At 41.9% G+C, this 144,179-nt stretch overlaps 3 protein-coding genes and 1 pseudogene across 4 annotated transcripts in view; 2 read left to right on the forward strand and 2 right to left on the reverse strand.

Annotated features, from left to right (window-relative positions):
- Window positions 1-8,880, forward strand: part of LOC309601771 (ceramide transfer protein-like) — a gene marked incomplete at its 3' end in the record, with an annotated part of 30,423 nt that extends 21,543 nt beyond the window's left edge. Inside the window, exon 4 of the mRNA XM_082334904.1 lies at window positions 8,764-8,880. Coding sequence (XP_082191030.1) covers window positions 8,764-8,880 — 117 coding nt within the window. The remainder of the gene's footprint in view (window positions 1-8,763) is intronic.
- A 24,514-nt stretch (window positions 8,881-33,394) lies between these two features.
- LOC309601829 (ceramide transfer protein-like) lies at window positions 33,395-81,668 on the forward strand. The gene is made up of 14 exons (XM_082335004.1): window positions 33,395-33,466; window positions 34,264-34,402; window positions 35,388-35,471; window positions 56,630-56,787; window positions 64,481-64,573; window positions 69,063-69,149; window positions 70,146-70,238; window positions 75,459-75,554; window positions 76,152-76,284; window positions 76,399-76,469; window positions 77,828-77,956; window positions 78,740-78,869; window positions 80,237-80,373; window positions 81,556-81,668. Exons 1-13 carry the CDS (start codon window positions 33,407-33,409, stop codon window positions 80,362-80,364), a joined length of 1,401 nt encoding a protein of 466 aa, XP_082191130.1. The 5' UTR covers window positions 33,395-33,406; the 3' UTR covers window positions 80,365-80,373; window positions 81,556-81,668.
- Window positions 81,669-94,118: 12,450 nt separating this feature from the next.
- LOC309602010 (mediator of RNA polymerase II transcription subunit 18-like) lies at window positions 94,119-95,035 on the reverse strand (annotated as a pseudogene). The gene is made up of 2 exons: window positions 94,963-95,035; window positions 94,119-94,672 (listed from the first exon to the last, which is right to left on the reverse strand). The product of its transcript is annotated as a mediator of RNA polymerase II transcription subunit 18-like (transcript).
- Window positions 95,036-103,731: 8,696 nt separating this feature from the next.
- LOC309601641 (3-hydroxy-3-methylglutaryl-coenzyme A reductase-like) lies at window positions 103,732-118,770 on the reverse strand. Its single transcript, XM_082334797.1, has 19 exons — window positions 118,591-118,770; window positions 118,268-118,379; window positions 117,615-117,702; window positions 117,430-117,514; window positions 115,872-115,977; window positions 114,661-114,767; window positions 114,127-114,243; window positions 113,489-113,640; window positions 112,394-112,638; window positions 112,082-112,254; window positions 111,300-111,494; window positions 110,517-110,675; window positions 110,212-110,369; window positions 109,014-109,119; window positions 107,868-108,038; window positions 105,896-106,036; window positions 105,636-105,794; window positions 105,191-105,345; window positions 103,732-105,035 (listed from the first exon to the last, which is right to left on the reverse strand). Exons 1-19 carry the CDS (start codon window positions 118,753-118,755, stop codon window positions 104,981-104,983), a joined length of 2,649 nt encoding a protein of 882 aa, XP_082190923.1. The 5' UTR covers window positions 118,756-118,770; the 3' UTR covers window positions 103,732-104,980.
- Window positions 118,771-144,179: the final 25,409 nt, after the last annotated feature.

Below are 144,179 nucleotides of genomic sequence, written 5' to 3' on the forward strand. Positions count from 1 at the left end.
AAAAGAGAGAAAAATAGAAAGAGTGTGCTCAGGCGGGTGAGAAAAGAGCCACGTAGGGGAACTAGCTACCGCCACTCCGAGTCCGGCGTTGTCCCGTTGATCAAAGGTCCAGTCTCTGTGTCCGCAGGAGCAGCTTCCAAGGAGGTGCGCGGGGTAGGACGAGAAGAGCAAGAGAGAGAGAGCAGAGGGCGAAGAGAGGACCTCAAAAGGCGCACACGGTCCTTTTATATGGCCATGCACATGCGCAGAACGGGTCTGCGTACATGCAGTTTGCGCTTCTGCTTTTCGCGTCCTGGTGTCTGCGCAGGCGTGCGTGCAGTCCATAGCCCCGCCTTTCGCGTCCTGGCCTCCGCTTTTTGCACCCTGGTGTCTGCGCAGGCGTGCGTGCAGTCCATAGCCCCGCCTTTCGCGTCCTGGCCTCTGTGCAGGCGTGTGTGCAGTTCATGGTTCCGCCTTTCGTGTCCTGGTCTCTGCATGGGCATCCTGTGGAGGTTTCGTCGGGGGCTGGATGTCAAAACCAGAAGATGGCGGTAGAACGGCAATGTCGAGACAATTCTGGTTCCATAACAGTCCTCGACACTGTGAGAGACAGTATCAAAAGTTTTGCTAAAATCAAAAAAGAAACCACACCTACTGGCTTCCCTTGGTCAACTAGATGGGTGACCTTGTCATAAAAGGAAATCAAGTTTGTTAAGCAGGACTCTTCCCTCGTGAACCCGTGCTGGCTGTGACCAATGGCTGTGTTGTCTCTCAAGTGTTTTTCAATAACTCCCAGAATAACCTTCTCCATAATTTTACCAGGCACCGAAGTGAGACTGACAGGCCTGTAATTACCAGGGTCTTCCTTCTTAACCTCCTTGAAATCTGGGACAACATTTGCCAGCTTCCAGTCAACTGGGACCTCTCCAGACTCCCAAGACCATTGAAAAATAATGGACAGAGGTCCTGTGATATCATCAGCCAGCTCTTTCAGTACCCTGGGATGAATCCCATTGGGCCCCATAGACTTATGTGCATCCAGCCGGAGCAGCAAGTCTCGAACAAGTTCAGGGTCAGCTGGGAGTTTATAGTTCCCCCAGTCACGGTCTTCCAACACAGGGCTCCAGGAGTCCCAGGCCCCATCATCCATGTTAAAGACAGAGGTGAAGAAGGCATTAAATGGCTCTGCTTTGTCTATGTCCCTATTTGTGAGGTGACTGACCTCATCAAGCAACAGACCAATGTTATCTCTGATCCTCCTTTTGCTGTTGACATATTTAAAAAAGCCCTTTTTGTTGTCCTTCACAGTGCTGGCCAGCTTGAACTCTAATCGAGCTTTGGCCGCACAAATTTTCTCCCTACGGTAGTGAACAGCATCTCCCCATATCCAGGGTCAAAGTTTTGCTGGCAGTTTTTCTCCTGTCTCCAGCAATTTGAAACTCAACTACTTCACGGTCACTATGACCAAGACAGGCCACCAATCACCACTTTGCCCACACGAGTCCCTCTCTGTTTACAAGCAACAAATCTAGCAGGGCACCTTTCCTAGTTGGCTCCCTTAGTACCTGCACCAAGAAGTTATCTTCAGTGTGCTTCAGGAATTTCCTGGACCTGCTTGTGTCTGCTGTATGATATTCCCAGCTGACATCTGGGAAGTTAAAATCTCCCATAAGGACAAGGTCAGCTGATCTAGAGATATCCCTTAATTCCTTGTAGAATAATTCATCAGTGTTACAGGAAGACAAAGTAAAATAGATATCTAAGTAGGTACATATTTTTACCTTGAGCTTCTTCAAGTATTGCTTATATAAGTACTATCTGTAATTAGGAATTTTCACCTTTTATTGGACCGTCCTTATAATAAGCAGGAGATGCTGTTTAAGTACTGTCTTTGATAATGGTCCTCTAAAAAAATAATCTCAATTACAGTATTAGTCCATTTATAGCTTGGCATTTTGCATTAACTTTGGTACAGAGGTAACATTAAAACATACTAAACTAAGTTTCAAAACCAGGATTCTTTTCTGTAGTCTAGTGAGAAAATACAAAGTTAACCATGGAGTGTTTTTGAGACAAAAATACTGCAATTTGTTACTCTTGCAGTACCTCAGAAATGTCTCAAGAGGATACACCGAACAAGTTGCTGGATTACACATCTGTAGAGCTGGCATTTCAAAAACTGTTCTACAGGCATGGGGGTCTTCAGGCATGCAGTGATGGGGATGTGGAACTTGATAACCCTGGGCTGCAATTCGACTAGGTTTGGTGAATGATTTAGCTAGTGAACTGCAGAACTTAACCAGAAGTCTGGCTAAGCAGAGATGCAGGCTGGGTCATTGCATGCTACTATGAAGGAATGAATGAGGAAAATAACCATATCCTTTTCTTGAACTCTGCATGACCTCAAAGGGGAGTCTTCCTCATGCTGTTCTTTTTCCTCTTCTAAGGCTGTCCTTAACTGTTGCTGAGTTCTGAGCTGGCAATTTTATGGAACCACCTATTTATAATATGGAAGTATCGCGTGGTAATAGTTTAGAGTTTGCCATTGTACGTGTAATTTTGGAATTGTTTTTCTGTGTCACTTGCAAAAAAAAAAAAAAAAAAAAATCTTGCATGCATCACCATTGAATTTTCTTCTCCTGCTTTACTGCCCAGCCACGATCATGAGGTATCTGTTTTTCTCTCTGGTATTATTGGTAAACTTAAGTCATCTTATTCAACCTTCATTTCAAATCGTTAATGAGTGTTGAGGAGCATGAGTTCTAGCATTCCAAAAATGACCTTCTTTTGTGGAGAAGCCTGATTAATTATGCAGTTTTTCCACTTAAAAGGCTTATTTTAATATTGATTTTTGTTTGGACAGTTTAAGCTTTCATACTTTGCAAAAATTTGGTGGTTCTTAAAAAATAATAATAGTTTGTACCAGATCTGTCTTCACATTTGAGTGCAATGAGAGGTTTCTTGGATAATTCCACTGGAGGAATCTGAACACCAGAAGCCTTGGAAGTGCTGTATGCACATAAATAGGTGTTTGATGTAATTAAACATAAACCAGAAATGTTTAAATCCAGTTTTCAGTCTGATTATCATTAATGTTTCTTAGAAAAAGTGTCTCCAAATGTCTTGTTTCAATAAGATATTTTCCAGATTGGGTGGTTAGTGCTATGTTTTCCTATAATTTATATACATGTTTGTAGGGAAAAATGTGCTGCTGCTTAATAACATTGATAGGATCTGAAAAATATATTTTCTTGGAGGCTGGAAGTTCATCCCATTTTTCATTGAATTTGTATGAAGAACACTTCAATGATCCTTAGTTTGAAGTAAATTTTCACCCATCCTTTAATTTCTCTTCAGCTCTTGTGGAAGCTTTATATTTAAACACTTGATTGAGAGTATAAGTTGGACTTCTGTGAAGCAAAATATCCTGTTTCACTGAAAAGTTCAGATTTTTATCTGCTTATTCTGAAATTTTCTGAAGCAACTTTCCTGGTCAGATTACTGTAACTCAAGCAAAAGTTCCTTGACAAGCTATTGTTGTCAGATAAAAATTAATTTTGTTTCAGAACTAGGTTCTTGAACTAATACATAATAATTTGAATAAAATTGAGAGAGGAAACTATTTCCTGTACTAAGTAGTAATTTTGATTAACTTGAGTCTATTGCTATATGAAGTACTGGGTTTATTTTGGTTTTTAAGCTCTTTGTTGCTTACTGAGTGGGTAGGTAGTTCTGGTAGGCTGCTTAAGCTGTTTGCTAACAAAAGTATGTTTGAGATTTACTGTAGAATGTCACAAGGTGATTTATCTTTAGAGTATGAAAGACAGACTGAAACTTTGACTGTTTCATTGTGCTCTGAACAGAGAAAACACTGATTTAAACTAAACTTTATATTAAGTTTGAGTATGAGCAGACTTAGAAAAACTTACAGATTAGCAACACCAGTGAGTAGCTGGTAGCTGAGAAATGTTAAACATCTAATGTTCAAGCATAAAAACTGTTAGAATTTGCTGCTCTTTGTTATTAACATTGCATTAGCCTTTTCTTGTACTGAGGTTCCTGAATGCTGACCAGATTAAATGTGTCTCAAGTACAGCTTCTAAAATGCTTATTAATCTCCCTGAACTGAAGGAAGGCGTAGTGGTGGGTTGACCCTGGCTGGCCACCAGGTACCCACCAAGCTGCTCTATCACTCCCCCTCCTCAAATAGACAGGGGGAGAGAAAATGAGAAAATATGGCAAAAGGCTTGTGGGTTGAGATAAGGACAGGGAGAGATCACTCAACAGTTACCATCACGGGTAAAACAGACTTGACTTGGGAAAATTAATTTATTGCCAATGAAAAGTCAGAGTAGGATAATGAGAAATAAAAAACTAAATCTTAAAACACCTTCCCCTCCCTTCTTCCCAGGCTCAACTTCACTCCTGATTTTCTCTACCACACACCCCCCACCCCACCCCCCCCCCCAGCAGCACAGGGGGATGGGGAATGGGGGCATGCGGTCAGTTCATTATGTGTTGTCTCTGCCGTTCCTTCTTCCTCATGCTCTTTCCCTGCTCCAGTGTGGGGTCCCTCCCATGGGAGACAGTCCTCCATGAACTTCTCCAACATGGGTTTTTTTTCACAGGGTGCAGTCCTTCAGGAACAGACTGTTCCAGCATGGGTCCCCCAAGGGGTCACAAGTCCTGCCAGCAAACCTGCTCCAGCATGGGCTCCCCTCTCTCCACGGGGTCACAGGTCTTGCCAGGAGCCTGCTCCAGCACGGGCTTCCCCATGGGGTCGCAGCCTCCTTCGGGTGCCTCTGCCTGCTCTGGCGTGGGGTCCTCCACAGGCTGCAGGGGGATATCTGCTCCACTGTGGACCTACATGGACTGCAGGGGGACAACCTGTGTCACCATGGCCTTCACCACGGGCTGCAGGGGAATCTCTGCTCTGGTGCCTGGAGCACCTTCTCCCCCTCCTCCTTCACTGACCTTGCTGTCTGCAGAGTTGTTCCTTACATATTCTCAGTCCCCAGCTGCTGTTGCACAGGTTCCCCCCCCCCCCCCCCCTTCTTAAATATGTTATCACAGAGGTGCTACCATTGTTGCTGATTGGCTCAGCCTTGGCCAGCGGCAGGTCCATCTTGGAGCCGGCTGGCACTGGCTCTATCGGACATAAGGGAAGTTTCTGGCATCTTCTCACAGAAGCCACCCCTGTAGCCCCCCCCCGGCTACCAAAACCTTGCCATGCAAACCCAATACAGAGGGAAAAGTCTAAGACAGTGATAAGACCATCAGTGAGGCAAATGAGGAAATAGTTCATGTGTAACCAGGAGTCCTTTCTTCTACTTAAATGTTTCATTAAACATATTGAGCAGATATTTATCTATAAAATATCTGGTTGTAAGGGTGTATCTCATTAGGAAGCTTCTCTGTTCTCCTACCCTAACAGATAGTCAGGTCTAGGATGGCTGATGACCTTTATCTTAGATGGATCTAATGGCAATGTATATTGCTGAGAAACTCAAGACCAGACTTGATTTCCTTATTTCCCCGGTGTAAAAATATTGATGGTGCATGAGCACCAAGGTATTGATGCTTTTGAAAAGTTGCTCTCAAATAATAAATTCAAGGACTGACTCCTGATCTCTACTGTGGTTTGAAAATGGAATATGGAATTTCTAACTTACGATTAGAGAAACCAACTTAAATGTTGTTAATTTTGTGCTGTGAGAAACTGTGAGGAAAATGTCTGGGTTAACATGTAGAGGACATGGACTCCTGCATCATGTAACTTGTAACAAATAAAATGAATGTGTTCTATGTAGTATGAATAAAAGATTTACTTTTTCATTGAAGTAGAAAGTGTTTCTTTACATATATTAAACTTATCCAAAGTTTTCATTCTTTATCCTCCACTCTGGTAGAGTTGATATGTTAACTTACAAACTTGTATTACTTCCCAAAGGTATAGATGAGGGGGTGAATTGCTGTTTGCTGTGAGAACTATTTAAATAAATAAACTTATTTTGAGCAAATTAACTTAAATGGGGTTTTTTTGAACTCTTGAAATCCAGATGATTTTTTTGTAACATTGATCTAACACCAGAGTTGAAAACTTGCTGAGAATTTGTTTAGAAATGAATGTTTCATGAGAAACTCTGCATCAACTTATGTTTGTCCTATTTTGTTCCATCTTAGTTTAATTTTTTCCACACAGATTCTGCATGTGTTCATTATTGACTTTGTGACTCTTCAGCAAAATAAATTGACAGTGTTTTAAGTCTTGGATTTTCAAAATCTTGTGTTTATCAAACTGAAATATTGTTTTATGTCTTGTTGAACTTCTTACAATTCCTGTCTTTGGTGTGTAAAATTGGAAGAGATCATTCTCCAGAGGGATATCTATATATCAAATAATTTTGGCATGTGAGGAGTAGATAGGTTCCCTTTTTCATTTTGAAGTGATGATATACAAGGTGTTTATATCTAGAGCCAGAGGCATGAATTTCAAAGTCTGATTGTGAAAGGCATTCTTATGTGGCTACCTTGAAAGAGCGACTACTTCACTGTTTTTACTGTTGATTAGACACTGGGAGAGGAGTCAGCTACTTAGAATAAGGGTTATACAGAAAAATCGGGAAGAGAAAAACTTAGTGTCTCTCTTCTAGGAACTTTTTTCCCCCAAATAGCTTGGGGGGAGGGGGTGTGGTAGCCTCAGCAGGTCAAAGATAATTTAGCTTGTAAGTAGTTCTAATTTTGTGAGATTCTTAATATAGTATAACATGTTTTGGATTTTTTTTTTAAATTATCAGTTGTCAAAACAAACTCAGCAAGGTACTTTACATCCTGATTTTTTTTTTTTTTTTGGTATTGCTTTACCTATGGATCTAGGTAAGATGGTGAACAACCAAAAAGTTGGATTTGGCAGGCTAATAAAGTCAAATTTAGGCATAAGTATTAAAACAGTTAATTTACTTTCTTTGTTCACTGATACATTTCCAAACAAGTAAACTAGAATTGGGACATTTAGTTTTGAAAAGATTCTTTTCTGAATGTGGATCCTAGCTCATAGATTCATTTAGAAAACTGCAGACCAAGCTTTAAACAGCTCAATTCTGATTGCAATTAATAAGGGTGCTTTAGAATATTGTTGTGGAAAAAAAAAATCAGCTTGAAATTTTCACAAAATGCTTGTTAAGCATGTAAAATGTATGTTCCACCTAATCTTAAAAGAAAAAAAAAAAAGACCATTACCTTATACACAAAGCATTAAGTCATTAATTTCACTCTTAAGGTCATCTGCATGTTGTGTTTTCTCTTGTCAAAGTACTGTTCTGAAGGAGGTATTGAATGTGCTGTTAGGCGCTGAAAAAATATTACTGCTAACAGTAATTGTGATGTTGAAGCCAGAAAAGGCAGTAGGTAGGTATCTGAAGAGAGGACAAGAGGTAGAGGGTGGGCTTTTGCTAGTCAAACATGAGTGCAACACTATACAAAAGTAAAACTCCCAATGGCTAAAAACAGAGCATCATAGTGTTATGCACTAGAGAAGCATCTTAAATATATTTAAAAAACAACAACAACAAAAAAAACCAAACCCCAAACACCACAGAATACTCTTAAAAGGAGCCCTCTCAAACCATTTTAATTCTTCCAATTCTAAAAGGTTGAGCTAATGTCAATTGCTTAAATCAATTGTTGATACAAATCAGCTTCTGGGTAAACAGTATGAAGGACATAAGGTAAAATGCTACCTGTGGAGTAGTATGATGTAGTAGTGTGACAAGAAGTTATCTTCCACTACTTCCTTGCTGACTGGAAGCTAGCCAATGTTATTCCAATTTACAAGAAGGGTGTGAGGGAAGACCCAGAAAACTACAGACCTGTTAGTCTAACCTCAGTACCTGGAAAAATTATGGACATCCTACTGGGTGCTACTGAAAGGCATTTAAAGAACAATTCAATCATCAGGCACAGTCAACATGGGTTCACAAAGGGAAAGTCCTGTTTAACTAATTTTATATCCTTCTATCATAAGGTCACCTGCCTAGTGGGTGAAGGGAAGGTGGTGGATGTGGGTTTTCTGGATTTTGGTAAGGCTTTTGATACTGTCCCTCACAGCATCCTTCTGGACAAGTTGTCCAACTGTGGGCTGAGTGGGTATGCAGTGTGCTGGGTGAAGAACTGGCTGAAGGGCAGGGCTCAAAGGGTTCTAGTGAATGGGGCTACACCTGGCTGGCAACCGGTCACCAGCACGGTGTTCCTCAGGGTTCAATTCTAGTGCCAGTTCTGTTCAATATATTTATCAACGATCTGGATGCAGGAGTTGAATGCATCATTAGCAAGTTTGCTGACAATACCAAACTGGGAGGTGCTGTTGACTCTCTCGAGGGGCGAGAGGCCTTGCAGAGGGATCTAGATAGATTGGAGCAATGAGCAATGATTAATGGGATGAAATTTAACAAGTCCAAGTGCCAGATTCTGCACCTGGGATGGAGTAACACCAGGCACAAGTCTAAATGGGGAGAGGAGTGGCTGGAGAGCAGCCCTGCAGAAAGGGACCTGGGGGTGCTGGTCGACAGCAGGCTCAAGATGAGTCAGCAGCGTGCCCTGGCAGCCAAGAGGGCAAACTGCATCCTGGGGTGCATTAAACACAGTATAGCATAGGTACCTTCCAAAGGAACTATTCTACTCTCTTCTACTTTTTCTCTTGGAATTCAGGTGTTTCAGCAATGTGTGATTTTTCTTTTTTTTTTTTTTTTTTTTTTTTTTTTTTTTTTGAATGATTTGCTTTCTCAGCGGTGGTTGCTGAGGTCTGAAGAGGGGGAAAAAATGTGGTATTTCATCCTAACACCAGTTCCTCTGTCCCTATTCCACCACCCTCACCCCAACCGTTCACAAATAAGACTGGCCTGAGCACCTGAGCAGAAGCAACAGTGCAGACAGAGGAAAGCAGAGGAGTTATGGGAATAGGTAAATACTGATTAACTTTGTTTTTATTTCTCAAATTCATAGTGAGGATTGTAAGAGAGTGATGATGAGGCCTCCTTTTTCTCTGATATTGGTGGCCTAAGTGTTGGAACAAGTTTCTTAAGTAGTTTTGGTGTCAGCTACTGTTTCCTATCAGACTGATTTGGGTTGCCATGTTCTGTTGCCTGAGGCTCTGCAGCACATCAACAAAGTCCCAATTTTTTTTTTTTTTTATGCTGACAGTTTGGATTGTATCGCATACCCTGTTAGTTTCTGTGATGACTTTAACAACTAGTACTAATATAGCTTATATTCATACAGGATGCCAGATACTGGAGTGAACTGTATCTTGCATGCAAGTACAAAAGGTTGGTTGTTTAAAGAGGTTTTAAAATAACTGTATTTGTGAAAGACCATGTGAGCTAAAGTCATTCTTATCAGATGCCATGTCTTATTATAAGTTAGACTGATAAGTGTTGTAACAGTGAGGGGATGTGGAATCATTTTAGCCTGTTTCTGCTGTTACAGATGTTTCTTCTTGCTGTCCTCATCTAATCTGAGTTTTCCTTTATAGAGTAGTCGTATTCACAGTCAGTCTGGAGAGGAGATTATTCCCTTCATCTTTGCACCACTTAAGATTTCTTGTCTTTTCTGTTAGACAGAACAGCTCCCCATTCCTTAATTGTTGTTCATGTGGGCATGTTTTACAACTGCTACCTTGTATGGCTCTCCTCCAAACTCAGTCCTCATCTTTCTTTGAGGTACAGCACCAAAGCTGGACTCAGTATTCCTACAGAGGATCTTATGGATGTTGAATAGAACGTAGGATTATTTTGTGGGTCTTGTAGACTACCCTGTATTGCAACACCATGTTTGGGTTTTTTTTTGTTTTTTTTTTTTTTTTTTTTTTTTATTATTCAGCTTGAGAACCACTAAATCTGATTCATGTCTAGAACTATCTGCAGATTGTTACTTGTCCTGTACTTGTGCAGTACAGTATTTCCTATAACCAAGAAAATCTTGAACTTCATTTTTCTCCAGTGTACACAAGTGTTAAGCTTTTGCTTCTCTTCCATTAACTTCAGTCTTTCCAACTCTGCTGTCTTGGATTTTGGTTTCTTTCCAGAAATAATTCTTTGTGCTGCTTGGGTTGGGTTCAGTTTCTTTAGTGATTGTGCTCATTGATCTTAGTACTTCCTAAAGAATGGTCAGAATGGAGACTCGCTGGCTGAGGAAAGGCTAGATCATTTAGTGGTAACTTGGTTGATAGCTGAGCTTGCTTGTTATTCTGTTGGGAGCTGCTTATCTGAGTCTGAAGTGGTATACTGTGCTGGTTTTGGCTGGGATAGAGTTAGTTTTCTTCATAGTAGCTAGTATGGGGCTATGTTTTGGATTTGTGCTGAAAACAGTGTTGATAATAAAGGGATGTTTTAGTTATTGCTGAGCAGTGCTTACACAGTGTCAAGGCCTTTTCTGCTCTGCATACTGCCCCGCCAGCAAGTAGGCTGGGGGTGAACAAGAAGTTGGGAGGGGACACAGCTGGGACAGCTGACCCCAACTGACCAAAGGGATATTCCATACCGTATGACGTCATGCTCAGCAATAAAACTAGGGGGGGAGGTTGGCGGGGGGGGCCGCTGCTCAGGGACTGGCTGGGCATCAGTTGGTTGGTGGTGAGCAATTGTTTTCATCTGCATTACTTGTCTTTCTTGGGTTTTACTTCTCTCTCTCTGTTATTTTCCGGTTAGTTACAAATTATTATTGTTGTTGTTTTCATTATTATTTTACCTCAATTATTAATCTGTTTTTATCTCAACCCACCAGTTTTCTCCCTTTTACCCTTCCGATTCTCTCCCCCATCCTACCGGTGGGGGGGAGTGAGCGAGCGAGCGGCTGTGTGGTGCTTAGTTGCTGGCTGGGGTTAAACCACGACAGTCTTTTTTGGCACCCAACGTGGGGCTCGAAGGGTTTGAGAGAATAATATATTGACCAGAGCATATTAGAAGGGATTTATATCTGTTAACAGTTGCTGGTCATAATATTGATTCATCTGTTCTCGATCTTAGTTTATCTGATCTGCACCATGCTCTTTTTTTTTTTTTTTTTTTTTTTTGCTGTACATGTTAAAGATTGGTGTTGGGTTTTGCAGTTTGCTGTGCTCTGCAGTGATTAGTGATGTTTTGCCTGGGAGATTTGTTATTAAAACACTGACCTTGAGCGCTATCTGGTATTTGGGTTCTGTAGTGAAGCCATTACTGTACTTCGGGTACCACCTCATGGAGACAATTAGCAATTATACCTCTTCTTCTGAGAGGTTTTTTATGGAGGAAATACAGAATGGCACCTTCACTACCTTCTTCTGTGATGTTTTCTTCCTCATTAGAATAACTTTTCAGTATCTTGAACATCCTTGGGTAGTTAAGATACTTCTATTGGTATTTCTTAGGAATATTGCTTCCGTTTTGTCTAAGGTTAACAGGCAATTTAGGAATATGACCCAGGCTCCACGAGAGTATAGTCATGGGTGGCACGGCATGTGGGAGAATACGGGCAGGTATCTAGAGAACTTCTCACCTCCAGTGGTCTGGAACTTCACTCCTGAACAACTACAGGATCCTGATGAAGTGATAGAATGTTTGGGGAGGGGGAAGCCGTGGCTATGCCAGAAAGGCACAACTTACCGCACTGTGCTGGGGCCTGGCCAGCATCTACCAAACACTGCTCAATATTACGCGGCACCCTCAGGAAGAAGAGAGGGAAAACATACCAACAGACACTATGGCTAAACCAGACACTATATCAGTTGCCCCTATAACTAAAAAGAAACAATGGAAGCAGAAGTCAGCTTGTTTAGTAAGGGATGAAGAAGCTTTTCCTAAGAGGGAGCAGGAGAAAGAATCAGAAGAGGCAGCCTGCTCTGCAGCAGAGCAGTCACAAGAACAGGAGGAGGAAGAGACTGAAATCATAAATGAGACAGAAACCACCCAATCCCTATCCCTAAGTGAGTTGAGAGATATGCGAAAAGATTTTAGCCATCAACCAGGTGAGCTAATTCTCCGCTGTTTACTCCAATGCTGGGATACTGGGGCCAGGAATTAGAGGGTAAGGAAGCCTGGCAGCTGGAATCCCTTGCTAGGGCTAAGGCTATTGACAAAGGGATTGGAAAAAGGGCAGTCGTCCTCAGTCTTTGGTGGCAACTCCTGTCAAGTGTGAAGGACGGGTATCCCTTCAAGGAAGAACTTGTAAATTCCCGAAGCAAATGGACCAGCATTGAGGGAGGTATCCAGTATCTGAGGGAATTGGCTGTGGTGGAGGTGATCTATAATAACCTGGATGATGACCAGGTATCCAAAGACCCGGATGAAATCTGGTGCACACGGTCTATGTGGCGAAAGTTTATACAAAATGCACAGATGTCATACGCCAACACTCTGGTGATAATGAACTGGACAGACGCAGAGGCACCAACTATAGATGGACTGGCCAGACAACTCTGAGAATACGAAGATAATCTCGCTTCCTCCCTACAGGCCTGTGTCTCGACTGTGGACAGACTGACCCAAAAAATGTCCGAGCAAGCCAAGAAGGATAGGTCTTCCTCATGCACTCCAGCCAAGGCGTCAGCTATTAAGAGTCAGCCTTTTTCTGTTCAAGGGAAAGGGTACCGGTGGCACACACCACGTGCAACCCTGTGGTCCTTCCTGCATGACCAGGGGGAGGACATGAGGAAGTGGGATGGTGAACCACCCACCTGGAGACTATAAGCTCGGGTACAGGAACTGCAAGGAAAAACAACAGCCAAAAAGCATCCATCCAGGAAAATTACTGCTCCAGTGTCTGTTGGGCAGAGTAGAAGGGCTGATTGTACTTTTGACCCTGATGAAGGGACTTCTGTTTTGCAGTTACAAAAATCAAGTAACAAAGACTCCGACCAGGAATAGAGGGGCCCTGCCTTTGGCCAGGCAGAGGAAAGGGACAACCGGGTTTATTGGACTGTGTGGGTTTGATGGCCTGCCACATCAGACCCACAGGAGTAGAAGGCTCTAGTGGACACCAGTGCACAGTGTACTCTAATACCATCAGATTACAAAGGGGCAGAATCCATCTGTATTTCTGGAGTGATGGGAGGATCCCAAGAACTGTCTGTGTTAGAGGCTGAGGTAAGCCTGACTGGGCATGAGTGGCAAAAGCATCCTATTGTGACTGGTCTGGAGGCTCTGTGCATCCTTGGCATAGACTACCTCAGGAGAGGGTATTTCAAGGACCCAAAAGGGTACCGGTGGGCTTTTGCTATAGCTGCCTTGGAGACGGAGGAAATTAAACAGCTGTCTAGCTTGCCTGGTGTCTCACAGAATCTGTCTGTGGTGGGGTTGCTGAGGGTCAAAGAACAGCAGGTGCCAATTGCTACCATGACAGTGCACTGGCGGCAATATCGCACCAACAGAGACTCCCTGATTCCCATCCATAAGCTGATCCAGTGACTGGAGAGTCAAGGAGTGATCAGTAACATTCATTCACTCTTTAACAGTCCCATATGGCCAGTGCAAAAATCTCATGAAAAGTTGAGGCTAACAGTGGACTATCGAGGCCTGAACAAAGTCACACCACTGCTGAGTGCTGCCGTACCAGACATGCTAGAACTCCAACATGAACTGGAGTCAAAGGCCACCAAATGGTATGCAACAATTGATATTGCTAACGCATTTTTCTCGATCCCTTTGGCAGTGGAGTGCAGGCCACAGTTTGCTTTCACTTGGAGGGGCGTCCAGTACACCTGGCATCGACTACCCCAGGGGTGGAAACACAGTCCTACCATTTGTCATGGACTGATCCAGACTGCATTGGAACAGGGTAAAGCTCTGGAACACCTGCAATACATTGATGACATAATTGTGTGGGGCAACACAGCAGAAGAAGCTTTTGAGAAAGGGAGGAGAATAATCCAGATTCTTTTGAAAGCTGGTTTTGCCATAAAACAAAGTAAGGTCAAGGGACCTGCACAGGAGGTCCAGTTTTTACCAGTTTTTAGGAATAAAATGGCAAGATGGATGTCGTCACATCCCAATGGATGTGATCAACAAAATAACAGCCATGTCTCCACCAACTAGCAAAAAGGAAACACAAGCTTTCTTGGGCGTTGTGGGTTTTTGGAGAATGCATATTCCAGATTATAGTCTGATCGTAAGCCCTCTCTATCGAGTGACCTGGGAGAAGAATGACTTTGAATGGGGCCCTGAGCAGCAGCAAGCCTTTGAACAAATTAAGTGGGAGACAGTTCGTGCAGTAGCCCTTGGGCATGTCTGGACAAATGTAAAATACGTGCTTTACACCTCAGCCAGGGATAATGGCTCCACCTGGAGCCTCTGGCAGAAAGCACCAGGGGAGACTCGAGGTTGACCCCTAGGGTTTTGGAGCCAGGGATACAGAGGATCTGAAGCCCATTACACTCCAGCTGAAAAAGAGATATTGGCAGCATATGAAGGGGATCGAGCTGCTTCGGAAGTGGTTGGTACTGAAGCACAGCTCCTTCTGGCACCTTGATTGCGTATGCTGGGCTGGATGTTCAAAGGGAGGATCCCCCTGTACACATCATGCAACTGATGCTACGTGGAGTAAATGGGTCGCACTCATCACACAATGGGCTCGAATAGGAAACCCCAGTCACCCAGGAATCTTGGAAGTGATCATGGACTGGCCAGAAGGCAAAGATTTCGGAATATCGCCAGAGGAGGAGGTGACGCATGCTGAGGGGGCCCTACTGTATAATAAACTGCCAGAAAATGAGAAGCAATATGCCCTGTTCACGGATGGGTCCTGTCGTCTTGTGGGAAGGCATTTGAGGTGGAAGGCTGCTGTATGGAGTCCTATACGACAAGTCGCAGAAACTGCTGAAGGAGCAGGTGAATCGAGTCAGTTTGCAGAGGTGAAAGCCATCCAGCTGGCTTTGGATATTGCTGAATGAGAAAAATAGTCAATACTTTATTTCTATACTGACTCATGGATGGTGGCAAATGCTCTGTGGGGGTGGTTACGGCAATGGAAGCAGAGCAACTGGCAGCGCAGAGGCAAACCCATCTGGGCTGCCGCATTGTGGCCAGATATTGCTGCCCGGGCAGAGAACCTGGTTGTAAAAGTACGTCACGTAGATGCTCACGTACCCAAGAGTCGGGCCACTGAAGAACATCAAAACAACCAGCAGGTGGATCAGGCTGCTAAGATTCAAGTGGCTCAGCTGGACCTGGACTGGCAACAGAAGGGTGAATTATTTCTAGCTTGGTGGGCCCATGACACCTCAGGCCATCAGGGAAGAGATGCAACATATAGATGGGCTTGTGATCGAGGGGTGGACTTGACCATGGACACTATTGCACAGGTTATCCATGGATGTGACACATGCGCTGCAATCAAGCGAGCCAAGCAGTTCAAGCCTCTCTGGTATGGAGGACGATGGTTGAAATATCAATATGGGGAGGCCTGGCAGATTGATTATATCAGACTCCCACAAACCCGCCAAAAGCAAGCGCCATGTGCTTACAATGGTGGAAGCAACCACCGGATGGCTGGAAACGTATCCCATGCCCCATGCCACCGCCCGGAACACTATCCTGGGCCTTGAAAAGCAAGTCCTATGGCGACATGGCACCCCAGAAAGAATTGAGTCAGACAACGGGACTCATTTCCGAAACAACCTCATAGACACCTGGGCCAAAGAGCATGGCATTGAGTGGGTATATGACATCCCCTATCATGCACCAGCCTCCGGGAAAATTGAACGATACAATGGGCTGTTAAAAACTACACTGAGAGCAATGGGTGCTGGGATATTGTATTGGGTTTGTGTGGCAAGGTTTTGGTAGCAGGGGGGCTACAAGGGTGACTTCTGTGAGAAGATGCAAGAAGCTTCCCCTGTGTCCAATAGAGCCAATGCCAGCCAGCTCCAAGATGGACCTGCCGCTGGCCAAGGCCGAGCCAATCAGCAGTGGTGGTAGTACCTTTGTGATGACATACTTAAGAAGTGGGAAAAAAAGTTCTGTGCAACAGCAGTTGCAGCCAGAGAGAGGAGTGAGAATATGTGAGAGAAACAACTCTACAGACACCAATGTCAGTGAAGAAGGAGGGGGAGGAGGTGCTCCAGGTGCCGGAACAGAGATTCCCCTGCAGCCTCTGGTGAAGACCTTTGTGAGGCAGGCTGTCCCCCTGCAGCCCATGGAGGTTAATGGTGGAGCAGATATCCACCTGCAGCCCATGGAGGACCCCGCACCAGAGCAGGTGGATGTGCCTTGATGGAGGCTGTGACCCTGTGGGAAGCCTGTGCTGGAGCAGGCTCCTGGCAGGAACTGTTAACCCGTGGAGAGAGGAGCCCATGCTGGAGCAGGTTTGTGGGCAGGACTTGTAACCCCTTGGGGGACCCACGCTGGAGCAGTCTGTTCCTGAAGGACTGCACCCCGTGGAAGGGACCCATGCTGGAGCATTTTGTGAAGAACTGCAGCCCATGGGAAGGACTCATGATGGAGAAGTTTGTGGAGGACTGTCTCCCGTGGGAGGGACCCCACACTGGAGGAGGGGAAGAATGTGAGGAGGAAGGAGTGGCAGAGACAATGTATGATAAACTGACCACAACCTCCATTCCCTGTCCCCCTGTGCTGCTCAGAGGGGGAGGAGGTAAAGAAAATTGGGAGTGAAGTTGAGCCTGGGAAGAAGGGAGGGGTGGGGGAAAGGTGTTTTAAGATTTAGTTTTTATTTCTCATTATTCTACTCTGATTTGATTGGCAATAAATTAAATTAATTTTTCCCCAAGTCGAGTCTGTTTTGCCCGTGACAGTAATTGGTGAATGCTCTCTCCCTGTCCTTATCTTGACCCAGGAGCCTTTTGTTATATTTTCTCTCCCTTGTCCAGCTGAGGAGGGGGAGTGATAGAGCGGCTTTGGTGGTCATCTGTCATCCAGCCAGGGTCAACCCACCACAGACATTCAAGCATTGGCATACACATTTAGCAGAAGCCACTTACTAGTTAACACTAGAGGATTTGCCAGTCGACCTGGTCCTGCCCAGTCAAAACCCCTGTGCACTGTGGAAGGAGGTAAGATCCCTGTAGTACATATAAGGAACTTGTTGGGAAAAAAGTCTGGGTTATTCCTTCATCAAGAAAGTGTAAATGTATTCGTGGGATTCTTTTTGCTCAGGGACCTGGCTCCACTTGGTGCCTAATGCAGAATGATGGGGGAGTCCAATGTGTACCTCAAGGTGATTTAATCCTGGGTGAAAATAATCCGTGATTTGATTTACTTATTATGGGAATTACTATAGCAGGAACCTCTTGCTTCTAGCCAGGCTAGGAGCAAAGGGGAGGAGTTTATTGCAATGTTAAACCCTATAACCTGGCCCAAAGGGACCAGGAGTAGAGATTGTAATGGATATACCTTTAAATTGTTTTAACCCATGGTTTGAGTTGCATGTTATAGGAATTACTACAGCAGGAACCACCTGAACCAATGGAGGACAGGCCTTACAAGAAGCAGTGCAAGTGCAGCAGTGACCCGACCTGTGCTGGCTTTGGTGCCCAATAACTCCACGCAACACACCACCTCTCCTGTCCTGAGCGACCACCATCACAGATGGAGCCCAAAGTCATGGACTAAATGAACTCAATGGACATTTGTGGGAATTTATGGACATTTCGCAGAGGTGGTCCATAGACTGAGGCAATGATATCTGTGTATTGTATCAAAGGATGGGAAGGGGGGTGGTGGTTAATGAGAATGTATTGGATAATGTGGGACCTGAGCATGATGTAAATGGAATGGAATAAGGGGTGGAGAATGTGGACTTAAGATAATCTTAAATCTTTGTATCCATGAAAGCTGTGATCAGTCTGCCATATGTTCCTAATTAAAAAGTTTTCTCCTCCATCTAATCAGAGCATTAATAGGTAGTCTTCATAATCTCAGTAGAGGTTTTGAACTTTCCTTTCAAACCCCTGCCCCCAAACAGTAGTGAACTTAAGATACTTTACTTTTATCTTTCCCTTGAATTAGTTAAATATATGAATTGACTGAAGATTCAAATACATTTAAAGGTTAAAGTAACTTTTTGATCACCATATAGATTGGTGACCCAGGGTGTTCTGAAATGTCTAAAGAATGCTTGAAAATTACAGGCCAAAATGCATATAAGCAGAGCATTGCCTTGTGGGTGCAATACCATGTGGGGGGGGAAACAAAACCCAAAACCAAAGCAAAACCCACTTTGTTAAGTGCTAACTCAATATCAGATAGCATGGAAAGCTTATGACAGTACTGCTAAGCTGTTAAGAGTATGTTGATCAATATTTTTGTAATGCTATTTAATGAAAGATGATGTACATGGCTGAAGTAAACTTGGTGCCAAGTCTAATGTTGAGTCTTGAGGTGACCGGAACTATGCTACCAGACTCAACATGCAGCTGGCCATCAGTCTCATTTCTATAAACAAATGGGATTCTAGTAGTAAACTCAAAGGTGTTATTAATTCACTTTGTGAAAACAACTGTGGTAGATCGTTTTGATAGTGTATACTTTCATTTCATAGAAATAAGGTGAATGTCAGTGCTTGTAACTGGCAGAATGATACATGGTAGCTCTAGGAGTCAAGCTCTCTGTGGCAGAGCGGCAGCACGTTTTTGTACGGTCTTCCTGAAAACAGTATCATTTGTTGAGACACCTGTGTCAAGCTTGACTTTAGTGGTAAATGCCTCTTCAAATCAGGGTAAGCGCTGTTCTCGGTATTAAGAACAGAAAGTACAGAGCTGCAATGTGGAAGTAGTGAGTGGTTAAACAGTTAAAAATTGGCACTTACCGAATAGATCTGCATGCTGTTTGCTCAGAAGTATTACTCATCAGCTCTAACAGTACTGTGCATTAACAGTTTAATAGAAAAATCTTGGATACTCTGCCTCATCTACCAAATGCAGTCTTCTTTTTAGGAAAAAAAAAACAAAACAACAAAACAAAACTTTGTAAGGGGTGAGTTTTCTTCAGTGAGCTTTCATTAGAGTGAAACTTACTGAGTTGATATTAACAGACCAGTTATACCCTAGTCATAGGGAGTAGATGCTGCTCAGCCACATGGGTGGGGTGCACAAGGAGCAATGAGAGAGATATATTCAGTTACATTTAACAGAGGTAATGTTGTTCAAAGTCCTTCGTGGCTTTTTGGATCTTTTGTCACACCCCTTCATGCTCCTCCCAAAAAAGAGAATAGCTGCAGGAGCTAACGTGACTCTGAAGAGCTGAGGGAGACTTTGAAAAGGGGAATTCTTTTCAAAACAGAACAAGAAGACTTGGGACATCTTCTGCTTCTTTAATTCAATGTCCGTTTGCCTTTACTGGAAGCTTTGAAGGTAGTTCTCCTAATACAGTTTCTATTGTAGAAGAATAAAAAGAGATTTTTTTTTTTTCCCTCTCTGTGTAAACAAATAAAACTTGAAAATATGCATTTGCTTTCTCTTTAGTGTCATCTAGGTGAATGGACTTAGTGCAGAGGAATCAAAATTCTGGTGTCTTGAACATATCTGTTTTAAATGGGAGGGGAGGAAGAAAGGTTTAATATTTAACTTGTAATATTTAAATGTCAGATATATTGATTGGTATGAACATGGGCATTAGAATATGTTGGGGTTTGGGAGGAGGGGAATAGAGAGAGAGGTGTCCATCTTCCTCCGGTAATCTGAAATAACTTGTGGGGATTTTTGTATTACTTTAAAATTGCTGGTTTGAGTAAGCAAGTATAGCTGGGGCTGCTTAGCTGATATGTACTACTTGCCCTGATGTATGTTATGATGCTGATAATGAAACTTGTAGATGTTGTAGAGAAGCCGTGCTTTTAGGGGAAGATTAGATGGATTGCTCAAGTTATTAGTACTTTACTGGAAATACCAAAAGTTTCTTTCTTTTAAAATTGAATCAAATATGCCCTTTCAAGGAGGAAAACTAAGGTTGGGTATGTCTTACACAGTCCATTATTTTAGTACTGATATCATCAGGAACTCTTAATACATATGATATTGCTTGTCATTTAAGGTTACTAAATTTGCGAAGTGCACTTATTGCTGGACATTGTATATTTCCTGAAAAAAGACTTTAAGGGAAAGCCAGTGAATCAGCAGTTTCAGTTGACTACATAAGCACATGCTGCAGCAAACCTTAATGCTGTCACTTCCAAACTGTTGAAACTTCCCTTTCAGGAGAGGAAAAAAATAGTTCTTTGTCTCTCTTGGCACCCTTTTGCCACTCTTGGGTCCATGTTCCAACTGCAGTGCAGCAGTAAGTTGCAGCTTTATTAAAAAGAAGTTACAGTTGAGACTGTTTAAAGCTGGACTAAAGCTTTGTGGTGGGTTGGACCCTGGTTGGACGCCAGGTGCCCACCAAAGCTGCTCTATCACTCCCCCTCCTCAGCTGGACAGGGGAGAGAAAAATAAAACAAAAAGCTCCTGGGTCGAGATAAGGACAAGGAAAGATCATTCACCTGTTACCATCACGGGCAAAACAGACTCAACTTGGGGAAATTAGTTTAATTTATTACTGATCAAATCGGAGTAGGATAATGAGAAATAAAAAACTAAATCTCAAAACACCTTCCCCCCACCCCTCCCTTCTTCCCGGGCTTGACTTAATTCCTGAGTTCTCTACCTCCTTCCTTTGAGTGATGCAGGAGGATGGGGAATGGAGGTTGCGGTCAGTTCATTATGTGTTGTCTCTGCTGCTCCTTCCTCCTCAGGGGGAGGACTCCTCACACTCTTCCCCTGCTCCAGTGTGGGGTCCCTCCCATGGGAGACAGTCCTCCATGAACTTCTCCAATGTGAGTCCTTCCCATGGGCTGCAGTTCTTCACAAAATGCTCCAGCGTGGGTCCTTTCCACAGGGTGCAGTCCTTCAGGAACAGACTGCTCCAGCGTGGGTCCAAGGGGTCACAAGTTCTGCCAGCAAACCTGCTCCAGCATGGGCTCCTCTGTCTCCACGGGTCCACCGGTCCTGCTAGGAGCCTGCTCCAACGCAGGCTTATCATAGAATAGAATCATTAAGGTTGGAAAGGATCATCGAGTCCAACCCTTAACCTAACTGCCTGGTCCACCTCTAAACCATGTCCCTAAGCACCACATCCACGCGTTTTCTGAATGCTTCCAGGGACTGCGATTGCACCAGTTCCCTGGGCAGTCTGTTCCAATGCCTAACCACTCTCTCTGTGAAGAAATTTTTCCTAATATCTAATCTAAATCTCCCCTGGCACAACTTGAGGCCGTTTCCTCTCATCCTTTCACTTGTTACTAGGGAGAAGAGACTGACCCCCACCTTGCTACAACCTCCTTTCAGGTAGTTGTAGAGAGCAATAAGGTCTCCCCTCAGCCTCCTCTTTTCCAAACTAAACAACCCCAGCTCCCTCAGCCGCTCCTCATAAGACACGTGCTCTAGACCCTTCACCAGCTTTGTTGCCCTTCTTTGGGCGCACTCTAGTACCTTGATGTCCTTCTTGTAGTGAGGGGCCCAAAACTGAACACAGTATTCGAGGTGCGGCCTCACCAGTGCTGAGTACAAGGGGACGATCACTTCCCTAGTCCTGCTGGCCACACTATTCCTGATACAAGCCAGGATGCTATTGGCCTTCGTGGCCACCTGGGCACGCTGCTGGCTCATGTTCAGGCGGCTGTCAACCAACACCCCCAGGTCCTTTTCTGCCAGGCAGCTCTCCAGCCACTCTTCCCCCAGCCTGTAGCGTTGCATGGGGTTGTTGTGACCCAAGTGCAGGACCCGGCACTTAGCCTTGTTGAATCTCATACAGTTGGCCCTGGCCCATCGATCCAGCCTGTCCAGATCCTTCTGTAGAGCCTCTGTAAGCTTCCCACAGGGTCACAGCCTCCTTCAAGGCACATCCACCTGCTCTGGTGTGGGATCCTCCACAGGCTGCAGGTGGATATCTGCTCCACCATTAACCTCCATGGGCTGCAGGGGGACAGCCTGCCTCACCATGGTCTTTACCACAGGCTGCAGGGGAATCTCTGCTCCAGTGCCTGGAGCACCTCCTCCCCCTCCTTCTTCACTGACATTGGTGTCTGCAGAGTTGTTTCTCTCACATATTCTCACTCCTCTCTCTGGCTGCAACTGCTGTTGCATAGAACTTTTTTTTCCACTTCTTAAGTATGTCACCACAGAGGCGTTACCACCATTGCTGATTGGCTCAACCTTGGCCAGCAGCAGGTCCATCTTGGAGCTGGCTGGCATTGGCTCTATTGGACATAGGGGAAGCTTCTTGCATCTTCTCACAGAAGTCACCCTTGTAGCCCCCCTGCTACTAAAACCTTGCGATGCAAACCCAATACAAGTTTGCAGTCAATTCTAGCCCAACACACTTGATTAATTATAAACAATGCAGGTTGTTTCACTTTGATCAATCCAGTGTTTCTTTGCATGTGTGTTCCAGTTATGTTTCATAACAGTCTCTTTGCCTTTGAAGGTAGATATTATAATTCTCTGAAGAATAGATCCTTATGGAGCAGAGGCCTGGATATCTAATTGGATATGCTTTGAGCAGGAGGGTGGTACTAGAGATCCTTTGCAACCTAAGTTATTCTGATTCTATGATAAAACCCTATTGCTTATAGCAGTTAAATTCTTCCTTGCTCATGTCATAATATTTTCTACTTCACAGCAAAAGGACTCCTCCTTCCTGTCTTGAAATGATCCCTTTTTTTAACAAACAGGGAAGTTTTATTGCCTCAAACTTGCTAGTTTTCAGACTTTGTAAATAAAAGAGATGGTTTAACTGCCTCCTTGAAGTTTTGCTTTATTCTTGCACTGTTCAAGTCATAGAATTGTGTTGTCTCTGCTGCTCCTTCCTCCTCAGGGGGAGGACTCCTCACACTCTTCCCCTGCTCCAGCGTGGGGTCCCTCCCATGGGAGACAGTCCTCCACGAACTTATCCAATGTGAGTCCTTCCCATGGGCTGCAGTTCTTCACAAAATGCTCCAGCGTGGGTCCTTTCCACAGGGTGCAGTCCTTCAGGAACAGACTGCTCCAGCGTGGGTCCAAGGGGTCACAAGTTCTGCCAGCAAACCTGCTCCAGCATGGGCTCCTCTGTCTCCACGGGTCCACCGGTCCTGCTAGGAGCCTGCTCCAACGCAGGCTTATCATAGAATAGAATCATTAAGGTTGGAAAGGATCATCGAGTCCAACCCTTAACCTAACTGCCTGGTCCACCTCTAAACCATGTCCCTAAACACTGCATCCACACTTTTTTTGAATACTTCCAGGGACTGCGATTGTACCACTTCCCTGGGCAGTCTGTTCCAATGCCTAACCACTCTCTCTGTGAAGAAATTTTTCCTAATATCTAATCTAAATCTCCCTTGGCACAACTTGAGCCCATTTCCTCTTGTCCTATCACTTGTTATGAAGGTGCAGCTTCTACTTATTTCCATTCTTGTTTATACCTGCCCCCAAATATGCTAAACAAGGCTAAGCAGGAATTAAAATATCAGTTTTGTGTGTTGTTTAGTGGTATTAGTAGGTTTGAGGAAATCTGTTAGGTAAACCTACCATTTTGAAATGTAAAAAGAAAGTGCAAAGATAAGCAACAACAGTTAATTAGATTGCGCTTTCCATAATCTAATCAAACAATACATAGCATTTAAGGTTTGTACAAGTGTATCTAATTGATCTTCAGAGACTTATTGGGCTGGCTTGTGTTTTAATTCTTGAAAAGAGGCCATCATGGCTGCTAGACTAATTTCTTTAATAGATCAAGTATGTTAAGTCAGCAATACCAGTCATACATAGCCTCTTTTTGGAGTATCCATGTGAGTAGACAGGTGATGCACATGGAGTAAACCCATGCTCCATTATGTGTTTGAGCTTGGTCACATGAAAAGGAAGTCTGCAATATGTGACCTGAGGCTGCAATTAGAAGCAAAACTTGTGTGTCACCTGGCTGAAAAGGTTTTCTGCCAGCCTCATTGATTTATAGTGTCTCACTATAAAACACTTCAAGAAAGGTCTTATCTTTTTAGATCCCTATGATACACAGGCAGTCTGCAAAGTTTTCCTTTACTATCCTAGACTGTGGGGGAGCTTTGAGTCTGCAGTGCTTTTGGATGAAAATACCATAGCTTCACCTTTCTGCCATTTTTATAGCTGTTACTTTATCATGCCTGAACTGGACTATATGCAGATCTGTCCGAATATGAAGATCTGGTGGCAGTATATGCATTTTGTCACTGTTGTGCAGAATGGACAGGGAACACCTTGCTTGCCTACCATCAAGTTGGAGTCTCCCTCCCCTCGCTTTAGCAATGGAGGGAAGTCAGCTTTTAATGTGTTGCAATTCAAAGCAGATAACAGCATGAATATGGCCATTCTCCTTAAGTCTTACGCCACACCCCCCATACACACACTCTGGTGTCTGCAGGCAATGGCATCAGTGTTTTGAGCAGTTCCTGAGCTCTTAACACACAGGTAGTTTTCTCATGATGAATTCTGCAGGGATATACCACTGTAAGGGAACCAGCAATGGGATTGGACTTTAGCAGTATGTAAAGAATATATGGGTCTACAAAATAATTTATTCTGAGGACATACATATAGTATGTTTCTGCAGTTGCCTGGACTTTTAATAGTACAGTGTGCAGTTAAGGTGCAAGTTCTTGCAGAAAGTGTTCCTATGGTTTGTACAAAACACAGTGGTGCTGTAATGAAACAGGACAGTTTAGTTACTAGAAGACTGAGTTAGAATAGGCTACTGAACTGTTTGTTTTATCAGTAGTACACTATTCTCTAGCTTATGCTTATTGCAGGGAGGTTTTTGTATTGGTACCTGGCACTGCACTGGCATCCTTTGTCTTGTTCAAACTTTTTACCTCTCTGGAAAGCAATAAGAACAAAAAAAGTGACCCACAGCTTAATGCACAACCTAATGATGGCCAACAGTATTTACAATCCTGTATAAAATGGGTGATAATGCTTATCTTCAAAGTCTGGAGCATTTTAGAACCTAAATGCTTTGGTTTGCTTGCTTCTGGTGCACTAGAAAGCAGCCTTTTGTGAGCTTTTTTTTTCTACCAGTTCCGAGGTTTTCCTTTAAGGGCAGGATAGGTCAGCTTACTGTAGAGACCTGTGGTGTGCTTGAAGTTGTTTTTGCTGTTGTCTTGCACAGAGAGTGTTGGCTTTCAGCAAATAAAAGCAGTCTGTTTCTTTTTGCATGAATGAGTAATGATAGTGTGTGGGGTGTTTTGTATTGGCAGATTAAGTTGAATTTAATATTTTTACTGATAAATTTACTGATACTGTGTATAATGTCAGATAACATTTTTAATTATCAAAGATTAGATTTCTGAAAGTTGCATTGCATAAAACAGCCCTACAAGCACCTAAGTAAGCCTGCTTAAACTTAAGTGTTATAAATGGAGTAAATAACTTATTTCAAATGCAATGTCTCTGTATTACTACTGCATGACTTCTTACAGGTTTGGAAGGGTTTGACCAGAACTTTGTTTCTTCTGATGCTTCTCAAAGTGCATATGCATACAGGGAAAAACTATTTTGGTGAGAACCTACTTAATGCATACTCTGTACATGAAGAAATCCTGTGCCTGTTCATCTGGCTGGTATATAAAACTCCTTTTCACGATGAGCTCTATGTTTTACAGTTGCAGACTAATGGCAGAGCTGTTGAATGTGAAGAAAAGTCTTCTACTTGGACATGGTACTTGAGACAGAGGTGTCCAGTCTTGTGTATCACATGTTAAGTGTTCTTTTTTAAAGCTAAATTATGTTGAGCCTAACTACTTAATGTTAGATGAAGTTTTAAGAAATCTGTGTCTAAACATTTGTTGAAGTGCTTAATTTGGTGCTAATGACTTTGGACAATCTTAACTGGAAATTAGCATGTTGTTAGTTGGTTCACTGTTTTGAACTGACTGAGAGGTGTGACTTCAGAATAATTTCATTAATCTCTATTAAAACTTGTAATTTGCTGTCATTCTTTCAGTGATAGATGTCATTGTTACTTCTTGCATACTGTGCGGAAAACTTTATCCTCACTTAGCAATGTGTCTCAAATGTAATTATAAAGACTAAAGGTAAAACTGCTCTGTTTTTAATTGTCTGCCAAGAAAAGGAGGTTTATATGCCCAGGGACTGAAGCAGAAACAGGATAAGGGTTACTGTTGGGCTTTGACCAATAGTAACCTTTAGACATGGCTGTTTCCTTTTTGATATTTCCCTCTAGTGGTCACACAGGATATTGACTTGGGGAGGTTAAATACATGAACTGGTATCTTTTCAAATACTTGTACATAAATAAACTAACACAGAAGTAATATGGGGGTGTATGGAAACTTAATTTGTCCAGTCCAGACCTGTTAGAAAGCAGCGTGTCATGATATTCTGTGATGGGAGGGCATACTCTCATGCTTCAGGTTGGTGGTTCAACAAGTTTTTGGAGATGATCTGAATTTTTATCCTTTTGGATATCCAAATGTGCCCTTTCCTTGAAACTCAATTGCACAGAGCTCTTAGCATAATCTAAATTTGCTTCTAAAGTGCTTTGAGCCTTTTGAGGTGAGAGCTGCACTATATGCATATCTTTTTCCTTTCTGTATCTGGGACTAGGTGTTATGTCTAAATACTTAAGTGTTAAGATAATTTATCACTTTAGCATTTTGTTTTTATCATGTTAGACTTGTTCTTGACCCACAGACTAATATGAGAATTAAAGAATCAGGTAGGGCTAGTCTTTGTAAACCAATTCATGTTTTCATTTAACTTTTTTAAAATGTTGGTACATCCATTGTGTATCAGGTGTTTGACCAGACTGGGCTTTGTTTCTAAACAAACATAATCTTGACACAAATAGAAGGACTGTTTTTATGAAACTTCAACCCTGGCCAACTTCAGGAATCTGAAGTTATATCAGGAACATGACAAAAAGATGCATGTCCTGGGGAGTCCCTTAGTTCGTATAACCTTTTTTGTTCAGCTCTGTAATTGGTGCAGTGAGCCTTCCTTGGGGAGTTTTGAGGGAAGTGAGTGTTGAGACCTGATAAAAACAAGGGCTACAGCAAGAAGGAAGTAGGAAGAATAAGGAATAGGTTTTGAAAGCCAAGAAAAATGTGTTAGATTTGATGAGGTGTGAGATGCAAAACAAGCACTGCTGAAAGCAAAACTCCTTTCTCCCCCCTCTTTTTTCCCCAAATTACTGTTGTAAAATTGCAGTTTAAACTGAATGATGTATTCTCATAATTTTCCTTTGGGTGTAAGATCATTTTTTTCTTAAATCCTGTCAGATATAATATGGACTTTTCAATCTTTGACAATTCCAACTTTATGCTCCAGTGCTTGCTACCTGTTGCATACTCCAGGATATGCCGAGCATTTAATAAATTTCTATTCTGATGGCTAAGTGAATGTCTGAGGATTGAGTGGAGAGAAAAGAAATCTGTTCCTGTATGTGGCAGTGACAAGATAATGGTTAACTGCAGTAGGTGAACTTTAGTGCATTGATAGCTGAGGCCAGAACATCAGTGCTTTTCCTGATAATGTCTAACGACAGAATGGAGATTTCTGGTTCTTGTGTAGCTCTCGCAGATCTTACTTGTCCCCCTCCTGACAGCCCAGATTCACAGGAGGGACAAATGTAGCCCTCTCCCAGACTTGCTATAGCCTGGTAGCCCAGCGGTACAAGCTGCTTTAGATTTATTATTAAGTCAGTATACAGAAGGAAGCAGTTATTGTCAGATTGGTTTTTGGCACCTTTGCTCAGGAAAGAGTTTTATTCTGTAAATCACGCTTTTCCACAGCAGTTCCCGAGCCTGAGAAGCAGGACTTTCTCTGTGGGCTCTTGAGTGTCTTCCTGCTCAGTGTCCTGGCCGTTCTTCATTCTCCTTGAGTGCTTGACCCTTCCTGTTCAGCTTGTGTGGAATCTTAGCATTTAAAGATGCTGAATAATATTTGGTGAATAGTTTTCCTGTGCACATTAACAGTTAAGAGAAATCATGGAAAAACAGTATACATCCATGTAATTAAACATGGGTGTGAACCGTGTGGATAAAGATTATCAAAGGCCGGTCATTTGCCTTTGGTTGCCTCTTTGTCAACCTGCGTTCTCTTCTCTCTGCAATATTTTGTCTTATTGGTACTACTTCTTGGCCCTTTCCCTTTCTTTAGAAAGCAATATGTGGTTCCAGGGCTTATTAACCTGTGCACCACTCTAGCTCATGCAGCTATTAAAGGCGCTTATTATCTGCAGGCAACACATGGTGACTTACGAAAAGTGTATGGTGTTTGAGAAGTAAAGACCCAAAAGATGATGTTACTTAGATTGGACGAGTGAGCATAGCAGTTATGATAATCTTAGTGCTGTATTGCTATAGTCTTTGTTTTTCAGTTGTCTTATTATGCTTATTTTTCAACTCAGAATTCCTGTTTTTGCTCCTGTGTGTGTAGTATGCTTATTTACTGTGGAGTTGCAACATTTATCACTGTTGGAGGAAAAATATGTCTACATTTCTTTACCTGTTCTTGCAGTTGCAAAGAAAGGTCACGTTAGAAGCTTTTTTGCTTTCAAAGTAGTCTCCTGCACTGTGCTTGGGAGATATACTGCAGAGAACATGATTAGAGTCACTGTATCCTAACGTCTGTTTCATCACCTCCTAGGGTGAGCTGCATGTCTGGGAGGAGCTGCCTGCTGCTTGTGTTATGTAAAATAATAAATAATTTATTATGCTAACTGAAAATATCTGCTTTGGTGGACAAACATACATGGAAGTGCTTGACAGGCACTAAATTGAGACATAATCAAAATAATTCCTTTAAGATGTGGAAGAATATTTTGCTTTATTTGATTTTTTTTTTAAGTGGGGGAGCTTTTCAGTGAGTCTTTGCTTTACTCCAGAGTATTATTTACCCACTTGAGGAAATCCTTAACTGGCGGATCAGTGTGAGCCATAATGGAGGTCTGCAATATGATTCTGCAAATACTTAGCTATTTTACTGAAAGCAGTTTTTCTGATGTACTGCCTTGTTGTTGATACCAGCACCTGCTCCAGTAAAGAATCACATGAAGCTTTGGATCATGTGGCTCTTTCCTCTTGTCTATCATAATGAAAAAGCATTTTGAAAGGATTAATGGATTTCATGCACCGCCTTAGAAAGCTGAAGGTGTTGCAACGTACTAACAAATGCCAGTTTTGAGTGTAGCTTTGAAGCTATGATGTATGTATGGAATTTCAAAGAACTGCATCTATATACTGAGCATGGTAATTTAGCATTAGTGCTTGATGCTATGAATTGATACAACCTCTGCAAGTTATTTTGTTTTCAAGCAGAAACTGTTGGCTTCTATCATGTGGACTCTACCTGCCTTTCCAATTTTTATCTTGGGAAATGAAAAATTGCGTAAACAGAAGAAGCTTGTGTCAACATTCCTCTTCTCAATGTAATTGAATATTTCTGCAGTGAATAATTAATGATAATATGCTTTGTAAGACAAATGTGACAGTGACCTGCTCTCTGTGGTAGTAGAATGGTGGGGCTTTGCATGATGTATGCTTTCATTGTTTGTGTTAAGCTGCTTGCATGTGCCTGCTGTGAGCTGGATGACTTGTCTCTGCATCAGTTATAAAGCAATACTTGTTTTCTGGTTCTTCTGACAAATAAGTATTCTTGATGTAATTTTCATTTTTTTTCCCTTTGGCTACTAAACCATAATTGTCTGAGACAGTTTTGTGATCTTTAAATGCACACATTTGAACATGCGAACATGATCTGTAAATGACAGTCAAATAAACATACTGCTGAAAGGTGCCTTTAAAAAAAAATCGAGCTTACATATTGATATGGAAAGAAGGCTTTTTTCTTTCACCCCTCAGCTTTTATTTTGTGAACTAAATTAACTGAGCATTGACTATAAGGGTAATGTCGGAAGAAAAGGATTTAATTCAAATGCAGAATATAAGTAACGAGATTTTCTACTTCTAAGATTACATCTATTCTTGTAAGTACTAGAGTAGTGCTATTAAGATGTGACTTTGATTAAATCTTCAAATAGGGACATTCAGAAATTTCACTTCCTAAGCTTAAATCCAGATTTTGCCTAGATATGTCTTGCTCACTTAAAGGAGAAAATCGGAAAACATTTGCTGTCCTTAGTTAAAATGCTCTGACCTCAATTCAATGGATATTTTGGCTACATTTTAAAATTGATCTCTTCATTAAGTCATATCCTGTTGAAATGAAATTTTACGTTCTTTCTAGTGTGTACAACTTAAACAGAAAATAGAATAAGTCCCCACTGCCAAACTGACAGTAGTAAAAGCACATTCAAAGTCATCTTAATATTTGTAGCGTATGATTAAATAAACATTGAAGTTACCAGGAAAACGGTGAAGTTTGGTTTAGATTTGCATTTAGAGGAAATCTAAACAGAAATGTTTTATGATGCTTCGAGGTGTTGTGTGACTCATAAAATGCTCTCTTGAGGTTTATGCTTATTAAACACTTCTGAAATTAAATTATAGTATTATATGCCTAAAACTCTTAATTGTTCTTTTAAAAATCCTTTTATTCCCTTACCTGCTTTGTTTTCACTTGCCAAGCCTTTGGAGGACTTAAAGTCCAAAAAGACTTAAAGAGCCAAAAGCCCTTACTTGAGTATTTGCAAAAAACCTAATCAAAACTTCATTATTTGATTTATTATACTTAAAATTAAAATCCAGTGAATTAAGGTATAATCTTTGCACTGTAACACAAGTGCATTGCAATTCAAAACGTGGTCCAGTATACCAAATATGTTACCAAAGCCAGGTATACTGCTTAACACTTGAACTGATATTCTGGAAGAGCCCTGTGCATCCAATGTGAATGTTTTTAATAAAAAGCCTATTCCGATAGATATTTTAAAGCTATGCTTTAAAACAAATAGTAGGACTAATTCTTAAAAAAATGAGCTTTTAGCTTACTTTTTAACTTACTTCTGTTGCTACACTTATGTAGCTATTTTTCTAGGACTCTTGCTCTGTATAAAATAGCTTTAAATGCATGATTTACAGCAGAAATTTCTAAATGCGTCTTGACTTCTATCATTTCACTCTAAGCTGTCATTAAAAAAACTTCTATTTCTGCTATTTCAGATAAGTTACAATTTTTCTATTTGTTTGCTAAATTAAGCAATGAACTTAAGATGTGCCTTATTAAATCTTTCGAACTTACGAGTGCCCTTTTTTTTTTTGTTTTAAATTTTAAGTTGATGATCACTTAGCCATCTTCCACTAAGACTTGGAGTACCTTTTTCTAACTACAGTTGCATTTCTTGGTCATATTCATTTTTCTACTTTGCTTCTACTTTTGATACTCATCCTGTTTCTCTTTCTTCCATTTCCTCAATGCTTTGTTGTCTTCTACCTCATTCTTTAAATGGGCCAGATAGAAACTGACTCTTGGCTCCTTCTTACTTGTTTTTGCTGGGTAATCTCATTCAGTCATGTTCATTCAGGAATTATGTTAACAACTCTGGAACTCACGTTTTTCTTTTCAGTCATACCTTCATTTCTCCAAAACTGTGTTTCTCTGCCACTGCTCCTTTGTAACCCAAACATACATACTTTGTCCTGCACACTTGCAGTATTGTCCAAATTGTCCTGTTTCAACCAACTACAACATTTTGTCCTTTCTCCTTGCTTTTAATACTCTTTAAGTTCATTTGCATCTTAATTTATCAGCACTTTCCTGCCTTCCCAAAGCCTATGCCATTTTCAATTTTTCCACAAAAATACAACAGCTAGAATTTCATCGTTGCTTCTTGCTTGTTCCATGTCATTTGTTCTGTCTCCCCTTCTCCCTGCCCCATCTGAATTTCTCTGCCACTACAGAATTTCTTATTCCTGTCAAAGATCCTTCACAATATTCTCTGTCTACTTGATCAAGTTCATCTATTAGCAGTATTTCAGATATTACTCTGAACCATCTGTTCCTTTTGTCACAAAAATTTCGTAACTGGCCCATGCCAACAGAGAGGAGAGGCTAGGATGCAAAGTATAGAATTACAAGAGTAATTCTTTATTCATGCTCATGAGGTGTCTCATTCTAATTGGGGCACACTGAATGCAATTTTACACATGATTCTTATACCTTTTAAGTGTTCAGATACAACATGATTTGACCAATCACTACTTAACACACATATACTACTGTTTTTCAAAGCAGCTATAATTCTATGGCATCATCATCCATCTGCTTTTTTTCTTGATCTAGATGTCCCTTGCTACAGTTACTTGTCTATGATGCCAGATAATGGGAGGGCTTCACAGAGGTGTTAGAGGGGCTAGGATGCTAGTGTTATCTCGATAGTCCAGGGGTATCCTTTATTCTTCAGGGTGGGGGCTGTCCTTCTTGCAATGAGCTGGGGTCCTTTAGTCATGCTTACTTAACCATGACTATACAGTATACAATGTAAACTATATATCCTAAGAAAGTTCATACAATTTCATACTATAAAGACTAATTGGTACAATAGTTAGGGAATGAGATTTTCCAACACTGTCTTATGTTCTCTTTCAGGGTTTTTCTTCTCCTTTGCCATGCACGGGCCGTTTTGTGTTAACCTATAGGGAAATATTTTTCTTCCAGTTCCTCAGTATCTGCTTCTGTTTCACTTGTGAGGACATCTGTCAAACTTAATATTTTGAGATCTTTTTCATGCTATTTTAATCAAGAGATGTTTTTCATTTTTTGCATTATTTAATTAGTTACTATTATTGTCTTCTCCCTCTTGCTTTCAGTATCTCATCTTGTTTTATGTAGACTTTTGTTCTTTGTCAAAAATAATTTCAGTCTAGTATAAAAAATATTGCTAAAGAAGTCTGAAACAAGCAAAAAAATTGATAGCAGTAATTATCTGTTTTTCTATGATCTCTACTTATTTTGTTGCTTTTAAAACTAAAATGGCACTATTTGAATGATTGGAAGGATTAACTGAGGCTGTTGATTGATTGTCTTCAAACTGAACCGTGTTAATCCCTTGATTAATTGTAGAGTACTGTAGGTTTTTTGAATGCTATGTCAAAATTGCTTGGTAGGGATTACATATACCAAAATAATGGAAACATTACCCCTTTTCTGAACCCTTAAATATATGTTGTCTTGCTCTTTTGGGGGCACATAATAAGTTGCAGATTACTTTTTCCAGATCATTATGATAACAAAAAATAGATTCATAGTAACTTTACAAATGCTACATCAACATCTTAAACTTGCAGACACAATCTGAGTTATTAAGCCCCTGCTGCTTCCTGACAAGAAACAAATGGGCTGGTTTTAGAGGAGATGACATTAAACTTGCTTTCATTATTTCTTTTTTTATTAAAAGCCTCAGTGCTCTAGTTTTGTGTGTGGTTTGGTTTTTAGACTGAATCTGGCTATGGATCAGAGTCAAGTTTACGACGTCATGGCTCCATGGTGTCTCTTGTTTCTGGAGCAAGTGGATACTCTGCAACATCCACCTCTTCATTCAAGGTTAGTGAATAACATTTTCTTAGTATTGGTGTGTAAATAATACACACAACTGGAAAGGAAATAAGCTATGTGAAGACTTATTCACACAAATCTTTGGTTTATTACAAGTGTTAGTAATTCAGCATGTGATGATGAACAGATCATACAGGAAGCTTTTTCATGCCTCTGTGCAGTTGTCCCTCTTAAACTATGGTGTCATTTTTGAATGGCAAGAAAATCAAACCTGTGGGAGGATTTATTAACCTTTCCTAGTGTACTTCTGAGAATATCAGGGCTTCTAAATGAAAGGAAATGCTGATTCTGTGACTTAACAAATTTGATTAATTAATTAACAAATTATGGCTTTCCTTGTTTCATGTGTATAAATATTTAACATTTGAACTTGGGTGGGCTGTACTTCTGGGAGAGCAGAAGAGGAGCAGCACAAGAAAGGGGGGAGTAAAGATTAGAACAAAGATCTTGAACTACAACTGACTGTTTTCAGGCAAATAGGTGTAAAACTGGTAGCATGCAAAATCGTGTTTTTAATAAGCTTTTATTGAATGCTCTAAAGTAGCAGATGCAGTCAAGAAGAAAAATTAAGACCAGTGGACAAAATGAGTAAGAAACACTTCTATACAGTTTCTTATGTTGTTCTAACATTAACAGTATTTCATAGCTGCTGATATCTGAAATGTCTTTAGTGTACTTGAAGAATTTGTTCTTCATAATTGCAGAAATCTTTTTTTTTTTTTTGGCATTGTAATATTTCTGAGTATGTAGAAGCATTTGAGCCTTTTTTTCTCTTGTATTTTCAGAAGGGCCATAGTTTACGTGAGAAGCTTGCAGAAATGGAAACCTTTAGAGACATCTTGTGTAGACAAGTTGATACTTTACAGAAATACTTTGATGCCTGTGCAGATGCAGTTTCCAAAGATGAACTCCAGAGGGATAAAGGTAAAACTGTAATTGAAAACTCTTATGTCCATAGAATTTAACTTTTTACACAGTAATAGCCCTTGAAATAGTTGCTATAGCATTTGATACCATATAAATAAAATATGTATCTTAAATTTACTCTTTAGTAATAGGATCAATCATAGATATTTCTGCATAAAGTGTTAACTATTTTCACTTCAGAAGTTGGATTCCCATAAAAATCTGCTTAACTTAAATATTAACCTGTAGCTATCAACTGTATAAAAGAAATGTTCTTTTAAGCATTTGATGTTATAGAACAATAATTGTTTACCACCATAAGATGAATTCAAGTTAGTTTACCACTGCGTCTCTTACCTTTATTTTGAAAAACAATAGGATATTAGTTTTGATAGGAACAATACATTCTTTAAAAAAGGCAAAGGTTCTGCCATAATGAATAGTCCTGAGATGTATTGGCTGCAGCTAGAGCACTGAGTGCACATTTGAGGTCCTAGTAGACTCAGATGTGGATGTCTACATATCTCTGAATTGTTCTTCCCAGAGCACAGCTTGTTGTCATATTCATGCACTCTCCTGAGGCATTTATATTCATCCCCATGTTTGTTTTGGCAGCCTGAAACTTTTAGTAGTGAGAAAACAGTAGATAAGTACCATTCCACTTCTTTGAGAACTTTCTAGTGTAAAAGAGTAGATAGTTGCTCAGTTGTGGCTCTCTGCTTATCCAGTTGTAACACTGAGATAATGTTCTTCTTACCATTGAGTCAAGTGCTAAATTTCAACACTGAGCAAATGTTAGTCTCCTGATGGTTTCTGACAGTAATGTTGATAGTGGTCTCAGGTCAAAAAAAAGGGAGGGGGGGGGGGGGTTCATGACTGTTGTTATAGGAAAAAATCTTAAATGCTGCATAGCCATGAAGATGGTATTGATTCTTTCTTGCACACTGAAGAACTGGGAAAGCTTTCTCACTCCCATAAAACACACTCTCTCTTTCAAATTTAGTGGTAGAAGATGATGAAGATGATTTCCCTACAATGCGTTCTGATGGGGATTTTTTACATAACAGTAACAGCAGTAAGGAAAAATGTAAGTGTGTCAACATTTTCACTGAAAATTCATATGAACAGTATGATAAGCCTGATATAAGATGGGTATTTATGCTCTTTTCTAAGCAGAAAACGACAAGAATAGTCATTTCAATATATGTGACAGGAAGTTCTTATTCGTGTTAAGATAATCATGAAAAGCAGCTAAGGAGTGATAATCTGAGTTATTCTTAATTCACACAAATATTAATGCAAGCCTGTCAAACTGGAATTTCCTATTCTGTGTCCAAAGCCATTTCCACTACAAAATTCTCTTGAAACAGCTGCATCATTCGGATACTGGGAACTGAGATTTGTAACAGGCAATTGCAGTTTTTCTTGAGTTATCTGCTTTAGCAGTGTGGCGGAGCACAATGCTTTTCCAGTTAGTTCCATTATGGTTTTTCTAAAGATCTATGGCTACGTAATGGTTAAGTCAACATTGTTACTGATTCTCACTCATCACAATTTTAGCACTTTTTTAAACTGTATTTTCCAATGTTATGATGAACAGAATTCTGATTTTTATTCTTATCTTAAATGATCTGGTTATAGTCATTGTACTTACTGCATCCATGCAGTAAATGTGAAGAACTCTCGCAAGTCTTGCTGTTTTAGGAATCTGATACTTCTGGCCTGCCAGAAGTTGTGTATGCATTTAAAATCTATTTGCATTCTTCTTATACTTTCTTTTGTTTCTTGACTGAAATTATTTCAGTATTTACATCCTCTAGTTGTTGACAATTCAGTATTTGTTAGACTTTGGTTCACAAAACTTTGAAGCAGTCCAGTTTCAAATCTGATGGAATCTCCAAAAGAAGTACTTACCTAAAGCATTTTTAAAAATGTAGACACTTTCTTCAAGAACCTGGAAAATATATGGGCAAAATAAGCCTTTTCTGTCTTCTGTTTTCTTTTTAACTGGCTGTCGTGGTTTAACCCCAGCTAGCAACTAAGCACCATGCAGCCGCTCGCTCACTCCCCCACTGGTGGGATGGGGGAGAGAATCAGAAGGGCAAAAGGGGAAAACTCGTGGGTTGAGATAAGAACAGTTTAATAACTAAAGTAAAATAAAAACAGAACAGTAGTAATAGTAATAATAACAATAATAATAAAAACAAGTAATAAGAGTACAATAGTAATACAAAGCAAGCAATACACTGTGCAATTGCTCACCACCCGCCAACCGATGCCCAGCACGTCCCCCAAGCAGCGATCGTTGCCCCTCCCCCGGCCAACTCCCCCCGCTCATATACTGAGCATGATGTCATATGGTATGGAATAGCCCCTTGGCCAGTCTGGGTCATCTGTCCTGGCTGTGCCCCCTCCCATCTTCTTGTGCACCCGGCAGAGCATGGGAAGCTGAAAAGTCCTTGACCAGTGTGAGTGCCACTTAGCAACTACTTAGCACTACTGAGCAAGAACCAAAACATCAGTGTATCATCGACATTGTTCTCATCCTAAACCCAAAACACAGCCCCATACTGGCTACCAAGAAGAAAATTAACTCTGTCCCAGCTGAAACCAGGACACTATCCACCCCTTATTCCATACCATCTACGTCATGCCCAGGTCCCACATTATCCAACACATCCTCATTAACCACCACCCCCTTCCTTTCCTTTGATACAATACACGGGTATCATTCCCTTAGTCTATATGCTATCCCTCTAGAACGTTTGTTGAGTTCATTTAGTTTATGACTTTGGGATTCATCTCTCATAATGGTCTTTCTGGGCAGGAGAGATGGTGTGTGGTGTTGGATTGTTGCATGCTGAAGCCAGTTCTAGTTCTATCACCTCTGCACTTGGCTCGGTTTCCTCAGAGTTCATTGCTCATTAATTTGGGTGATTCTTACTGTATACTGCTGATACGTCATATAGTAATCACAGAAGTGACGACATACAGTATTATATAGCAACAAACATTATATAATTCAGTTCATCGGCTATTTTCACCCAAAATCAAATGCCCTTGAGGTACACATCGGACTTCCCCATCCTCCTGCATCACCCACCAAGTGCACCCAGGTCCTTGAGCAAAAGCAATCCCACGAATGGGTTTACCTCTGCCTGAGGCAGGAGTAACCCAGACTGTCTTCCCCAGCATATTTTTTAGGTGTACTACAGGGACTTTATCCCCCTCTACAGTACGTAAAAGTTCTGACTGGGCAGGGCCAGCTCGATTGGCAGATCCCCTACCATTGACTAACCAGGTGGCCTTTGCTAAATGTGTATCCCAATGTTTGAATGTCCCAGCACCCATTCCTCTCAGCGTAGTCTTTAACAGCCCATTGTATCGTTCGATTTTCCCAGAGGCTGGTGCATGATCTCTGAATCTAAATTCTCTCAGTGCCAGGAGGCACAGAAGGCGCGAACATCGTTCTTCCACTTCGATCGGTCTGCGGCTGCGTGCTCTGGAGTCCCAAGGGCCACAGCGCAGTCTTCTGTTGGTTTTTTCCTCAAGACATGACCGATCCAGTTCCATCTCCTCCTCCTCACTTCATTACTGATTTTCTCCATCTCCGAGTTGATGCTCGTCGTTTCTGCAACTTTTTATTTTTTTTTCCGGGAGGAGGTAGTTGGCCTCCTGCCCAACCCCCATGACTTGGAGGGCCAGTGGTTTTTCTGTCAGGGTGGCCTTCCCTTAGGCTGCGTTGGTTCGCGGCACCTTCTTCAATTTTATCCAGTGCACCCTCCAGAGAGGGATCCCCTATCCACCACCCAGGGGACGCGCCTTCTAGCCGTGCAGCCTCAGCTGAAGGTGGTGCATGATAGGGGATGTTATATACCCGCTCAATGCCATGCTCTTTGGCCCAGGTGTCTATGAGGCTGTTTCGGAAATGAGTCCCGTTATCTGACTCAATTCTTTCTGGGGTGCCATGTCGCCAAAGGACTTGCTTTTCAAGGCCCAGGATAGTGTTCCGGGCGGTGGCATGGGGCACAGGATATGTTTCCAGCCATCCGGTGGTTGCTTCCACCATTGTAAGCACATGGCGCTTGCTTTTGGCGGGTTTGTGGGAGTCTGATATAATCAATCTGCCAGGCCTCCCCATATTGATATTTCAACCATCGTCCTCCATACCAGAGAGGCTTGAACTGCTTGGCTCGCTTGATTGCAGCGCATGTGTCACATCCATGGATAACCTGTGCAATAGTGTCCATGGTCAAGTCCACCCCTTGATCACAAGCCCATCTATATGTTGCATCTCTTCCCTGATGGCCTGAGGTGTCATGGGCCCACCAAGCTAGAAATAATTCACCCTTCTGTTGCCAGTCCAGGTCCAGCTGAGCCACTTGAATCTTAGCAGCCTGATCCACCTGCTGGTTGTTTTGATGTTCTTCAGTGGCCCGACTCTTGGGTACGTGAGCATCTACGTGACGTACTTTTACAACCAGGTTCTCTGCCCGGGCAGCAATATCTGGCCACAATGCGGCAGCCCAGATGGGTTTGCCTCTGCGCTGCCAGTTGCTCTGCTTCCATTGCCGTAACCACCCCCACAGAGCATTTGCCACCATCCATGAGTCAGTATAGAAATAAAGTATTGACTATTTTTCTCATTCAGCAATATCCAAAGCCAGCTGGATGGCTTTCACCTCTGCAAACTGACTCGATTCACCTGCTCCTTCAGCAGTTTCTGCGACTTGTCGTATAGGACTCCATACAGCAGCCTTCCACCTCAAATGCCTTCCCACAAGACGACAGGACCCATCCGTGAACAGGGCATATTGCTTCTCATTTTCTGGCAGTTTATTATACAGTAGGGCCCCCTCAGCACGCGTCACCTCCTCCTCTGGCGATATTCCGAAATCTTTGCCTTCTGGCCAGTCCATGATCACTTCCAAGATTCCTGGGTGACTGGGGTTTCCTATTCGAGCCCATTGTGTGATGAGTGCGACCCATTTACTCCACGTAGCATCAGTTGCATGATGTGTACAGGGGGATCCTCCCTTTGAACATCCAGCCCAGCATACGCAATCAAGGTGCCAGAAGGAGCTGTGCTTCAGTACCAACCACTTCCGAAGCAGCTCGATCCCCTTCATATGCTGCCAATATCTCTTTTTCAGCTGGAGTGTAATGGGCTTCAGATCCTCTGTATCCCTGGCTCCAAAACCCTAGGGGTCAACCTCGAGTCTCCCCTGGTGCTTTCTGCCAGAGGCTCCAGGTGGAGCCATTATCCCTGGCTGAGGTGTAAAGCACGTATTTTACATTTGTCCAGACATGCCCAAGGGCTACTGCACGAACTGTCTCCCACTTAATTTGTTCAAAGGCTTGCTGCTGCTCAGGGCCCCATTCAAAGTCATTCTTCTCCCAGGTCACTCGATAGAGAGGGCTTACGATCAGACTATAATCTGGAATATGCATTCTCCAAAAACCCACAACGCCCAAGAAAGCTTGTGTTTCCTTTTTGCTAGTTGGTGGAGACATGGCTGTTATTTTGTTGATCACATCCATTGGGATGTGACGACATCCATCTTGCCATTTTATTCCTAAAAACTGGTAAAAACTGGACCTCCTGTGCAGGTCCCTTGACCTTACTTTGTTTTATGGCAAAACCAGCTTTCAAAAGAATCTGGATTATTCTCCTCCCTTTCTCAAAAGCTTCTTCTGCTGTGTTGCCCCACACAATGATGTCATCAATGTATTGCAGGTGTTCCAGAGCTTTACCCTGTTCCAATGCAGTCTGGATCAGTCCATGACAAATGGTAGGACTGTGTTTCCACCCCTGGGGTAGTCGATGCCAGGTGTACTGGACGCCCCTCCAAGTGAAAGCAAACTGTGGCCTGCACTCCACTGCCAAAGGGATCGAGAAAAATGCGTTAGCAATATCAATTGTTGCATACCATTTGGTGGCCTTTGACTCCAGTTCATGTTGGAGTTCTAGCATGTCTGGTACGGCAGCACTCAGCAGTGGTGTGACTTTGTTCAGGCCTCGATAGTCCACTGTTAGCCTCAACTTTTCATGAGATTTTTGCACTGGCCATATGGGACTGTTAAAGAGTGAATGAATGTTACTGATCACTCCTTGACTCTCCAGTCACTGGATCAGCTTATGGATGGGAATCAGGGAGTCTCTGTTGGTGCGATATTGCCGCCAGTGCACTGTCATGGTAGCAATTGGCACCTGCTGTTCTTTGACCCTCAGCAACCCCACCACAGACAGATTCTGTGAGACACCAGGCAAGCTAGACAGCTGTTTAATTTCCTCCGTCTCCAAGGCAGCTATAGCAAAAGCCCACCGGTACCCTTTTGGGTCCTTGAAATACCCTCTCCTGAGGTAGTCTATGCCAAGGATGCACAGAGCCTCCAGACCAGTCACAATAGGATGCTTTTGCCACTCATGCCCAGTCAGGCTTACCTCAGCCTCTAACACAGACAGTTCTTGGGATCCTCCCATCACTCCAGAAATACAGATGGATTCTGCCCCTTTGTAATCTGATGGTATTAGAGTACACTGTGCACTGGTGTCCACTAGAGCCTTCTACTCCTGTGGGTCTGATGTGGCAGGCCATCAAACCCACACAGTCCAATAAACCCGGTTGTCCCTTTCCTCTGCCTGGCCAAAGGCAGGGCCCCTCTATTCCTGGTCGGAGTCTTTGTTACTTGATTTTTGTAACTGCAAAACAGAAGTCCCTTCATCAGGGTCAAAAGTACAATCAGCCCTTCTACTCTGCCCAACAGACACTGGAGCAGTAATTTTCCTGGATGGATGCTTTTTGGCTGTTGTTTTTCCTTGCAGTTCCTGTACCCGAGCTTATAGTCTCCAGGTGGGTGGTTCACCATCCCACTTCCTCATGTCCTCCCCCTGGTCATGCAGGAAGGACCACAGGGTTGCACGTGGTGTGTGCCACCGGTACCCTTTCCCTTGAACAGAAAAAGGCTGACTCTTAATAGCTGACGCCTTGGCTGGAGTGCATGAGGAAGACCTATCCTTCTTGGCTTGCTCGGACATTTTTTGGGTCAGTCTGTCCACAGTCGAGACACAGGCCTGTAGGGAGGAAGCGAGATTATCTTCGTATTCTCAGAGTTGTCTGGCCAGTCCATCTATAGTTGGTGCCTCTGCGTCTGTCCAGTTCATTATCACCAGAGTGTTGGCGTATGACATCTGTGCATTTTGTATAAACTTTCGCCACATAGACCGTGTGCACCAGATTTCATCCGGGTCTTTGGATACCTGGTCATCATCCAGGTTATTATAGATCACCTCCACCACAGCCAATTCCCTCAGATACTGGATACCTCCCTCAATGCTGGTCCATTTGCTTCGGGAATTTACAAGTTCTTCCTTGAAGGGATACCCGTCCTTCACACTTGACAGGAGTTGCCACCAAAGACTGAGGACGACTGCCCTTTTTCCAATCCCTTTGTCAATAGCCTTAGCCCTAGCAAGGGATTCCAGCTGCCAGGCTTCCTTACCCTCTAATTCCTGGCCCCAGTATCCCAGCATTGGAGTAAACAGCGGAGAATTAGCTCACCTGGTTGATGGCTAAAATCTTTTCGCATATCTCTCAACTCACTTAGGGATAGGGATTGGGTGGTTTCTGTCTCATTTATGATTTCAGTCTCTTCCTCCTCCTGTTCTTGTGACTGCTCTGCTGCAGAGCAGGCTGCCTCTTCTGATTCTTTCTCCTGCTCCCTCTTAGGAAAAGCTTCTTCATCCCTTACTAAACAAGCTGACTTCTGCTTCCATTGTTTCTTTTTAGTTATAGGGGCAACTGATATAGTGTCTGGTTTAGCCATAGTGTCTGTTGGTATGTTTTCCCTCTCTTCTTCCTGAGGGTGCCGCGTAATATTGAGCAGTGTTTGGTAGATGCTGGCCAGGCCCCAGCACAGTGCGGTAAGTTGTGCCTTTCTGGCATAGCCACGGCTTCCCCCTCCCCAAACATTCTATCACTTCATCAGGATCCTGTAGTTGTTCAGGAGTGAAGTTCCAGACCACTGGAGGTGAGAAGTTCTCTAGATACCTGCCCGTATTCTCCCACATGCCGTGCCACCCATGACTATACTCTCGTGGAGCCTGGGTCATATTCCTAAATTGCCTGTTAACCTTAGACAAAACGGAAGCAATATTCCTAAGAAATACCAATAGAAGTATCTTAACTACCCAAGGATGTTCAAGATACTGAAAAGTTATTCTAATGAGGAAGAAAACATCACAGAAGAAGGTAGTGAAGGTGCCATTCTGTATTTCCTCCATAAAAAACCTCTCAGAAGAAGAGGTATAATTGCTAATTGTCTCCATGAGGTGGTACCCGAAGTACAGTAATGGCTTCACTACAGAACCCAAATACCAGATAGCGCTCAAGGTCAGTGTTTTAATAACAAATCTCCCAGGCAAAACATCACTAATCACTGCAGAGCACAGCAAACTGCAAAACCCAACACCAATCTTTAACATGTACAGCAAAAAAAAAAAAAAAAAAAAAAAAAGAGCATGGTGCAGATCAGATAAACTAAGATCGAGAACAGATGAATCAATATTATGACCAGCAACTGTTAACAGATATAAATCCCTTCTAATATGCTCTGGTCAATATATTATTCTCTCAAACCCTTCGAGCCCCACGTTGGGTGCCAAAAAAGACTGTCGTGGTTTAACCCCAGCCAGCAACTAAGCACCACACAGCCGCTTGCTCGCTCACTCCCCCCCACCGGTAGGATGGGGGAGAGAATCGGAAGGGTAAAAGGGAGAAAACTGGTGGGTTGAGATAAAAACAGATTAATAATTGAGGTAAAATAATAATGAAAACAACAACAATAATAATTTGTAACTAACCGGAAAATAACAGAGAGAGAGAAGTAAAACCCAAGAAAGACAAGTAATGCAGATGAAAACAATTGCTCACCACCAACCAACTGATGCCCAGCCAGTCCCTGAGCAGCGGCCCCCCCCGCCAACCTCCCCCCCTAGTTTTATTGCTGAGCATGACGTCATACGGTATGGAATATCCCTTTGGTCAGTTGGGGTCAGCTGTCCCAGCTGTGTCCCCTCCCAACTTCTTGTTCACCCCCAGCCTACTTGCTGGCGGGGCAGTATGCAGAGCAGAAAAGGCCTTGACACTGTGTAAGCACTGCTCAGCAATAACTAAAACATCCCTTTATTATCAACACTGTTTTCAGCACAAATCCAAAACATAGCCCCATACTAGCTACTATGAAGAAAACTAACTCTATCCCAGCCAAAACCAGCACAGTATACCACTTCAGACTCAGATAAGCAGCTCCCAACAGAATAACAAGCAAGCTCAGCTATCAACCAAGTTACCACTAAATGATCTAGCCTTTCCTCAGCCAGCGAGTCTCCATTCTGACCATTCTTTAGGAAGTACTAAGATCAATGAGCACAATCACTAAAGAAACTGAACCCAACCCAAGCAGCACAAAGAATTATTTCTGGAAAGAAACCAAAATCCAAGACAGCAGAGTTGGAAAGACTGAAGTGAGCATCTACGTGACGTACTTTTACAACCAGGTTCTCTGCCCGGGCAGCAATATCTTGCCACAGTGTGGCAGCCCAGATGGGTTTGCCTCTGCGCTGCCAGTTGCTCTGCTTCCATTGCTGTAACCACCCCCACAGGGCATTTGCCACCATCCATGAGTCAGTATAGAGATAGAACGCTGGCCACTTTTCTCGTTCAGCAATATCCAAAGCCAGCTGGATGGCTTTCACCTCTGCAAACTGACTCGATTCACCTGCTCCTTCAGCAGTTTCTGCAACTTGTCGTACAGGATTCCATACAGCAGCCTTCCACCTCCGATGCTTCCCCACAAGACGACAGGACCCATCCGTGAACAGGGCATATTGCTTCTCATTTTCTGGCAGTTTATTATACAGTGGGGCCTCTTCAGCATGCGTCACCTCCTTCTCCGGCGATATTCCGAAATCTTTGCCTTCTGGCCAGTCCATGATCACTTCCAAGATTCCTGGGCAACTGGGGTTTCCTATTCGAGCCCGTTGTGTGATGAGTGCGACCCATTTACTCCACGTAGCATCAGTTGCATGATGTGTACAGGGGGATCCTCCCTTTGAACATCCAGCCCAGCATACGCAATCAAGGTGCCAGAAGGAGCTGTGCTTCAGTACCAACCACTTCTGAAGCAGCTCGAACCCCTTCATATGCTGCCAATATCTCTTTTTTCAGTTGGAGTATAGCCAGCCTCGGATCCTCTGTATCCCTGACTCCAAAACCCCAGGGGTCGACCTCGAGTCTCCCCTGGTGCTTTCTGCTGGAGGCTCCAGGTAGGGCCATTCTCCCTGGCTGCAGTGTAGAGCACGTTTCTTACATCTTGTCCTGCCCGGACTGGCCCAAGGGCGACTGCATGAACTGTCTCCTGTTTATCTTGTTCAAAGGTTTGTCGTTGCTCAGGGCCCCATTTGAAATCATTCTTCTTCCGGGTCACTTGATAGAGAGGGCTTTCGATGAGACTGTAATTTGGAATATGCATTCTCCAAAAACCCACAATGCCCAAGAAAGCTTGTGTTTCCTTTTTGCTAGTTGGTGGAGACATGGCTGTTATTTTGTTGATCACATCCATTGGGATCTGACGACATCCATCTTGCCATTTTATTCCTAAGAACTGGTAAAAACTGGACCTCCTGTGCAGGTCCCTTGACCTTACTTTGTTTTATGGCAAAGCCAGCTTCCAGAAGGATTTGGACTATATTTTCTTCCCTTTCTCAAAAACTTCTGCTGCTGTGTTGCCCCACACAATGATGATGTCATCAATGTATTGCAGGTGTTCCAGAGCTTTACCCTGTTCCAATGCAGTCTGGATCAGTCCATGGCAAATGGTAGGGCTGTGTTTCCACCCCTGGGGCAGCCAATTCCAGGTGTACTGGATCCCCCTCCAAGTGAAAGCAAACTGTGGCCTGCACTCTGCTGCCAAAGGCATTGAGAAAAACGCATTAGCGATGTCAGTGGTGGCATACCACTTGGCTGCCTTTGACTCCAATTCATATTGAAGTTCTAGCATGTCCGGCACAGCAGCGCTCAGTGGTGGCGTGACTTCGTTCAGGCCCCGATAGTCTACTGCTAGTCTCCACTCTCCATAAGACTTTTGCACTGGCCATATGGGACTGTTAAAAGGTGAGCAAGTCTTGCTGATCACTCCTTGGCTCTCCAGTCGACGAATCAGCTTACGGATGGGAATCAGGGAGTCTCTGTTGGTGCGATATTGCCGCCGCTGCACTGTTGTGGTAGCAATTGGTACCTGTTGTTCTTTGACCCTCAGCAACCCCACAACAGAAGAGTCCTTTGAGAGACTGGGCAGGGTAGACAGCTGTTTAATTTCCTCCGTCTCCAAGGCAGCTATAGCAAAAGCCCACCGGTACCCTTTTGGGTCCTTGAAATACCCTCTCCTGAGGTAGTCTATGCCAAGGATGCACGGGGCCTCTGGGTCAGTCACAATGGGGTGCTTCTGCCACTCCTTCCCAGTTAGGCTCACTTCAGCCTCCAATACAGTCAGCTCTTGGGATCCCCCTGTCACTCCAGAAACACAGATGGGTTCTGCCCCTTTATAGCTTGATGGCATTAAGGTACACTGTGCACCGGTGTCTACTAAAGCCTTATGCTTCTGTGGGTCTGATGTGCCAGGCCATCGAATCCACACAGTCCAGTAGACCGGGTTGTCCCTTTCCTCCACCTGGCTGGAGGCAGGGCCCCTCTAGTCCTGGTCCTAGCATTCGTTACTCACTTCTTGTAAATGCAAATCAAAAGTCCCTTTATTAGGATCGGAAACAAAATCAGCCCTTCTACTCTGTCTGGGGAACTGCTCACTGGAAACTGGAGCAAGTTTTCCTGGGAGAACCACCTTTTGTAGTTGTTTTTCCTTGCAACTCACATACCTGTGCCTCTAGGGTCGAGGTAGATTTTCCATCCCACTTCCTCATGTCCTCTCCATGGTCACACAGATAAAACCACAGGGTGGCCCGTGGTGTGTATCCACTATATCTTCTCTCTTGAAGAGAGGGATGCTTACTCCTAATGGCTGAGATACTGGTCCGTACAGGTGAGGAGTAGGATATATCCTCTTCGAGTTGCTGGACCTTCTGGGACAGTTTCTCCACAGCTGAGACGCAGGCCTGTAGGGAGGAAGAGAGACTTTCTTCGTATTGTCAGAGTTGTCCAGCCATTTCATCCACCGTTGGTGCCTCTTCATCTTTCCAGGTCATTATTGCCAATGAGTTGGCGTGCTATGATGGTGCGCTCCGTACAAACTTCTGCCACATGGGTCATGTGCACTGGACTTCATCTGGATCTTTGGATAACTGCTCATTGTCCAGGTCATTATAAATCACTTCCCTCAGGTACTGGATACCTCTCTCCATGGTGGTCCACTTGCCTGGGTGACATAGAACATCTTCCTTGAAGGGATACCTTTCCTTCATACCTGACAGAGTTGCCTCCAGAGGCTGAGGGCTTTTGCCCCTTTTCCAATCTCTTTGTCAATGCCCCCTTCCCTAGAAAGGGATCCCAGCTGCTTGGCTTCCCTACCCTCTAATTCCAGGCTACTGGCCCCATTATCCCAGCATTGGAGCAGCCAGGTGACGATGTGCTCGCCTGGACGACGACCGAAATCTTTTTGCATATCTCTCAGCTCACTCAGGGACAGAGATTGGGTGGTTACCATCTCATTTGTGGGTTCTGCCTCTTCCTCCTCCTGTTCTCTTGATGGCCCTGGTTCATCATCAGCCCTTACTAAATGAGCTGATTTCCTTGTGTATTTTTTCTTCTGTATAGGGGCAAGTGATACTGGCATGGGTTGGTTCTCTGGTTCAGCCGCAGCACCTATCACGGGGGCTGGCGCAGCCACGGCGGCTGGCACGGGGGCTGGCACAGGGGCTGATGCAGCCGCAGTGCCTGTGGCAGGGGCTGGCGCAGCCACGGGGGCCGGCGCAGCCACGGGGGCCGTCATTTTGTCGTCCGATCCAGAGACCTTCTCTTTCCCTTGAGGGTACTGAATAGTGTTGAATAGGGCTCGGTAGGCATGGGCCAGGCCCCAGCACGTTGCAGTGATCTGTGTCTCTCTGGAGTTGCCAGGGTGACAACATACTTTTTCCAAATACTTTACTAGGTTTTCAGGTTTCTGCACTTGTTCGGGGGTGAAGTTCCAGACCACTGGAGGTGCCCATTGTCCTACGTACTTGCCCATACTCTCCCACACACCCTGCCACTCATAACTATCCAGCCTCGGAGGAGATCTCTGGATGATATTCTTAAGCTGCTTATTAACCTTAGATAAAACTGAAACAAAATTCCCAAGAACTACCAATGGATATATCTTAACTACCCAAGGGTGCTCAAGATAATGAAAAGTTGTTGTAATGAAGGAGGAAACATCATAGAAGAAAGCAACAAAGGTGCCATTCTGTATTTCCTCCATAAAAAAACTCTCAGAAGAAGAGGTATAATTGCTAATTGTCTCCATGAGGTCGTACCCGAAGTACAGTAATGGCTTCACTACAGAACCAAGATACCAGATAGCATTCAAGGTCAGTGTTTTAATAACCAGTCTTCCAGGCAAAACATCACTTATTACAGCAAAGCACAGCAAACTGAAAAAACTCACACCAATCTTCAACATGTACAGCAAAAACAAGAGCATGGTGCAGATCAGGTAGACTAGTACTGAGAATGGATGAATCAGTATTACGACTGATAACTGTTAACAGATACAAATTCCTTAATAAACTCTAGTTAATCTGTTATTATCTCAAACCCTTCGTGTCCCACGTTGGGCACCAAAAAGGACTGTGTAGTTTAACCCCAGCTTGCAACTAAGCACCATGCATCCGCTCACTCACTCCCCCACTGGTGGGATGGGGGAGAGAATTGGAAGGGGAAAAGGGGAAAACTCGTGGGTTGAGATAAGAACAGCTTAATAACTAAAGTAAAATAAAACCAGAACAGTAGTAATAGTAATAACAACAATAATAGAAACAAGTAAGAAGAGTACAATAGTAATACAAAGCAAGCCATACACTCTAAAATTGCTCACCACCTGCCGACTGATGCTCAGCACATAGCTACTGCCCAGCATATAGTGATCCTTGCTGACAAGGATAGACAAAGCCACTGCATCAAAATGCCTCCTGAAAAGCCTAGGGGCAGGGAGGATATTTAAATATCTTAGTCACTTAACTAAACAAAAGGAAGGCCTTTGTGATTTAGAGAGTAGTTAGAATGGTTGTAAGATAAGGGGGCTCCAGGATAATCCCATCTCAGACAACTGGGCCTTGGGAGAACAAATGCATGGAAGATAGGAAGTCACAAAAGAATGACAACAACAGCCTTGAAGGACACCGTTTAGGTGATCCTAGGACTGAGTTTGCGCAGAAGCAGAGGTCAATCAGGGAACACAGTGAAGAAGACTACGAGCCTTCATCCGAAGACCCCCAAAGACCACCTGAAGACCACCACGGGAGACGACTGTGCTTGCGGATCGGACATTTGCATATGTTAATAAGTTCCAGGAAATCTCATGTTTATGTAAATGATTTCTCGGAAATCCTGTGAATATGTAGGATTTTATAGTATATAATCTCTGAAAGTCTACCAGATCGGTGGAGCACTTATGGTGGAGAATCCCCAGTGCTGCCCAGCGCTGCAATAAAGAATACCTGCTTAATAGTAACTTCGTTGCTATTGAGTTTCATTTCGGGGACTCTCTGAATACTCCGTTTCTCCCTTGGGGGGATTCGGACTGTGAGGAGAAGCATCCGTGGATTTTTTTATCACCCCGGCCAACTCCCCCCACTCATATACTGAGCATGACATCATACGGTATGGAATATCCCTTTGGCCAGTCTGGGTCAGCTGTCCTGGCTGTGCCCCCTCCCATCTTCTTGTGCACCTGGCAGAGCATGGGAAGCTGAAAAGTCCTTGACCAGTGTAAGCGCCACTTAGCAACAGGTTAGCACTACCAAAACATCAGTGTATCATCGACATTGTTCTCATCCTAAACCCAAAACACAGCCCCATACTGGCTACCAAGAAGAAAATTAACTCCATCCCAGCTGAAACCAGGACACTGGCTCTAGTTCCCCTTATGTTGGGTGTTTCCTTGCTGTATTTAAGTGCTCTTTCTAGATTGTTGCCAAAACTGTTATGAGGAAAGGAAATGGAAGGAGCTTTCAGTGTACTTCCAGTGAATAAATCATATGAGTAGATTTTTTAAATGATACAAAGTGTTTGCTCTTCTAGGAATTAATTGTAGTGCTGATTTCAGAGATTAAGTAGTGCATAACTCTGAAGTTCTGAATAAGTCTTTCTTGCCTCTTATCAGCAAAGATAAGCAAGCTTGCAACACTCACCTGTAAGCAAGTCCACAGTTCCACTAACCCTATTTTATATATAAAAGTCTACATTTTTGAAGACTGTTAAGTCAGAACAAACTTCAGAAAACTGAAAAAGCCTCCTTTAAAAAATGTTAAATGAGAATTTAATTTCGCTCCATGATTCATTTTGAAAAATATGTCTTTGTCAAACTTAATTTTTGTAGAATGCTGTAGGAGTTTCAGCTTAATTTACCTTTAGAACATTTCTTCATATCTACCTTCTTGTGGTGTAGCCGCTATATATACAGATTTGATACGTGGAATGTCATTAGGAAAGTCTGTATCTTTAGTACATCTGGTCATTTTAGAACATTTAAATGCAAAGTCACTTCATTCTTTTTATCACGTGTTTAACAGGAATTTGAAGTGATATCTCCTCTTGTAAAAAATTCTGTATCAAGTCTTTGAGAACGTATGTGCTAAGAAATTCCTATGTGTTATGGGTACCTGTATATAAACTCACTTACTATAGCTCACCCTTTGCTTTATGCAAAACTTCTAATTCCAGTTCTTATGAATCCTGATTCCATTACATTAACTTTCCATCAGTTATTTCTATTAAAAGCTTTATCTTCATGATACAAAAATTCACAGATGCTTCTCCTCACAGTCCGAATCTCCCCAAGGGAGAAACGGAGTATTCAGAGAGTCCCTGAAATGAAACTCAATAGCAACGAAGTTACTATTAAGCAGGTATCCTTTATTGCAGCGCTGGGCAGCACTGGGGATTCTCCACCATGAGTGCTCCACCGATCTGGTGGACTTTCAGAGATTATATACTATAAAATCCTACATATTCACAGGATTTCCGAGAAATCATTTACATAAACATGAGATTTCCTGGAACTTATTAACATATGCAAATGTCCGATCCGCAAGCACAGTCGTCTCCCGTGGTGGTCTTCAGGTGGTCTTTGGGGGTCTTCGGATGAAGGCTCGTAGTCTTCTTCACTGTGTTCCCTGATTGACCTCTGCTTCTGCGCAAACTCAGTCCTAGGATCACCTAAACGGTGTCCTTCAAGGCTGTTGTTGTCATTCTTTTGTGACTTCCTATCTTCCATGCATTTGTTCTCCCAAGGCCCAGTTGTCTGAGATGGGATTATCCTGGAGCCCCCTTATCTTACTAGGGCAATTGCTCTCACTAGGGCAATTATTTCAGCTGGGTTGTGCAGATGTTCCCTTAGGGAGTGACTTTGCTTCCACCAGTTGGTCTGTGGTGGTCACAGCATATCCTGCCATTCGAACTCCATTCTTTACGAAACTGCTCCCATCAGTACACCACATTCGGTAGGCTTCCTCCCGCGGCTCCTCCTTCAAGTCTGGTCTGCTTGCACATACAGTTTCAATAGTTTCTCATCTGTCATTCCCCAAAAGGTTCCAAGCTCTTTTACCGTGGTCGGTTCTGGAGTTCTGCAGATAGCTTCCTTTCGGTCATTCCCGAGCTGTCTTTGTCCCTTAGAAATCACGAATCCCAGGTATATATTACTTCCTTCTTCAAGATTTGGGCTTTCTGTAATGAGACTTGATAACCACTTAATCCCAGAAAATTCAACAAGCTCACAGTCCATTCCTTACACTCTTCATCCCTTTCTGTGGCTATTAATATATCATCCACATATTGCAAAAGAATCCCATTTCCTGGGGGTCTCTCCCAGGTCTCTAATTCCTTAGCTAATTGATTTCCAAAAATGGTAGGGCTGTTTTTAAATCCTTGGGGTAACACTGTCCAGGTCGGTTGGGTTTTTCGTCCTGTATCGGGGTTTTCCCATTCAAAGGCAAATAAATTGCAGTTTTCTGGAGCCAAGGTAAGGCAAAAGAATGCATCCTTTAAATCTAACACAGTAAACCATTCATAGGTTTCCTTTAAACCAGTCAGCAGAGTATATGGGTTTGCCACTACCAGATACAAATCTTCAACTATTTATTACCCACAAATCTTGCACCCATCGATAAGTTTTGCCATCAGGCTTTTTGACAGGCAGAATGGGAGTGTTACATTCTGAAGAGCATTCAATTAATAGTCCAAATTTTATAAACTCTTCTATAATACTTTTTACCCCTCCCCTATCTTCCAATTTCAAGGGGTATTGCTTTATCCTAACAGGTCGTGCCCCTTCTTTGAGTTTAACAACAACCAATTCAGGATTTTTAGCCTTTCCAGGTATTCCTGAGGCCCACGCTCCTGGGTATACCTGGTCTTTTATTTCTTGTATAATTTCTTCTTCTCTAATTTGGGGTTCAGTAAGAACCAAACTTAAAATTCCAATGTGATTTTTGTCTGGTATTTTAAATTCAGTTTCCTCATTTCTAAATTTTATTTCGGGATTATAGTTGTTCTAATAGGTCCCTTCCCAGTAATGGTCTAGGAGCCTCAGGCAGGTAGAGAAATTCGTGAATCCCCACACTCTTCCCAATTCTAAATTTTAATGGTGTCAAGAAAAAAGCTTTTTCAACCTGCCCAGTTGCTCCCACAACATTAACATTTTGTTTACTTATAGGTAACAAGGTTTGATTCAATACAGAGAATGTGGCTAATGCAGCCACTATCTCCTTTCCCAGTTTCCTTCTGTCCTCCCCCTCCCCATTCCGATATACTCTCCACGCTTCCTCCAGCAACTTTTCTAAATTCCTTATATCTGGTTCCCTAAGTTTCTGAAGTTTCTTTCTGGTATCATTAGCGGATTGTCCCAGAAACAGAGATACCAACTGCTGTGTGGCAGCTTCTGACTCCGGTTCCATAGTAGTAAATCTTCTCACAGCAGCCCGTAAGCGATCTAAAAACTCCGTGGGCATTTCAGTCTGCCCCTGCTTGATAGCATACAGAGCAGACCAGTTAACTGCCTTTGGGATCGCATGTTCTATTCCCAATTTGATCCAGGTTTGGTATCATTGCAACAAACGGTACTGAGCTGGATCATTAGGGTCCCAACCCGGGTCTCTGGAGGGCACAGGATCTTCGGCCGTGCCCTGTAACACTCGTCCCCCAATCTATGTTTCTACATGAGCTCGGGCTGCCTTTAATACAAGCTGCTTCTCAGTTTCAGTCATATCATCTAGCATAAGATCCACATCTTTCCAATCCGGGTCTAAATTCTTAGTAATCCACTCAAACCTTTTTTGCAATCCCGCTTGGGTCCTCCCTGTACCCCTTAACTGCATCCTTCCACTTATCCACATCATCCATCTGGAAAGGGCACTTTTCTTCCGCCTTTCTGGGTTTCTCTTTCACCTTCAAACACCTCTGTCCAATACTACATGCTGAACAACACTGCTTCAACTTCCCTGACTCTTTCTGATTTTCCTTTTCCAAAGCCAACACCATGGGATCTTGGGGGGCAAAATTAAAACCACAATCTTTCTGCCACTCAGGGTGATTTCGGAGGGTGAAAAACATATCCGCATACATAGCTTCGTCCCATTTTCCCTCCCTCCTTAAAAATAACAGGAGTTGCAACAAGGTATTATACTTCAGAGTCCCATTCACAGGCCACTTCTCTTCATCTTCTAATTTATACAATGGCCACCACTGATTACAATACTTGATTAAAGTTTTCTTATTCACATTTCCTCCAGGAGGACCCCCTATGTCCTTCCAGTGATATAAAATACAACCTAAGGGGCTTTTCTTTGATATCTCTTTACTTTGCTGTGACCCTCCCATTTTATTGGTCCCAGTTCTTTCCTGTATTCCCGCAGTATCTTAACTGTTAGTTCCACGGTCCACACTTTACCACTTAGAGGGTTACAGGGTTTTACATCCTTACAACCTTTTTCTTCCGCTTCGTCCGTCTCCGGCCGTTTCCCTCGCGGGACAACGAAACCGCGGATCAGGACTCCGCACTCGCTTCGTACTAAGAGTACGTCTCATTCACACACGCACAGGACAGCATACACACTTTTGACGACAAAACACTCAAATTCCAATACAAAGTACGTCTCATTCACACATGCGCAGGACAGTATAGACACTTTTGACAACAAAAAGCTCACATACCAATACAATGAACAAAAATCCTAAAAGCAAACACAGAGCAACTACTTGTCCTTATAACATGCCAAACACAATCCCAAAATCAAATAACCGAGTTCTAAAGCCAAGATCCAATATACCCAAATGCAAGAGTTCCAAATGGGCACTGAAGTGCCCCCAAGTGAGCACCGAAGTGCTCCCAGTTGTATACTTTTAAGGCGCTAGCAGCCTGGTATACTCCACCAAGCGTGAACCACTCACGGCTTACAGGGGTTTCCAACAAATGACTAGTCCCAAACCAAATTTAAGAAAGAATACCTTTTTCTGAAGATGGTCCTTGTCTGCTCCCGCAGCGACCCGATTGAGGCAAGGAGTCCCTCCGGAAATTTTCCAGGGGTACCCTAGGGAGTCCCGTTCTCAACGGGTCCTGCAGCTGAGCGGAGAGGGTCCCACCTGGGGTGCCAAAACCGATACAAAAATTCACGGATGCTTCTCCTCACAGTCCGAATCTCCCCAAGGGAGAAACGGAGTATTCAGAGAGTCCCTGAAATGAAACTCAATAGCAACGAAGTTACTATTAAGCAGGTATTCTTTATTGCAGCGCTGGGCAGCACTGGGGATTCTCTACCATAAATGCTCCACCGATTTGGTGGACTTTCAGAGATTATATACTATAAAATCCTACATATTCACAGGATTTCTGAGAAATCATTTACATAAACATGAGATTTCCTGGAACTTATTAACATATGCAAATGTCCGATCCGCATGCGCAGTCGTCTCCCGTGGTGGTCTTCAGGTGGTCTTTGGGGGTCTTCGGATGAAGGCTCGTAGTCTTCTTCACTGTGTTCGCTGATTGACCTTTGCTTCTGCGCAAACTCAGTCCTAGGATCACCTAAACGGTGTCCTTCAAGGCTGTCGTCATTCTTTTGTGACTTCCTATCTTCCATGCATTTGTTCTCCCAAGGCCCAGTTGTCTGAGATGGGATTATCCCGGAGCCCCCTTATCTTACAACCATTCTAACTACTCCCTAAATCACAAAGGCCTTCCTTTTGTTTAGTTAAGTGACTAAGATATTTAAATATCCTCCTTGCCCCTAGGCTTTTCAGGAGGCATTTTGATGCAGTGGCTTTGTCTATCTTGGATTTAACCCTTTCATTCATTTTAGTTTTTCTATGCCTCTGATTTCTAAGGGCTAAATCCGTTAAAGATTTAGTAGCTGAGTGCTGCAAAGCTTAATTAGAAATGAAAAATTAGACTCTATGCCCTAAAGTGAAATCATAAGTCGTAAGTGATGCAGTGGGAGAAGTAGGTGTCTCAGGTTGAGACACCCATGCTGTGTATTGAGCAGAAAACTACTCCGGCTAACTGATAATGAAAGATTTATTTAACTTTACCCTTTCCTGAAGCTTTGCCTCAGAGGAGCTGTTAAGATTCTTTGGTTTCTCAAGTTCCCTTCTTGAAGTCTCTATCCAGTCCTGGAAAGACTGGAACAATCTTTTTAACTGTAGCTGAGAATCATAGAATCATTTAGGTTGGAAAAGACCCTTAAGATCATTGAGTCCAACGGTTAACCTAACACTGCCAAGTCCACCACTAAACCATGTCCCTAACCACTACATCTACCCATCTTTTAAATACCTCCAGGGATGGGGACTCAACCACTTCCCTGGGCAGCCTGTTCCAATGCTTGACAACCCTTTCGGTGAAGAAGTTTTTCCTAATATCCAATCTAAACCTCCCCTGGCGCAGCTTGAGGCCATTTCCTCTCATCCTATCACTTGTTACTAGGGAGAAGAGACCAATGCCCACCTCGCTACAACCTCCTTTCAGGTAGTTGTAGAGAGCAATAAGGTCTCCCCTCAGCCTCCTCTTCTCCAGACTAAACAATCCCAGCTCCCTCAGCCGCTCCTCATAAGACTTGTGCTCTAGACCCTTCACCAGCTTCATTCCTTTTCTTTGGACGCACTCCAGCACCTCGATGTCCTTCTTGTAGTGAGGGACCCAAAACTGAAGACAGTATTCGAGGTGTGGCCTCACCAGTGCTGAGTACAAAGGGGCAATCACTGGGTGATAAGTCATTAGCTTGCCCCATGGCATAGGAGGAGTTACTTTAACTTGCTGGGCTCAGTCAGCTTCAACATGGGTGCTACTTCTGCTTTCTAATATTTTCTGACATTAATGTGTAGTGTTTGATTTGTTATTCTGTCAGCCTACATAAGAGTTTGACATAGAATAGGTACTTTTTTGTCACACATTTTAAGTGATTTGTTTAAATAACCTTAGCAACAGATGGCCTGGTTGACAGCATGAAATAGTTGTTGGAACTGCAAAACCCCACAGTATTGGGTAATTCAACACATTTGATACTTTTATATCCTACCTTTTTATGTTGAGATTTTTAAATCTATAATTACCTGCTTAAAGCAACCTTGACATGTTATCTTTTGGGTTTGATTGCATTTTGAAATTGTTCCTTTCTTAGTGCTGTATCAGATATGTTTTAAGGTTGCTCTGTGTTAATCAGGCCCCATTTCAAGCTGTCAAACTGCTATTGTTACAAAGTATTCCCACTCCCTCCACCCACATGATTTGCAGAGTGCAGAGTAATACAGCATTACAAGCAGACTTGAAATACGGTATAGCAAGATGAAGCTGAAGGAATGCGTTCCTCCTTTTGAATCTCTTTCCTGTGGATAGCTGAAAAGTATTAGCACTTTTGATTTTTATTTTTAAATTAACTTTCTAGCCAGTCTATTTTCTTCAGGCAGGTATAATATACAGCATACATGTAAAATGCTTGTTTGAGTTAAAGGCAGCTATCAGTGAATGATTCATATTTGTTTTTAGTGTTTCCACATGTGACACCCAAAGGAATTAATGGCATAGACTTTAAAGGAGAAGCTATAACTTTCAAGGCAACTACTGCTGGAATCCTTGCTACACTCTCTCATTGTATTGAACTCATGGTAAAACGTGAAGAAAGCTGGCAAAAAAGACTAGATAAGGTAAGATCATTTTCCTTTTACTTTTGTTGAAAAAATTGTTTCTTTAGCTTGAAATTGAAATTTCAAATTAGCTGTTTTAACTTTTTAATTCCAGGTATTGCTTTTATTTTTATGTACAGCATTTATTAATTTTAGGTGCTTTCATTATTTATTACTCCTATAAAATGTTAAAACCTCATCCTGACTGTTGGTGATACAGTAGCGTTATTCATCATATTCTATCTTTTCCCTCCCCTTGTTCAGATAGTATTCCTATATTAGAATCATAGAATCCTTTAGGTTGGAAAAGACCTTTAAGATCATCGAGTCCAACCGTTAACCTAGCACTGCCAAGTCCACCACTAAACCATGTCCCTAAGCACCACGTCTACACATCTTTTAAATACCTCCAGGGATGGGGACTCAACCACTTCCCTGGGCAGCCTCTTCCAGTGTCTGACCACTCTTTCGGTGAAGAAATTTTTCCCAATATCCAATCTAAACCTCTCCTGGCGCAACTTGAGGCCGTTTCCTCTCATTCTTTCACTTGATACTTGGGAGAAGAGACCAACACCCACCTCACTACAACCTCCTTTCAGGTAGTTGTAGAGAGCGATAAGGTCTCCCCTCAGCCTCCTCCAGGCTAAACAACCCCAGTTCCCTTAGCCGCTCCTCATAAGACCTGTTCTCTAGACCCTTCAGTAGCCTCATTGCCCTTCTTTGGACACGCTCCAGCACCTCGATGTCCTTCTTGTAGTGAGGGGCCCAAAACTGAAGACAGTATTCGAGGTGCGGCCTCACCAGTGCTGAGTACAGGGGCACTATCACCTCCCTGGTCCTGCTGGCCACACTATTCCTGATACAAGCCAGGATGCTATTGGCCTTCTTGGCCACCTGGGCACATTGCTGGCTTATATTCAGCCAGCTGTTGACCAACACCCCCAAGTCCTTTTCCGCTGGGTAGCTTTCCAGCCACTCTTCCCCAAGCCTGTAGCGTTGCATGGGGTTGTTGTGACCCAAGTGCAGGACCCAGAACTTAGCCATACCCTCATACAGTTGGCCTCAGCCCATCGATCCAGCCTGTCCAGATCCCTCTGTAGGGCCTTCCTACCCTCCAGCAGATCAACACTCTCGCCCCAACTTGGTGTCATCTGCAAACTTACTGAGGGTACACTCGATCCCCTCATCCAGATCATTGATAAAGATATTAAACAGAACTGGCCCCAATACTGAGCCCTGGGGAACACCACTTGTGACCGGCCGCCAACTGGATTTAACTCCATTCACCACTATTCTTTGGGCCCGGCCATCCAGCCAGATTTTTACCCAGCGAAGAGTACACTCGTCCAGGCCATGAGCAGTCAGTTTCTCCAGGAGAATGCTGTGGGAGACTGTGTCAAAGGCCTTACTAAAGTCCAGGTAGACAACATCCACAGCCTTCCCCTCGTCCACTAAGCAGGTCACCTTGTCATAGAAGGAGATCAGGTTAGTCAAGCAGGACCTGTCTTTCATAAACCCATGCTGTCCCTGTTATCCAGCTCAGGGGGCTGGGTACCCCAAGAACAATTGGTCTGACTATTAAAGACTGAGTCAAAGAAGGCATTAAGTACCTCAGCCTTTTCCTCATCCTTTTTCACTATGTTTCCCCCCACATCCAATAAAGGATGGAGATTCTCCTTAGCCCTCCTTTTGTTGCTAATGTATTTGTAGAAACATTTTTTATTGTCTTTTACAGCAGTAGCCAGATTAAGTTCAAGTCGGGCTTTGGCCCTTCTAATTTTCTCCTTGCATAACCTCACGACATCCTTGTAGTCCTCCTGAGTGGCCTGCCCCTTCTTCCAAAGGTCGTAAACTCTCCTTTTTTTCCTGAGTTCCAGCCAAAGCTCTCTGTTCAGCCAGGCCAGTCTTCTTCCCCACCGGCTTGTCTTTTGGCACATGAGGACGGCCTGCTCCTGTGCCTTTAAGATTTCCTTCTTGAAGAATGTCCAGCCTTCCTGGACTCCTTTGCCCTTCAGGACTGCCTCCCAAGGGACTCTGTCAACCAGGCTCCTGAACTTTTTTTTTTTTTTTTTTATCTATAAAGAGCCTGATAGTATTCTACAGTAATAAGTGTATTGTTTGCAGCCTTCTATAAAGAGAGATCTAATTATCCATGCTTGCAAAATGATGTGCAAATCTCTGAAATGTTTTAATAGTTATAAGAGATGGTTACAGTACTGAGGAGAACAACCAGTTCTAACTTCAGAGGTCTAAGATACAATTATTTCACTTACCTTTAGGAGATTGAAGAGATTAATTTAAGTCATGTTTTATACCAATTGGTTAATTTTTTAGGGGTGTGTGTGGTATTATAATATCTGTTATTCTAATGGCAGTGATAGTTCATGGTACTCAACCACTATAGCAACTCGAAAGGGTCAGCGTGTTCTCTCTTCAGATGAGATGTGCTAGAAGCATGGCTAGGTTGTACTTCAGGCTTTGATTTCTAGAATCCTGCCATCACTGGCTGGTGTCCTGTATAGTTATTTAGCCATTGTTGTCTTGTTTATAATTTAACATGTTTCCATATGGTATATATCACACTTCAAATCTTACTCCATATGTGTTAGTGGTACACAATTCAAAGAATGAAGTCATTCAGACAGAATGCATCCACGTTTGAATCCTTGCTCCTGTCTCCTGGCTCTTCGTTGTCTGTATGTCAAAGGCCTGGTTCTATCTAACTGTATTGCAACTTCTGTCAACAATTTATTATTGCTTCATCTAGGTAGTTGGAGGAATTATAGCAGACCTAAGACTTGAAGCTTGTTCATAGGATCATAGGGTAATTCAGGTTGGAGTAGAGACCTCAAGAGGTCTCTACTCCAACCTCCTGCTTAAAGGAAGTACAGTTTGAGATCAGACTGGGTTGCTCAGGGCTTTATCAAGTCTGGTTTCAAGTCTTCAAGGCTGGAGACCACACAGCCTTTCTGGGCAGCCTGTTCTGCTGCTCAACTGTTGTTATAGTGAAAAAGCTTTTCATTATATCCAGTTTGAGTAGCTCTTATTTCAGTATCTGCCTATTGTTTTTCATCTTCCTACTGTAGACTGCTGTGAAGAGCCTGGCTCAGTTTCTTGATGACCTCCTAGGAGGTATTGGAAGGCTACTATTAAGTCCCCCCACAAAAGCCTTCTCTGGGCTGAGCAAACACAGTTCACTCTTGCTGATCAGACTTTGTTTAGAGCATGGATGAAGTGAATATTTTCTTGTCAGTAGGTTAGTATATGTTAATACAGAATAATATGTTAATATAGAATTTGAATTGGTTTAGATTAGTTATTATTTGTCACGTTTTTCTTCTTCTGTGGACTAACTTTAAAGCAATTGTTTTTAGCTGCAAGCGGTTAACAAATTCAAACCTAAATTTCGCTTTGAGTCTCATGTGACTGATACCTCATACAGCAACATACCACCTCATACAGCATGAGTAAATACATTTTAAAGGGGGTCACAAGCTTATTTGGACTTGGTTTCCCAGAAATTAAAATAGCAAAAGCTACTAAAAACTTGGAGATTTTAAGTTTCTCTGCTTTGGTAGATCTGCAACTTTGTCACACTTGTCAGTGAAATTTTCTGGGGTTTACAGCACACTCGTGGTGAAGTACTGTAATTCTAATATAAAATAACCTTTTTTATTTGGATTCCTCTAATTGCTAGCCTTTTAGAAGAGGAGATTTTGATTGAATTAAATAATATAGAATTGTGGTGTATTAGCCTTGGCTAACAGCCAAATGCCCACCCAGCTGCTCACTTACCACCCCATCCAGCAGGACCAGGGGAAAAAAATAGGATGAGAAAGCTCATGGGTCAAGAGAAAGACAGGGAGATTGCTTACCAGTTCTTGTCATGAAGAACAGTCTCGACTTGGGGAAAATCAATTTGTTGCTGATTAAAATAGGTACAGTTAGTGGGAAACAAAAAGACGAACACTAAAACAGCTTTCTTCCCCCATTACCCAGTCTCAACTTCACTCTTTCACTGCAGGCCCCTCTATCCCCTGCTTGCTAGCCCCAAGGGGGGGGGGGGGGGGGGAATGGGGGGTTGGAGGTCAGTTCAAAACACTTAGTCTCTGCCACTCCTTCCCCCTCACAGTTTTCCACTGCTCCAGCACGGGTCCTTTCCAGGGCTGCAGTCCTCTGGGGAAAATCTGCTCCAGTGGGGGTCCTCCATGGAACATGGTTCCTTCAGGAAATGTCCCTCTGCTCCGGCATGAGGTCCTCCATGGGCTGCAGTGTGGATATGTTCTCTGCCCTGGAGCTCCTCATCCTCTTCTGGCCTTGGCATTCCCTCTTTTTCTCACTTTTTGTTCCCCCCTCCTCTCTCCCTGGAGTGTCTTTTGCTCTTAAATACTTTTTCACAGAGGCGCCACACATGTGGCGGATGGGCTCAGCTGTGTCCTGGGGGGGGTCTGTTTTGGAGCTGGCTGGAACCAGCTGTGTCTGACACAGGGCAGCCCCTGGCCGCCTCCCACAGAGGCCACTCCTGCAGCTCCCCACAACCAACACCTTGACACCTACACCCTGCACAAGAATTTAAAGACAGTAGCTGACTGTATTCAGACCTTTGCTAACACTATTTATTCCACTTCAGTTGTAGGGCTTCTTTTGTTGTTTTTCTTACCTTGTTGTTTTAGTGGCTAAACATGGCTCTGTAAAAGTCTCTTCTATAACTATGGGCTTGAGCAAAAAAAACATTGCCTTGTCATCTGATAAATAGATGTAGGAGGAGAATGATGTTAATCTCTGTACTCTTGGTTTCTTGCATAGATGCTTACACTGCTCTGAAAACAAAGTAAATATTGGGAGATGATAAAGTTCAGAATATCTTCTTTGAGAGATTAGATGGGAAAATTATATGAAATTGGGCAGCCATTTGTGTTTGCTCTAGCTAGGGGGGGTTTAAAGCTCTTGTAAGTCTGTCCAGTGCCTGTAAAAGACTAGCTAGAAGAACTGAAAAGTGCAGTGTCAAATTTGTCCTTTGTATATCAGCAGAATAACTCTGCAGGCTCTGTGCTGTGCAGGTTTGTCACAGGAAGAACAGGATCTCTGTCAGTGGCTAAAAGCAATGAGTGTTTTACAAGTAGTGTAAGTACCGTTGTAATCCAGCTTGTTCTCCTTCCCTCTCCAGCCTCCTCACTCCACTAGCTTCAGAACCACGTTTTACTTGACAGCAAAACATAAATGTGATTAGTGAGAGTCCTACTACTTCACAAAACTATGCAGCCTTCATCTTGTAGGGGGCCAGTTTAGCCTAAAGATGCAAGAGAGATTTGTCTGCTGAACTTGAAGCAAATATATTTCCAAATTATAGCTGTCCTAAAATATTTCTAATACTAAAAAGCTCAAGTTCATCAGAACTTGTTGAATCCGGAGCTGACTACAATTTGACTTTAGTACAGTGTTATGAAGTGAATATCTTTCTCTAGAAACCCTGTTTTTTAAATAAATGAAAGGTTTTTAAGTTACATTCTGAAAGTTGGAAACTTTATTTTTAAACCTTTGAAAGCAAGAAATCATTATAAAAGCATCTTTTAATTTTGAAGGAGACGACTGCTAAAAAGTGCACTTAGTGATTGTAATTTTATAATTCTATACTTAGTTTTCTTTCTGTTACCAAAACAGTCAGACAGCCAGAATAAAATTAATACAAAACCATGTAATGTTATCTAAGGTAATTGTAGTTACAGCTTTGCTTTTGACCTTTTATTCTTAGCTGTTAAAATCTTGAGCTTGACTTTTTTATTTTTCCAGTGCAGTATATTTTTCAGTATGAGCCTCTTGAATGAATGTATTTTTAAAATAGACTTTTTTTAAAGAAAATGGATAAACAGGGAAAGGATTTAATCTCTAGTATTTGGTCCATTGTTTTATTTGCAACAAAATCCTTGTGAATGGTGCTTTTCTTGTCTTGACTGCAGCAACATTTTTCTATTCTTGTTTCATTTGGTCTTAATAATTGGTATTAATGTGCAAACTTATCTTCTGAATGTTAAATTTAATCATAGAATCATAGAATCATAGAATCGTTAAGGTTGGAAAAGACCCTTAAGATCATTGAGTCCAACCGTTAACCTAACACTGCCAAGTCCACCACTAAACCATGTCCTCAAGCACCACGTCTACCCGTCTTTTAAATACCTCCAGGTATACCCAACATGTTTGGGTAGTTTATTTTGTTCACCTTTCACAATTGTAACTTAAATGTCTCATTAAATTTTACAGAGTTTTAATACACCAGTAATTTTTCTGCTGTGCAATCAAACAATTTCCCAATTTCTGCCTTATTTAATGTTGTTGCCAAGAGAAGCTGGCAGATTTGGAGAGTTGTCTTTTGGCACATGTGAATTATCACTAATTTGCAGATTGAAGTACAGAAAGTGTGGGGATTGGGGAGGGGGAATTGTTTTTTGTTTTTTGGGTTTTTGTTTGTTTGTTTGTTTGTTTTTCTGTTTTTCATTCCAAGTGTTCTGGTAAAACTTCTATGCTTTCTCTCAATGACTTACTTACATTCAAGTCATGCTTTATGCATCTTCAGGACTCTCCAGTTACTTTCAAAACAGGTAAACTTGCAAAATTTTGTGAAACCTAAGTGTTAGCAGTTATCGCCTGTTTGTGATAGTTTCAGGAAGGGAAAAGCCTACATTCACAGATAAAGGCAATACTGTCTTCATCTAAGTGCTGCTTTTTTCCTAAGAATTTTCCCGTGGAAAACTATGCTACTTTGTTTTGCATCAAAACTGTTGCTTTACTTTTCAAACTTTTCTTTAGAAACTGGAAAGTATGTGTTCCAGAGTGAACATTACCACCAAATTCACAGTTGGTAAACTCAGCCTTTCAGTGTTGTTAAGGGTTTTCCACCGAATCATTAAAGTTCAAATTGGGTTGCTGAATAATTATACTCATATCTGCAAGAAGTAGTGTGTGGTGTCCAGTTGCCGAAAGGGAACAGAGAAACATCTTATGTACTAAAGCTGAATTCTGCAAGAATTTCAGAAGTGTTTATAGCGCTTTCTCTGGGAATATCTGGCAGTATGTAGAATTTGCAGAGGAAATACTAGGCTCAATCTGATTCCAGCATTACTACTTCTTTATTCAAAATATACAATGACATAGACATCATTAGTGGCTCTAGTACAGTCACACACCTATTATGGGAGAATGATCTTGAGTTGTTAGTCTCTGCATGGAGTTCACAAAATGATTCTTGTGGATCCTATGCCAGCTAATTATAGATACAAGCTTACATGCTATGATTCACTAGTATCTCACCCCATTCAACAAGTTAGCTTTCTACCAGTCTTACTTTTCAGCCTTTGTTATCACTGCCCAAGCATCTGTGTCAAGGAGTTTATATAAACTGTCAGATACCAAGTCTGACCCTCAACAAACCAGGAATAGCTATGCTTAAACTAGATATCAGATTTTGCTTGCTGATCTAGTTTCTTCCACATGACTTAAAGAAGGTATGCTCAAGGTAGCTAGCTCCCCAAGCTTTGTATTATATATGCATGTATATGGGCACATATAATGCATGCATGCAAATAAAATAAAAATCAGCAGCTTTGCAATTGTTACTTGGGAAAAACCCCTATACTGGTCATTCCATTTACTGGCATGCTGACTATTATCAGCCAATTCATTCTTGCTGCATCAAATTGATCATGTAATTTTACAGGAGATAGAGAAAAGGAGAAGAATTGAAGAAGCATACAAAAATGCTGTGACAGAACTGAAGAAAAAGTCCCACTTTGGAGGGCCAGACTACGAGGTACAAATTCTGCTTCTGAAATTTTTAAAAATGCTAAGGCTTTTAAAGATTGGTTTGTTTCTCAAAGGAGAGAGAGAGAGAGTGTGTGTGTGTGTGTGTGTGTGTAAATCAAGGTCTTTGGCTGTGCAAGCATGTACATGCCACTTTTCTTTTTCTGCCTTGGAAACTGAATGAAGAATCTAAATCCTTAATTTTTTGAGAATAGAAGTCTGTCTTCACCTCGGGTTTCCTTTCCTTTAAACTAGATTCAGCGGGGGGAGGGGATGTACTTCAGAGGAACAGGGAAGAATGAGGGAACACCTCAGGAGGCAGCAGGGAAACGCCTGTAAATCATCCCAAAGGAACTAGTGAAGGCTCCTCCCAAAAGGTGGCAAGGCTGGCAGCCCAGCTGAAGTGCCTCTACACTAATGCACGCAGCATGGATAACAAGCAAGAGGAGTTGGAGACCATGGTGCAATCAGATAACTATGACCTGATTGCTATCACAGAAACATGGTGGGATGATTCATACAACTGGAACACAGCAATCGAAGACTACAAGCTATTCAGAAGAGACAGACTGGGAAGGAGGGGAAGAGGGTGTTGCCCTGTATGTTAAGAAATGGATAGACTCCGAAGAGCTGCCTCTGAGAACCAACCATGAGCTAGTTGAGAGCTTGTGGGTAAAACTTAAGGATCAGACCAATAAAGGTCACCTTGTGGTTGGGGTCTACTATAGACCGCCTGATCAAGAGGAGCCTGTTGATGAGACCTTCTTGCTTCAGATGCAGGAAGCATCGCACTCGCCAGCACTCATCCTGATGGGTAATTTCAACCACCCAGATATCTGCTGGGAAAGCAATACAGCAGGCTGCAAGCAATCCAGGAGACTCCTGGAGTCTGCTGAAGATAACTTTCTGGTCCAGGCATTAGACAAACCAACCAGAGAAGAAGCATTGCTGGACCTGGTGCTCACCAATGCAGAGGAACTCATTAAAGAGGTAAAGATTAGAGGCAGTTTAGGCTGTAGCAACCACACCCTGGTTCAGTTCGTGATCTCAAGAAACATGGGCCTGGCAAAGAGCAAAGTCAGGACCCTGAACTTTAGAAAAGTGAACTTTCAGCTGTTCAAAGATTTAGTGGATGAGATCCCCTGGGAAACTGTCCTTAAGGACAAAGGAATGGAACAGAGCTGGCAACTCTTTAAGGACACTTTTCTTAGAGTGCAAGAGCTCTCCATCCCCCTGTGTAAGAAATCAGGCAGGGCAAGAAGGAAACTGGCGTGGCTGAGCAAGGACCTCCTCCTCAATCTAAGGTGTGAGAAGGAAATGCACAGCCAGTGGAAGCAGGAACACGTAGCCTGGGGAGAGTACAGGGAAATGGCTAGGACATGTAGGGATGGGATCAGGAAGGCCAAGGCACAGATGGAACAGAAATTGGCAAGGGATGTGAAGAATAATAAGAAGGGGTTCTATAAGTACATTAGTCAGAAAAGAAAGGCCAAGGACAGTGTCCTCCCTCTGATAAACATGAATGGGGAACTGGTGACAATGGATATGGAGAAGGCTGAGGTGCTCAACGAGTTCTTCGTCTCAGTCTTCACTGGCAGCCAGGCTTCCTGCACCTACCAAGTACCGGAACCTCTAGGAGAGGGCTGGGGGAGCGAAGGCCCTCCCACTGTAAGCGAAGAGCAAGTTCGAGACCACCTGATAAAACTAAACAAACAGAAGTCTATGGGACCTGATGACATACATCCCAGGGTCCTAAAGGAACTGGCTGATGTAGTTGCAAGACCACTCTCCGTCATATTTGAAAAGTCATGGCGGTCAGGTGAGGTCCCCAGTGACTGGAAAAAGGGTAACATCACCTCTATTTTTAAAAAGGATAGGAAGGAGGACCCGGGGAATTACAGACCGGTGAGTCTCACCTCTGTGCCTGGGAAGATCATGGAACGGATCCTCATGGAAGCAATGTTAAGGCACATGCAAGACAAGCAGGTGATCCGAGTAAGCCAGCACGGATTCACTAAGGGCAAATCATGCCTGACCAATCTGGTGGCCTTCTATGATGGAGTGACTGCAACAGTCGATAAGGGAAGACCGATCGATGTCATCTACCTAGACTTCTGTAAAGCCTTTGACACAGTCCCACACGACATCCTTATTTCTAAATTAGAGAGATATGGATTTGAAGGATGAACTATTCGATGGATAAGAAATTGGCTGGATGGACGCATTCAGAGAGTTGCAGTCAGTGGCTCTATGTCCAGGTGGAGACTGGTGATGAGTGGTGTCCCTCAGGGCTCTGTCTTGGGACTGGTGCTTATCAGTATCTTTATCAATGACATAGACAGTGAGATCGAGTGCACCGTCAGCAAGTTTGCGGATGACACGGAGCTGAGCAGTGCAGTTGACACACCTGAAGGACGGGATGCCATGCAGGGGGACCTGGACAAGCTTGAGAAGTGGGCCCATATGAACTGAATGAGGTTCAACAAGTCTAAGTGTAAGGTCCTGCACCTGGGTCGAGGAAATCCCAGACATGAGTACAGACTGGGAGAAGAACTCATTGAGAGCAGCCACGCAGAGAAGGACTTGGGGGTCCTGGTGGACGAAAAGCTGGATATGAGCCAGCAATGTGCACTAGCAGCCCAGAAAGCCAACCGTATCCTGGGCTGCATCAGAAGAGGCGTGGCCAGCAGGTCGAGGGAGGTGATTCTCCCCCTCTACTCTGCCCTGGTGAGACCCCACCTAGAGTACTGCATCCAGCTCTGGAGCCCTCAACATAAGAAAGATGTGGACCTTTTAGAACGGATCCAGAGGAGGGCCACTAAGATGATCAGAGGGCTGGAGCACCTCTGCTATGAAGACAGGCTGAGATAGTTGGGGTTGTTCAGCCTGGAGAAGAGAAGGCTCCAGGGAGACCTTATAGTGGCCTTCCAATACTTAAAGGGGGCTTATATAAAAGAGGGGGAGAGACTCTTTATAAGGGCAGATAGTGATAGGACAAGGGGGAATGGTTTCAAACTGAAAGAGGGGAGATTTAGATTAGATGTTAGGAAAAAATTCTTTACTCAGAGGGTGGTGAGGCACTGGAACAGGTTGCCCAGAGAGGTTGTGGATGCCCCGTCCCTGGCAGTGTTCAACGCCAGGTTGGATGGGGCCCTGAGCAACCTGGTGTAGTGAAAGATGTCCCTGCCCATGGCAGGGGGGTTGGAACCAGATGATCTTTAAGGTCCCTTCCAGCCCAAGCCATTCTATGATTCTATGATTCTATGATTATTCTGCTTTTGTCTAAAGCATTTTGCTTACAGATATTTCTGCTGACTTTTTATTTTTTTTCTTGTACATTTGATACTGTTCATATGCAAGTTTTGTACTCTTACTTTTTAATGAGTCAGCTGTATAGATATGTAATGCAAATATGAAAACCCTGACTGCAGAGGCAGTCCTAGAATCTGAAGTTTAACTTGAATTGTTTTTTTAATTTCTCACTGCCACTTGAAATGTGTTGATAAATTAAATGATTTTAGGTTCTGCTTCATCTGTTAAATTGCATGTTTTAGCAGCTTCCTCCTCTGCTTGGTTATTTAGTCAAATTCTAAGGCTCTTAAACTACTTTCTGAAGAATAATGTAAGCTAATGCACCTATAATGCAGTTTGGATAATTTTTAAGAACTTGACCCTTTCATTTATGTTAATCAAGCAGATTTCTACTTATAAATCATAGCCTGAGAAATATGTTGGAATATTTAAAAGATACTTGAGCTTAGGTTCTCCATTGTGACTGAGGCACTGTAAAAGAAAAAGATGGATAGGAAGTTGGACTTTGTCTACCTGGTTATGAACCCAGCTGCTTCTCCCAGATATCCCTGTTGTAAAGTAGGTTTTTGAAATTTGCTGGACCAGTTTGTTTTACAATACAATAAAAGCAGTAAACCTAGTTTTCTTAAATTACCATTTTACTTAGTGGACACAAGTTTTTAATAGTTGACTCAACTCTACCTGCTGTTTATTGTTAAACTGTTCTTTCCAAGAATTTTCGATAGTGATCCCCAGGATTTTGTCTTGTCTTGTTGTGCTTTGAGCACATAGCTGAAATCTACCCTAAGGTACTGGAATACTTGGAAGGAGTCTAACTATACAATTATGTTAATGTTTACTTTACTGACACACTGTAAACATTTTTAAGAGAAGATATATGTTAATTAAAACCTAAATCTGATGTCAAAGCATATTGACACTGTTACTCAGTCTTCAGTTTCCTGGTTTTTTGCTTGTTTATAAAACTACCCCTAAATTGTAGTTAAAGGAAATAACGTCCTTTAACAAGTAGGGTTTTCAGATTAATTGTAATCTAAGAATATTGGTGAAAATATTTGAGGTCTATGGAAGAAATTTCCTTCTGTCAGTTATATGCATAATATATAAATATCTATTTCTAATATTAAACTTAAGTGGAGCTCTTGTGTCTCCAAAATTTTGAACTAGTTTTGTTTCTTATGCTCTAGGAGGGTCCTAATAGTCTGATTAATGAAGAAGAATTCTTTGATGCTGTTGAAGCTGCTCTCGATAGACAGGATAAAATGGAAGAACAGGTATTGATACTTGAAAAATGTGTTAATGATGAGCACTTCATGGAAGACTTCTGTGACTTAGTCCTGGGGTGCATGTCCTGAAACTCTAGATATTTTATACTGACACTTATAAGTGGAATTCACTTCTTAATATTTGTACAGTTAAATATCATTGCTTAACACTAATTTTGAGAAAGTGACTTCACAGCTTGCATAGAAAAGGATAGTATAAGTGTTAAGCTAATTGAATGTCTCTGGTGTCTAATTCCTAAATAAGTGTATTAGTCCTGTATAAAGCTTATCTTTATATGTAACTGATGCCCTGTGCAAATAAGAATATCAAATACTGCATCTATTTTTCAAAACCTAATTATTGCTCTGAAGTTTCTTTTGACTGTAGCAGTATGTAAAATAGGAAAGACATAGTTCTGTTGGTGTTTGTTTTTATTAAAAAATTGTGTAGGCTCTGCTATTTCTCTAACTCGTTTCTTGAATACACTTCAGTGATAAGGATCAAAAAGGGATAAGATGCATGTGATGAAATATATAGAATATGAGAACATATAGTAGTGTATAAAATGAGAGGGAATAACAAAGTGGTGCCTCCTTTGTCTTAAAAGTGTTTAGGCTTATGAATATAGTGAATACAATGACTTGGTTAAGAATTATAAGACTTTCTAGTGGACTATAGTACCCAACAGAATTTATCTATGTTGGGGTCTCTTAGTGGAGAGTAAAAGTTTTGAGTGACTGTTGTACTACTACATGGATGCAACATCCTTAATGCTGCCAATCTATTTTGCTTAACCTGGAAATGCGCCTTGAAGTATAGATGAATGGGTAATTCAGTCTCCAGGCCCATTCACTTCCTGAGAACTCTAGCAGGATGACAACTTCATGTCTGTCATGGAAAGTGTTAGTTGTTGTAGCCACTATATAGATTGAGGATGCCTCACTCCGTTTCATAGTCCACCCAGTAGCAGCTGACTACCAATAATTAAACCTATTTTGTTGCAGTCCCAAAGTGAAAAGGTCAGATTACACTGGCCAGCATCCTTACCTTCTGGAGACGCATATTCTGCTGTGGGGACTCATAGATTTGTCCAAAAGGTAAGATATTTCTCATGATCTCCTCTGAATAATGGGCTGGCTTATATTTCTATATAATATTTTATATGGATAGGTAAGACTGTTTTTTTTATTATTATTATTTTATTATTTTTTTAGGTGTTTCTAGTATAACTTTCAATGGTTTACTCATTTTCAGTTGAAGTAGCTGGAATTGGAGAAGGACTGTTTTCTGTCTTGGCTCAAAAAAATACTGATTTCAGTATCTATTTAAAATACTCTTGACTTGTATCTGGCTTGTCAGTTAGAGATTATATTAAAGGAAAAAAAATCCCAACTTGCTAACCTCAGTGTTTTTAAGATACCTTCACCAAAATTCATTTAATTGATTAAAAAAAAAAATTAAAAAAATCCAGTCTCCTGTATTCGGATCAGTTGACTTTTTTTAGTGTTACTGGAAACACAATGCTCTTCTTAGGGCTACACTGGGAGCATAATACATAATATGTGCATGAAATCAGCATTCACTGCTGTGCTTGCTGCTTATGGTGCTTTTGTTTTCCTTTTCTTCATTATCTTGTGCTTGCAAGTTGGTACTGAATGCTCTGTTGTGCCTTTGTTCTGATTACTTGGTTTTTTCTTTGTCTGTCTCTGGTAGCCCTATAGTCGCTCTTCCTCCATGTCTTCCATTGATCTAGTCAGTCCCTCTGATGTTCACAGATTCAGCGCCCAGGTACTGTATTAATGTGTAGAGTGGGGGTTGCATATCTTTGCCATATTTCATCCTCTTCTCTAGAACCTGTTTTTTTTGTTACATAAATCACTGCTTGCTTTAAACTAGTATGTTGAGATAAAAAAATTGTTCTCTATTCCTATACTAAATAGTTATCTTTCTACGTTCTGCTTGCATGCATATCACTTGTGCAGAGGCCCAAATCTTGTGAAACTGATGGATTGATTTCAGTAGCTTTAATAAAAATGCCTACAACTTGAAAATTTTGCATTTCTGATTATAATAAAAATAATAAAATAACACCTGTTTTGTGTGGGCTGGAGATGGTCTTTGCTTCAAATTGAATAGTTTTTCTTGCTTTTAAATCAAAGGTTTAATTTTGTCTTTAAAATTTGTTTGTCACTTGTAATGACATTAAGATACTAAATGTTAAGGTTCTCTATTATCATTTTTTACCTCTACAACTAGTTTTATTACTGAAAGGTCATAAAGTATGTTGTTAACAAATGACATTGTGGGTATGAGAATTTTTACTGAAGAATTCCAATATATTCAATTATCCTTCAGAAAATGTCTGACATCCTGAATATGTGAATGTAGTCGTAGCGACATATTCCAGTAATGTACAAAATTACTCTAGGTGCTTGCTCTGAAGATCGTAGTTTAGAGTTGAATTAGATAAGTGAGTTCATGTGTTTGGTCTTTATTCTCAAAAAAAATTTGTTCAGACATAGCATTCATGCCATTAGTTTCCTTCTGCTGTGGTCCATATATGATTGTGAATATGGGGCTTCCTTCTGGGATCTGTTTTTTTGGGGTTTGTTTGTTTTTTAAATTATTAACTAACACTGCAAACAGCCTGCTTTTTCAAATAGAAGGAATGGATTTTCTTTTGATTAACAGAGCCTGGAATCATACTATCTGCAGACCTTACCACCAGCTTTGTGAGCAGAACCCTAACACTTAAGGACTTAATTATTGGACTGAAATCCCAACACTTGCCTCGACCTATTGCAGTCAGTTAATTTCTGGAATTTGAACTTTCGCAAGGGGAAAACGTATGCAGGTCATATTGCATGACACTGATAGGCTCATCTACTGGTACTCCAGTAGTCACATTAGTAATTCAAGTTTGGTTTTGTTTGGGAAGAGGGGGGAAATCAAGTAATAGAAAGCAAGTTTAATTCCAAAGATAGAATTGGTTGTCTATCAGGCTATGGGTACATGGCCAGTTCAATGTAAGGGAAACTCATAGTCACTAAAATATGCAAACCTTCTCATTTTCATCTCTTATACCTGTGATAAAATTTGTGGATCCATATGGTAAACCTGAGTATCAGAGCACTAGTGTAGCTGAAAACCTAACCATTTAAAAACAAATCTGAGGTTGACAAGGTCCTTATCAGAATAATGCAAATTGACGTTAAAGATCAGGGTCAAATGGACTGGATTATGGGGTCAAGGTATTGCTCTTTTTCAGCAGCTGCAGGGATTATACTACATAGAAGCTACTACCCAGTGTCTTAGGATGTGGTTTCAAGTTAACTGACTCACTGCAGAAAGGATGATCTTGCTAACTTGCAAGAAACCTATTCCTCTCTGCCCCCTCCTTCCCCCATATTTTCCCTAGAACAAACTTTTGGCAGATCAGTAAGTCGGTCCACCTGCTCTGGAGCTTCATTGCTAGTGAACAAGCAGGTGAAAGACAACTGAGAGCATGAAGAGAAAAGCAGCACACCTTTAGGTGACAACCTGCTGTGGACCTTATTAATAGGAAATTGGCCTCTTTCCCCAGGCTGAGGATTTGGCTTTTGGAAAGGCAAACTAATATCTTGATTCTGAATAAATGGGACTTGTTTCTAGACTTCATTCATACCAAGGGAATTTTGGTATTAGTAAAAGGTCAAGTAGAAACTTGCAGCTTTGTTTTTAAGATTGAGAAGTGTAAACATGTATTCTGACAGGAGCTGGTTCTTCAGTGTGCCTTCAGAAAGGCATTGATTTGTCTCTGCCAGTTGAGTGGGAGGTTGTGGGCTTAAAACGCTGCAGATGTTTTGCAGATCACTTTCTCCTCTTTTAAAGGACTATCATCAGATTTTAAAATAGATTGAGCTGTTCTGAGGGCCTTTTAAGTGAACTGCCTACTTAACGTTCAGGCCAAGGTTGCATGGGATAGAGGTTGCAAGTATTTTTGCAGACCATTCCTGTAGTCTGCCAGGAACCCAGAGGTAATAGTGTGGCCTTTCCAGTGGGAAAGAAGCTGTGAATCTTGACTCTGTGCCTAATGTGGTACCTGAAATAGGTGCAGGCTGACAGACAGTGACCAGCAGGTAGATCGCAGTTTGGACAGGTAGCATGCACAAGGCAGTTGTAGGCACTGCAATTACTTGGTCAAGTAGAAGTAATTGCTTGTTAGCGAAAAACAGCATTCACTCTCCTCTGAAAGCTGCAATGATGATACCTCTCCTTCCCCAAAATTAAGGGGAAGCTGTCTGAAAGATGTTGTATTAGCAGGAATGAAACTTTATTGGGAGAGAGAGGGAGAGAACCAAACTAAAAATGCCTTTCAAGTTTTCAGAGGAAGTCAGGGGGCAAAATGCTGAACAATTCCAAAGGCCTTAAACTGTTTAGATTGCACTCCTGTGGATGCCTCATTCTCTTCTTTCTTTGCTATTCCCCTCCTCCCTCTGCATTTAGCATAAAGCAAAAAGCAGCAAAATACAAAACAAACATATAAAGGCCAGCTTTGTCCTTAATATTTTAGGAGCTAGGGGAGAAGAGAGATGGGGACCTGAAGGTGTTGCAGGTAAAGGTTGGGAGCATGGCGAGGATTCCTTTCTGAAAGAAGTGTGACCTAGAGCTAGTAAATTGAATATTTAAATAGCCCACATTCTTACCTGGCTTGGATTGTACCGTCATTGTGTCACTGGAAAAAAATTATTGGAAGAATATTTTGTAGGAAGCCTGTTGGTAAGTGGCAGGAAAAGATTGCCTGTCTAAAAGCAGAAACACAAATCTTGTGGGTGTTTATAGTTCATTATAACAAAAAAAAAAAAAAAAAAAAATCAAAGAAACCCCCCAAAATTGGACTGATAACTTGTGTTTCTGTAGAGAAGTCTATAGTTAAAATAAGATAAAGTAGAATTTCTATTGAAAGGATTTTATTTTTATGTTGTACTTTGAGGATTTTGACTTGATTCAATTACTTTTTTTCTTCCTGGTCTTAAGTGTATTGCCCAAAGAGTACGTTGTACAAACAAAATTATTGCTTTAAATTAAAAGTAAATAGCATCTTTCAATTCTATATCATATCAGAAAAAGGTCATTAAGTATTCTTTAATTTTGCTTTATACTTGTACTACTTGCTCAGTTATGTTTTATAGGTTATGAAGCCTAGTGTGCATATAAAATATTTTTGTAAGTTGTGCAAAAACCACTTATAGGTTCAGGCTATTAATCTTGTGATTGTACACTTCTTAGACTAATCTGTATGTTGGTCAATTGACTAACCTTTGCTTGCAGTGCTTTTCCTTTTTAAAAAAGGTATTTCTACTAATTCAGGAAAATAGTGTCAATTACATGGACTTATTTGCTGTGATGAGTTTTAGTAGTCACCTACCTTTTAGGTGGAAAAAGTTATTGTTTCCAGCACTTGTAAACATTACACAGCAATGGATACTTTATATTTTTGTCTCTATTTTTATTTGGGGGAGAGTGGGATTTGGAAATGGGGGGGACGGACACAAAAGAAACATAGAATAAGACTGTAGATTTAAAATAAAAATCCATTTCCTGTCCCACCACCCATTTTCATGCACATTATTTGGAACAAAAAAAATGAAGTATTCACATAGCTTGATAAAAATGTATCAAATATTTGGCCTTTAAGAAAAGCATGCAACTGTCTAGCTAATTTTTAAATGAGTATTTTATAATAGTGGAGTCTCTGCATCATCATAATTTTTTGGAATGTAAGCATTTCTGTTCTGTTTTTCTAGCTGACAACTGTACAAAGATGCCAATGAAACAGAATAGGCATGCTTTGCTCATGACTGTTTCCTTCACTGCTGTTTCAATATGTCTTTTGATATGCATTCACTTTTTTAGAGCTTGTCTGTGTCTCTCTTCCCCCTCTTTGTTCAGCTTTTTAAATGCTCTTCAGTGAATACTGGCTTTCAAGTCTTACAATGCATTGTAATTCTATTTGGAGATACCTGAAGTAATTTCCTACAGGCTGAAATAAAACTGTCTTAGGTAGAAATAGTGAGTTTTGACAGTTTAGAGGTGCAAAGGAAGGATAGGGAAGTACCCATAAAGAATGAAGTTGGAAGTTGAATCAAGATTTTGGCTTTTGTTTCTGAAGGCCAGAAGTATCTGCTTGTTCTTAACCTGTGATAGAAGGCTCTGTTGTCCAAGTTCAGCTCTTGCACAAGATTTGAAGTATTGACTTGTGGCTTCCAATACTGTACAGTCCCCTGCCCAAGAAGATGGAAGGAATGATTTTAAAATGTGTATTTTTTCCTTTAAAGGTGGAAGAGATGGTACAAAACCATATGACCTATTCCTTGCAAGATGTAGGAGGAGATGCCAATTGGCAGCTAGTGGTAGAAGAAGGAGAAATGAAAGTAAGCATTTGGTTTTTTGCTTAATTGATATAAGATGATATGCTGTGAAGACAGATATTTTTATTCTCTTTGAATACTATCACTCAGCAAGTTATGCTGTTAAAACTTCTCTCTGAGAATAGCGTTGTTTAAGTTAGGACTGGAGTCCACAAGAGCTGCAGCTTCTAATATATTTATTCATGCAAAATCTTATGCAACTCTTGCAATAGCTTTGTCTTTGCAGATTCCTTTCTCATTTTTTCCTACTTAAAACTTGGTATCAAAATGGTGTGTAAATTCAATGTATGAAAATGTTATATGGTAGGAAGTTACTGTTGGCTACTCCACTGTGCTTGTATGCATTCTTGTGCATAGTGATAAATAAGATAGCTTAATCATTTTTGGAGTAGAGATTCTCAAAATACTGGTATTTTAATGTGAAGTGCCATGTAAGAACATCTGCATTGGTAGTTACCAGAGAACACTGACATGGCAATTTATTCATGTATTAGTCTTCTAGGTAAGTTTTTATCAAAGCTGATGAAACTTTAAACAATTAAAACATGAACAGTTTTGACAATTTCTGTTCTGCATTTATTTCTTTGTATTTGGCCATAGGTGTACAGAAGAGAGGTGGAAGAGAATGGAATAGTTTTAGATCCTTTGAAAGCAACGCATGCCGTTAAAGGGGTAACAGGGCATGAAGTTTGCCACTACTTCTGGAATGTCGATGTTCGTAATGACTGGGAAAGTAAGGAATCAGTTCTTAAGCTTTGCATGTTTATCAGCAAGCATATTATTTATAGCATTGACCTAATATCTGTGCTTGTTTACTGATGGATTTTTTTTCCCCCCCTCTATTTAGCAACAATTGAAAATTTCCATGTTGTGGAAAATTTATCTGATAATGCAATCATCATTTACCAAATGCATAAGGTAATAACACTTCACCTGTATACACACCGTAATGAGACAGTCTGGGACATATGTGTTCTAATATATTCTGAAATACTTTAACATCTTAACAACTTAAAATACTGTTCAAAACAACAGTTCAGAACAAGTTCTCTATTAAACTGCAACTTTGTCAATTTTTCAAACTTGGCTTGATAGCATAATTGGTTGTGTATGTGTCTGATAGGGCTTGTAATAACAAATGAGGACTGTTTTTAATCTCTTAGTATATTACTGCCAGCAAGGCAAGGGTCATCTAAAGCAAACTGAAGCAATAAATTGACACTGACTACAAGGAAGAAACCCATACCACTGTATCATATGTTTTGTTGCAATAATGCAGCTATTGTTGACCATGATTAGTTGACATGCATTTGCATTATGAGGTGGTATAATTGCTGGTACAACAGTTGTTCTTTTAACTTCATTATGGTTTTTCACCCCAACCAGTTCTGATGTAGCTTTACTAAAATGTTCATTTGACTTATAACCCAATAACTGTAACCTAACAAACAGATTCAAAAAAAACTGGGAATGAAGTGTACAAATTCATCTTTAATCTTGCATGATTCCAAGTATTAGTATACTCAAATATTAAAACAAATCTATGATTTTTACAATTTTGCTAGTAATGTGGTTACCTTAAAATTGCCGTAACAGCAGACTCTGATTTTTGAATAAGGCAGTTGTGTGAACTGTATAGTGTTGTGGTAAAAGCTAGACTTTTTTCCCCTATTGAGTGTCAGGAAAATGGCTTCTGTATAGTTTTACTTTATTTTATCAGACGCTTTGCTTCTGAAACTTTCTCTTAAATAATACCAGTTTACCATATCTGTCTCACTAAAGTAGTAGCTTCTTGAAATAATATGTTATAAATATTTCTTGCTCTCTTTTTCTCTCTCTCCATATTTATGGAGACATACATAACTGTAGATGCATCTATTTATATTTAACCAGTAGTTCAGTTTGTAACTTACAAGTATTAACTAAAATGTAAACCTGAGGTTGAGAGAACAGGAGGGGAAGCGCCTCTTCCTGGTTGTCTACTGAAGAAGTCATTGCAGCTTGGCTCCCTGCCTTTCAAAGGCCTTAAACTTTTGCCTTAATTTTTTTAAAATGAAGTGTAGCCATATAACCTGATACACATCTGTACAACGCCTATGTTCTGTTTCAGTTTTGAAAATTGCATGAAATTACTAACTTGAAGAAACTTTTTTACTTAAATAACATGACTGACCTGTTTTGCCTTGTTTGTTTGTTTGTTTGTTTCCTTTATCTAAGGATAGTAAGTACTTAATTTGCAAAACTGGAAAAGCTTATATTCAGGTGTTTCTCTGCAGAGGGTGTGGCCGGCTTCTCAAAGGGATGTGCTGTATTTGTCTGCCATCAGAAAGATACCAGCATTCAGTGAAAATGATCCTGAAACATGGATTGTGTGCAATTTCTCTGTGGAACATGACAGTGCTCCTGTAAGTGTTATTTTCATTCTATCAAGTTCTGCTTTTAAGATACCATTTTTCTATTATGTGGTGATGGTCTTGCAACACTAGTGTAAGGAGGGGGGAGGTATGCAAAAATACAGTTTGTTTAAACCAGATGATACAATGACCTGATGAAGGCATTCTGAGCCAAAAGCTTTCTTACCTTATCTCAAGAGTTGGCAGATCTAAGGTGTTGCAGAAAAATGGAAGCAAAATTTCTGGAGATGTGAAAACATTTTAAAGAATTGAGGTTACTTTGTATGGAATCAAATCAATAACTCTTCAGTAGTGTCAGACATGGGAATAGGCTTGTATAACTGTAGATATGGAATCTGTTAAACCTCCAGCTTACACAGTTCTGCCTTGGTTCTGTCAGATAGTAGCAATGATTGTTTCCTTTGGAGTATTTCTGTGCTGATTGCTATGCCATTGCCTGCTTACAAGGGAAAAGTTACTAACTGATATTTGTAAATGCTGATGAGTTATTCTTTAGATATTTCCTTACTTGTCACAATAATTGAAATAATTCACTGTATTAAGCAAACAGAAACCTGAGATTCAGGCATTTCAGTTTAACCCTTTCCTTATTCACCATGTACCTTTTATTTCATTCACATTCATGTTACATCCACGTAGTGCTAGAATGCAAACTCCCCAAAACACAACTTTTGGAGTGTCTTAGACTTTATACTAAATTAAAATGTTAGCAGTCAAGTATGGTGAGATAAACTTAGTTTGAAGCTTACAAATGTTTCTTTTTTTTTTTGGCAGCTGAACAATCGTTGTGTCCGTGCCAAAATAAATATTGCTATGATTTGTCAGACATTAGTAAGCCCACCAGAGGGGAACAAGGAAATAAGCAGGGACAATATCCTATGCAAGATTACATATGTAGCTAATGGTAAGTCTTAAAATTTTTCAGTATGAGATTCATGATATGTGCTAATTCTGGGGAGCTGAATACTGGCAAAAAAAAGGTTGATGCAGTTTTCTGTTAAATTTATATATAGGATCACACTTGTGGTCTTCATGGTCAAAAAGACTCGAATTCATGTGCTACATCAATCAGTGAATGGGATCTTTCATTGTGTGGCATTCTGGGAGGAATAAATGAAAGTAATGTGTAGCTCAGTCCTAAGTAAAGTACCTTGGAGTGGAGGGGGGTGGGCAGAAGAAATGTCTACAACTGGGATGACTTGGCATAAGCTATTAGTTTCAGTAATAGTCTGGTTTTTTATTCATGTATTGCTGTAAATTTTTTTCCCCAGTTCATCTTGTTAGGCTGAAAAGCTGCTGATAGTAAAGATACAGTTCTTACCCTCAGTATTAAGAAGGGACAAATAAATTTTGTATGAGGATGTTTGCAAGCTGTATAATCTAGTCTGCATATTTTTAATTTTTTTTAACTGATAGAATCTTTGGTATTGACTGCAAAGTTAGCAAAGCCAAACTGTATTGTTACTGTACCCAGTATTTAGCAGTGTATTATTGTATTGGAACCACATACCTATTAGCTCCTCTCCTGCAGCTACAAAACACTTTGAGTATCTCATGTGCTTATTATTTTTGACCACCTATTACACGACTTACTAAAGTCTGAAAAATGGGTTCAGTAAATCTTTGCCATATAGGAGTGATGCAACTTGTATTAAATCCTGTACAAATAATACTATATGATGTTAAACTCTGGGGTAAGCTGCTTTGTTTCCTGTTTAGAAGTTTCCCAATTATTTAAAAAATACATTTTCATTGACAAATTCTGAACTGTGCTTATATGGGAAGTGGCAGCTTTTTCAGCAAAGTACTTGACCTGTGAATTTAAGCATATTTTAGAATCAGTTCAAATTTTGTTTAAAGTGCTTTAAAAATAATTTGTAAGACATTGGCTATGTAGCAATTCTGCAGGCAAATGCAGCAGTTATTGAAAAGTTAAGACTGACTTCTGTTTTCTATGAAATAAGAAGTAACTTCAGTCTCTTTTTCTGTTGTTTCTTGGAAGTACTTAAAGAATATCATCTTTCATTTGGGCGTTCCCCAAAGACAACACATCATGTTTAATGTTTTCTGAATAGTGACATCATAGAACTGGACTGAATTAGAGTATTAAGAGTATAAAGTGCTGCAATGCAAGCTGTAAGGGCGTAAATTCTGCTGATTATTCTTTTCTGTTACTTCAGAAAGAGTTGCAGGAATACAAACTTAAATTTTCTTTTCTAGCTTTTAGCAGATTTGCTGTATTTCAGTGTCTGGCTTCCTGTCTACTTCTAGTGAACCCAGGAGGATGGGCACCAGCATCAGTGTTACGGGCAGTGGCAAAACGAGAATATCCAAAATTCTTAAAGCGTTTTACATCATACGTGCAAGAGAAAACAGCAGGAAAGCCTATTTTATTCTAGTATTAGCAGGTATACATTCATTTTTTTTATTCTTGATTCACTGTTCTAAATATTTAAGGCCAAACAGAAGTATGCAATCTAGAAATGTCTTATACTTAACATGAATTCAGTGCTTAGTTTTAATATATATATGCAATATACTTTTTAAAACATTCATGTAATTCATGTGTATTATTAGCATGAAAAATAAGGGCTGCACAAGTTATCAAGCATTAGTTTTTGTAGACTTTTACTAGTTCGTCTTGCAAGTTTTCGCATGCATGTTTAATTTATGTAGAAGTATAAAAGGATTAAGTATTTTTTTTCTCAGCTATCACAGGCATTTTACACTTGTGGAAAGAATACATACTGAAGTTTCTCTAGAGCCTCATGAGATTTTGATATCTTAAATTCTAGTTATAATTGCATATCTGATTGATAGAATATTATGAAGATCAAAGTATTCTTTTATATTGACAGAACAGTTTAGATCTAGGATTTTTATTAATGGAACTTTTCTGACAAACCAGTGTCAATTACTGGAGTATTTAAAAGACTGTGACTTAAATGTTTACTCTTTCTGATGAGCCTAAGAAAGAAAAGGGATTTACAGATGCTTTCTGAAGTTAATGGATGTATTTTAATGGTATAGGTCATTGGGCTAATCTAAAATTATTTTAATGTTTAAATGGTGATGTGACATTAGAAAATAATTTCTCGATCACTTTTGGGGATGTCTGAATCTGTCAGACGTAAGCCTTTGTGCTAAGTAAGGCTTTGCTTAATTTTTGTTAGTGTAGACTCTGGCCGTATATACTTCATTACGTATAAATATAGTGTCAAACCACCGAATTCCAGCTACAAAGTAGCATTTGCTAGCTTGACTATTAGAGCATGATCTGAAAATGAGTTTTTATCATTTTTCTATGCATGACATAGGCTACCTCTATTTTTAGGTTCTATTTATTTTTTCAGACTCCAAAAGTCTTAGTAATTTGATCCTTCTGTAACAGGTAGCCCTGTTGACATTTTTAATTGTATATTGTTAGAGAACTAGTGTAAAAGTGAACCATTTAAAACATGGCTGTCATGAGCCAACAGTTCAAATGTGATAATAGCAGTGCTGATACTATTTAAGGGGTTTAACAAGTTCTTGTTTCCTATTAGTGTTCAAAATTTTCAGTACTGTATTTTGTCTTTGCTTACCTGCAGTGATCAGAACAAGACTGAGTGAGCATTCCATGTTGAAGTGACCATGCATAGAGCACTCCATGCTGGGACGAAGGATCTACAGTCTTTATGGCTGAAGTTCTAGGCTTTGTATACTGAAGTAAAGAAGTGTTGCAACACCATGAGGCTGAATATTTAACACTAGCTTTCTCCTAAATTTTCTTGCGGAATCAGTGTGTAATTATAAATAGATGTATTGATAACATTTATATGGCTATTTTATTTGCTTGCTTTAGAAGAGAAAGAACGTGTACAACTTTGAATCACCAACATGGGTTACTGCTTTAATTTTAAACAACTTGCAGAATTTCACTGTCAACATTCCTAAGATATTTGTGCAGTTTTTGTGCATGTCTAAAAAGCACAAAAGACAAATGCACATATAGCATACTGTTATGTATTTTATATGCACAAAAATCTATGTGGTATTTTGGGGGGGAGGGAGGGAGTTCAGTAAAGCCTAAGTAAGTGACTTATTAGCAGGTTTTGTTTTGCTTTGTATGATCATAGTTCATTGCTGCTTGTTTCTATAATGAATCATCTTGTTACATAAAATGTCAGTTAATAATTGAGGGCTGTCAATATCCTTATGACTTTGCCTTTTCTATTGTCTTACTCTTATGAAGATCTTTCTTTGGCTCTGAAGGAGTAAGAGTGTGAAAAGCTTTATTTTTTCCCAGATATCTTTATATTTCTATTGTATTTTTTAGTTATGTAATATGTGCTACAGAATTTTTGTTATTAAACATGATCCAGAAATTTCTAGGAAGATTCTGTATGAGAGGGCAAGAGACTGCCTGAAAGCTAGAAGTCATCTGTCCATGGTATATGTGGACTGCTTTCTTGCATGATATCTGGGGCTTTCCCAAAGCTGTGAGAAGGTACACTATAATATTTATTTATTGAAGTAGTTTGGACTACATAGGACAGCATTCCCAGCCTAGAATGAGGATGAGTACATTATTTTCAGATCCTGCACGTGTTTTCCTCATCTTAATAAAGCCATGCTATGAGGTTCGTGTAGAAAATGAGTTGCGCTGATACTTGCCTCTTGATCAAAAACCCATCAGAGCTATAAGGATGTGTAGTTCTTATTGGAAAGTTCCCTCTAGTTGCTGTGAGAATTTAAGTGTCAGATATTTGCCTGCCTTTGATTCTGGAGATGCTCATTAAGAGAGGACTCTGGCAGACTGGTACTGACTTTGAGGTCTTTTATCCATGTCCTGTAGTTGGAAAATCTTCAGAGACTGCTGGGTGTTTCACTGACCTGGGTATCTCAAGAAAAAAGTTTCAGATATATTTTTTTTTTTTTCAAAAGAAAGCTGAAAGTCTTTATTTGATATAGTATGGTAGGTGCCTGAAAATAAATAAAAGATAGTAACTTCATGAATATTTGGTGAATGATTAAATGTGATCTGCACAGTGTTGAAAAAACTACTTTATCTGTTCATCTTCTCTATAGAGATGAAATCATACATAACACATGATTACTCATGCACGCGGATTTCATGCTCCATAACTCTTCCCTTTTTATTTGCCTTTTTCCATGGTGTGCATGGAATATGCCTTATTACAGAGTTATTCTGTTAATTTGAATATGTAGAAAAGTGCCTATATGTTAATGCTAGTAAGGCAAATAAGATGAAAATTTGTACATGTTTACTATATCACTACTGAACATTTTATACAGTGATGTTAAAAAAAACCCAACTTATCTCAAATGTACTTCATCATTTTACAGTCAACCAAGCAATGGTTCATTCCACCATAGCCACTGATGGGAATGTAAAAAAAAAAGTCCAAAATATAAATTTCTGGTAATTGCTGAACACAGGCAAGTAACTGTTTATTAATTTAATTGAATGGCTTTATTTTACAAAGGTATGGAAAGTTTACAAAGCAGTATATAAATCTTATATCATTAGTTGCATTTGCACTAAATGTGATGTACTTTTGCAATTTATTCTGTAAATAAAATTAAACTACAGATACTTTTTGTAAAGAATATTTTACTTTTAGATAAAGGCACTGGTACTTCACTACAGCTAGCCCTGCCCAATCAGAGTTGTAAGAGGCTTCTTAAAGAATACGGAAGGAGATGCAAGATTGAGAAATGGGTATTAATTGACCTCTTTAAAAACAAATGAAAAAAGGCAGTTCTCTGTCGGCCTCTCAGATTGTCTGTGAGCAAGTAGCCATTAGGTCTTTTCTTCCAGAAGGGATCTTCCTTTTATGGTTTTATAAAATTTCCCCTGTCTCTTGAGCCCACCCCTCTTTCCAGTCACTGCCACATATCTGTGCATTCTGAGTTCTCTTCTTCCTGTCAATGGATCTGTAGTATTTATACAGCTGTGGTCTTTGCAGAAGCAGCCCATGACTCTAAAATGGCTGTTTTTATAAGCTGAACCAATCTGAAGGGCTGAGAACACAGCTATCTTCTCCATCAGATATTGTTCTCGGAATATCTGTGTCCATTTGGAGAATTGGGATGTTGCTGAACTAGATCTGAAGGAAATGACTTGGTAGAACTTGTATTGGGAATGAGGATGAGAGATGGTCATTGTTATCCTGTCTGAGAACCTGAACATCTTATTTTGACAAATTTATCTGTGAAAAATGTGATGCACTTTGGAAAAAAAAAAATTACCTTTTACTTAATTAGGCTGAGCTGGCTTATCTGAAGTTGTGCAGATTCTTCTTAAACTAATCAGATTGACCACCTGTATTTTTGTCAAGTTGTACAAATAACTCTGTATTTGAATTGCCACTGTTCATCTACAGACTCACAACATGAATCATATTTTTGAGTACCTTGAGTGTATAGAGTGTAACTGTTCTATAATAGCTTTATGATCCTAATGATAAGTTTTAAAAAATTAAAATAAGTTGGCTCTTCCATGTTACAATCCAAATCTTAAACCAGTATTTAAAAGTGAAAACTATTAAAAATTATGAAGAAAAATCCTGGTTTGTAGTTATTTTTAACTTTCAGCGCTTTGGAGAAACTTATTTAAAACAATTTACCTTTTAACCAACTTTTAGATCGTGTATAAAGTTACATACAATACTATAATGTATGGAAAACATTTAACAGGAAAGCAGTTTGCTTGTATTACTGACGTTATGGAGATGAAAACTTGAATGCCACATTAGTTTATATATCAAAAACCTCATTTTGTGCTACCATATCAGAGGCATGTTACAAGATGTTCCTGTACAGTATAGTCTTAACACAGAGCACTTCCAAAGTTGTATTTAAGCTTTTGTCTCCATTTGTAGAGAATTAACAACATTATGGAAATTTCCATGGGAAGAATGAAGATCCAGGACTGAGGTGTGCCAGAGGATAAACTTGTTTTTTCTAAATTATGAAGAATTTTTAAGAACTGAGATGAGCTTCCGTAGAGCAAGCTTTCTTAACAGCAGGAATAGCCAGTGCCTAATGGATCAATAACAATCCTACCTTTATTTGTTATGCAGGGATTTCTACTTTTTATATAGTACTCAATAAAGTTGTAGAAACCTTACAAGTATGCAAGACTGGAGGAACAGCTTGAAATTATAGAAGGCATTACTTGCACAAAAAGAAAACTTACCTTAAGCTCAGCTGCATCAGGCCTCAGGTAAATATAATGCAGCAAATACAGAGTCCTTAGGCAAGCCCTGCCCTTGAAGAATGCAGCTATTTTAGCTGGCAAAAAGAAATCATCCCAAAATAAAATAAAAAGGATACAGTCACATTCTTGGTCCCATAAGTTATGCTTGTGTTTGTTTTAAAAATATGTACTTTCCAGTAAGGAGAGGTTGAGCATTTCTGGAGCTGTCTGTATAACTACAAAAAAAGGAAAAAAAGTTGCTACCCTGGACTTCAAGAGCGCAAACTAAGCTATTCAGGGAGCTACTTAGCAGAGTACCCTGGGAATCTGCTTTTGAGGGCTTAGGAGTCCACGAGTGCTGGTCAGTCTTTAAGAACCACCTTTTAAAAGTGCAGGAGTAGGCAATCCCATTGTGTCGAAAGTCAAGCAAGCGGGGCAGAAGACCAGCTTGGCTGAACAGGGAACTCCTCTTGGAACTCAGGAGGAAAAAGAAATTGTATGATCTCTGGAAGCAAAGTCAGGCTTTGCAGGAAGATTACAGAGCTGTGGTTCATATATGCAGGGAGAAGACACAAAAGGCCAAAGCTGAACTAGAGTTGAAACTGGCCAGTGTTGTGTCAGACAACAAGAAAGGCTTTTTAAAGCATGTTAATAGCAAGAGGAGGTGTAAAGAAAACATTGGACTGATGCTTGTTGAAGATGGTCACCTGACTAATAGGGATGAAGAAAAAACGGAGGCCATCCGCCTAGTGGTTGAAGGGAAGGTGGTGGATGTGGGTTTTTCTGGATTTTGGTAAGGCTTTTGATACTGTCCCTCACAGCATCCTTCTGGACAAGTTGTCCAACTGTGGGCTGAGTGGGTATGCAGTGCACTGGGTGAAGAACTGGCTGAAGGGCAGGGCTCAAAGGGTTCTAGTGAATGGGGCTACACCTGGCTGGCAACCGGTCACCAGCACGGTGTTCCTCAGGGCTCAATTCTAGTGCCAGTTCTGTTCAATATATTTATCAATGATCTGGATGCAGGAGTTGAATGCACCATTAGCTGTGGGAATAAATGAGATGATTGTGTTTTACTTTGACGAGATGCAGCTGTGCCCTTGAGGCTTGTTACAAACAGATTCACAGGAATGCAGCTGTGGCCTTGAGGCTTGTTACAAACAAGTTTGTGAAACTCAGAGGCAGAAAAATAAGGATGAGAATGGATACATCCCTGAAAGAGGAATTCGCGTGCACCAACTTGAAGAACCAATAAGTAACGCTGAAGAGACACGTGGACGCAAGACAGTAACCAATGAAATAAGTTTTGCTTGCTTGTGAACACTAGATCATATTATAAAAGGGATAGATTGTAAAAATAAAGTGTTGTCTTCGCTTGTCTTCACTTGTCTTCACTTTTCATTTGTCTTCGCTTGTCTTCGCCTAAACTCATACGCGGAGTCCGTGATTAATTGCCACAAATGGTGACCCCGACGTGATTCGGTCCTATGACATGATTCGGTCCTAAGAACTGCAGACGAGAGAGCGGCCAGTGGCAAGCCCAGCTGAACTTTATTGCAGCGGACCATAGAGCTGAACTTTACTGCAGCGGACCAGAGAGCTGAACTCTACTGCAGCGGACCAGAGAGCTGCTTGTCGACAATTAATCGCCTCGGGAAAAAGAGGTGAGCAGCTGGGGACGGGAAAATGGGGGCGCAAATGTCCTCGGAAGAAAAATCTATTTTGCGTATATTTTTGCGAATCCTTGCAAAAAGGGGCATAAATTATGATGAAGCAAAGGTTCGGTTGTTGTTAACTTGGCTGCGAAAAAACGGGCAACAAGCGAACGCAGTGACCGCGGTCCAGGTGGAGACTTGGGAGGAGGCAGGAAAAGTGTTATGGGAAGCGGCCACCAGGGGGGACAGTAATGCCACAAGTGTTTTGACGACATGGCGTTTACTGAAAGACTCTTTAGAACAATTAGAGTCAGACCGAAAGGCTGCAGCCTCTGCTACCACTCCGGAGCTAACCCTGCAGGGCACGCCAGAAACACCGACATCGGGTTCGTCCTCCGACATGCCCTTGCTCGCGGGTGCTCAGGCTGCACAACCTCTCCACACCCCCCGCGCTGCCGCTACCCTCTGTGCTGCTTTCTCTTTCACCTGCTCCTATGGCTTCAACACCTCTGCTAGACCTTCCGATCCCTGCAATCAGTACCCCTCCACTCCCCCGCCCACCCCCGGCCCCTGCTGCGTCGGCACTCTTACTGCCTTACTCTACTGCTTCTAATGCCGATACTCCACAAACCCATAATCAATTGCTGCCCAAGGAATGGGGGGCGTCAGCCGCTGCTATGAGGTGGCAAAAGATTAGACACCAAGCATTGCAAGTGGGAGATGCAGCTTTTTGTTCAGCGATAGCGTGTCCCGTCATACGCAGCAATGGAAATGTCCCCGATGAGCATGAACCTTTTGGCTATAATGTTTTAAAAGATCTACGACAAACACTTGCCGCGCATGGACTGGGTTCTCCTTTTACACAATCCCTGCTACGGGGAATATTTACAAATGAAATAGTACCATTTGATATATGCACGCTTACTAATCTTATATTGACCCCAACACAAAAGGTGATCTTTGAAAGCACCTGGCGTACCGCCTGCCAAAACACTACAATTATCAATATGCAGCGACAACAAGGCGACCCCTTACAAGGGGCAGGACTCCCACAACTTATGGGGGATCCGCCGCTAAATCACCCAACGTTACAGGCACGATTACGACCAGAGATATTAGCACAAGGCAGAGACCTTGCTTTACAGGCATTACTAAGAGTGCCGGATGTCGGAAGAGCGACAAAATCATTTACATTAATAAAGCAAGGGGCAGGAGAGGGATATATCATTCTTAAATCGTCTTAAAGAGGCTTTGGAAAAACAAGTCGAAAATGCAGAAGCAAGAGAGGTCCTACTCTTAAAATTAGCCTTTGAAAATGCGAATATGGACTATAAAAAAGTGCTTTTGCCTCTAAAAAATCCCTCCTTAATGGATATGATAGAAGCTACCCAGAAGGTGGGGTCAGTGTCCCATAATATGGAAACATTAGCTACAGCTTTTGCCACCGCAATGAAAGTACAGAAATCATGTTTCTTTCTCCTGTGGTAAAACTGAACATTTTAAAAGAGATTGCCCACAACTAAGAAAAAGAGATATGACGAGCTCTAAACAGATATGGACTTGAAATAGCCCCTGAAAAAGTGCAAAAAACTGAGCCTTGGAAATATCTGGGCTGGAAAATCTTGCAACAAACAATTGAACCTGCAAAAACAAAAAGGGGGAATGCCAGGAGCCACTCCAGCAGACAGACTAAGTAAAGCCGTATATGTGTTAAACTACCTGAACATGTCTGAAAATAATATTCCTGTTATTATCTCTCATTTTCTGTCTCTTCAATCAAAAGATTTAACAGCCACACCACAGAAGGCCCGAGTTTTTACAAAATCGCTACAAACAGGTAATTGGGAAGGTCCTTTTGATCTACTAACCTGGGGCAGAGGGTATGCTTATGTCTCGATGTAGGACCTAAGTGGGTACCTGCAAGGTGCGTAAGACCGGCTCTTGCATCAGATAACAGGAACAAGCAGCAGAAGACACTGAACTCTGAGAAGACTGATGGGGAATGACTTATCTGATAACTCCAAATCAGTCCATAAAGCAATCAAAGATTTGAAGGAGGGGGTTAGCAAATTACAAGTCAGTGATGGATTTGGTTGGCTGAATCACTTACTAACAAGTTGGGGAATTGGCGGGTGGATAATGTCTCTAATCAAAATGGGTCTTTTCTTGTTACTAATATTTTGCACTATAATAATGATAGTTTCTTGTCTAGTGTCTTGGGTACAGAAAATGCTATAGAATATGATTAAACAAGCTTTTGTGATAGAAAAACAAAAAGGGGAATTGTGGGAATAAATGAGATTGTGTTTTACTTTGACGAGATGCAGCTGTGCCCTTGAGGCTTGTTACAAACAGGTTCACAGGAATGCAGCTGTGGCCTTGAGGCTTGTTACAAACAAGTTTGTGAAACTCAGAGGCAGAAAAATAAGGATGAGAATGGATACATCCCTGAAAGAGGAATTCGCATGCACCAACTTGAAGAACCAATAAGTAACGCTGAAGAGACACGTGGACGCAAGACAGTAACCAATGAAATAAGTTTTGCTTGCTTGTGAACACTAGATCATATTATAAAAGGGATAGATTGTAAAAATAAAGTGTCGTCTTCGCTTGTCTTCACTTGTCTTTGCTTGTATTCGCCTAAACTCATATGTGGAGTCCGTGATTAATTGCCACAATTAGCAAATTTGCTGATGATACCAAACTGTGAGGTGCTTTTGACTCTCTCGAGGGGCGAGAGGCCTTGAAGAGGGGTCTAGATAGATAGATTGGAGCATTGGGCAATGATTAATGGGATGAAATTTAACAAGAACAAATGCCAGATTATGCACCTGGGATGGAGTAATGCCAGGCACAAATATAAATTCATAGAATCATAGAATGGTTTGGGTTGGAAGGGACCTTAAAGATCATCTAACTCCAACCCCCTTGCCATGGGCGGAGACACCTTCCACTAGACCAGGTTGCTCAAAGCCCCATCCAACCTGGCCTTGAACATTTCCAGGGAGGGGGCATCCACAACTTCTCTGGGCAACCTGTTCCAGTGACTCACTACCCTCATGGTGAAGAATTTCTTCCTTCTATCTAATCTACATCTACCCTCTTTCAGTTTAAAGCCATTACCCCTTGTCCTATCACTATGCGCCCTTGTAAAAAGTCCATCTCCAGCTTTCTTGTAGGCCCCCTTCAGGTACTGGAAGGCTGCTATAAGGTCTCCCCGGAGCCTTCTCTTCTCCAGGCTGAACAACCCCAACTCTCTCAGCCTGTCCTCATAGGAGAGGTGCTCCAGCCCCCTGATCATCTTTGTGGCCCTCCTCTGGACTTGCTCCAACAGGTCCATGTCCTTCTTATGCGGGGGCCCCAGAGCTGGACGCAGTACTCCAGGTGGGGTCTCACCAGAGTGGAGTAGAGGGGCAGAATCACCTCCCTTGACCTGCTGGTCATGCTTCTTTTGATGCAGCCCAGAATACGGTTGGCTTTCTGGGCTGCAAGCGCACATTGCCAGGTCATGTTGAGTTTCTCATCAACCAACACCCCCAAGTCCTTCTCCTCAGGGCTGCTCTCAATCCATTCTCTGCCCAGGCTGTATTTGTGCTTGGGATTGCCCTGACCCACGTGCAGGACCTTGCGTTTGGCCTTGTTGAACTTCGTGAGGTTCGCAAGGGCCCACCTCTCCAGCCTGTCAAGGTCCCTCTGGATCCCTACCCTCCAGCATGTCGACCGCACCACACAGCTTGGTGTCATTGGCAAACTTGCTGAGGTTGCACTCAATCCCGCTGTCCATGTCACCAACAAAGATGTTAAACAGTACCAGTCCCAATACTGACCCCTGAGGAACGCCACTCTGCACTGATCTCCACTTGGACATCAAGCCGTTGACTGCAACTCTCTGAGTGCGACCATCCAGCCAATTCCTTATCCACTGAGTGGTCCATCCGTCGAATCCGTGTCTCTCCAATTTAGAGACAAGGATGTTGTGCGGGACAGTGTCAAATGCTTTGCACAAGTCCAGGTAGATGACATCCGTTGCTCTTCCCTTATCCACCAACACTGTAACCCTGTCATAGAAGGCCACCAAATTTGTTAGGCATGATTTGCCCTTAGTGAAGCCATGTTGGCTGTCACCAATCACCTCCTCATTTTCCATGTGCCTTAGCATAGTTTCCAGGAGAATCTGCTCCATGATCTTGCCAGGCAGAGGTGAGGCTGACTGGCCTGTAGTTCCCTGGGTCTTTCTTTTTTCCCTTTTTAAAAATGGGGGTTATGTTTCCCCTTTTCCAGTCAGTGGGAACTTCACCGAACTGCCATGACTTCTCAGATATGATGGATAGTGGCTTAGAACTTCATCCGCCAGTTCCCTCAGGACCCGTGGATGCATCTCATCAGATCCCATGGAGTTGTGCACCTTCAGGTTCCTTATGTTAAGGGAGCAGCAACCGCCTGAGCATTCACACACCATCCAGGGAGTCGCACACACACCACCCGAGACTTTGACTGCTAGGACCGGAGTCCCTTCACAGCGGGCAGCTCCACTGAGCTGACGGGTGCCCCTTTTCAACTCCTCGCTCACACACACACTCACCCTCGGGCGCTGCTTCTCCCTTCAGGCTTGACCCTAGGTTTCCCCAAAGCAGGGTCTCCGACATGACGTACGCCAGGCGAATTTATTGAGTGGTACAGCAATGAAGAGCAGCTCGAGCTGGGTGCCTCCGGGGAGGGACCCCAAACAAAGAAATCCCTGGGCAATTATACCCTTACAGTCTAAGTTCCCCTCCCCTCATGCGACGGTTTGGTCCAATAGTAATATTTGGGTCTGGGGTCTTCTTGTTCCTTATTGGACCCTTTCCCTGTCTCCAGGCAGGTCATTCCTTCTCTTATCTTGATTAGCTGCAGCTTCTGCTGATTGTTTCGGCTACCTTATCTTTCTGGTTTGCACTGGTTTCAGGGCCTTCCTTCATGTAGCTAGGTAAGAGTTCAGCATACGGTCAGCGTATCTAGGTGAAAGTTCACAGCTTGCAGTCTAAGGCTTCAACAGGTCTTTGGATCCTTATTTGAGCTAAAAAATGACTTCTACAACACTTAGATGGTCTCGAACCTGATCTTCTCCTACAGTGGGTGGTTCTTCATTCTCCCAGTCCCTGCCTTTACATTCTGTGACTTGGGTGGTATGGCTTGAGCACTTGTCAGTGAAGACTGAGGCAAAAAAGTCATTGAGTACCTCGCCTTCTCCATATCCCGGGTAATCAGGTCTCCCATTTCCTTCTGGAGAGGACCCACATTTTCCCTAGTGTTCCTTTTATCACTGACATACTTATAGAAGCTTTTCTTGTTGCTCTTGACATCCCTGGCCAGATTTAATTCTATCAGGACTTTAGCTTTCCTAACCTGATCCCTGGCTGCTCAGACAATTTCTCTGTATTCCTCCCAGGCTACCTGTCCTTGCTTCCACCCTCTGTAGGCTTCCTTTTTGAGTTTGAGTTTGTCCAGGAGCTCCTTGTTCATCCAAGCAGGCCTCCTGGCATTTTTGCCTGACTTCCTCTTTGTTGGGATGCATCGCTCCTGAGCTTGGAAGAGGTGATCCTTGAATATTAATCAGCTTTCTTGGGCCCCTCTTCCCTCCAGGGCTTTATCCCATGGTACTCTACCAAGCAGACCCCTGAAGAGGCCAAAGTCTGCTCTCCTGAAGTTCACGGCAGTGAGCTTGCTATGTGCCCTCCTCGGTGCCCTAAGGATCTTGAACTCCACCATTTCATGGTCACTGCAGCCAAGGCTGCCCTTGAGCTTCACATTCCCCACCAGCCCCTCCTTGTTGGTGAGAACAAGATCCAGCATATCACCTTTCCTTGTTGGCTCCTCTATCACTTGGAGAAGGAAGTTATCATCAGTGCATTCCAGGAACCTCCTGTATTGCTTATGGCCTGCTGTATTGTCCCTCCAACAGATGTCAAATCTGATGTCAAACAGACATCAAACAAATTGGGAGAGGAGTGGCTGGAGAGCAGCCCTGCAGAAAGGGACCTGGGGGTGCTGGTTGACAGCAGGCTCAAGATGAGTCAGCAGTGTGCCCTGGCAGCCAAGAGGGCAAACTGCATCCTGGGGTGCATTAAACACAGCATAACCAGTCGGTCAAAAGAGGTGATGATTATCCTGCTATATTTAGCATTCGTGCGGCCTCACCTTGAGTATTGTGTGCAGTTCTGGGTCCCACAATTTAAGAAGGATGTGAAGGTCCTTGAATGCATCCAGAGGAAGGCAACAAAGCTGGTGAGAGGGCTGGAAGGAATGTCCTATGAGGAGCAGCTAAGGAATCTGGGTTTGTCTAGTTTGGAGAAAAGGAGGCTAAGGGGAGCCCTCATTGCTCTCTACAGCTTCCTGAGGAGGGGAAGTGGAGAGGGAGGTGCCGATTTCTTCTCCCTGGTATCCAGTGATAGGACACGTGGGAACAGTTCAAAGCTGCATCAAGGGAGGTTCAGACTTGACATTAGGAAACATTTCTTTACTGTGAGAAGTTGGTCAAACACTGGAACAGGCTTCCTAGAGAGGTGGTTGATGCCCCATGCCTGTTGGTGTTTAAGAGGCATTTGGACAATGTCCTTAATAACATGCTTTAACTTTTGGTCAGCCCTAAAGTGGTCAGGCAGTTGGACTAAATGATCATTGTAGGTCCTTTCTAACGGAACTATTTTATTCTATTCTAAATTGTTTTCTAATTCTAACTTTGGTTATATCACAAATAATTCCACTATAAGGTATCTTGTGTCCTAGTTGTTCCTGTTACATATACTATTACTTTACTGTTCTGTTGTAAATAGGTATATATTTGCTCTTTTATACTGTATACAGTTCCTGGTTTTATGCTTGTGTTAAACAACACCTCCTGCAGTAAAGGATATTAACTTCATGTATAACTTAAAAGAAAAAAGGATTACTAGGTATGATACAAGAATGGTGCTTAAAAAAAAAAAAAGAGCAGTATTGAGATGTGGGTACACAGAAGGATGAATTCCAGTAAGCCTGATGTTTTTGGATTGTTAGGTAATATGTTTTCTAACAGATATTTCCCCAACGGGAGGAGGAAAATTACCAATATTAGCATTTATTGATGTTTTAAATGGCATTAATTTAAAGAAGTGTCCACTTTTATTCACATCCACAAGTGAAGGAAAAAATACTAATTGCAATTGACAAAACACTGATATGTAGTCCTTTATTCCCCTCTCCCTGTTTTGATTTGCCCTCAAAAGGCATTTTAGAAAAACACTAACAAAACTAATGCCTTAACTGCCCAGCTTTTCAATCACATTAACCTTTTGGGGTCAATTTTTTCCAGGTGCACTAGAGGCTTTAGTTGCTCAGCAAAGTTCCTCTTGTCATCAGAAACTATATCCTGTCCTGCTGGCGCTACCACATTAAGCTCTACAAGGTAGGAGAGGGAGAGTGGCTCAATGCTATCCGTGTTTCCTGGTATCAGGATGCAAAAGATCTTGTACACCACAATCTTCGTGATGCCCTTGCGGAACACATGCCCTTTGGCCACAAACTAGTGGTCCATACGGAAGCCCATCTCCACCAGAAAGTCCATCAAGTCATCTGAAGTAGTGATGTCTATGCAGTTGCATGCCAGTGCATGATGGTTCTTGTCCTGTTTCTGGCTGGCCCAGATAGTGCAAATGCCAAGGCATTTCCCTTTTATCTATGGACAGCTGTGCCTGCAGCGCAAAGGGGCTGGCTTGCTGCCCCTTCAGGAGGAAAACCATCTCGTGGTCCAGAAAGATCTCTGGCTCCATGTTGTCACACAGGCTGCGCAGCCGGTGCAGCAGGCGCTCTCCAGGCTCTGATCCAAAACGCTTCCTGCGGCGGGCAGAAAGAGCGCCTCAGTTACCCCCTCCCCTCCCGGGTGACTGGGGCTTTCTCCACAGCGTGGCCTCGGGCGATCACAGCGCCCCCCCCCGCTTAGACCACCTGTGTCCGACTCCCTTCTGTCGCCCGAAGACCCCTGGTCTCTAGGGTCAGCCCTTCAGCCGGCGGCCGAGGCAGCGGCGGCCTCGCAGCGGCAGGCAGGCAGGCCTGCGGCCCGCTGGGCGCTCTCCGAGGCGGCGGGAGGGAGCTGCCTGCCGGCCCGCAGCCCACCCGCCGCTTACCTTGGAGCAGGTACTCCATCCTATCGATGGTGCCGCCCGTGACGGGCATCATGGTAACAGGGGGCGCCTCCATAGCGTGATCTGCTGCGCGCAGCCCCGAGCGGAGGGCTGAGGGCAAGCGGTGGAGGGAGCGGCGCGGCCGCGCCGTAGGCGGCAGCGCCACCCTGCGGCCTGGCGGTGCCGCACGGGCCCTGCCCGCTGAGGGGCGGTGAGGTGCGAGGCGCCTCCGACGGGCTGGGAGCGGGGAGTGAAGGCCGGCCTTCCCGTCGGGGGCCGCCACGGGTGGGCCGAGTGCCGTCGTGGGTGGGCCGGGGGCCCCAGGTGGGCTGAGGGCCGCGTGGAGTCCCGGCGGCGGGCAGCCCTGCGCAGCTGTTGGGGACGCCTCACCTTAGCGCGAGTGGTCTCGGCAGCGGGGCGGGGAGCCGGCGGGCGGGACCGGCCGTGTGGGAGTAACCGCTATTTTAGTCGAGCTGTGGACTGGAGCTGGTCGGTCTGATGGAGCGGGAGCAGTCACCGCTTTAGTTGTATCTACAGTGCAGTGCCTCCCCTCTGGTTTCTTACACAATGAACGGTAAAATTTTGTGTAAAATCTGTCAGGAATATCCTGGTTTATTCCTTATGTAGGATAACAAGTTGTTAGCGGGGGTGAAATGGGAATTTCAATTGGACATCAATTTGGAAAGGCAGAAATCCAGCCTGACAGGTTTCTCATCTGAATGGTGCAGGTTTTGCACCCTTATTTCTAGATGCAAAAGCCTCCGTTTTGAAAAAGAAGCAGAACTGTCCAGTATGTACCAGTTAAATTTGGTATTGCAATTCCCAAACCTGGAATTATTTTTATTTTTTCCTTAGCTATTTTTATAACAAGCCTTCATGCTGCATGGAAAGTAAACAATATGTCTTTCTTTCCTTTATCAGTATCCCCACACAGTGGTGGTGTCCCTTGCCTCTCCCAAATAAATTATATAAATATTAGTATAAGCCAAATGCCTGCAAATGAGAAATGGCATAAGCGTACTCTCCCAGCGTAGTAATAATTTGTTTAAAAGACCTGATATATCAGAGCTAGCTTGGAATACAGACATGCAGTTGAACTGGAAAGACTTAAGGGGCACAGTATGATCCAGCAGGGGCCTGACTGTTGCTGAAGCTGGAACCACACCCCAGGTAGCTGCCATAGTATGTACACATTGTACATGCTTCCCCAATTGTAGAGAAGAGTCTTGTGTTGAAATAAAGGAAGAAAATAGTCAACAAAATGTTTTGGTAATGGTTTAAAAGCTTCCTTATGCGTCTAAGAGAAAAAATTAGTTTTTTTCTTGTATACAGATGATCATAATGCAGTTAGTTAGAATGAAAGAATATATATTGAGAAAGATAGCTAGGAAAAGTAAAAATGAGTCAAAAATGCACTTTAGCATTTCACAAGGGGTAGTTTCTAAGGCTTCACTTCACCACTGTGGTGATACAGATTAGCTTTTCTTTTTAGCTGAGGTGCATGGTAGCATTACTACAGATGCTTGAAAAAAGGTAGAAGAGAGTGTCTACCTTTCTGTTTTGAAATGCAAATTCTTTGAAATTCCCCAGTTGTAGCTACCTCAAGTAGTTCTGCCCCATAGTCTGAGGTGCTACACAGTAGTGGAAGGCAGAAAAAAACCATTACCCTAAACTGGGAAAACTCCCTGTAGGACTGGACAAAATAGGTGAGCAAAAGTGACTTCATCCTTCCCCCCGGCCCTGACCATCCCCAAATCCCCTCACCAGTCATGTAAAAGGCAGCGATGACACAGTCCTGAAGCTACTGAGCTGCTTGGCACCTTGGGCTCTATAGTGAGTGCACCTTCATACCTTAAAGATATCTTAAAAAGAACTTTTTTCTGCACTTGTTGAAGATAAGACACAGCAGACACAAAATACATTTGGTCAGACAGATGGAGGAGATGGAGAGAAATAAAGACAGAAATGGAGGGTAAACATGTTCTTCCTAGCCACCTAACTAAGTTCTGTTCAACTTCATTTAAATCCCTTCTTATACATCTGCCTATGTTAGGAAAACTGGATGCATGCACGGGGTCAGGCCTATATCACAGGTCAGCTCTGTATCATAACATTTCAAGTGCACAGAGCAGAGCCCTCCCTGCAGAGCTCCTGCAGGGAAATGTCTGCTGAAATGTGCGATCCGGCCATGTTTACACATTGAAATAGCATGAACAGTAGGGAGGGACAGTTAGGTATAAACCGTATGTAAAGGTTTTTCTTCCTTTTTATTAAAACTTAGATTTTTTTTCTACTCATCTCACAGGCTTTGGGTCCAAATCCTCATTTTGGGGAAAAAGAACAAATGCCAGATTCTGCACCTGGGAAGGAGTATTCACAGAATTATTTAGGTTGGAAAAGACCTTCAAGAAAGATCATCAAGTCCAACCGTTAACCTAACACTGCCAAGTCCACTACTAAACCATGTCCCTAAGCACCACATCTACACATCTTTTAAATGCCTCCAGGGACGGGGAATCAACCACTTCCCTGAGCAGCCTCTTCCAGTGCCTGACAACCCCTTCAGTGAAGAAATTTTCCCTAATATCCAACCTAAACTTCCCCTGGTGCAACTTGAGGCCATTTCCTCTTGTCCTATCACTTGTTACTAGGGAGAAGAGACCAACACCCACCTCCCTACAACCTCCTTTCACATAGCTGTAGAGAGCGATAAGGTCTCCCCTCAGCCTCCTCTTCTCAGGCTAAACAACCCCAGCTCCCTCAGCCTCTCCTCATAAGACTTGTGCTCTAGACCCTTCACCAGCTTCGTTGCCCTTCTCTGGACATGCTCCAGCACCTCAATGTCCTTCTTGTAGTGAGGGGCCCAAAACTGAACACAGTACTCGAGGTGCGGCCTCACCAGGGCTGAGTACAAGGGGACAATCACCTCCCTGGTCCTGCTGGCCACCCTATTTTTGATACAAGCCAGGATGCCATTGGCCCTCTTGGCCACCTGAGCACACTGCTGGCTCATGTTCAGCCAGCTGTCGACCAACACCCCCAGGTCCTTTTCTACCAGGCAGCTCTCCAGCCACTCCTCCCCCAGCCTGTAGCGTTGCATGGGGTTGTTGTGACCTAAATGCAGGACCCGGCACTTAGCCTTGTTGAACCTCATACAGCTGGCCCTGGCCCATCGATCCAGCCTGTCCAGATCCCTCTGTAGGGCCTTCCTACCCTCCAGCAGATCGACACTTCCACCCAACTTGGTGTCATCTGCAAACTTACTGAGGGTGCACTCAGTCCCCTCGTCCAGATCATCATTGATAAAGATATTGAACAGGACCGGCCCCAACACTGAGCCCTGGGGAACACCACTTGTGACTGGCCGCCAACTGGATTTGACTCCATTCACCACCACTCTCTGGGCTCGGCCATCCAGCCAGTTTTTAACCCAGCAGAGAGTGCACTTATCCAAGCTGTGAGCAGCCAGCTTCTCCAGGAGAAGCTCACTGTGGGAGACAGTGTCAAAGGCCTTACTAAAGTCCAAGTAGACAACATCCACAGCCTTTCCCTCGTCCACTAAGAGGGTCACCTTGTCATAGAAGGAGATCAGGTTAGTCAAGCAGGACCTCTCTTTCATAAACCCATGCTGGCTGAGCCTGATCCCCCAGTTGTCCCGCACGTGCCGCATAATGGCACCCAAGATGATCTGCTCCATGACCTTCCCTGGCACCGAGGTCAGTCTGACAGGCCTGTAGTTCCCCGGATCCTCCTTCCGACCCTTCTTGTAGATGGGCATCACATTAGCTAACTTCCCGTCAGCTGGGACCTCCCTGGTTGACCAGGACTGCTGATAAATGATGGAGAGTGGCTTGGCAAGCTCCTCTGCCAGCTCCCTCAGTATCCTCGGGTGGATCCCATCTGACCCCATAGACTTGTGGGCCGGTGGAGGAGCAGGGATACAGCTGGGACAGCTGACCCAGACTGACTAAAGGGTTATTCCATACCATATGTATTGGGTTTGAATGGCATGGCAAGGTTTTGGTACTGGGGGGACTACAGGGGTGGCTTCTGTGAGAAGATACCAGAAGCTTCCCCTATGTCCGATAGAGCCAGTGCCAGCCGGCTCCAAGATGGACCCGCCACTGGCCAAAGCTGAGCCAATCAGCAATGGTGGTAGCACCTCTGTGATGACATACTTAAGAAGGTGGGGAAAACTGCTGCACAGCAGCAGCTGAAAGAGAGAGGAGTGAGAATATGTGAGAGAAACAACTCTGCAGACACCAAGGTCAGTGAAGAAGAAGGGGAGGAGGTGCTCCAGGCACCAGAGCAGAGATTCCCCTGCAGCCTGTGGTAAAGACCATTGTGATGCAGGCTGTCCCCCTGCAGCCCATGGAGGTTAGTGGTGGAGCAGATATCCACCTGCAGCCCGTGGAGGACCCCACACCAGAGCAGGTGGATGTGCCTTGATGGAGGCTGTGACCCTGTGGAGAGCCCATGCTGGAGCAGGCTCCTGGCAGGACCTGTGGACCCATGGACCTGTGGAGAGAGGAGCCCATGCTGGAGCAGGTTTGCTGGCAGGACTTGTGACCCCATGGGGGACCCACGCTGGAGCAGTCTGTTCCTGAAGGACTGCACCCCGTGGAAAGGACCCACGCTGGAGCATTTCGTGAAGAACTGCAGCCCATGGGAAGGACTCACATTGGAGAAGTTTGTGGAGGACTGTCTCCCATGGGAGGGACCCCACACTGGAGCAGGGGAAGAATGTGAGGAGGAAGGAGTAGCAGAGACAACATGTAATGAACCCCCATTCCCTGTCCCCCTGTGCCGCTTGGAGGTAGGAGGCAGAGAAAATCGGGAGTGAAGCTGATCCTGGGAAGAAGGGAGGGGTGGGGGGAAGGTGTTTTAAGATTTAGTTTTTATTTCTCATTATTCTACCCTGATTTGATTGGTAATAAATTAAATTAATTTCCCCAAGGCAAATCTGTTTTGCCCATGATGGTAACTGGTGAGTGAGCTCTCCCTGCCCTTATCTTGACCCAGGAGCCTTTTGTTATATTTTCTCTCCCCTGTCCAGCTGAGGAGGGGGAGTGATAGAGCAGCTTTGGTGGTCACCTGGCATTCAGCCAGGGTCAAACCCACCACACCATATGACCTTGTGCTCAGCACTAAAAGCTCAGGGAAAGAATGGTGAAGGGGCGGGTTATGGCATTTGTCTTTTCACGTAACTGTTAGTGTGTTGAGGCCCTGCCTGCTGATGGGAAGTAGTGAATAAATTCCTTATTTTTCTTTGTGTGCACAGCTTTATTTTACCTATTAACTGTCTTTATCTCGGTCCATGAGTTTTCTTGCTTTTACCTTTCCAATTCTCTCCCCCATCCTGCTGGGGTAGGGGTGAGCAAGCAGCCAGATCAACCTACCACATTTTTCTAGATAGCTTAAGAGTCCTAGTGGGAATGCTGTTGGGTTCTGTAATTGGGGAAGAACCTATAAAAGCTGGGGCTAAAAAGCCCCTCTTGCCCCCCTGAGTAGACTAAGCTGACTGAACATAAACCAGTGGTGAAGATAGAACAGCAGTAAATTTTGTGTTGACTGCAAAATCCCTAGAGCACTGTAGAGAGAAGGTTAGCTTCAGAGGCAGGCTTCCTCCCAGAGGATGGTACAAGGTGACTCTGGGGCCAGCAGTAATTTCTAGCCAGGAAGACAAGATACAGAACTGTCAGTACTAGGAGCTTCACTGGATGCACAGCACTGTATTTGCTGTCTAAGGCAAGATGCATCTGCCAGTAATATGAGCTTCCCCCAAGGCAATAGAGAGGATCTGTGGAGCAGAGAAACTGTTGCTATAACAAGGTGTCCTGGTTTCAGCTGGGATAGAGTTAATTTTCTTCTTAGTAGCTGTTAGAGTGCTGTGTTTTGGATTTAAGATGAGAATAATGATGTTGATGATAACACACTGATGTTTTGGTTCTTGCTGAGCAGAGTTTACACTAGTCAAGGACTTTTTAGCTTCTTGTGCTCTGCCAGGTGCATAAGAAGCTGGGAGGGAGCATAGCTAGGACAGCTGACCCAGACTGGCCAAAGGGCTATTCCATACCATATGACATCATGCTCAGTCTATAAGCTGGGGGAAGAAGGAGGAAGGGGGGGACATTGGGCGTGATGGCGTTTGTCTTCCCAAGTAACCGTTACGCATGATGGAGCCCTGCTTTCCTGGGGATGACTGAACACCTGCCTGCCAATGGGAAGTAGTGAATGAATTCCTTGCTTTGCTTTGCTTGCATGCATGGCTTTTGCTGTACCTATTAAACTGTCTTTATCTCAACCCATGAGTTTTCTCACTTTTACTCTTCCCATTCTCTCCCCCATCCCACTGGGGAGGAGTGAGCGAGCGGCTGTGTGGTGCTTAGTTGCTGGCTGGGGTTAAACCACGACACAAGGACACCACCTGAAGCCCAAACCATCATCTTCTTGTTTCAGCAGGTGTCATTGTGCAGTGTAAGCCTTCCCTAACTAAAGCCAAAGGGAGCAAGGGAAAAAGCACAGAACCTCAAAGATGGTAAGCCATGTCCCAGAAGAGATGGAGATAAGATGATGACATATCTTAAAAGCACTACGAGTATTAAGAGCTCTCACTCCACCCCAAAAGGCAGCTGAAAGGAGTGGGAGGATGGGCCACGTACTACAGATTTTCTGAGCGCTGTATTTGCCTTATGAGCAGGGTTTATGCCAAGAATGAAAATCATCCAAACAGTGCTATGGATAGACATACCCAGAGCTTGCATATACTTGAACGCTTCTATAAGAAAGCTGGCTGAGAGAAATCAAAGTGGACCAAAATTGTGTAATTAGATACAGCTGGAGCTGCATAACTTCCAAGCCTCACAACTCTGAAACTTTCACATCAGACAGCAAGACTAGGACTGGTGTGTAGCAGGGGGGAAGTAGATTCAGGACACCAAAGAAAGGAGGTAATCTAGGTAGAGAGAGAAGCAAACTAGTTACCAGAATCAAGTATACCATTTTTTACAGTTTTAAAATATTTGAAAAACTATATCAATCAATTGTAGTAGTATAGCATTTAGGGTGCTGCAGCTCTAGAAATTTGATTCCAGACAGCTGGTTTGGTTTTGCCAAGGACTCAAACCAAACAGGACTTCTTGTACTGAAACAGTCTTGCTACACAAATTTTGCAGTGATGTTGAAATACTCTACTGGAGTATATGCAGGGAAATAAGAACCCTTCAGCTCCCTGAACTTTCTAACAAACACATATGAAACGGTAAAGTCCGATTCTGGTATAAAACCTGTAGTGCTGAGGAGACTGAGAAAGAATGCAGACTGCATTGTATGTCAGATTACAGACTGATGGACATTACCAGGATCAAACATGGGAGTTGAACTACAGGCAAGGAGAAGAGGGAAAAAAAAAGGGGGGGGGGGGGCAGGGGAAGAGTCATATTTGTTCTTTTAACCTTTTACAGGAAATGCACAGTTACAGGCTGGTGAATCTCTATCCTGGATTACAGCTCCAAATTTTTGATAGCTTCCAGGATTTGTAGTGGGGTACTGACTAAAAGCTTAACCACATCACTGCTAGTGTGCACTATGATATTAAAAGTTCTGATAAGAATTTCAAACAGTTCTTGATATGGTACTAACAGGTTCTTTTACTCTTCCAGCTTAACCTGTCTTGCAAGAATACATAGTACTGTGTATTTTGATAAAATTACATTTTCCTGGTGAAAGCAGTGTTTAAAATTCAGGTAGCAAGTTAACAGATTAAAAAGCACCTTTGAAACTTTGGTTTTGGCGGACATGTGAGAAACTACCAAAAGTATAATTCAACAATTTTCTGGAAGATAGGAGAAATGCTCAAATAGGCCTCAACAGAAGGTATCACTAATGGTGAAGTGAATTAGTTCTCCCATTTGGGCAAAGTGCATAATTCAGCTTCGAGGAGAATAAATGTGTACAGGCTTCTGCAAACAAGGTGAGAGGTTCTGGTATCATAACCCTGCTGCATTTAGTACTGTATGCTAATAATTTTCCTTAACCTTCCTATTTTATGTTAAGATATTTCACTAAGCCATGAAGTAAGCTTAAAATATCACAATTAAGCCAATATGTTTTCCATTGTTTTACTGAAACTGAAAAAGTAGATCTGTACCAAAATGTACACAATTTAGTAATAATACAAAATGTTAATTCTGCAAGACAGAATGTCAGTTAAATCCACCAAAATGAACACTGAACCACCATTTATTGCTAGTACAGTGTTACTTTAAATAAGATCACTGAATGAACATAGAAACAAAGTAGCTCCAAATTAAATAAAATGGTAGCTATTAGCAACAATACTTCAGGAAGATAAACATTAATGATATTTACATGCTGTCATAACATATCCAGCATGTAGTATGTCTTCATGCTTGCACATTAGCTTTATGAGCTCATTACAGTGGTATTAGTGTGTTGATGTACTACAAAACAACCCATCATGATTTATATCAAATTTGCACATTAGAAGAGCACCTCTGCTAGTCACCCCTTTAGGAATGCTACTGCATTCCTATAAGAAACCCAGTCCAATCCACTAATTCCCTCCCCCCCAAACAAACCCCAAAACAAACAAAAAAAAAAAAAAAACAAAAAAAACCAACCCATCATCAAGCATATTAACAATTTTCCTCCTGTAATTAACTAGGCAGGGTGATGCATTTAGCAATCTTCCCAAAGGTGAATCAAACCAGAATGGGTTTTCTATATTACATTAAGAACACCTGAGACTGCTTCAGTGGTCCAAGTACAGTATTTTAATACAAAAACTGCTTGTTGCATTAACATGTAATTTCACTGAATTCCCTTAATTAGTACTTTTCATTGAAAAAAAAAAAAAAAAAAGATAAGATTTCTTCTTCACATAAATACTCCCCCCTAAAAAAGAAAGTTTAACACTATTTTTTTTTTATGTTTTAATTCCTTTTAAAGAACAGTATGATTTTCTGGCTTCATTTTATCTCAGCTTAAGCAGTGGATACACACTTATTCCTGGGGAATAAGTGTCAAACAGTTAAAAAAAAAAAAATTAGGAATATACAAACACACTGTACCTTAAGAGACTTCTTTTAATAGAAGTGTAAACATCTGTTCTTGATTCCTTTTTTTTTTTTTTTTTTTTTTTTATAGGAGTGCATTCAAACAATTTTGAGAAACTTCATTTGCTTAAATTACTAAGCTGTCTGACCTGTAATTGGTTTTGGAGTTAATAGTTTCAAAATCTGTTATTTATACCTGAACAAAATGACAAAAGAAGTTGAAGACACTGTTTTTCCCTACTTCAGTACAGATTATATTTAACAGTTTAGCACTTTGTAGGTCACAAGTTTTCCATGAAGGAATAACCTAAATTGTGGAGTTAAAACACTGAATGCTACTTAGCTGAAGCAGCAGCAATTTAAGTACTATATATAGATAGAGGTTTCTATAAAACTAATATGACTCAATAAAATTGTCTCAAAGCCCAAGACCTAAGTTTTACATGCAAACAAAATTAAAATTGGGAGTTCATGGAAAGTGATTAGGATTGCCATCACTTTAAAAAATATACTTGGCTAACCAGAAAATAAAGATGGCAAGGACTAATGCATTCAAGCCAAGTTTAGACCAATTTTTTTTTTTCCCCAAATGTACAAAGCACATTACATCACTTTTCACCTTGGTAGTTACCAGGAGCTTACTAGTCAAAATAATTTCAACCTGTAAAAACATAAGACAAACCCTTCAGAAAATTATGCGCAAGAGTAAGAATTCCAAAGCCGTGTTCAAGACATCTGACAGGACTTCTTTCATGAAGTCATCTCTAACCACTGAAGAAGGTCAAAGGCATAAGTAGTCTCACACAAGTCCATTGATATCTCAGTTTATCTTCCACAGAAATCATTGAGTTGAAGGTGATTTTCATTCTAGACTTCACAGATCCTCAATCCTTCCCCCTGGTCAGTTGCTAGAACAATTCTTCATTTCAAAGCTGCTTTAGTATTCAAGCTGCCTTCTTAGCGCAGGTTCCTTGAAGATCTTGTAGATTTATTTTTGACCTAAGAAAAACAGTAAGATAACTACATTAGATAGATAGTTAAAATGATACACTGCTATTATATTTTACAGCTATTCATGTAATTATTATTGAATCTTGTTTACTTGGAAGAAGGGCAGAACTGCAGAGAAAGATATGAATTTTTCCATTTCTTACCTGTTGTGAATCATGTGGCTTTTAACTAGATGCCCAGCTGCAAGAGCTGCCATTAGTGATAATTCCCCTGCCATCACTGTAGCACATACAATTTTAGCAAGCTGACGGGCATTTTCACCAGGGTTATCTTGGCTTGCACCTTGAACCCCTAACATCTGAAGAGAAAAATATGCAATATTATGCTATGAAATCTAAGTAAATTTATGCTAAATTTTAAAGTAAGTCTTTCCAAATTATATCCAATCAACTAGCTTTAAGTCTCTTTAAAGATCTTGAGCTTTAAAAACTAGATATATGAAGACAATTAGATAATTCTAAAATGTTCATATCAAATCCACCAAGTTTCAAGAAGCCCCATTCCCACATTACTCAGACACAACATACACAACATGAAAGCGAGCTTTGATTTAGGAAGTTAAATTGCTTTAAACTTTCTACTTTATACCTGCAAACAGGCCTGCTGCGGAAGCAAGTTGGTGCCTCCACCAACAGTTCCTATTTCTATAGAAGGCATTGTGCAGCTGATGTACAGGTCTTCGTTGGTGAAACCAGTTCGCTCCATCAAAGTGATGCAATTAGAGCTGCCCACGTTCTGTGCAGCATCCTTTAGATCAGGAAGAATAAACAAAACAAAAAACTCAGCTAAGTGTTTTGTTAAGAATTACTGAATTTAAGAAAAGTTGAGTTGGTGTAAAACAAACCTACCTGACCACAGGCAATGTAGATAGCTGTCACAATGTTTGCTGCATGTGCATTGTAGCCACCTATGCTACCAGCCATTGCAGAACCCACTAAATTTTTGTTTATATTGACTTCAACTATATCTTCTGTAGTGGTCTTCAATACCTAGGCAGAGTGATACACTTTTACTACACCATTCCTTAGGCAGGAACAGAAATACCTCATTTCATGTTTAATAAGCCCCCGCCCCTTGTTTGCTTCTATATAGTATTTGGCTCAATCATGGTCCTAGATATCTACTTTTATGTTTGTTCAAAAGGAGCCCTTTCAAATGCAGACTGCATCATCCAAGTAACAATGGAAAAGTCAGTGCAAAGGGTTTGAACTTGCACATGCCTTTAAGAAAAATTCATCAGCTACCTTCTCAGTTTCAAATTCTCATTTATCTTCAGTATGAAACAAACAAAACCAACTTGGCAGAAACATCCCATTAATTCACCTTGACATGATAGTGACTTTCCTCCCAAGTTGCTCCAGACAGTAAACCTTCCCCAGTTTTGCTCTGTATAAGAATACAGAGCTAAACTGAAGAGCTTAAACACAACACTGCTAAATAAACATTGTGCACAGTAATATCAAATTGACATATTTATACTATACTGACTGTATTTTGAAACCTTCAGATAAGATATTTACATTGAATTTAGTATAAAAATGATCAAAGAGAACAAACAAGATAGTGCTGCGAACAAAATTTAAGATATTCCAATGCAGTAGGAATAGCGACTGATGACAGAGATCTGTACAAAGTCTACAATACTTACAAAAATATAAAGTTTAATATATTAGAGTTCAATGTAATTAAGTTCAGTGATGTACATAGTTGGGGGGTGGGAAAAAACCATCCCAAGTTTACTTAAAAACTATCAGTGCCAATTACCAAAGGATGGGCTCCCCATTATTACTCTGGGATGAAGTCTTGGGGTTATAATAGATATTGCCACTGAATCAGCATCAAAAATGCAAACAATCTGAAAGTTAGGAAACTACTAGGAAGCAAAACCAAAACACATAATTATGCCAATGTATAAATCCAGCCTGCACACACACACTTTGAATACTGTGTCCAACTCTGGACTGAAAGGGTTAAAGCCAAGATAGACAAAGCCACTGCATCAAAATGCCTCCTGAAAGAATTAAAGCCTAGGGGCAAGGAGGACATTTTAAATATCTTAAGTCACTTAACTAAACAAAAGGAAGGCCTTTGTGATTTAGGGAGTAGTTAGAATGGTTGTAAGATAAGGGGGCTCCGGGATAATCCCATCTCAGACAACTGGGCCTTGGGAGAACAAATGCATGGAAGATAGGAGGTCACAAAAGAATGACAACAGCAGCCTTGAAGGACACCATTTACGTGATCCTAGGACTGAGTTTGCGCAGAAGCAGAGGTCAATCAGTGAACACAGTGAAGAAGACTACGAGCCTTCATCCGAAGACCCCCAAAGACCACCTGAAGACCACCACGGGAGACGACCGCGCATGCGGATCGGACATTTGCATATGTTAATAAGTTCCAGGAAATCTCATGTTCATGTAAATGATTTCTCGGAAATCCTGTGAATGTGTAGGATTTTATAGTATACAATCTCTGAAAGTCCACCAAATCGGTGGAGCACTCATGGTGGAGAATCCCCAGTGCTGCCCAGCGCTGCAATAAAGGATACCTGCTTAATAGTAACTTCGTTGCTATTGAGTTTCATTTCAGGGACTCTCTGAATACTCCATTTCTCCCTTGGGGGGATTCAGACTGTGAGGAGAAGCATCCGTGAATTTTTGTATCAAGAGGTTCTCAGGAAAAATTACTTATCCTGCAGCAGTAGTCTAAAAATACATGTAGGGATCATCCTTACATGGAACACAACTTACAGTTAATATCTGTGATGTAAAATGTATACATTTTTATAAACAAATTAAGTAAAATAAAGCAGATACTTACTTCTCTAACAACCTTAGCTGGAACAACTGCTTCACAGACAACAGACTTCCCTCTTCCTTCTATCCAATTTATAGCAGCAGGTTTTTTGTCTGTACAATAGTTACCACTAATAGCTATAACCTGGAGATCAGGAAACTCTTCATTCAGCCTTTCCAGTGCTTTTTCAGTACCCTGTTAAAAGAGAAACAGATATAGGGCTAATATATCATTATGGTTGTAAAACAAGCTACTCAAGGACAGTGGAACAGCAAGATTAGATTAAGTCTAATCAGATCATCAGTTACAGCTAAAGAAAAGAACATGATTTCAGGAAGGAACCTGAAACAGGGGGGGAAATCTATCACTACCCTTTTTCTAACCACTTTGGGAATTATATGGGGAATAATTGGTTCTTCCCAGTACATATGGACTCTCTGGATATGTTCTAGGTGAACAGACATATGCTTACCATACTGAAGATACAACATGAACCAAGGCAGACACTACAGGCATGAAATGAATTCACTTTGAACGTAGTGGAAAGAGCTTCTCCACACTAGGAAGTCAGACAAAAGGTCTGCTATATTTATTACCTTTCTATAGCCAGACCCATTTATGTAATGGTTCTGATAAACTTTAATACTGATTGCCTATTCTATTTATAATTTATCATCTCAAACAGCACAAAGCACCCCCCAGTCTATGGGTCATGTCTCAGGTTCTTCCACATGTTTGCATAAAAAACAAAAACAACCAAACAAACAAAACTAGAGAACATCCCCCTACTGCCACTCACCAGATTTCTAATCCCTTATTTACAAGGAGTGATAAACACAGTAACAGATTAATTACTGCTGGATAAAAATCTTTGGCCCAAAGCAACAGAGCAAACACCTTAACTTCCATATTATCAAGAATACTTTGTTTAACAAATAAAAAAAATTAAAATACAAAGTTACTTTAACCTTTTTTCTTTCATTGTTCTCATCGTATTCTTGTTTATACCTGACAAGGTCAAACACTATTATTTTATAGTACTGCAAACAGCGCTATTGTCTTGTCTTTCCATCTTCACATGCCAGGTAGTCACAGATTGGTAGGATACAATTTATTTATTTTTAAAAGAAATACAAATTTTTAGAGAGAGTTAAGGGAACTGGACCTTACTTTTGAAATCATATTCATTCCCATTGCATCCCCTGTTCCAGACTGAAAACGGATATAAAGGTTACGACCAGCCAAACTGATGATAAGTTTTTGTAGGCGGGCAAACCTGCAAGGAAATTTAATTACTTCAGTCCTCAAGGAAAAAGATTAAATTAGTTTTAAGTGGCAAAATGACAGTAAATCATTGCAGATATCACTGTTAACTACACTGTGCTATCTGTACTCCTCCCTCAGTGCAGGAAAACAATGTCACAGCTACCATGCACATAGTTCTCTCAAGTAAATACTTTAAAATGTTCACTTTAAAAGTGTTCACTGCCTTTTTATGTTTTCTATCCCTGGACTTCATGAAATAAAATATCCCAAAATGCTAACATAAATTTAACTCCTTTGTATTCCCCAAAACATCTGACTACCAGGTATAAACTAAAAATGAGGCCTTTGGAAATTCTTATGTCAGTTTTACAACAAGGCAAAACCCATGCTATCTTCAACAACAGTGCAAGCTCCACAAGTCAAAGCTTTATTCATACAGAGTAAGAGTCAAACAAAAAACAGGAAACACTGCATTTAAGCAGCAGGACTTGATTCTCGCCAAAATATACATATGTCCTTGGGTGCCACTTGTAAAATTGGTAAGAAACATAACTGATAAGGAATTCTCTTTCCAAATCTTCCTAAAGAAAGCAGGTAATCTTAAGTCTTAGAAGAAACTCTAGGGCTTAAAATAAACTTACTCTTAATACTGTTTTACATTTTTTAAGCATTTCAGTTCTAGCATTAGTTTATCCTGTATTCTCTGGAATCTCACAAATTAATTCAAAGTTTGGAATCTAGCCTTTCAGATGATATTACTAATGTTAATAATTACTTTTTGCATAATAACTACTAAAAATCCAAAAAAGCTTTTATGTTTATTTTTAAATGCTTAGATAAAATTATGAATTAATATTACACAATGCAAATGTATTTGTTGCTATGATCTAGTTGTTTACCACTTATCATTGGAAAATGTTTATTACTAGTCTTGGTATATAGCCAGAGTGACTTTTGTTTTCTTAGATTCACACTATATGGGATAGCTCAAATGAGCATGTATTTTCCTGTACTGCAGTACGCAGAAATACAATTAGGAGCTTTCTACCATCCACAGAAGTCTTATATCAGGAAATAAGGCTGGAATAGCCATTGTACTAACCTACTTGTGTTGTCAAAAGCTTCCTTCATTATTTTAAAGCCTTCAGGGCTTTCAAGCCAAACTTTCACTTCTGCAGCCTGGCAAGCAGTGGGCAGCCTTACAACAGGTCCTCGAGTCATTCCATCTGCCAGAATGCGGCTACTTGCTCCTCCACCAAGCTAAAAATCAAAGCAGAAGGGAAACAAAGTAAGATTACTGAAAGTAAATTTTATTTTTTAGGAAGTCAAAAAAACCCACACCTTGTATCACCCCCAAATATGTTTTATAATATAGAAATTTTTTCAAGCTAGTCAAACAATACTTACACATATTGCTCTACATCCTCTGTTTGTGCTTGCTACAAGACATCCTTCTGTTGTTGCCATTGGAACGTGAAACTCTTTGTTATCCAGAAATAGTGGTCCTGCTACACCTACAGGAATAGGCATATATCCAATCACATTTTCACAGCAAGCTCCCATAACCTTACAAAAATAATAGAAAAGGTATCATTAAGGTTACATGTACAGTGATACAGTACAGCATGCTACATACTATGCACGTGACAAAAAGGTATCTTAGCAAAAAACCCACAACCCTACCCATAAAGCAACCAATTGCCACCTCAAAAAGTTACAGCTACAGCTATCAACAGCTAATACTGCTGAAGTCTAGTATTTGGCAGACCTATTGAATCTTATTAAGTCTTAAACACTATTAAATAAAATTAATTTTAAATTAATTTTATTTTAAAAAATTTTAATGTTAAATTAATTTTAAATAAACTTCCATTTTAACTTAAGCTCAAGGTAATATTTTCATTCAGCTGAACTCAGGCTCAGTATGAGTAGAATTCTGCATTTAGGAGATAAGGCAACTGCATACCTTGGTAGGAAATATTTTTTGGGTAAGCTACAAAACTTACCTACCTCTCTAGGTTTAAAAACCTCAAAAACAATAAAAGGTAGTGCCTTATGTTTGCTTCCCCCCCCTTCTACATCAGTTTTGACCAAGCTCATTGTTAATTCATATACATCACTTCGAGCAGATATTTCATAGATTTGGAAAATGGTTTTACAGTGAGTTTTGCTTGTATGCCTTTTACTTACCAAAGAATAATTGTAATTCCTATAAGGAAGATATTGCAAAGATGAAGGTTCAGGGAGTTTCTCAGATAACATCTGTCTGCGAATGGACACACCTCGCTCCTGAGTTTCCATCACAGTTTCCAGTTTGTATGCAGGAATATGCTTAGCATTAACTAAGCTGATGACCTCAGCATCAGTGAGGAATTTTGCTCCCTTCTGGAAATGTAAAGGGTGGGGAGAAAAAGTATAGATTGTCTTGGTGAAAATCCTTTTAAATGTTTCCAAATGAAAAAGGGTAACAACTTCACTTTGACAATATCAGAGAACATCTAAAGGAACCAACTGCCAATGTCAGGTTTTATAGTAGGACAGGATATGATAAAAAAATTTTTACTCAGACACCAACTTATATGCATACATGATGAAGCTTCAGTTACTTGGTACATCATGAATGATGAAGCTGCTCCCCCCCAATCTTGGGGACAGAGGGAGACTCATAATAAAAGATTATTTCCTTACAACTTCAAAAACATACATCTATCTGTTTTTCTCATCTGTATTGAAGAAAAAAACGCAACAGAAACTGTCTAGAGCAGAAGTGACTTATGAAAGGGTGTTGTTTTGTTGTTCTCTTCCCCTTCCCCCCCTCCCCCCCCCCCCCCCCCATTATTAAAGCCATATAATTCTCTGAAAAATGAAATTACGGTCAATAGGATCATTTAAAAGCTGGAAAATGAACTGTAAGAATTTTTAAATCAGATGTTGCAGTAGAGGTTAAAAACAAAAAAAGTTATTTTTCATACCTCTGCATTTTCAAGTATGCAAACACATTCCGCAATAGAACGTAGTTCTTTAGGTAACTCAACTTCTTCCTCTTTTCTATTAAGAAATGAAGAAGTTTCCACAGGATTGCAACTGCCAACTACAAATGTAGCCTTGGTTGATGACTCTGCTAATACAGGTTTTATAACTTCAGCTGCATAAAAACAATTAAAATGAACTTTGGTTTACAAAAATCTTAAATTTTGATTCCAAATACAACATGCAAACACAGATTTCGCTATTTGTTCCAAATATTCAGGAATAGGTTCAGATTTTAAAATGCCAAAAATTACCATTTCTGTCTTTGGGAACTAAAGCTTCTTCTACTGTGTTAGATATCTGATTGTTTTTCAGAAGTCCAGATTGCTTCCTACAACAGTTCTCAGGGATCTTTTTCTGGACCATCACTGGAGATGTTATGGGATTCTTCAGTGAGAGTGTGGATTCAGTCTCTGCTTGCTCAAAGAAAATATATTTCACAGCAAGGAGAAGGGCTAATCCAAGAGTGATTACTTGTTCAATATCCATACTGGCCATTCTAAAAAAAGACAAATTAAGAAGTAAATACATGGTATATACAATTTGTTTGTTTATAACAACATTCTGACATCCCTTTGCTTTAGAAAGGGTAATAGTTTGATCATCATTTATACAGTTACTGAAATTCCTGTCAAAAGGACATTCAAAAATATGCTAGGTTAGGGTAGGGTAGAGAAGTCATTCTTTGTATTAAGTATTTTTAGATTTCATTAACTATTTTCTAAATCTTAATTAAAAACCAGTCCCAGTAAGAGAAATGACTGAAAAATATTCACTATTTAACAGCTACATCAAATTGATTTAACATCTATCTCCCAACAATAAAGTAGAAAGTTTCAATTATCATCTTCTACCAATAATGACTACTATGATGGAAGTTGAACTGCTGGGGGACGGGACGGGACACACCTAAAAGACAGTTCTGAGTTTTCAGAAGTAACATGGAACCACAGCTGCCACTAACTTCAGTTGTGCTGAAGGAAAAGCAATAATGACATGGCTTTTGCACTTGTATGTGAATGGTCAGAAGCTCTGCATAAATGATTAGTGCAGTCAGAAAATTTATTTTCCAGTGTGCTCTGAAAGGTGTCAGTGCTAGTGGGAAAAGATAGCATTATGATGCATACAGGACAGCTGGCTTCTGATCATGTTCTTATTACTTCAAGGAGATTGAACAAATGGCACAATATTGAAATATTTCTTATGAAATGCCATCTCTGGTTCCAAGAAATCTTACAGTGGTCAGATCTGCAAGTTTACAAGTGTTGTACCCTAGGACCACAGCTTAGCAGCACTGGAGAACAGACCCTAATCAAGGAAATACACTTCTCTTCTGTGAAGTTGCCTACCGAGAAAGGTAGAACTGCCATAATGAAACATTAGGTTCAATTCTCTTCGGTGCATTCTCATCCAATCCCACTGCATTTTCTACAGTACTGTTTTGAGCAGCTGGTTCCGCTATCCAGCGACTGTGGGCATGAACAAGAACCAAACCCAGCGACTGTATTAAAAACACAAAACAAATATTAATTTTTCAACTGTAACTAGGTATCTAACCTACCAAGATTAAACTTTTGGGGTTTTGTTGTTTGTTTGTTTTGTTTCCCATGCCTCGAAAGTCTAAACCTAAAGGCTGATTTTCCACACCTCTCATCAACACCATTTTTGGCCTATCATAACACTCATAGCTTTGAACCTGTCCCACTACATCCTTCCTCTTGGCTCAAGTAATAAGCAGAGGAAGCTGAGGGCACTGTAGGGCTAAGAGGGAAAGAATTAGTACACATGAAAAAGCCACGAGCGTTTTGCACAGAAATGGCATACACAGGAAGTCTTTAGGTGTAGATACAGGGGATGTTACTAAAAATTACCATGGTAACCTAGACTAATGGGATGCAGAACACAAGTCTATAGAAAACAAAAGCTTTATTCATTGCACCAGGACACCTTACTGATTGCATAACTACAGGTGAAAAAAGCCACAAACCATAATCATTTTGACCCTCTGTGTTACAGGATTTGGTTTATTTTCTTCTTCTTCCAGAACACGAGCAAAATGGCTAAGCTGCCATATAGGATGCCCTTCACGACTCTCTCTCGAAAGCTGCAAAAATAACAAAATTAAAAAATAGGTCCTATTTAGTACGTATTAGAAGAACCAACAAGTGAGCTTCAACGCTGTATTTTTATTTGATCATTAAGAAATTACCAACAAAAGAGTCAGCCTACAGTCTACTGTTTAGCCTATGTTAGACTTTAGTGAAAAACCCTGGACAGCCATTAATTTAAAATAGAATTTATTTACTCTGCTTTAGATCAGAACTCATACTATTGCATGTGACTCATTTACAGTGGCATTAACAAGTTACTGTCAGCTGAGCCACCATAACTCTTTCTGTGCATTCCCTCTGTTCACCTCAAAATGAAGACAAACATGCTGATGTATACCTCAGTGAAGAAATGCATAGCCTACAAGCACAGGGTCTGAATAAGCTTGATGATGTCTCAAAGTTGGTCTTACCTCTAATACCAAGGACACACAAGCTGGAAAGAAGGTCATAAAGACAAAGTAGTTGGCAAGAACAGACATACAGCCAAAGCAGCACATAATTTCAAGTTGTCGTACACCTACATTAAGAAAAAAAAGTTTTAAACATTTGAATATGCATCAGGCTTTCTATATACTTGAAGAAGTGTTGCAGAAGGAAGAAAGAAACCATTAAACTGACACTGCAGACTATAGAGGGAACTGTCTAGATTAAAGAAAAACAAGCATGTTAAGCCCTAGTCCTTTTGTATTAGCTTATTCCAAGCACAATATGTATTTATGGTATAGTATCTACGGAAAATTTTTAAAGTGTAAATCTAAATAAATATAAAATAATTACAGTTTACTAAGATTGTAAAGCTTCACAATGAAAGCTTGAAACTCCCTCCTTATCTAAGCAAAGAACAATTAGCCAACATTATGTATTGAAATCCCTTGTGAAAGATGGCCAATTAAACGTTCAGGGAATAAAACAGTATATACCCCACCTACTCTTTCACAAGTCTGGTATCCAGAAAAAGTCAATATGCCATGTTGCACATGCATTACAGAAGCCCCTTAATAAAGATGAAAGAGCTAACAGTATAAATAATTAAAAAAAAAAAATCAGCTACATGCTACACCAAAACAAGGGTTTTTTTTCCTCTAGATGTAAACAGGAAAACAGCTTATTAACACACATTTCCCCCCCAAAGGTCCAAAAGAATTTAAAAAGCAAATGCTTTGAAAGATGCCTTTAAGGTATGCAAGGTGGTTTAAAAAACAAACAAAAAACCAAAACACACACAGACAAACAAACAAACCCCCCCCCAATTTAGTACTTACTATGGAACTGCAATTTATTTTACAAAGAAATTAGTTATTTGCACATGAAAATCCTTTGCTTATTACATTTAACTGTTCTCTTTTTAAGGAAAGACAACTGCTACCGGATACAGAACTGATGAAGATCAAAGATGGGGGGGGGGAAGGAACAGCAACACAGTAAGGTTGGTTATTTTTAATTGAACTAGAATAACTTTCCTTCACCTGGAGTCATTTTTAGAAACACTAGTTTTTGCAAGAACATGAAATAGGTGCGCATGTACTGAAAGTGTCATTCATTTTTAAGAATGCCCAAGAGAAAATTTTAGCACCTGCTTTAAGATGTTAACAGGAACGATGGGAATGATACAAGGTCTCACCTGACATAGTACCAACACCAATCACAAGACATTCCACAAGTGCATCCAGTGTAAACGTAGGGCCTAAAATTGCCATTCCACGTGAAATATTTTCTCTTACTTCATCCTAAAAATAAAAATTTCTGTACATTAGCATAAAGACAAAGATCAAAGGGAGTGCACATAACATGATTAGTACATGATTAGTAAATTGAGTAGTATTATGGTGATAAGGCCTTACAAAACAGACGTGGAAAATGAACTATTATGAGAGAACACATTAATTGCTTCATTTCCCATAAGCTATTATACTTTGACAGTCTTTATTTACACAACAAGATTATTTAATTTTGAAAGTCTCCACCTTTGGCTCATCAGTATTCTAAGCTCCTACAACACTGATGTGCACAGACTTTAATTAAAGTACATTCAGAAGAATAGGACTTCTACACTTTAAGATATAAAATAGAAGCCACTTATGTCATGGCATCTCAAAAGTTCTTGCAACCACATGTCTGTACCCTAACTTTTATTTATTTTTTTTTTAATTATTTAACTCTCTAGACTCAGCTGTCAGAAAAGAGGACATAAAAGACACTAAAACTTTCCCCTGGGGAGAAAGGGATTTCCTCCAGAAGCCAGGCATGGAAAATTCTAGAGGTCTGCTGCTGTTTTGTTGTTGGTGGTGGTTTTGGGGGGGGGGGGGAGGAGGAGGACAGAAGCTATGGTGAAAACCTATTTGTGAAATACTTCCTTGAAAATTAATTAAAAATTCTGTACTCGTATATTATTATATAATAATATACAACACACTATAATATCGCATATATAGAGAATGTACAATATACTCATATATACAATATGTTATAGTATATTATTGTATGTTATATTGTATTTTTTGTCACAATTATTATGCTCAATTACCATGTACAGTATTTTGTAGGTATAAATGAATTTCACTAAAAATACTTTTCAGAACTTGGAATATTAGATGACCATTCCAATGTATGATGGGCAAGATATACTGTCGATCCTTCATGCTGTGCTGTGTTAATTGCATTAGAGCATGAATATGTATCTATCTACACATATGCCATGTTTGTTCTGCTAAGACTTTTGTCTAGAAAATATGCTTTTTTCTGTATCATCGGCATTATAACATTAAACGTCTATTTATATACTGCTCCTGAGCCCTACAAATTAACTTTTTTCTATCAATAAATGGAAGACAGGTCTAGGAACTCTAGCCTCCTTAATAGAGCTTATAAGCATTGCTGTTTAAAGTTCTGAACCTATAAAGTACTCATACGTGTAATTAACTTGGCTCACATGATTATGCACACTAATTTTACAGTGTTGTTATTCACTTGAACACCGATCTGAATAAAAGACAATACAGAATATAGAATATGGATTAAATCTGATCCTTTTTATGTATCGCCAATACATTATTCACCTGTATGTGTCTCCACCTGGATTATTCATCTTTGAATATTAAATTCAAAAGCTCCATTGCAAATACCAACCAAACAAAAAACCCAACTAAAGAAACAAAAAACCAAACAAAGAAATCCATGACCTGTGAGTTGGAACTGAGCGCAAATTTGGCTAATGCACTTGCTCTTGAAAGATCAATCAGAAGCAGGAAGAATGGTAAAGCTTCACTGAAAGAGAGAGGCATATGTTAAGAGTAAAATTCAAGGTTTACTGTACAAGAGAAAAAAAATTCAAGCAAGAAATCCAGAATAACAATTCATTACTTACTTTAAACCTGTCAATTCTTTATCCAAGAAGTGAATTACCACTGTACTAAAAACAAAACTTGAGAAGATTGTGAAGAGGCCAGCAATACCTTTAAAAAAAAAAATTGGAAAATTCTTTTTTATATATATTGGGAGAGAAAGGAAAAAAAAAAAAAAAAAGAAAAAAGGTAAAAATAATGCTATGCCTTTAGATCAATTCTGAAGCAAACAAATGACAATTCTCAGAGTGCATAAACAGCAGTTGAGATACAAACTGATGAGGATGCTATTTTTATACAGATATTTAAATCTAAAATTTGTACTGCATTCAAAGTAAGACTGTGAGAAATAAAAGCCACAAATCTTCTCATTTATCAGCAAAAATGAAAACTGGCTTAAACAGCTCTATATTTTTAGAGTTTCACACAATAAACAATTATTTCAATAATTACATTTCCAATGTTTATATAATCCTACACAATCTCTCTTAAAAAAAAAAAATTGCACTTTGATCTGTGCAGAACATTTATTCTGCTATCTAGCAAAGAATTAAAATAACCCTGTTCTGTACATAAGTATTAAAACTCTCATATTTATTACTAATTTATATCTAAAAAAACAACTAAAATGCATACAGCAAATAAAAAAAAAAAAAAACCAAAACAGATACAGTACCTAAAATGTATTTTGATCCAAGCTGCCTCAGGTTCTGAAACTGGAAATATATATAAAGGATTGCTATACAGCGCGTGATTGTCAGGATGATGACGTCACTGCTCAGAACATTCTGTTTGAAATACAAAGTGATTTAGTTTTCCTTCTGTAGGCACATCACTGCTTGCATCCAGCTTTAATATCCAGCATGTGAAAAGAAGGCAATAAAGAAGTTCCTGTATAGCTATTTTCCTCCTAATACATCACAACCTGATCTTATTCTACAGAAAACCCTTAATCTACAGATTAACAGTAAGTACTATAACATGAATTTAAATTCTTACTTCTTCAAGTCTGGGGCACTCATAATTCCAGCCACATATCTTATCATTCCCAGTGAACATCTTCATGGACATCATACAGATGGTGAGAGTCACTGTTCCCACAATGACTTCCCATGGGTGAGAGGCTACAAAAAGGCCATGCATTCGAAAGAGTCTGGACAACATTTTCAAGACTATTTTTCTATACTTAGCAAACCTGCAACAAAAGAATATTTCATATAAGCAAGTATGAGATTCAGGGAAAAAGGATAGAGCTATATGAATTCTTGCAAGTCATCTCAGAGAAAAACAAACAAACAAATAAATAAACCAAAAACGGTTAAGTAACAGATGAGTAAGGAAACTCATCTTCACCTTTCAACTCTCCATGTAAAACACATTAGTTTGTAATCTTCTGAAATACAATATGATCTGCTCCTGCCTTCTCAATCCTTTTTTTTTTAATACACATCTCCCTTGTTTCTTCAAAAAGTTTTACTAACAAGACTCCACCACTTTCATGACATCTCTTAGTATCTTCCTGTCACACAATTTTGATAATATCACTTCGACTCCAACTTCTTGTTTTTACCACCTCTTTATGTAAGCACTCACTAAATTCTGTTACTTCTTTCTACTCATTCTTCCTATCAAAAATATTGATTAACTTTATTTTGACTATATAAATTACCAACAAACCATTGTTGATAATGCTCAACTTCAACAGCAGGAATTGCAATGTTATCTTCCTCTAATTGTGTCTTCTCTACTTTCTGCTCAATATTCTTCAGTGGTTCAAGGTAATCACATTTAAAACAGTTCTTTCTTCATCTGAAACACATGAATCCTTCTCACATATAGTATTCTGTGACAGTTCTCTTGTACCCATAACTAATTCCCAGGTTACTGATGCATTTCATCATCCCCTTTGATTTAAATAGATAACATTCAACAGAAACTCTCACACCTTTCTCTCACATAACTGAGAGCATGGATATTCTGTACAAAAACTGCATCCTAGTCTATTTGCTCTGTGTTGCACCTTTAGACAAGTTCATCAAGGATGTTTACTCATGAAACATAGATAGAAACAAAATGCCATAAAACACTCTCTTAAATACATTAGTACTGGGACTTTGCTTTTCTCATTGCACAAATTCAACAACTTATAAGACTCTCTGATCAATGTTAACTATATAACTATATCCTAGAGTTCAAAAGATGCTTAAATAGTAGTCTGACTTATAGAGACATTCTGTAGTTCAGTATTTACATGTACAAACCTAGCACTGCGGAGATTTCCATAGAGGACTGAGGGCTCTACACACTGTCACTTCAAAGTGCCTTAAAAGTAACAATCAGGCTTCTGGGAAGACAGTCTTTCTAGTATTACTTCTTTTGCTTGGACATCATAAATGAAGCTGTCATTCAATGGAGAAAATAATAGACAGGGCAAATCTATCTGCTTAGTGTTACTGAAAATACCAGAATCATCTTGATTCCCTATCAATGCCAATCTTGATCATATGAGCATCAATAGCACCAATATATTTTTTTTGTCCTTCCATGGTGAAGGCGTGGCAGGATTTTCATGGCTGATGGAACCAACTGGGGAAAATCATTGAGAGGACTGCCTTCCTTATGAACAAATTCTTTCATTTCCTGACAGAAGGCTTTTTTCAAAAAAAAAAAAAAAAAAAAAAAAAACCAAACAAACAAACAAAAAACCCAACCAAACCACCACCCCCCAACAACAAACAGAACAAAACAACAAAAAAACTCCTTTTAAAGTCAACATTATCCTTAGTTTTTCCCTGTGTAGTATAATCTACATACTGTTTTGCAAATTTATGTTCTGTTCCAAAGTGGCATTATGGTTTTTCCTTAGCAGCATAGAAGGTATCTTTTAATTAGGAGAACTAAAATAAGACATAGCCAGAGGAATACCTTAGTGCCAAAGATTCTGAAACAAAGCAAAAAATAGAAAAGGCATAGCAATATCGTATGAAAACACTAATACTTTTGAATACCACACTGTTTCAGGAAAATCAGAATTAGTACTACATGACTATATGGGGTCCTACCAGTCCTAAAATTAGTAATACAATTCCTAAATTCTGACAGTTGGAATTATTATCTAGGCAATTAACAGTTATTAGATCTAGAAAGATTCCAAAATCTTTCTTCAGATATTACTTCTCACATTTCTAAGCAAAACTAGTAAGTGTAAAATGGCTTCACAAAAATCAGTTATGGAAAAATACATTCATTTGATTATGAAAGTAACTCTCCATAATATCTATTATTAGCCAATGTTTTATAATTAACTGCTGCTATGAAATACAGGATGCCTCACTGCTGATCCTGGGGTTAACTGAGTAGCAGTAACTCCTAATCTAAAAGGGTTCTTTAAAGCCTTCATGTTCATTTAACCTGCCTGAAGTGCATCTTTTATTTTTTTGCTATGCAATTGGCATTTCTAGAAAATATTGATGAAGATTTCATACACTGATTCTGCTCTACTGAGTGCTGTAAAATAAAAATTCAGTGCATATTATCAGCTCATATTCCTAATTCTCTTTAAAAATATTTTTATAGCTACACTGACTTATAGCTTGACATTAGCAAGACATAACTTTATATTTAAAGCTGAAGTTTATCATTAATATAATTTGTTAAATTTCAAAATGGTGGTTCAAAAGGGATACTTTATAAATCCTATCCATTTCCTGCTTGCCTTTGTTTTCAATCAAAAATTTCCAGGAGACTTACATAAAGCAATCCATTCTGGGAATCAAAACAAAATACAAACAAAAAAACACCAACTGCAACCCCTTCAAAAACCTAACCAGAGTGTAAAAAGCAAACTAGATTGATTGTATGTAATGCTTATAGAGCATTAATCTGCCACTTAACTGTATGACTATTCAGCTTAAATAGCTAAGATTTATCACACAGCTCTCACTAACCTCAGAGCAATCCTTTGCAACACCATCTATTAGTTCAGCACAAATTTCCCATCTCTTGTTGGCTGACTCAGCAATATCTGCAGTATTATAAAGGAATCGAGTAGCAAAAATAGCTGAGCAAAAACCTGTGCGGAGCCCACCTGAAAAGCATATGACACCACACAGACCGTGTCAAACTGTCAGGTAGCGTTGTTTGTTTTTTAAAAATGGAAACCACACTCACGCAGGCCCATCACTGTAGCCCCTCAAACCCCTTGCGAAAGGCTGGGGATACAGCCCTCCAGTGTGACCTAGGCTGGGCCGCCCGCAGAGCAGGGCCGTCCGCAGCCCGCTGGAAGCCAGCACAGGGGCCGGAGGGGGGGCACAGGGTTTTTCCCTACAGCCGCAGAGTCCCCGCGCGTTGCCGGGCAGAGAGCTGGCGAGGCTCGCGCAACGGCAGCCCGCCCAGGGGCGCTGCAGGTGGCAGGCACCGCAGCCTTCCTCGGCTCCGCGGCCCACCCCGCGGGGACACGCCCTCCAACGTCAAGGAGAAAGCACAGGGACAGCAGCTCTGACCTTTCCCGCCCGCCACTCAGGGCAGCAGGTAAGGCAGGCCGGGACGCAGGGCCGCCGCCGCTGCTCCCTAGGGGCAGCGATAGCGACATTACCCCCCCCCGCGCCCCCATTATCCGGCCGATCTCCGAGGAGCCGCTCGGAGCCCGGAGCCCGGAGCCCAGAGCCGCAGCCCGTCCCCCGGCCACGGAGAACCCGTGACGAAACGGCGGGCTGTCCGCACCGCGCCTGACCCAAACGCGGCCCTCATGCCCTTCCCTGCCCTGCTGGTCCACGCTCACCACCCTGGTACTGCACCACCGCACACAGGCTACACCTTCTTCCTTCCCGCCATGCTGCGGACTGAGGCTGCCGCTCCTCTCTGAGCAAGGACACCCGGGGCACGGCACGACACGCCAGCCGCCGCCATCGCCCGATCGCGCAGCCAATGGCGAAGGCCCAGCACGCCCAGCCCGCGCCGCGTCACTCGCTGCGGCGCCGGGGCAACCACCCGGTGAACGCCGTATAGCTCAAGACTCGATCATGAGCGAGGAACACGCCATCTCACCATGGACTATCCGCCAATGGGCCACCGCGCTCCCCTCTTCTTATTTCCTGATTGGGCGGCAGGATGCGGCTTATTTACATATGCTGATCGACCGACAAGTTAGCTGCTCCAAGCTGTACATCCAGCGCTCAGACTCCTTCTTGCTGCCCACGGGAGCCCTGCTCTGCTTTATCTCCTGTTGGTAGGTTGGTACCCGTATCGTTCCGGGCAAAGCAAGCAAGCAAGCAAGCAAGCAAGCAAGCGGGGCGCCGTTTGTAAGCTCTTACTGTCGTGGTACATCTATGGCTCATACCGATGCTAACCCATGCTGTGGGCCTGTAGTACTGCCCGGATGCACTTTACCAAGGCATTCAGAAGTACCATAATAATTCACAGCTCTCTTATGGAAAGCAGTGGTGCCCCCTGACATCCAGAAAAAATGCAATATACTTACATTTGTGGCTTTCGGCCAAAGAGGAAATACTTTCTGGGATGCAGCTATGCATGGTCGATTTTTCTTTGCTTGTGAAGCATAGGAGGCTCCTTAGTCTCTTTGGGCAGGCATTGCCCACTCTGACTCAGGTGTGACATACTATTCTTGATTAAAATACATTGTTCCCGTTTTGTGTGGCCATTTTGTGTTTGCTGGGTCTGAGCAATTCCAGGCTAATGGGTTTAAATACAAACAAAATATAATCTGCAAGGATTTTACTGCAGATGATTTACACTCCAGCTTTTCTAAAACTGTTTTGCATGCACCATTTCATTTAGAAATGTTTCAAGTAGCTCCACATGGTACTGTGCTGTGAAGTGTTAATGTGATTCTCAAAAAAGTATATGCTGATGAAAAAGGCTTCCTAAGAACTCCACCCAAAGTAGTTGTCAATGATGAAATCATGCCACCTCAGTCGTTTAGCATGTAAATATACTTCATTCTCATCTTCAATGGGATGCATATAAATCCTGATAACTTACTACTGTGTATCCATCTTCCCTGCTAGCTTCTTTCTTAACACTTTTGTTTTCTTGAGTATCTCACCTTCATTACCTGAAAAGAGTAAAATATTACCAAGAAAATTTCTGGAGTAATTTGATAATATGCACAGCAATTGCTATAATTGCATATGGATATGACTAAGTCAAAGCAAAATAGCAATTTATACACAGTTGCAACAATTATGTATAGTTGATACATAATTTAAGATGACCTTTAGTATCTTGCTCTGTTTTTATTACTCTTTCTGTAGCAGTGTTGTTTTTTATTTTCTGTGATGGAATATAATCTCGCGAGTAATAAAAATGCTAATTTTATCAAGTTCACTGGGAGCAGGAGTCATTATGATTATTTGGAGTTTGCAGTCTGTGCAAGGATATGGAATGATGCTTTCTGCCATCAAAAAAATTCATATCTGTAGCTCTCTCTGTAGCCTGCCCGCAGCCCAGCTTCATGCTGACAGAGGCCATAGGAGCAGCATTGTCCCCACTGCTGCAGAGATGGAAGGCAAAGCTGAGGAAGAATGGTCTGTCCGAGGAAAACATTGCTGTTATTAACAGATGATTGCAGGGTTATGTACAAGAGTGCTATTGTAAATACTGTGAAAATATTGGCAACTAATAATTTATCTCAAACACATTCCTGCTCTTGAACACATGAGCATTGTGCTCAGGACAACAGATGAAGTTAGCCGCTTAAATGTGGCCACGGAAGTATTGCTCGTAATTGAGAAAAACCCTCCAAACGAAAGACAAAGTCTGGTTTAGAGAGTGTCATGGTTTAACCCCAGCTAGCAATTAAGCACCACGCAGCCACTCACTCACTCCCCTCACAGTGGGATGGGGGAGAGAATCAGAAGAGTAAAAGTGAGAAAACTCATGGGTTGAGATAAAGACAGTTTAATAGGTAAAGCAAAAGCCATGCATGCAAGCAAGCAAAGCAAAGCAAGGAATACATTCACTGTTTCCTATGGGCAGGCAGGTGTTCAGCCATCTCCAGGAAAGCAGGGCTCCACCATGTGTAACGGTTACTTGGGAAGACAAACGCCATCACTCCGAACGTCCCCCCCTTCCTTCTTCTTCCCCCTGTTTTACATGCTGAGCATGATGTCATATGGTATGGAATAGCCCTTTGGCCAGTCTGGGTCAGCTGTCCTGGCTGTGCCCCCTCCCAGCTTCTTGTGCACCTGGCAGAGCATGGGAAGCTAAAAAGTCCTTGACTGGTGTAAGCCCTACTTAGCAAGAACTAAAACATCAGTGTGTTATCAACATTATTCTCATGCTAAACCCAAAACACAGCACTATACCAGCTACTAAGAAGAAAATTAACTCTATCCCAGCTGAAACCAGGACAGAGAGCCAACATTGCTTTATTCTACACAGGGTGCTCAGTGGAAATTCCACAAATCAAGTACACTGTCATACAAAGCTACAACATATTTATCAGGTTAAATGATTAGTATAAACACGCCTAAATCTACACTTGGTGATTAACATTTCACATGCTATTGGTTAACTGTATTTAAATGAGTCTCGCTTGCTATGTAAATCAGCACACATTTAGGGTGTGTGGTGGGCAAGTCTTTTTGGTCCTGAATTGAGTCGGTGGTCGCGATCTCCCCTCGCAGGATTTATCTTTCACACAGGTTTCTGCAGTTTTATCAGACTTCATGCTTCACTGGCCGTGGTCCAGTCTTTGGTGCCAAGATGTTCCCTTTTATCAGCTTGTTAGCTCTTCTTCAAGGTTAGAGCCATTAATTTTCCACAGTTCGTTACTTATACAAACACTTCCATATCTTTTAGCTCCCTCCCAAATTCCTTTCCCAAGGCATAGGTGGTTAGTAGTTTTGCTAATTGGAAAATTAATGATGTACTGCAGGACATCATTTCCCTCCTTTAGAAGTTTCAAATATCATTATTTGATACTTCCATATTCCTGGAGTGTCATTATTCTTCTCGCAAACAAAGTTTGTATTATTGACTGTTTTAAACATCCAATTATCAAAACTGTAATGGTGGTCACGATTATAATTATAAAGCTTTGTACCAGACTTGCCAGTCATCCCATTAAAGACCATCCTCCCAGATGTTGTAAAATTTTGTTTATCCAATTGGTTTCTGCGGATTTCCGTAGTTCCTTACTACTCCTTGCCACGTTCCTTATTTTGTCGATTTGAGTCTGTAGATCTTCAGTTACATTAGGGATATGTACACAACAATATTCCAAATCCAGTTTAAGATATCCACACAGTCCACGTTCTTGAGCTAAGAGTAAATCTAAAGCTAATCTGTTTTGCATCGCCATTTCCGAGTTGGCTTGTACTTACTTATTCACTGCCAATAGCCCATGCTCCGTAGCATTTGCTAAGGTTTCAACTTGCCATGTTAGATTGGTGTCATGGTTTAACCCCAGCTAGCAACTAAGCACCATGCAGCCGCTCGCTCACTCCCCCACTGGTGGGATGGGGGAGAGAATCAGAAGGGCAAAAGGGGAAAACTCGTGGGTTGAGATAAGAACAGTTTAATAACTAAAGTAAAAAAAAAATAGAACAGTAGTAATAGTAATAATAATAATAACAACAATAATAAAAAACAAGTAATAAGAGTACAATAGTAATACAAAGCAAGCAATACACTATGCAATTGGCTCACCACCCGCCGACCGATGCCCAGCACGTCCCCCAAGCAGCGATCGTTGCCCCTCTCCCGGCCAACTCCCCCCGCTCATATACTGAGCATGACATCATGTGGTATGGAATATCCCTTTGGCCAGTCTGGGTCATCTGTCCTGGCTGTGCCCCCTCCCATCTTCTTGTGCACCGGGCAGAGCATGGGAAGCTGAAAAGTCCTTGACCAGTGTGAGTGCCACTTAGCAACTACTTAGCACTACTTAGCAAGAACCAAAACATCAGTGTATCATCGACATTGTTCTCATCCTAAACCCAAAACACAGCCCATACCAGCTACCAAGAAGAAGAAAATTAACTCTATCCTGGCTGAAACTAAAAGACAATTGGTTAACATCATATGATTCCTGTAGGCCATTGTACCCTGGGCAAAGAACACCTGGAAACCCCATCCTACTCTGGTTGCAGTTCTCGGCTGCCATGGCTCATCTATTTCCCTCTTTGTCTTTCCCCACCAACTAGCACTTAAAGGACTATTTTTCCATAAAGGACATAAGGTAGGTGCCCCTAAAGTGATTTGGTGATCTGGTATATTCATTGGTAATCGATTAGTCCACGTTCCATCGCTTAAGACCCATACAGTGTATCCTGGTGCAAGTAAAGTAACTGTGTGGCGTGGGACTTTTCCTGCAAATCCACATCACATCTTAAATTTCTACATGTGTAGCCAATTGCATCCGCATCATATACTCCCTGTATATCCTGTAACACACCTAAATGAGTACAATTATATACCCAAGAGCAATTCCATTTAGAGGTGAAATTTCCTGGTTTAGGGTGAGTAATTACTCCTTGGTAGGTGCTTGCCTCTGGCGATCCTATTTCTCCTTTCTATTCAAAACACCAAGTATTATCATTTATGCATTTCCATTTATCTCCTAATGGTCCTTTCCACTTTGTAAGGGGAAGGTCTTTCATAGCTTGTTCTCTGGTCCAATTGCTCAGCATGGCTAGATGTCACTTGAGTTAGTTATTACTCCCCACTCAATTGGTTCTTTGGCTGATTTCGACAGTGGCAAACAGGCAGTAATGCTCATACTCTGAGTTAATATAAATCTTATCTACAGCCCATTGAAATCTTTGGAAATTTTTCCTATCGCTGTCATTTCCTGATTTTGAACCTTTCATAGTTGCTCAATAGTTCTGTCTGAGGAGAGAAGCATAATTCCCTTTTGAACTTACCTGTGGTTATCCACTGGAATTAAAACCTGGCAACATTCAACATACATGGTTTAAGGCATGTTTATATGACTAATTGTTCAGTTTGTGGAGTGGGGATTTGTCTGAGAGTTAGGGGTTTTTTTGTTTCTGTAAATGTAATAGATTATGGTATTTTTAGCATTCTACTTGTGGTATTTTATATTCACTAAGTTGGAATTAGTATTTCATTATTCATGCATTTGTGCATACCCGTATAGTAGCAATTTGGTGATGAGGTACATACCATAAAGATTAATTTGATGGGTATTTTATTAATGTCAGTAACAATGTTTTAGTTTTGAAGCCTAAGGATCCAACCTTAAGGGCTTCTCTTTTTTTTGTTTTTTTCTTCTTCCCTCAGAGCTGGTTTTATTAATTTCTGACCTCTCCTATATTGTAGTTTCAAAATCTAGTTGGATAGACTGATTAACCACTTAAGTCCATTGCATATCAGAAGCTTTGATACGTATACCTCAATTACTGAGTTATGTAAAAATTTATGTAGAAACTTATGGAGTTATGGAAAGTTATGTAGAAATTAAGGCAATCAAAACTGCTTTTAATTACTGTATTTTTCTTCTGTTTGTTTTTTTTTTTTCTTTCTAGGAGCTCCCTCTCCAGAAATCTGTTTTATACAGAAATTTTGTGATCACACATATGTCTGAAGGAAAAACAGATAAATCCAGTAGGTATAGAAATGATACATCTCCTGCTACACATATCTAGCTATTAATTATTAATAAACTCACTGGGCCTTCCATTCTTTATGTATGTGCAAAAGAGCCTGGTGGCTTGCAGCTGAAATGAATTTTATGGCAAGACAGTTGTCACATGTGTAGCACATTCTCTCTAGGAATGTATCAAAGTCTTCCCTGGTATTTCATGAGGGTATAACCTTTCAAATTTGAGGAACAAGCCCATGACAAAGATGAAGAAGTCATGGAGCACAAACTTTTTAGTATGTATGTCCCCTTCAGGAGCCGAAAGATAACCACCTGGGTTAACCATGCCAGAATATACTCTTGGTTACTCATGATGAGATTAGCTGTGATCCAACGATTGGACAATTGTTTCTTTAAAAAAGAGATAATAATCTGAAATGCAGAATAAAATGTCTGTTTGCATGATGATGGGGTAATTATTCTACTCTATGGATAATTCTGAGTTCCCTAATCTACTAATTAGCCTACCTTTTAATATATTTGCCACAGTTGTTAGCTAGCCCATAAAGTTCTGTTCAATTGAGCAATCAGCTTTCCACCTGCATATGACATGCTCATGACATAATTAGAAACAAACACATTCCTACTCTTTAACTGACATTGTTTTAAAACCTGTGACTATTATACTGTCTATAGTGCTATGGATTCACCAGTTCCAAGACCACTATGTATGTATCCTTATTCCAGTATAAGAGGGTTTTTTTGTTTTTGTGGGTTTTTTTTATTAAAGAATTAAACTGCTTCCTAAATGACAAAAACTACATTGAAAAAAGACACTCCATCTACTGAAGTGAATGTTTTTATAGAGGGCGTGGAATATCTGAAAAGCCAAGGACATGTAGTGAGCAACCCAGACTCAGACTATGTGGACTTAATCTGCATTTAACGCAAGAGGAATTCAAGGATGCTGCGAAGGTCGACTGCGGTTTGGAAGACATGAAACAAGCAGATTAAGAGGAAGAAACTATTGGCTTGCAATGTTGAAAACAAGATATGGGAGAAGCGGGCGGTGCGTGTGAACTATTGTTATGAACGAATCAGAATATCGCTAGTAGCGCATGAACAGCATATTGCCAAACATAGTTAACCAATTAACGATAAGTTTATGCATGATCAGGAAGGCCAGAAACTATATTAACTAAGCTGTGTATGTAATAAACCGACATTTTGCTTGATCATATTGATCGTGTGCTGTGTCCGTGACTTCCGCGTCAGCAGGTGGCGCCCGAACAGGGACCCTCAGATCGGAGTTGGATTTTCTGACGAAACCGAGCACGGAGGGGGCGGAAGCCGGCCGAAGGTGAGTGCTGCCCCGGCACTCGGGAAACGCTAGCGCGAAAGGCAGAACCTCACCCTGATCAGGTGAGCGGCCGGGGAGGAGATGGGGGCTACCATGACAAAAGAAGAGTCAGCGGTGGTTAAGCTCCTCCAACATATCCTCTCAACGAGAGGTGTAAGTTATGACTCGTCTACTCTGAAAGCATTATTGCTCTGGGCAAAAGGAAAGGATTTGATCCCCACGGTTGGAGTCGCCTTTGATGCTATGACATGGGAGAAAATAGGGGCAGAACTGTGGGAAGAAATAAGTAAAGGATCCAAAGAGGCGAGCAAATTCCCCACTGTGTGGAGACTGATTAATGAAACTTTAAAAAGCATGGGGGAGGAGCGGCAAGTCGCTGCATCAGCATTCGCGTCTTTGACTCCAGGTGACGGGCCCACCTCTGCAACCAGTATGTTGTTTTCGGGTCTGACAATCCCTGCAGCGACCCCGGCCCGCGTTGCAGGAGGGGTCCGGATCCTAGCAGGGACTGCAACTGCAGCTCCCACCACCACCGAAGTGCAGTCACCAGAAAAAACCGCTGCGGAGGCTACTCCACCATCGCCCGATGTACCACAGTCGGATCGCCCTCCGAGTTATGATGAGGCCGATCCACCAAATCGACCTCCCTCACCGGTGGTGACCACCTCACTTTACCCCTCCTTTGCCTCCAGGAGGCAAAGAGGAGGAGGAAAACAATGGTGTTCTAGAGGAGTGTAGAGAACTGCTAATGTAAAAGAACAAGATGTCTCAAACAGCCTGGTGCTAAAACCACAATGCAGAGCGACGGTCGCTAGGACCCAGGACCGGACAGTACCCTGGAGTGAGGGTGAGGGAGGGAGTCCTGTGGAGACAGGGCGGCCTTGCCTCGGCCCCATTCCCCATGGTCTGTGAAGCGTCTTATCCCCCCCCACACCTACTGCCTGGGGGACAGTCCTGGTATCACTCCTCTTGGTTTGACTGGTCGCTGATGTAATCTTCCAATTAGCAAAACTACTAACCACTTGTGCCTTGGGAAAGGAATTTGGGAGGGAGCTAAAAGATAACAAACTGTGGAAAACTAACAGCTCTAACCTTGAAGAAGAGCTAACAAGCCGACAAAAGTGAACATCTTGGCACCAAAGACTGGACAGTGGCCAAAGAAGATAAAACTGCAGAAAGTAGGTGAAAGGTAAATGTGGCGAGGGGAGATCACGACCACCGACTCAATTCAGGACCGAAAAGACTTGCCCCCCCACACCTGAAAGGAGCATGCATGCTAATTTACATAGCAAGCGAGGCTAATTTAAATACAGTAAACCAATAGTATACGAAATGTTAACCACTAACCAATAAGTGTAAATTTAGGCGGGTTTATACTAATAATGTAGCCCGATAAATGTGCTACAGTTTGTGTGTGTGTGTGTGCGCTCATGTGTGTACCGGTACTCGTGTTTACGTTCGTGCTCATGCTCGTGCGTGCGCGATTTGTGGAATTATTATCACCGAGCATCCTGCGCAGAATCAACATCTCTATAAGAACCTTCACTTCTCCTCACTCTTTTCCTTCCCTCACCGAATACCCTTGTTGGCAGGACCAACGCTGGATCCAGGACTGGTGATTCTCTTTCTCTCTCTCTCTCTCTCTCTCTTTTTCACTTTTCCTAAGGCGATTAAGTTGTTAAAGTTGTTAAATTGAAGTCAAGTACTGCATAGCCTACCTTGATTTTCTGTAAAACCGCATAGCTGGGGTGAATATAACTGTGAGGGTTGGCGGGTATCGAATATTTGTACTCAATATTTGTCTCTATAGAAGCTTTCTATTAAAGCTGGTGTTTGTGTACGGACCTTGAGTGTTGGCCCACCTTAATCCACACCGAGAGGATTTGCGAATCTTTGTCACTCCTCCCCCCTCCTCCCCAGGTGGGACGTGACATTTTTTAAATTGGCATCACGGACAGGATCCCCTCGGTGTTGGAAGGTCCTAAGGGGATACCGATTCTCCATCCGGTGAACACGGACAGGAAGAATCGGGAAGTGACCTCTCAGCCATAGGCCGGGAGAGGTTCGAGCAGTGGCAAGTCATGACTGCCCGGGAAATGTCGATGCTTGACTGCTCCCCAATCTTTGAGAAGTTGAAGGAGTACAAAGCGTGCCCTACGCCACCTGGAATAGCTTGGGCTCATGATAATTGGCACGACCCTGAGACAGTAGTAAATCGTATAGTTACCCTTGCGAAGGAGCAGAAGTGGCGAGCGGGTAAAGGAAAGGCTCTGGTGTGTGCTGTATTAGGAGCTGCGCTGACGGCGGCACAAAAGGAAAGGCATTTGGCGAGGCAGGCGGAAGGAGATACAATTAGGTCTTTACAGGACCAATTAACAGCAGAACGTGAGAAAAGCGAGAGTCTACAAAAACAGCTGGAGAGCTTACAGAAACAGCTAACTGTGGAGCGTAATGCCACTCAGAGGGCTTGCGCGGCTCTAGCGGATGCATTGGACCGAGAAAAAATCTTACGGTCTGAATTAGTAGAGAATGAGCGGGAGGTTTACAATCAAACAGATTGTGACTCAATTCCGGATAGTGAGCCGGGATTTTCAAGTTTGGCAAAGTTAGCCGAAAAGTCGGCATCCAATTCAAAACCTCTATACCCGCTCAAGGAATTGGAAATTAGTCAAGAAATTTTTTACCCTGAAGCCGAAAAAGAGCAGGCAATTCTGAGACCATTAATCAAAACGGAGACCACCGAAGGCCAAGGTGGAGGAGCTCCGCAAGTCACCACCCGGATGGTGCCGTATTCGGCAACCGAACTAACAAAAATCCAGGAAAAATATACTAGACGGGCTCAAGAATCTGAGACTGAGTATGTATGGAGGGTGTCATTGTCTGGCGGAGACCGAATTTTATTGTCAGAAGATGAGGCACAGGGATACTGGGGGCCTGGTGTATTTTTAACCACTGATGATCAAAGAGAGCCATGGTCGTTAACTCAACGAGCCGCATATTGGGCAGGAGGTTTAGACCCCCTGGAACGAGGAGACCCGGCATATATTGAGACCCCTGATATAAATCACTTAACCGAAAGCTTACAAAAGGCTGCTTGTCTCCAGTTGATGCATGACAGGCGTTTAGTCCCTCAACAGCCTTCCCCGATGTTGTTAAATGCACACCCTGATAGAATGACTCCCCTGATCCGGGGTCTTCCGGACTCACTGAAGCTGTACGCAGTACAGCTGCAGGACCATCTAAGGGATATCCTGGCTCCGAGGGGAGGAGGGAGACGAGACCAACGAGAGAGAGGGGCCATGACTTGGGGGGAGGTAGCCCAGGAACTGATAAATTATGGTAGGAGAATAGGTCTCACTAGGGGGGCTATAAAATCAAGAACTGCTGTAAGGAGAATGGAACAGCGAGAAAATCGGCCCCCTCCTCAGGCCTCAGGGGTGAGGAGAAACCTATTGTGGGCAGAGGGAATCGAGAAGGGGATTCCCCGGGAGTTAATGGATGGTATGCCTACCATAACCTTAGAGAAGCTCATTCGAGCGTGGAAAAACAAACAGAAAGTACCCCTCCAAATTGACCAGCACGCTCGAGAGAGTATGAGGGCGGAGCCCCGATCTAATGACATTGCGGGAGTTACCTCTAAGGTACCTAACGCCCCTGAAAAGGATTTGATTGATCTTGGGACGGAAAACTGGACACGCCGTCCCCAGTAAGTGAGCCGGGGGACGGTCAGTGGGTCCATTTGAGAAGGCTCACAGAAAATAATAAAGGGGACCTGTTAATTACTTTTCCCCTTGGTCCCTTTAAAACCCCAGTTACTTTCTTAGTTGACACGGGTGCTCAGATATCAGCACTTCAGGCGGATGTTGCTAATCGCAATGGCATAGTTGCTGATAAAAAACAAATTTGGATCACAGATGCTTTTGGAAACTCTAAGCCACAGCCAACGGCTCGAGTCAGATGCTGGTTACCGGGAGACACATCTCCTGTTGAGACCACGATGATATTGGGTACTTTGCCTATGAACATTTTAGGACTTGATTTATTGAAGGGGAGAGCATGGACAGACTCAAAAGGAAGGGAGTGGAAATTCAGACTCCCCATGGTTTCTGTAAGACTTCTACAATTGGCACCCATGCTCCCTCCTTCCAAAATTGTTAATGATGTCAAACCGTACCCTCTTCCCTTAGGGGCTTGGGAGGGTATAACCCCTGTGATAATGGAGTTGCGAGAGCAAGGGATAATTATCCCAACTCACTCACCTTACAACTCCCCAGTATGGCCAGTCCGCAAACCAAATGGAAAATGGCGACTAACAATTGACTATCGGCGCCTAAATGCCAACACAGGCCCCTTGACAGCTGCGGTGCCTAACATAGCCGAATTGCTCGCGACCATATAGGAGCAAGCACATCAGATTTTAGCAACCATTGACGTGAAGGATATGTTTTTTATGGTTCCCTTACAGGAAGCTGACAGAGACCGCTTTGCCTTCATGTGGGAGGGTGTGCAATTCACTTTCACACGTCTTCCCCAGGGATACCGTCATTCACCGACCATTGCGCACTACGCTCTAGCACAAGAGCTTGCTCAAGTCACTCCTGGAGAGGGCGTCAAGGTATATCAATACATCGATGATGTGTTGATAGGCGGCCCTGATGCTGCTGCAGTAGGACAGGCCCAGACGGAGATAATCAATCACCTAGAGAATTTAGGACTCCAAATCCCAGCAGAAAAGGTACAGCTTCCCTCTTCCGAGGTAAAATTCCTAGGCATTTGGTGGAGGGGAGGAATGGCGTGCATTCCCCCTGAAACTCTAACTGCTCTTGAACAAGTAAAAATGCCTGGTAATAAAAAAGAACTGCAACATGCCCTAGGACTGCTGGTATTTTGGAGAAAACACATTCCAGATTTTTCTATCAATCATAGCCCGTCCCTTATATGATCTAACACGCAAAAGAGTCACCTGGGATTGGACCCCTATCCATGAAGAAGCCTTAAAGTTGTTGATTTTTGAAGCAGGCATGTATCAGGCTTTAGGGCCAATACACCCAACAGATCCACTCCACATTGAATGGGGTTTTGCAATTCACGGGCTACCCATACATATGTGGCAACGTGGGCCTGAAGGTCCAACTCGTCCCATAGGATTCTACTCACGTAGTTTTAAAGATGCAGAAAAACGTTACTCAGTTTGGGAGAAGGGCCTTTTTGTGGTTAGTCTAGCGTTGCAGGAAGCCGAAAGAATCATACGGCAGCAACCAATCATCTTACGAGGGCCCTTTAAGGTTTTGAAGCCAGTGTTGTCTGGAACCCCACCTCCCATTGGGGTGGCACAGCGAGAAACAGTAAGGAAGTGGTATGCGCAGTTGGATCACTATTACCACACACGGAAAATAGAGGAAGGAACCCCCAAAATACTCCAAATACAAGATCCACCCACCGATCACCCAGACACAGAACCCCCTCCCTCATGCATAAAACCTGCTCCTCCATTTGAGCCCCATCTGAAAAATGTATGGTTCACTGATGCATCCTCTAGGAGGGAGGGAAAGGTGTGGAAGTACCGAGCAGTAGCATTACATGTTGACTCTGGGGACCAAATCATAACGGAGGGTGAGGGAAGTGCCCAAGTGGGTGAATTAGTTGCTGTGTGGAGTGTGGTCATCAGGGAAGCTGAGACCAGAGAACCAGTATATATTTATACAGACTCATATGCTGTGTTCAAGGGCTGTACAGAGTGGCTCCCTTTTTGGGAACAAAATGGATGGGAGGTAAACCGAATACCAGTATGGCAGCGGGAAAAGTGGGAGGAAATTCTGAATATTTCCAAACAAAAATCCTTTCTGGTAGGATGGGTTGCTGCACATCAAGCAGGAGACAATCCAGCTCACCTTCTGAACAACCAAGTAGACTCGCTGACCCGCCTAGCAAATATAGCTGTAGAAAGTGAAGGGGAGAAATGGGAACATCTGTTAGAGTGGTTACATGTGAAACGCGGCCATTCAGGGGTTAAAGACCTCTTCAAAGAAGCCGGCGGCAGGGGCTGGCCGGTAACCCGAGAACTGTGTAACAGGATCATTTCTGCTTGTAGTCAATGCCGTATAGGATTAGAACATGACCCTCTGAAAGACCCACCCTTACACTTACGAGATAAGAAGTGGCTGTGGGAGACATGGCAAGTAGATTATATCGGTCCCTTTCGACTTTCAAATGGGAAAAGGTATGTATTAGTAGGGGTAGAAGTGGTATCAGGACTGACACAAGCAGAAGCGGTGCAGCGAGCTACTGGGGAAAGCACGGTAAAAGGTTTAAAACTCTGGTTCAGTTACCTACCCAAGCCCCAATCGATCCAATCAGATAACGGAAGTCATTTTACTGCAGGAATAGTTAAGGAGTGGGCGCAGAGAGAAGGGATTCAGTGGATCTTCCACACCCCTTATCACCCTCAAGCGAATGGAATTGTTGAACGCACAAATGGGCTTTTGAAACGTGCCCTGAGGCCTCACGATCCTAGGTGGGCAGAGAGACTGCCGGATGCAGTTTATAAAGTGAACAGTCGCTGGGGGATAAATGGATGTCCACGACTCACCGCTTTCTGTCCCCAACCTCCCACCATACTTCCAGGAAGAAGAGGAACCAAGGACCCCATTCACACACGTCATTACCCAGGACAACCCGTGCTGGTGGAGCTTCCCACTGTGGGTACAGTTCCACTGGTTTTAACGAAACTTCTTGGAATGTATACCTGGGAAGCTACTGACGCCCGCGGGAAGAATCACCGAATTCATACCCGATGGATTGTCCCATCCTATTAATCATTGTTCATCTTTATGTATATGTTTTACAGGTTGTCAGAAGCTCACCGTGGGACTTATGTTTTCTGTTGTTGGATGGGTCATTTTTTGTGTTGTTGGTCTGATTTTATTAAGCATATTTTTCTTCTTTACTAGGGATAAATGGTGTGGGAGAAGTTTATATTCTTGCTTTGTGCATGTATAGTCTTGTCTCAGTCAACTGGGAATTTGAATAACCAACCCAATTTGGCATGGGAACTAATTACAGGTTTCATCCGGATCTGGAATCGAACAGACCAAGGTCTTTGTGTAGACCTCCCCACATCCGCGTCGGAGGGCTTTAAATTCGCCATCATTTGGTTAAATTTCTCACGAATTCTAAATTCAAAGCTAGAAACATTAAACCAAAAATGTATTCAAAATACACACTGGAAAGGAAAATGTTTGTGGGGAACTGACTCACTCCCATTCCAAGAGTATAGCGGGACAACTTGGTACCAACCCTCTCCAGTGGCCTATCGATTTCCGGTTAATATACCCTGGAGAGATATGTGGAATGCCACCTGTTGGAAGCAACAGCTCTGCAGGGGAACTATGAGTGCCACCCTTGCAGCCCGAAAAAATTGGACATTGTGTCCCCGGGAGGTGGAGATCCCTTGTAATCTTGTACTGAATTGGACATGGTGTCCCCGGGAGGTGGAGATCCCTTGCAATCTTGTACGTTGGTGGGACCCTCCCTCTCACGGTGAACCCTTGCAACATGAATATAATGTCCCGTTTTCCCCGGGTTGGTGTATTCAGATTCCTAACAAACGGGGTGGCTATGCTCACCATAGCCGCTCTCGTTATGAATATGCTTGGTCCCTTAAGCATTTTTTGTCCAACCCAGATAGTACAATTGATGCACAAGAAATAAATCCCCTACCCTATGAGGATACCCCTCTAATGACGTGTTCACGAACAGTTAGTTGTGGATTGCTAACGTGGGACCCCGTAGAAACATGGTATATCCCCGAACTGCGAGTCTTTATTCGGGATATGTACATTTGTTGGGGTTTTCCGGTAACAGGGTTTAAACGTGGAGATCCCATGTGTAATGGAACCATTACTAATCCAGAAATTGCGATTAAATGTGGAGTCACGCTTACCCACGAGGCAAAGCGGAATTTTGCGTGGGAAGAAGGAGTTGCAATAACCGAACCCCATGACCCATCAACATGCTCCACTGCTAAGTATCCAGCCCCTCAGGGTACCCTCTGGGCATGTTCAGATGGGAAAATGTACTCACACCTGCATGTATATGAAATGGCGGGTTTACACTGCACCATCGGTGTTCCATCAATGTGCCCCTCCAAAACATTTGGCTTTAACAACCCTGAATATAACCGGAGGAAACGGGATGTTCAGGCACCTCAGACTGCACCGGAATGGGCAGTGCAGGGAGTCCGAATACCTGATTATTATACCTGGGGCATGACAACATCTTTGATGTTAGAAAATATATTTACTCCATACGTAACCCTTAAAAGACACCAGTTTGTCTTAGAAAACCTAACCTGGCAAGCACATGTTTTGAGTAATTGGACCAGACATGCTTTTGGGGAACTAAATTTGCAAGTCCAACAGGTGTCTAAAATGACTTTACAAAACAGATTAGCTTTAGATATGCTATTGTTAAAAGAGCAGGGAGTATGTGGAATGTTGAATCTCACCGATGGAGAATGCTGTCTCACCATTCACAACGCAACTACCACCATAGAAGAAGCACGAAAGAAGATGAGAGAGGTATCTGAGCAGACTGGAGAACTTTTCCGAGCAATGCAACCAAAGGACCGGTTTAACGGCTGGAGCCCTGGACCCTGGTTCAACTCTCTCCTGAAGTCTCTTGGACTCACGGGGTGGGGAAAATGGCTTGTAGATATTGGTATTATGATTTTAACGATATTTCTGTCAGTGGTAATAGGCCTTGCAGTAGTTAGGTGTATGATTTCTAAACTCCTGTCCTCTCTTTCTCCTTCTGTCCGCTATATTCAAATCACCACCGAAGATGAAGATGTAAAATACGGAACTCGAATTGCACCACTGTTTGAGCCACGGGGTGGTGTAGAGAACTGCTAATGTAAAACAACAAGATGTCTCAAACAGCCTGGTGCTAAAACCACAATGCAGAGCGACGGTCGCTAGGACCCAGGACCGGACAGTACCCTGGAGTGAGGGTGAGGGAGGGAGTCCTGTGGAGACAGGGCGGCCTTGCCTCGGCCCCATTCCCCATGGTCTGTGAAGCGTCTTATCCCCCCCCCACCTACTGCCTGGGGGACAGCCCTAGTATCGCTCCTCTTGGTTTGACTGGTCGCTGATGTAATCTTCCAATTAGCAAAACTACTAACCACTTGTGCCTTGGGAAAGGAATTTGGGAGGGAGCTAAAAGATAACAAACTGTGGAAAACTAACAGCTCTAACCTTGAAGAAGAGCTAACAAGCCGACAAAAGTGAACATCTTGGCACCAAAGACTGGACAGTGGCCAAAGAAGATAAAACTGCAGAAAGTAGGTGAAAGGTAAATGTGGCGAGGGGAGATCACGACCACCGACTCAATTCAGGACCGAAAAGACTTGCCCCCCCCCACCTGAAAGGAGCATGCGTGCTAATTTACATAGCAAGCGAGGCTAATTTAAATACAGTAAACCAATAGTATACGGAATGTTAATCACTAACCAATAAGTGTAAATTTAGGCGGGTTTATACTAATAATGTAGCCCGATAAATGTGCTACAGTTTGTGTGTGTGTGTGTGCGCTCATGTGTGTACCGGTACTCGTGTTTACGTTCGTGCTCATGCTCGTGCGTGCGCGATTTGTGGAATTATTATCACCGAGCATCCTGCGCAGAATCAACATCTCTATAAGAACCTTCACTTCTCCTCACTCTTTTCCTTCCCTCACCGAATACCCTTGTTGGCAGGACCAACGCTGGATCCAGGACTGGTGATTCTCTTTCTCTCTCTCTCTCTCTCTCTTTTTCACTTTTCCTAAGGCGATTAAGTTGTTAAAGTTGTTAAATTGAAGTCAAGTACTGCATAGCCTACCTTGATTTTCTGTAAAACCGCATAGCTGGGGTGAATATAACTGTGAGGGTTGGCGGGTATCGAATATTTGTACTCAATATTTGTCTCTATAGAAGCTTTCTATTAAAGCTGGTGTTTGTGTACGGACCTTGAGTGTTGGCCCACCTTAATCCACACCGAGAGGATTTGCGAATCTTTGTCACTCCTCCCCCCTCCTCCCCAGGTGGGACGTGACAAGGAGAAAGCTGAATTACAGGAATTGATAAAAAGACTAGAGACTTTAGAAGCGCGATTGGCGGCCCCGCCAGAAAACCCACCAACGTCATTGTCCGCATTATACCCAGGATGGTCAGCACCCAACGTTTTTGCTCCAACTAGGACACCGGTGGAAACTGGTGCTTTTCCGTCTTTGCCACCACAACAACCATCGGGGGGGGGCGGGGGTATTCGGGCAAGGGATGTTGGTGGGAGGAGTTGGGGATCCGTCAATGCGATGGAAAGGTGTTATCCGAGATGCCATGATAGAGGGACAGTTTTTACCCATGGCTTTTCCTGTTGTAGTTGATAATAACGGGAGAGGTGTATGGGAAGCACTGGACTGGAAAATACTGAAAGAAGCGAAAAGTGCTGTTACTCAATATGGTTTAAAATCACCATATACTCAATCTATATTACAGCACATTTTTTCAGCACAGTTATTAACTCCTTATGATTCTAGAATGATTGTCCAGATGCTATTACCACCATCGCAACAATTACAATTTTTCCAACATTGGCAAACTGCCTGCGATAGGGCAGCTTCAATACCTCGACAACAAGGCGATCCGTTATTCGGAATCCAGGCTCAAATGTTAATGGGCGCAGGGCCTTTTACGCGACCTGATTGGCAAGCGCAGTTTGCTACCGAGGCATTGCAATTGAGTCAGGAGTTAGCTTATAAAGCTCTTATTAACGTGCACGATGAGAAAATTAGACCTGCTTTTACCGCTGTAAGGCAGGGACCCACTGAATCATACGGCAAGTTTATTGATCGTTTGCACGCTGCAATTATGGCTCATCCAGATATGGATGAGGGAATGAAAGTAAAGTTCTTAGATATGCTTGCTTTTGATAACGCTAATGAAAAAACAAGAAGAGCGCTCAGTGTGTTGCCAAGAGGATCCAACACAGGACAGTTGCTAGAGGCTGCTGAGCGAATGTTAGAACAAGAAAAGGCTACGATTATGGCCGCAGCTGTAGGTGCAGCAGTGAAGCCGTTGGTATCAAAAAAGCAAGGGGGAAAAAAGGACAAGAAGTGCTTTAATTGTGGAAAACTAGGCCATTTTAAAAAAGAATGTAGGAGTCCAATTAATACTGAGGGTCGGAAAGAAAAATGGTGTACGAATTGTAAAAAAGATAATCACGGCACCCAAGAGTGTCGAAAATCGGGAAACACGGCGCGGAGCGCGCCACACCCACACGTGAAGACACAAGTGCAGGGTGCTTGGACCGCTGCGCAGCCGCCACAGCCGGTAGCGCCGGAGTGGACCTGGCAACAGCAGTAGACATAACCTTAACAACGTCTGAGGTTAAATTAATTGATTCAGATCAACAAGGACCTCTAGGGCATGGGTTGAGTGCATTGCTCATAGGCTGTTCTTCAATATCACAAAAAGGTATATTTATAGTACCAGGACTCATCGATGCGGACTTCTGCGGAACCATAAAGATTATGGTATATACCTTAACGCCACCACTTACAATACCAGCACAGTCTAAAATAGCTCAATTAATACCATTTCATGCGTGTGTCCCTAAAGCGCATTCAATTGTACGTGGGCATGGAGGTTTTGGATCCACAGGAGTACCAAATGTGTTATTAGCAATAGATATTGCCAAGGGAAAACCTGAAGAAAGGGTAACATTAAGACATCCTAATGGACAATCTTTAGTACTGTCAATGTTAATTGACACGGGGGCAGATGTAACTGTTGTCCCTATCACAAAATGGCCTCGTAATTGGCCACTGGTACCTGCAGCTACCAGTGTTGTGGGAGTCGGGGGGGCACAATGCACGATGATTAGCAAATTACTGATAGCATTCAATTTTGAAGACGGTGCCACTGTTACCACAAGGCCATATGTAATGCACTTGCCTGTAGCTCTTATAGGTCGGGATATATTATCCCAAATGGGAGCCAAACTTGTCTGAATCTGAATCTGAATTCTCTCAGTGCCAGGAGGCACACAAGGCGCGAACATCATTCTTCCACTTCGATCGGTCTGTGGCTGCGTGCTGTGGAGTCCCAAGGACCACAGCGCAGTCTTCTGTTGTTTTTTTCCTCAAGACATGACCGATCCAGTTCCATCTCCTCCTCCTCACTTCATTACTGATTTTCTCCATCTCCGCCATTTTGGTTTTTTTTTTGAAAGTTGATGCTCGTCGTTTCTGCAACTTTTTATTTTTTTTTTTTCCGGGAGGAGGTAGTTGGCCTCCTGCCCAACCCCCGTGACTTGGAGGGCCAGTGGTTTTTCTGTCAGGGTGGCCTTCCCTTAGGCTGCGTTGGTTCGCGGCACCTTCTTCAATTTTATCCGGTGCACCCTCCAGAGAGGGATCCCCTATGCACCACCCAGGGGACGCGCCTTCTAGCCGTGCAGCCCCAGCTGAAGGTGCCAAACTTGTAACCCAGCATTTTTAGGAGCGGCCATGGTTGAGCAGCCCATCTTAAAACTCACCTGGACTACGACAGCGCCAGTGTGGGTAGACCAGTGGCCGCTGAAACAGGAGAGGCTGCATATTTTACAAAATTTAGTTAAAGAACAGTTAGAAGCAGGTCACATTGTGCCTTCCATAAGCCCTTGGAACACACCCGTTTTTACCATCCTGAAAAAATCTGGAAAATGGCGATTGTTGCATGATTTACAAGCGGTGAATGCTGTAATGCAAAATATGGGGGCATTACAGCCAGGATTACCCTCCCCTGTGATGATCCCAGAAAATTGGGACTTCCTCATCATTGATTTGAAGGATTGTTTTTTTACTATTCCTTTGCATCCTGAAGATGCAGAAAAATTTGCATTTACAGTACCATCAATCAATAAACAGGAACCGGCAAAAAGATACCATTGGGTGGTACTACCTCAAGGAATGAAAAACTCACCTACTCTGTGTCAAAATTTTGTAGCATGGGCCTTACAACCATTCCGAATGAAACATCCATTTTTACTAGTTTTTCACTATATGGATGATATCTTAATTGCTGGAGAAAAAATGGATGTGGAAGGAACTTTACAAAGGTTAATAGAAACCTTAGAACCGAAAGGTCTTAAAATTGCTCCAGAAAAGGTACAACGACAAAATCCATGGCAATATTTAGGATGGACAATTACTGGGAGCACAGTCAGACCACAGAAGATCATACTCAAAACAGACATTAAGACGCTCTCAGATGTTCAAAAACTAATGGGAGATTTACAGTGGGTAAGGTCAGTTAGTGGAATAACTAATGATGATCTAGCTCCCTTGATGCCTCTGTTGGGAACCTCAACCAGAGCCGATGAATGACGAAGCCTGACGAAGGAACAAGAGCAGGCATTGGATCACATTATAAAAAAGGTTTTGACAACAGTTGTACAAAGAAAAATTAGTGATTTGCCTTTGCAATTTTTAATTGTTAACTCATCACCCAACCAAAAACACTTCATAGGACTGATAATCCAAATAGATAGCCCACGCATCAACATTTTAGAGTGGGTATTTTTATCCTATCAGCAAAAAAATACCGTCTGTACACGGATTGAACTATTAGCTAATATGATCATCAAAGGTAGAAGAAGGATTTGTGATCTGACAGGACAAGAACCTGAAACCCTGTTTGTACCTATAGCACAGAATTATTTAGATTGGCTTTTAGCAACATCAGAAATGTTTCAAATTGCTTTAGCCGAATATCCAGGTACTGTAACCAATAACTATCCTTCCACGAAAATTTTGCCGCTTTTACAAAATCAGGACTTTGAAGACATCCCTTATAGATCAGAAGTACCAGTTGAAGGGCTTACAGTATTTACTGATGCTGGAAGAAAATCGAAACGAGCTGCTATTGCTTGGTATGACAATAATCAATGGAATCATCAACTTCTTACAGGTCATACCGCCGACTCTTTACAAACCCTCGAGCTGAGAGCGGTGTTATGGGCCTTTCAACGCTGGCCCGACAAACCTCTAAATGTAATTTCAGATTCGCTCTACGTAGTAGGAACGGTACAGCGCCTAGAACGCGCTATGATCAAATCACTGAAGAATAACACCTTATATATGTTATTAATGCAACTTTTATTTTTATTGAATCAACGCACTAAACACTATTTTGTGACACATATTCGTAGCCATCAATTTGATCAAGGCTTGTCGATTGGAAACAACGTAGCCGACAAGTTGGTTGCTACCATCTGGAAAAATCAAAATACTAACCTGTTTGAGCAGGCCCGTTTATCTCATGAATTTTTACCTCAATCTGCAAAAGTATTGGCGAAACAATATTTGATTTAAAACTATCAGATGCCCAAGGCATCGTCCAATCCTGTCCTGCCTGCCAAAAATCAGGATTCGGTTTAGGTCTTGGGGTCAACCCTCGAGGTCTGGGAGCCCTACAATTATGGCAAATGGATGTCACCCACATCACAGAGTTTGGACGGCAAAAATATGTACACGTTAGCATTGATACTTATTCGCATGCAATCTGGGCCACTGCTCAAACAGGGGAAACAGCCAAACATGTTGTAAAACATCTGTGTGCAGCCATCGCTGCTTTGGGGATTCCTC

This window comes from Platalea leucorodia (genome assembly GCF_965183815.1).
Source record: "Platalea leucorodia genome assembly, chromosome: W".
Lineage (NCBI taxonomy): Eukaryota > Metazoa > Chordata > Aves > Pelecaniformes > Threskiornithidae > Platalea > Platalea leucorodia.

Bases quoted from the DNA above. Each gene is read 5' to 3' on its own strand.
- LOC309601641 (XM_082334797.1), bottom strand. From the start codon at position 118,755: ATGTTGTCCAGACTCTTTCGAATGCATGGCCTTTTTGTAGCCTCTCAC. The intron at 115,978-117,429 runs GTCATGGATTTC...TTTTATTTTTAG, and splicing joins CGCTCAGTTCCAACTCACAG to GATGAAGTAAGAGAAAATAT. The intron at 112,639-113,488 runs GTAGGCAACTTC...GTCTTTTTTTAG, and splicing joins TGGCAGTTCTACCTTTCTCG to AATGGCCAGTATGGATATTG.
- LOC309601829 (XM_082335004.1), top strand. From the start codon at position 33,407: ATGGTGTCTCTTGTTTCTGGAGCAAGTGGATACTCTGCAACATCCACC. The intron at 35,472-56,629 runs GTAAGTGTGTCA...ATTTGTTTTTAG, and splicing joins TAACAGCAGTAAGGAAAAAT to TGTTTCCACATGTGACACCC. The intron at 69,150-70,145 runs GTATTGATACTT...ATTTTGTTGCAG, and splicing joins AGGATAAAATGGAAGAACAG to TCCCAAAGTGAAAAGGTCAG.